Source organism: Hirundo rustica, chromosome 1, assembly GCF_015227805.2.
Source record: "Hirundo rustica isolate bHirRus1 chromosome 1, bHirRus1.pri.v3, whole genome shotgun sequence".
In the NCBI taxonomy this organism is placed as follows: Eukaryota; Metazoa; Chordata; class Aves; order Passeriformes; family Hirundinidae; genus Hirundo; species Hirundo rustica.
Window position 1 is genome coordinate 55,181,854 of NC_053450.1, and position 144,179 is coordinate 55,326,032.

General features: G+C 36.2%; 1 protein-coding gene across 2 annotated transcripts; it reads left to right on the top strand.

Moving 5' to 3' along the window:
- Positions 1-7,968: 7,968 nt before the first annotated feature.
- On the top strand, positions 7,969-90,422 carry CDH7 (cadherin 7). Of its 2 annotated transcripts, XM_040076071.2 has the most exons (12): positions 7,969-8,061; positions 17,258-17,659; positions 47,842-48,136; positions 55,623-55,742; positions 58,050-58,217; positions 59,606-59,793; positions 70,161-70,414; positions 74,053-74,189; positions 76,085-76,206; positions 77,603-77,720; positions 79,807-80,058; positions 87,395-90,422. In XM_040076071.2, exons 2-12 carry the CDS (start codon positions 17,450-17,452, stop codon positions 87,886-87,888), a joined length of 2,358 nt encoding a protein of 785 aa, XP_039932005.1. In that variant the 5' UTR covers positions 7,969-8,061; positions 17,258-17,449; the 3' UTR covers positions 87,889-90,422. The 2 variants fall into 2 exon arrangements, with proteins under 2 accessions (XP_039932005.1, XP_039932016.1); XM_040076082.1 differs by lacking the exons at positions 7,969-8,061; positions 47,842-48,136 and having other exon boundaries at positions 17,567-17,659.
- The last annotated feature ends 53,757 nt before the right edge of the window (positions 90,423-144,179 follow it).

Sequence of the window (144,179 nt, forward strand, 5' to 3'; positions counted from 1 at the left end):
ATGAAGTCATTCTTATCAGTCTTCCCCTATTTTGAGGATAATCACAGTAAATTAAATAAAAGCTACTCAGAGGAAGTCTAGTAGAGTTATTCAATTACGTATATTTGCAATGAAGCTTGTTATAAGTACATGTCTGCAGACACAAAAGATATTGCTAGAACCCTCAAGGAGAAATCCTGTGGAGCTTCTAGTCTTACTGAATTTTGTTTTGATCAGGCCTGCTCATTAAATTCAAAGCAAGATGAGTATCTATGGATGAGCACAAGCTTCATGACATGGGATGTCTTAGAGTAGCTTACTTGTGTGTATTATACTCATGTGTGTAGTAAATTATGAATATATATCTGTATGGTAGTACTTCACACTGAGATAAAGGTGCTTGTGCCCTGTGTCCCATGACTGCCCTAAAAAACCCCTTGTCCCAGAAAGTTCCCAACAGAAATATATATGACAAACTTCAGTGACTCAGAGGAAAACAAAAGAAGTACTTTTGAAAAAGCAAGGCTTGCAGGGCTGGTAACACCAAGGTCACTGTTGATGAATGACTAGGCACAGCATCCCAGTGACCAGCACTGATGTCTCCAAAGGCCACATTGGAGGAAATATGATAAAAGAGTGAAGGGGATTGAATGAATTACTTCTAGGGCATTATTAACCTGCTAAGTGTGGGAGGAAGCAAGTTCCACAGAACTGGCATTTTCTTTCATCTGCCCTCAGCCCTTTTTTTCCCTTATACATACAGCCATGGGTAGAAGTAGAAGGAAATAAGCATTGATCCAGCTCTGGCTTTATTCTTGCAGCACAACCGTTGGTGAATTGCTTTGGGGCTTGCATCTTCATCTCCACCATTTGGGACTTGCAGAGATTTCCACCACCTTCTGCAGGAGTGGTAGAAAATGTTGTGCTTCGTATTCTGAGCTAGTTTTCAAACCAACAATAACTTAAGTTTTTCATAAAACTTATTTTTGTCTCATTGACTAAACAACATTTTCCACTGATTTTAATGAATGCAGAATCTATCCCAAGGAAAGGTAGAAGCTGGATAGGATTAAGGGATTTATAAGGTTTTTAACATCTTAAGTATAAAAGTAATGCCTAAGTTGTCATTCCTAAGGAATAAAAAAATTTGATGGATACATTAGCTGGGTGGAAAATTGACATATGAAATTATATCTCCTTCAGCACTCACACCAAATAATTTTGAGAGTGGGCAGTTCAGGATAAGGAAGATAGTGACATTTTTTTCACTAACTCACTCAAAAGACATTTCCATCTGCTTCCTACACAACCGCTTACATGCTGGTGTAGAATTCTCTCTACATAAATATTCAGGTATAGGAGATTAACGTTTCATTTAACATCCGGACTTGAATAGTTGGATCGTTTGAAGGGGAAAAGGAAAGGTCACCAGCATGCTCCTTGCTTGTAGTGCTTCTTGTGCTTATAATTCTTTACATTTTGAAAATGTGTTTTGAGGGTGTTGTGGACTTTTTGCCTTGTTTTTGTCTTCAGTTTTGGGAGGATTTTTCCGAAAGAGAAAGTGCTTGTCCAATTTTTGCTGTGGTCAGGTAAAAAAAACCTACAAATAATAATAAAAAAGTTGCTTACTGAGCTGAAGTTTTCACAACAGGGACGGTTATGAGCTTCTTGAATACCAGTTATAACGCAGAAGTATACATAATTCAGGCCATTTATTCAGAAAAGACTTCTAAAATTGCAGCTGCAAACATCAATTTTGTTTGTGCGAGTGTTCAAGCTTGTCTTGACGAATCACACTGGAACACTGAAATCTGGTTTGGGTTTAGAGGTCAGTGGAGGAGTTACTCATATTTATATTGTATAGTTGGTGCAGAGTATAGGGTCTGACCTGAAGATAGACATCCTGCTTTGTACAGGAAGTTACTGGTTTAATTGTGTTTATATTGGCATTTTTCACAAGTAACTTAGCTGCAGATTTTCTGATGGATGCTACACAGTAGCAATCTCCCTGAACCATGCAAAACTCCCTGAAGTCAATTGGGCTTCCTACGTGTAGCTTTTCAAAGGATCAGACAAATTGTGATTCTCTATCACAATTCCTCTGAAAAATTACATCAGTTGTGCCACAGTATGAATGCCTGGCAGAATTTATCTTAATATCCAGCAGAAAGGCATCTAATTTTTTTTTTTTTTTTTTTTTTTTTTAGCATACATCAAAAAAGAGAGGAGTGCTGATTCTAAGGACAGTGATGCTTCTTCTCCACCAACAGGATCTTGCCATCATGAAGCATCAATCTGAGACCCATGTGCTTTTTTGAACACAGTTTGGATGATTGTGTTCATCACGAGATGCTCATAAAAGCAGCTACATGCCATCTGACAAGAGAGTTGCTTTAGCAACTTAGCACCATTGCAGTGTTAGTATGGGTCCAAGGATAAAAAAAATAGTTGGCATTTTGCATATTCTTCTCCATCCAGAGAATCTAGAAACTAGATTCTCTTCTGCTCCTGCCCTGACTGCATTTTTGATCAGTTTTTTTGGGGTAACATTCTTGACAGAAACAGAAAAAAAATAGTTTTTTAATGATTCTGCCTCCCTTTTAATCCTTTCATCTCATTTCCTATCTCTTATTCCCAGCCCTCCCTTTTTAAAATTTGATTCTAATGTTTTTAAATAATATTAATGCTTTTATTATCAGCACGTTTCTTTGTCTGTTGCTGGTTTGTTTTTTTTTTTTTTTTTTTTTTTTTTAATTCCTCTATTGGTAATCCATACTTCTTGCAGAGCACTCACTGCACCACACTGCCAGCTTTGTCACTCTGTATTGTATCTCAGTGCTGGCCAGCTTGGTACATCCACTTATAATATGATGAATAGCATCTGGAGCCTGGCCACACAGCCTCCTTCTGGTCTTAGAGCTTTTTTAAGCCATCCATCCTTGCTTGTAAAAATAGCCCTTTCCTATGTGGCCATAATGAAATTCTCCATTTCTCTTTTCAGTCTTCTGACAGCCTACCTGCCATTTGCCACCATCATACTGTGATATTTTCAAAAATTCTTTCTGTGTTTTTGTTTTTAAAAGGATTTATTCTTGTATTGTTCTTACTGGTGTGTGACTAATAAATTACCCTCAATAGCAGAATCTTTTAATTTTGCAGCTTCCTTATGATTAAACAAACTTATTTTCAATTTACAGTTTTGTTAAAAGTTTCTTTCCTACAATTCCCTTTGTTGCTACTCTCTGTTCTTCCTGACAACTACAACTCCATTTTTAACTGCAGTCACTTTTATTACCTCAGGCAACTGTGACTTCTTATTACTTTTACAGTTACATTGCCTCAGATTAACTAGATTTACTTTTGAAGAATACCACTCTTGCAAATACATCAGTTACTCAGATTTGCCACTATATGTGGACCAAATATCTCATCAAAGGATTGTGGAAACTCAAGAGAAGATAAAAGAGGAACCAAAGAGAGGCAGATGGAGCCATGATGATAATGTTGAATTGATAAGGTAACACTCCCTAAGCAGAATAGGTGATTGTGGATAAACAAAGTGACCTGATTAATTCCCCCATTGAATCACCACTATTATTTGCTACAATTTAGTTCCTATTATTATGTCATTTTGGCTGACATATCTTTAGAAGCTATTCTGCAAAATATATTCTAAAGAACAGATTGCTGAACTTGTTATTGTTTGGCAGGTCCCCTGCGGTTCTACATTGGGTGGAAAACACTCTTGGAATATAGACAATGTTGTAATTGTCTGAAAAATCTTAAAGTTTAAATTGTATATTAAACCATAACTGTGAGGACACAGAAAAGCAGAGACATCCTTCTGTCAAATATCTTGTCAAAGGCCATGAGTGTCTTCAATTTCAATAGACTTTATTTTTTTGCCTTCAGCTATTTGTAGAAATGAGAAAAAAAGAAGACCGAAGAAAAACGTTGCTCACTTCTAGACTGAAATCAAAGCTAGTGTAACCACAGCAATGGACAGTGACTTCCCCTGTGATACAGAGGGTAAGATATTCACACTAGAATTATAGCCACTCTAAGTATTATTTCTGGACAGCTGAAGCGCTTAGCTAAGAGTAACATACACAGACATTAGTAACTGTACAGGGAAATTAGTGGTGTTAAGAAATGCTTTCCTTTTAAAAAATACTAAACTGCAAGCTATCCTGCTTGCTTTATTAAAGATCAATATCCACATAAATTTTTAAGAAAAGTTAGAGTTTTGCCTCTGAGCATAATACATTTTCATATTCAAGGAGCTCTACAAGCTACTGCTGAGTGCATAATGGAAGTTGCTTCTTCCCACACAGTGAATTACCAGGACCCAGGTAGAAGTTACTTCTCTTTTTTGGAATGTGTATAATGAGTGTACTGACAGAAATGTTAATATTGAGAGACAGTCAGGTCAGGGGACTTCAGTACAACAATTAAACAAATTCATTTTGCGTTTCAGGTCAAAATCTTCAATAAGCAGTGCCACCAAAGCCCTCGCTGTCTATGAAGCATTTAACAGCATGCTTCAGAACATGCAGTTTCAGATTTTGTGATCCTAAATCTGCCCATGTATCCAGTCTACAAAACATCATCATAACTTGTAATGTGAAGAGGCATCCTTGATAGTTTCAGAAGTCAAAAGATGGGAAAGGTGCCAGTACCAATGTGTTTTGATGCCTGCAGTTACTCTTTACAGCGCCTGCCTAAGAGACAGTCTAGCATGGTCCAAGGTTTGTTTGTACCAACTGCAGACTTTCCTCTGGAAGTGGTACACCTGTGCCTCTCAGGATGAGTAAATGCACTACAAAACATATTAGAAAGAAACACAATAGCGCTGTAGGTGTGGATTCCTGCCAAAATGATCCAGTCAATGCGTTGGAATGGACTGACTCATTGGCAAAAACCCACAATCAAGACAGTCAAGAACAAATTGAATTAAAAAAATATACATTTGCTTATATTCCTAAAAATGGTAGATTGCCAAAAATGACTAAAAATAATCGCTTCTTTATATTTTATTCTGCCTGTGCAGTGAAATGAAATGGGTCTGCTTAGTCACATATTTTGCTTGGAGTCACTGTTTTACTCCCATGAAAGTCAAAGGGTTTCATACATTTTATTTTGATATGACAACATAAGCATTTAGAAAAATAATAAGACAAAAATATCTATCCTATTTTCAACAGAGTGAAGATAAGTTCAAATGTTTTCACTGACACACAGTTTAACGAAAGGTTTTGCTTGAGGGACTAGATTCTTGGAACATAAAGCACATCCTTGAGAGAGGTCTATCAGGAAGAACGCCATGAAATACTCTGTGAAGCTACACATGAAAGCTTTTTAATTGGGTGATAATTGACCATTCTATTTTTCCATTAGTAATATCTGGATCAGAATCAAAATTAATAAGAAAGAGTCCTTCCTTTATAATGATTTTAAGTGACTATTTAGTCCCTGTTTTGAACCTGAAGAGCAAATAAAAAGTTTGAGGATCTTAGCTGGAGTTTATGAAACTCATGACCCCTTGTAGATTATTTTTAATGCTATCCTATTTGCAAACAAAGATTTTGTTTCCTCTGTTTTTAACTGTTCTATTTTCATCATTGAAGTCACAGCTGCTGAATTAAGGGGTAAAAGATAAATTTTCATGGTTACATTTCTGAATGAATTTGAAAGAAGATCGATCAGAGGTGTTTTATGAGCATTAATGATAAATAAATAAATAAATAAATTGTCCTTGAACCTTGTCCTCTAAGGATCAGTGCAAAGACTCTTATTTTGATTAACTTGTAAAAGATGAATTAGGGGTTGGGGGAAGGAGAACAAAGGAAAGGCGAATCCTTAATTACATCTTAAGCAACTGTGTGCAATCATGTTTCAGGATTTTCTTGCCTGAATACATCTTACTAAGTGGTAACCATGCACTCAGACACTCCACAACTTGGAGAATGTAGATTGCTTCTAGTTGCTCTCTTTAAACCACTTCTTCAGTTCACAAATGCCATTATGTTGAATTGCCTCCCTCTGATTAGAAGGGTGACATTGGAAATCATGTCTGAAAGTGAAGCTTAAAGACAAGAAAGACATAGCTTGTAAGACAAGAAAGACGTAGCTTAAAAACAAGGAAGACATTTAATAAAATAGTCATGCATGCTGCATATGTGTATTCAAAGGCTACAAGCTAATCCAGGAGTTAAAATTATTTTTTAAAAAGCCTTTGTGATCCAAACCAATTGTTTTGTTGGTGTTTTTCCTGTTGAAGTGACTTTATCAGCACATTACTTTATACTGTTGGCAACACACTTCATAGTATAATGTATAGTAGGAATGAAAAGTAATTATATATTCACATTATTAGTTTGTTTATATCATGTTGAAAATCTTTTTCTGATAAATATAAACTAAAAGACGTTGGCCAAGGTGCATATCTTACAGTTGCCCTTGGTACTGTCCATTGTTCTAAAAACAGTACGTGTTAAAAATATTTTTGTCCGTGGAAAATGCCAATTCAGCAGCTCTGCCAACATTTGGAACCCCTGCTTTTTTTTTTTTTTTTTTTTTTTTTTTTTTTTTTTTTTTTTTTTTTTTTTTTTTAGGAGGCGCGCTGACTCTCCTGGCTGATCACGTTTCACTTGTCGCTCTGTTTCGTTCTGCAGACCCAAATGGCTTCAGCAGTGCTGAAATGAGGCAGAAACTTTGTGCTGCCGCTTTCCCAGCCGGACCCCGTCCAAACAAAGCAGGTACTCATTTCCCAGAGCGGCTGGCCCGAGCTGCTCCAGGGTTGCGGGGCTGTGCGTGGGTGCTGCCGGGCACCAGCGCCAGCGTGACACTGACTGAGCCTTCTCCTGCTGCCGGGGCGCACACTCCGCTCTCTCCGCCCTTTATTCTGGGAAAGCACCTGGTTTAGTTATTCAACGTATTTTCTACTTTTTTTTAAATCCTCTTCTGCCCGCTCACCACCACCCCGCGGTATGAACAGCAGCCAGGGAGGAGTGACAGCGGCTCTAGGGAGACAGAGGGCAGCAGGGCTGCGAGGTTTGAATTCCCCCGAGCAGCTCGGTGTGGCTCCGTGCCCTGCCCAGGGAGCCGGAGAGGGGACCCCGGCCCGGCCCAGGCCGGTGCCCGCGGCTGCCCCGGGCCAGGGCAGGGAGTGTGGGTTTCGCGAGTGGCACGCTGGGCAGGCTGAAAGGGCAAAGCTTTAAAGCAGCGACTCCGCAAGTTTGGTTTAGTTTTGCGACTTCGTCTTCACGCCTCGAAAGCTCAGTCGCAGCTTGTAGGACAAATTCGTGGTGGGTTGTGGGGGGAGAAGTATTAAAAAACAAAAACAAAAACAAAAGCTTGAAGTCTCTCCTTTAACTCCCCGTTTCAAATGCAAATAGGGAGAGAGATTTGTTCCCGCCCCACCCCCTAGCCCGGCTCCTGATTTTTATCCAAAGGACTCCATCTGTATATCCTGTCAAGGAGGAGGAGGAGGAGAAGAGGCGGGGGGTGGGGGGGTGGTGGGGCCGGGCAGGCTGCTTGCTCCCTGGATCCCGCTTCAATAGCCACCGCTGGCTTTTCGGGAGGTACAAAGAGTCCCTGTGCCGCCTCCGCGCGCCCTCGGTCGGAGCTGGCAGCCGGCTCCAGCCACCGAGCCGTGATATCCCCTGCCCAGAGCAGCATCCCCACCTCCTCTGCCTTCTCCCTCCCCCCCTCCCCGCTCCTTCCCTCCCTCCTCTTCCTCCTCCTCCCGCAGCCACGATCCGCACCCAGTCGGAGCTGGGCTTGGCACCGGCACCCACTTCTCCCATCGTGTGCCCAGCGACTGCCTGTGCGGTGCCGCGCCGTGCCGTGGAGGAGGAGGAGCGGAGCAGCGGCAGCGCTCCCATCTCCGCGGCTGCGGGCGAGTGCGCGGGCGGGCGCGCAGCCCCCATGCCCGGCGGTGGGCGCCCCGCCGCCCGCAGCCCGCCCCCGCCCCCCTCCCCCGCTTGGGAGCATCCCGCCAGCACTTCGCCGCGGAGGCACCGTCGGCCCTTGGGATTAAAATACTCACCGCGCTGGGCAGCCGAGAGAAAGGGGGAGCAGGTAAGTGCTGGCTGCACCTGTGCCTGTCCTTGCCTTCCTTCCCCTTCCCCTTTCCCTTCCCCTCCCGTGTAGGCAGAGGGCGGTCGGAGCAGTTGCAGGAAAGGGATGTGCGCTGTTCCCCCGCACCCGCTCGCCCCGGAGCGGCTCCTGCCCGGAGCGGAGCCGCGGCTCTGCGGAGACGCCGGGGGCGGCGCGGCCGCGGCCGTAAGTTTCGCGTTCCCCGGGCTGGGGGTGGCCCGGGCGGCGTGGCTGGGACCGGCCGCGGGAGCACCCAACACCAGGTGTGGTGGAGAAACCGTGGAAAGTGAGAGCGCTGGGTCTATAGGCGCGTGTGTACCTTCTGAGAAATACGAGAACAATAGCATCACTCTTGACTCTTTGGAGAAGTCTCACAGACAAGCGGGGAAATGGAGTGGGGGAAGGGAGGACCACAGACTTCTGCAAAATATAGGCAGCCCGAAGTCCTGACTGTCTCCGTCCTTTCTGCCAAGCCAACGCGGCTGTCTTGCTTGGGCTCGAAGTCTGGCAGTGATGCTACAGTGCAAAAGATTACAGAGACGAGGAAATTTCCTGAGTTATTTCCCATAGCTTTCGTCCTTCAATGTCAAGGATATTCTAGAGTTTGCAAATGTTGATATTATGGGAGCTGTTTCTTTGATTAGTATTCAGCTGGTAAGGCTAGCTCTGCAGTGCTTGGCTGATGCTGACCCTTCCCCCTCTGCCCCGTCCCCCAGCCCATCCACATACCCACACACGAGCATGTCCTGCTTTCCTACAATAGGCTGCGAACGCCAGCAGCAAGAGGTTTGTCATCTGGGTCCTCAGACTTCTAGTTGCTAATGGAGGCAAAAATATCCCTTTTTGAGATACGGTTTAGCCTTTATACTGCTTTCAAAAGGTGAAGTAGTTCAGGTGAGCCAAGGTTCTACAAACGATGTCTTCCCTGGGATGTGGGAAAGGACGGGAGATGGATACTTGTGATGTGCTTTGATTCTGGGAACTGAAATACTGATACTTTAATCTTTTCCCCTTGCAAGGATAAAATCTTATGTTCTGATAGATAACTTGCTCAAGCCAAACCAGAGACTTGAAAGAACAGAGTATACTTCATAGTCTCTCTAACAAGACATACTGACTTGCCATTTTTCAGCTAAAACCTAGGTGATTGTGCAGCTTTGCAGAAAATAAATTGCTTTGCCAGGACAAATAAATAAATACATAAAAGAGCCAAACTCTTGAGCAAGCCAAGAGTTTTCTGAAGAGTTTTCTGTTTCTGAAACAGCCTCTCCTTGGCACTGATGCGTGACTTCACTTTTCTATCTTTAATATATCTACTAATTGTTTCTCTGTTACATTATTTGAGTTTGCAGGGAATTGCTACTGGTGAAAGCTAGGCACTTTGTTTCTGAGAAAGGTAGGTCTACATAATCTCAGGTGCAGAGCTGTTCAGATGGGCAGTAGCATGAAAGTTGCATAACTAAATTAAGTTTTCTTACCATGTAGCTTCTGAAGGTACAACAGGTCGACAGATAAAGATCAGCTGTAAAGTGATGCTGATTTTCTCTCAGAAATATTATAACAGTTTTAACAAGCAGAAGCGAAGTGAGGATATTTGGAAATGGTACGATTGTGCCTCATTAGAGCTAGTTCAGAGCAAAGGGTGTATTACCATCTTTGGAGGGGAAAAGGAACACAAAACCCACTTAACAAACCCAAAAGAGCTATCCAGGGACCAAGTATGCTATTCTTTTAAAGTCCTTGTACACAATTTTATAGCTTTTCAGTCTGCAACTACCAGGGGATCTAATCTACACATCTAGACACACTTTTTTTTCAGGGTCACGAAGAAAGGCTAAGTAAGATTTAAAAGACAATTGCAATAAAATCCACAGTAAGGGAAGGCCTAGCTGTCACAGCATTTAAAATAAAGTATGTACAACATCTAGGGTTTGAATACTCAATAAAGATTTAAAAATACCAGAAATATTAAGAAAATATCAAAGGTAATAATCTGAGCTACCACTGCATGTTAGAAATGCGTGTCAGTTAATGTGAGTGAAAATACAAACGTCAGTAATATAGCCTATTTTCTTGCAAAAAGCCATTAAAGATTGCAGTTTAATCAAGGAGCATTTCACCCTTATAGTGAGAGACTTTACTGTAATTAAAGGCTGATGTAGGTCATTAGAATTGTGTTAAAAGTCAGATGACAGCCTCACAACTCTCTTAAGTCTACATTCATTGATTTAATAGCAAGGCACTATTGATTATTTGCTATTGATTTAATAGCAAAGTATTCTTGTTTTTTCATGCAAAAGGGTAATTGTAAAGCATTTGTACAGCTGCAGATTAACTGTGTATTTTCTGATGAGAAGAATGGATGCAATGTGCACATAGATTTTCGCCTTTTTTGTGTATGACTGTGTATATGTACACGTTGTGCCCACATTTTTCTATGTTTCTTCAGCAGTCACTAGCTTGACTGCAGAAAATCATTACCAATGCAAGACCTTATATTGTTCTACTCCAACTCAAATTCTTACTTTGCTGTAAACTGGCTAAGCCTTTTCTCAAAGGGATTCAACTCACAAATTGACTCTGTTGTGTAATGAAAATAGGAAATATTTTAAACTTCAGGTGGTTTACAGATGAATATACTGCTTGGGAGTCAGTCCTAGTGATGTCTAGGAAGTTGTTCTTGTGTGTTTTTTCAGTCTATTGGCTTCAGTACCTGATGTGTTCAGTGGCTCTTCAATGAGGGCCTTTCTTGAACAATTCTTTTTCCTTTAGTTTATCACACACTTTTTTTTTCATGTACGCTTTCATGCTACTACTGGGTATTGTTTTTTTGTGGCAATAAAAATCATTAAATTCTATCTGAGGAAGGGCGCATAAAATAGATGGTTACTTCAGTTCTTCCTGTCAAGCCAGGCTTAACTCTAAGCAGTAATGCAGGAGTGCCTCCTCTGGGAATTCAGCAGTTCTGCAAGAAAGTCATCCCTGGGCATTATGTGACGTTTTTCAGCTGAAATGAGACTGCAGAAATTGAGCTTGTGGAAATTTAAATATTTGCCTTGATTGGTCCCAGATCCACAAATACTGCTGGCGTTTCTTTTCAATAACTGATCAAATTAGCATAATCCTTCCCAGCAACTTAGATCTTTCAAATGTACCATGGCAAGGTGAAAAACCAATAAACCTCTTTCACAAGGAGAAAATTATATTAGGAAAAAAAAAACCCAAACCACAAACCCATCTTTCTTTTGTTAATTTTACTTGGAGAACAAAACAAACTTACCAACAACCCAAACAATTTAGCACTCTGGACATGTGCAATCTCATGATCAGCTGCAGAGCAGTATAAAAGACCAAAAGCTGTTGCCTGGTTTTCTTTATGCTTTTTTTTTTTTTTTTTTTTTTTAAGCCACGTAATTTATTGCAGTGTGCCTAGTGTTTTTCTGTTGTCTCATCAGGTCCTTTCACCTGAGTCAGAGGGTGTTGGAGCTGGTTTAGTGTAACAGTGCCATATGTTTGGAGCAGTGATAGTTTTTTGCTTGATAACCAGATGCAGACTGCAGGATGTGCACTACATTTACAGATCTCCCATGTGAATATTTAGGCCAGTTAGCGGCAGGAGGTTGTGGTCTGTATTAACTCCCTGGCACAGGGAGTTAATAGGTTTCATCATACTGCCTTGACTTGCAGAGCTTCATTTCATCACAGGGTCCCCACCTCACTTGCTCCAAGCACCCTTCTTTTTTTCTTTCCCTGGAAAAAGTGATAACCAGACATTGCAATTGACACTGTAATTAGACATGTTATCTTCTCAAAACCCTTTGTCTCAAGGATCACATTCCTGTTCATGCGCCTGTGAAGGAGTCTCCTGTAATATTTAGGATGTGTGACATGGAGGAGCTGCAGGCTTGTAACAAAGGGAAATTTCCTCTGCCACTAAATGTAACACCCTGTCCAATGGGCATTGTAAAATTGAATGTCAAAGCATAAATATTTCAGTGAGGGCAATCCAGCTGTCAGGGGGCTCACCTGCTGGTTCTACTTTGTTTAAGGGATCATGGTTCAAGATCCAGTGGTGACAGTCACCTTTGGAATTATTTCAACACCCTGGGTCTGGTTTTACTGAATGACTAAAGTAGAGGAAAAACAAAAACACCCCCTGGGATAACTGTGCCTTGTTGACCAAGCTAGAGCAAGATTTACTAGCAGGTGTTGGCTGCTCAGTCAGCGAGGTCCATATTTGTGCAGTAAACTTTGCAATGATACCAAAAATTGAAGCAATTTGATGAGAGCAGAATAATGGGGCAAGGGGGAGGATGAGGAAAGAGAAGGCAATTAAATAGCAGTGGTAAACTCTTCAGTTACAATTTCAGTGAGTGGCTGACAGTGAGATTCCAAACTAGAGTAATGCAATCCAGACTGGTGGAGTTTAGCAATGGAAAAGGGTTTGGATTTCCACTGCTTCACGAAGGATTTTACGCATTAGAAACACTTTAGGACAAACTATGCTGAAGGACAAAATCCTCTGTTGGGTTGAAGAGGTTGACAGGAAAATGATATGGTTCATAGATTAAGCTGGCGCTGTGACACTGGTAGCAATGTGTGAGCAGAAGCCTGCAGGAATTTGCATTTTGGCTGCAAAGGTTAGGTGGTGCATAGACGATCTCAAGAGCCTTCAATGAACTTCCCTAGGGGGCTGGGGAAATCTCAGACGTGGGGAAGGAGGGGTTCCGAGATGGTATCTCTGAGACTGAAAACTTGTCCTTATCTACTGGTGCTCATTGTGACTCACAAACAACGAACACTAGACTTGATAGGCTGTTTTAGAAATAACGGAGTGAAGCAAAATATTCAGAGAGATTTTCAGTGGGTGTAAATTACCCTTAATTGCTTGCAGTGAGGGAAACTCGTCCTTTAACTTGAAAATCTTATTCATGATCTGAATGTTTTCAACAAATCAAGATTGCCCCTTGGAGACAGTGCATAATAGTGTCTTTTTGACACTAGCAGATTGTTTTGGCAAAGGAGAGTAGTAACATTTTTCAGATTAGCAGTGTACACCAGAACACTATGGCTTAAATATAGTTTAATTTTTGTACAGCAGATGGGAGAAAATATAAGGTTTATGATGTATATTGAATGAAGACATTATTATTTTTTTCAAATGTGTATTCAGTCTGAGGTTTCATATATCAGCCGGCTATTTAAGAACATAAATACGAGAGTTTGTATATCTAGTGGATATTTTTTTGTTTATTTTTTGGGGTTTTGTAAGTTTTTTTGATTCTTACAGCTGTTCACTTGACAGTGTGTTACTGCTCAGTTAAAACATGTTACCTGCACTGTCCAGATCACACAACATACTCTCCAAATTACATACCAGTTCTTTTACTTTGTATTTTTCACATTTGTGATTGCCAGAACTACATGTGAAGCAAATAAGGAAAACAAGCTTAGATGTGAAAGCTAGAGCTTAATGTTTTAAATACACTAGCAGTCAATAATATTTTTAAAGGCCTAAAGTACTTTCTAGGTTAGTAAAGTGTGAAATGAGGGGATATGATTTGATTTACCCCTGTTTGGGGAGGGGAGTAGCATTTGGGAGATCAGAAACAAGATGTAAAGGTACACTTTTATTCTAGGGTAGTTAATGATATCAATTAAAGGTGTAAATATTTCTCAGTTTTGTATACTCTGAATCTTGTTTGTGGAGAAAGATAGCATTTAATAAAAGAGCATCATTAAACAAAAAGTACAAAGTGGTTGCAGGTCAGTTTTGCCATCACACTCAAGTCGGTAAACACAGATGACAGTGAAGACGCTGGAAATCAGAGCACTGAATACCCTCTGTTGCTGTCAGTGTTAATTTCATCCACTGCTGCAAGTGCAACCCTGAATATTTAAACCATGCCTTAATGAGGAAAAAAACCACCAACAGTACCTCTTACTTTTCAGTTTTATGAATGCTGTGACGTTGCTTATGTGGTCTTGTGGACCTGATACTTAAGGATATCGTAGAACAGGTGATGTTGAAGTGCTAGTTATGCTTGGACAAAATGAATCAAAAAAATCGTATAAATTGTGTATCTATCTGTCTATCTATCTATATCTATCTATCTATCTATCTATCTATCTATCTATCTATCTATCTATCTCAGTAAGAAAAGTAATGAAATGCAGTTTAATATAGAATTATTCCCAAAACAGAAATGATTTTTAAATACAAGAGACTTCTGCTTTTGGGGGTATCACATATAAAAGGCAGTGTGCTGGAAGAGCTATAAATAAAAACCTAAAAGGAAAAAAAAGGGCTCTTAGAGGAATAGGAAGACTTACCCTGAAGAAGAGAAAAAAAGGAGGGAAGAGTGTTTCAGAGCAGAAAGTGCTGCCACACAGCTGAATAAAAATAATTGGAATTTTGGAGTCTGTGTGGTGAAAGTATTTGAGAATGAGTAAACCACAACAATGTTTTCTTTCCAGGAGGTGTGAGTATTCTGCTTTTCATCAGATTGTGCTGTCTAGCATATGGACTGTTTTTCAGTTGGTATTTTGGGTGCGTTTTTCAGTTCTGTGCTGTGGCGTGTGGCTGGGGACCATGGCACTCCATATGGTGGCTTTCATACTTTCCTGCAGGTGTAAAAGAAAGGATATAAGAGAACACTGTTCGAGATAAAGGTTAGAGCAATTCTAGGTTTGAAATGTCTGTTCAGAGCAAGAACAAGACATTTCAAACTGCTTAGTGAAAAGACTCTAGCATATTGTAAATGTTTTACTGACATTTCTTAAGAAAATCCATTTTGTATTTTTATCTCTGTTAAATAACAATCTGTTGCCTCTCTGAAATAAACTGACAGTTTATCAATATCAGATGTCTTTAACATGATGTAACTTAAGCACAGAGAGGGGAAATCAAGGATGCATAAACAGCCTCTACTACAAACAACACTTACTGTAGTTGAACAGAGCAGTAGGAAGTGAACATATCACAGGGAAAGCATAGCTACTTCCTTAACACTCATTGGCAGCCCTCTCAGTAATTACTGTCATATGGTCATGATTTACCCAAAGGGCCAGATCAAAACTGAGCTATGACTAGTTGGGATTAATCATTTCAAACTAGGCTCTTCTAACGAGGATGACACCTGCTTGTTAATCCTGCTCTGAAAAGAATTTTGGTCTATGTTGTAGTGATGTCTTTTATAACTGTAGCATCATGTTTTCAAAATTAGGGTCTTTAGGTAAGGCTTGTCTGTTCACTTAATTTTGCCTGGATTTTCCTATATGGAAGCTTTCAAATTGTTGCTGCTTAGCAAACACGCTCAGTGGGTTTGTGGTTTATCCCACCAGCCTCTAAGCAAAGCCTTTCTGGTGCAGGGCAGTGCCACAGAAGGGATTACTATAAAAAGGCTTTAAATAGTCTGTAATCAGAAGAGCTTTTTATTTGTTTCATGTTTCTGCCCTCCAGGTACCTTTGGCAGCACGATGCATAGGCGTTCTGCAGCTGAAAGAGCCTGACATACTGAAAACAGATAGTGGATATCACATTTCACTCAGTTTTAGTAGTAATGGGTAGCACTATGATAATCAGTCCAGAGTGTTTAATGCGTATGTGATTTAATGTCTAGCCTTTTTAGATTAATTAAAAGTATGAAGGATGAAATCTTCTTTCTTCCGTGGCTTCCTAAGTAGCAGCAGTTCACTCCAAATTAATGCCGTTATCTTTTTTAATTTCACCCTTATTTCCACTTCATGTTTGGCACTTGGTAAATGCTTCCTTGTCTCCCTTATTGCTCACTTGGACAAGGAGGATGTCTATTTAAGAGACAGCTTTGCTTACCTGGTCGTTTTCCCAAAAGGCAAAGCTATGTTTGGTTCTGACAGACGGGAATTATACTTTTAAAAACATTATACTAAGTGTAGTTTTCCCCACGAGATTAGACTGCTGCTGATGGCAAAAGTAAGAGTCTGCTCTCTGGCACTGGGTTGCATATTACAGCTTTTATTCTCAAGTCCTGCTCTGCTTGCTGGAGACCTTTCCCAATGACTCGCCGATGCCAGGGAGCCCTGGGCCCTCCCCCTTTGGGGCTGTTTCCCCCAGGGGGCAGGGCCCAGAGGCAGGGCCCAGAGGCACCACCCAATAAGGGAGAAGCGGGAGGGGAACAGGGTTAGGTTACATTTCCATGTGGGGGATGGGCACTGCTGGGCAAGGGCAGGTAGAAGAGAGCGTTACAAATCCGATGAAATATAAACCCAATTAATGCATTACAACAACTAAGTACACATTTTCACATGTGCAGAGAAGGCTTACAGTCATAAAAGGCGGAGTCTTGTTTAAGTATTGAAGTTTGTGTTTCTAAAACAAAAGAATTTTTTATTAGTAACTCCTATGAGCTATTAAATAATTAAATTTTTAAGTAAAAACTGATTTACATGTGTTAGTGCTGAAAAATCATTTGTTATCGAATCAAGGTTTCATTGAAAATACAAAATGGTATTATCTTCTGATCTTTCTGGGCATATTTCTGTATAAATATATAAAGTAGTCTAACATGTTTCTTATGGTGCCTGACATTTGCTTTAGGACTGTAGTGAAATTGAATAGGGAGACTCAGGGCTTTTTACCAGGTCAGGTTCAGATCAGAACAAATCGTAGCATCTGGTGTACTGTGACTAAGAATCAATAAAATTGTTCTGATTCATCTGATGCTCTTTCATTTTACTTTTGAGTTATATGGGAGAGAATTAAGCTAGGATATGCCCCGGCCATTAATACAACTTGCTGCCTGTAGCTAGTTTGTAATTCTATCATACTAATGGCAAGTAAAGCAGACCAGAGAAGACAGAAGAGAAAATATGAAACCAAATTACTGTAAATAACTACACTTACTCTGATTATTTCAAAGAGAAAGACTTTTAACATTTATACTGGGAAAAAAATGGTGTAGTAAGAGAACATTCAGGAGAAAACTTCATGGCTGTAAATACAGTCGTATCAGCAGTAGTAATGCCATCCAAGAAGTGTGCTATAAACTCTAAGAGATTTATTTAAACTCATTGGTGTTGATGAGGAGAAAAGTAATAAATAAACAGTTTTTATGCATGATGTGAAAGCTGCAAAGAATTTGCATTCTCTAAAAATAACTAAAATTCTGACAACAGTTCTTGTCTTTTTCTTGGATAGGTACCCATGACACCATTTCTTTGGTGAAGGCTGTTCAGCAGTGGTGACATCTTCCAATCGACCACTCTGCACATTATTATCTCTGGACTCCCAGCTGACACCCTGCCGGAGGCTAGAACTACTGAGACAACTGGAATTGTGCCTGCTTTGGTCAAGGTTTTTTTCTTTCACCGAGGAAAAAAAAAAGAAAAGATGAAGTTGGGCAAAGTGGAGTTTTGCCATTTTCTTCAGATACTAGCTCTTTTCCTGTGTCTTTCTGGGATGAATCAAGCAGAGCTGACAAGGTCCAGGTCAAAGCCCTATTTTCAATCAGGGAGGACGAGAACCAAACGCAGCTGGGTGTGGAATCAATTCTTTGTGCTGGAAGAATACATGGGTACAGACCCACTCTATGTAGGAAAGGTAGGGGATTTAAATAAACTTTGGAGGGTGCAGATGCTTGCTTTTTGATGTGTTTATATGATGCAACCTAAAAAATTGTAATTCTGTTATCCCAGAACAGAAACACATTGCATTCTTGTAAGAATGCAAGGTTTCTGTTGCAATTTTCTTTCAGAGATCTACATATTACGACTACTTGTTTAAAAGAGTACAGTAATGAAAGTACTTTGCCTCTACTGATTGAAAGAAAATATTTATTACCTATACTAGGTTTTGAAACAAAGGAACATAATGATGAGTATTCTTTATCAACATAATGATGAGTATTCTTTTTTAAGAATTAATAGCTAGTCCCAGAAAAAAGGTAGTTCTGTATTATGTTGTTTGCTCCCTAAAACTCAACACTACTGAAAGCAAGAGGGAAAGAATCAGGATTCTGTGGGTGTGATGAGTGAGAAGGAGGGCACGTCTGAATTACTGTGTTTCTTTGACATTGCCTGGCTGGCAGATTGGCACCTTGGGGGCCTCGCTGTCCTCTGTGCACAGCACAGCCTTGTGGCTTTACCTCGCCTGCGATGGGCGCAGGTCCAGTACAGAAACAGCCCTTTTACATCAGGGCATCCCAAATGGTTTGTTCTGAGTGCCTGTCGCTGCACATGGAGCACACTGAGCACAGCTGTGAATCCGGGACTTAGCTCATTTACTGCCTTGTGCTAGTGGGTAATACGCTGCCTTCAGCAATTATGCAGGGAAAAAAAAAAGCCCACTAAACAAAACCCCCTCTTGTGTTTCTCTGTAACATTTATGTGTAATCATCTTATTGAAAGGAAAACCCATTTTCTCGGTAATATCAGAATCAATAAATAGAGTTTCTCATTAAAATACGGCAAATGCATAGAAAACAAGGGAGTGACAGCTTTTGGCAGAACAGCATGCTTACAGAAAAAGAGATGAAGTAATCTGAAATCCACTGCTTCAAATATACCAGAGCAACGAATTTCAGCTTGCTTAATTCATCCTACTGAGACAAAACCTTGATGTTCGTGTTAATACAGTTAAGCACTTAGAATTTAATCCTGCCAACTGAATAATCAAGTTAAATAGGGAACTGCTTTCATGATTGCAGCTATGGTTGTGTTTAGGTGCTTTTCTGAATTGGGACTGGTACTTTGCATAATTGAACCCTTAAGAAAGGTGTGCTAGAATCAGAAATGACATCGTATTACATTGTATTACAATACATTGTATTACATTGTATTACAGCGGTATTGAAAATTTTGGTAAAGTTTACGTTATGTAGCAGTATCCATTCTGATACCACACAGCTGCTAGTTGTCTGTGCGGGTTTGTCTTTTAGGCTAATTTGTCCCAAGGTTGGAGTTTCTCTTGTGGCTCTGAAAATGGCCTATTTGGCATTCTTTCCCAGTGATAAAAAAAAGAATTGTGGCTTGCAAATTTGAATTTCTCTCCTGGAAAAGAAGCGTTTTCAAATACTAGAGTGAAGACTAGTTTTGATCTTGTAGTAATTCTCATATTCAGTTGATTGCTATATTATGGCCAAAAATGCTGTGGTAGTGCTATAGTACATGATATTTCCATGCGTGTGGTTATTTTTAGCTTCACAGTCTGCTCTTTCCCGTCCTTTGCAAGAGTCCTAGCATTCACAAGCAGATATCTTCCAAAACGCAACCTTTCTAAATTTTTTTTTTTTCCTCCTGAAACATTCTGTGCCCAGCCTGCTTTTGTATCAGCAGCATGAATTGTTGGCTCAGGAATTTGTACCAGCAATCCATTTTGTAGGAAAAGCAGATAAAAATTTTCACTTACAAAAGAAGGCCCATCTTCCTGGAAGCCCAGTCCTTGCTGAGCATCTTGTAAGATAAGAGGTGCCCGGTTCCTAACCTTCTCACTGTAGAGGCTTTTTACTGTGTGGCTGCTGAGGTGCAATCATGACCGAAGCCGCATTCCCACACAGCAGAGCAAAAAGGTGAAGAAGTGAATTTCTTTCTGTGTCTTAACATCTTATGTGTAACACCACTCTGAAGTGAGCAGCAGTCGCCTTCCTCCCTCTCTTCTCTAAAAACATTGTTGCTCTTGTTTCAAATCCTTCGCAGGCAGGTAGGGAACAGAGAAGACCTGGATTTGGATAGGAAGGATGTTCTGGGTTTTTTTCCTATTTTTAGTTTTTTGGGTTTTTTCCCCTTTGTGAGGAAGCTGCAGCAAGCAAAAAGCTGGCATAACTCACTTTTCTCATCAAATGAAGTGGAAGCAGCAACCAGACTCTGCAGAGTGCTCCGCTTCTGGGGAGCCCAGTCCTGCACTGCCTTACACTCAGGATGCTTTGCAGGGTGCCTATCTAACTGCGCATCCAGGAAGGAGGGACCTTCCTCCAGCTCTTAAGGGCTGCGAGATAAAAAGGCTTCAGAAACACTCAAGCAAATGGAGCTGTAATGGGGAATACTGTCTCCCTGCCACTATTCAATTTTACAAAGCCCTAGGCAATTCTGGTTGGAAGGTAGCATTTGGGGGATGTTAGGGTTACATGGCAAATCATTCAGGAGTTGTGAAATACCAGTATTAATTCCGTGTTCAGCACTAGCTCTGTCCTCCTGAGTGTCTGCATGCTGACACTTTAATTACATGATCATGCAGGGTAAAATCCTATTCCTCGTAAATAATGTAGTAGGGTTCCTATTCACTTCAGTAAAACAAGCCATTCCCTTATTTTTTTTTTTTTTTCAGTGTTTTCATGTCTGTTTAACAAGGCTACACATCTATACCTGAGGTATACTGCAGCCTTCCTACCGCACATCCTTATTTTGTTTTCCTAAATGCAGATTTTTTTTTATTATTATTTTTTAAAAAAAATTTCTTTTATTAAGGCAGCAGGACCTGTTTCTCACGTGACTCTGGGAGAAACCTCTGGAGGAGTTCCATTAATTTTACTCTAATAGGAGTCAGAGGTGACAGAAGTTTGGTGTCTTTTTTTATTCTCTTCTTTTAAAATTTAGGTCTTTCCTCTCCCTGATATGAATTTTAATCATTTTGGATGCAATTCTGAGCACCTCTTGGGAGGTGCTTAATGTGTAATCATGTTGTGGACTGAACCATATACAATTCTTTTCTGTCGGTCAGCAAAACATATGTTATGTTTACTTGAAGGGCTGAAGCATTTAACTGTTTAACACATTAAACTGTTTGAAGAAGCACTGTTCTCTTCCAGACATGCCATGTAGGAGGTGAGGCAGTTAACTGTGATGCTTATTGAGGTAGAAACATAGCTGGCTTCTGTTTTCTGGAAAATGTTTACTATTGCTTGGTAGTATGTTTTCGTGAAATGCCTTAGTCCATATTTTCCTTGTAAATGACGTTAATGGAATCTATTTTGGGGAAAAAAAAAATAGTATAGAGCAGTTTTAAATGATTTGAAACATGAACACCTAAAATTAGGAAAAAGTGTACGCTATTATGTTGATGATTTGAAAAGCTGTATACAGTCTTGTAAGTGAAGTTTCCATGGGTACACATTGGCAAAAAGGGGTGCAGTAGAAGTAGAACTTGAACATTTTGTTCATAACTTTTTGGTTTTGTTACATAACTATCAGACATTTAGGGTTAGGGGTTTTTTTTTTGAGTGGTGGGCTGATTTTTAAAATTATTATTTCTTTTAATGTCTCCTGCTGCAAGAGTATCAGTCTAATCAAAAGCATTATAACAACACAAAATCCTTGCCAGTAATAATTTCATTTTTCTTATTAAAAAGTTTAAAAAAAACCCCAAACAAACAAAAAAAGCTATAAATAAACCTGAAGAAACAAAGCAAGTCTTTGAACTCCATGTGAGATGCTGATAGCTGGCTTCACTGTTTTCTTTCGGATCGAAACCAACTCTCTTTTTCCAATAGCTGTAAATTTAGGTATAGTTACAGGGCAGTTTCAAGCTTTTTACGCGGTTGAACTCTTCTTTTCCCTTGAGATATCACTAACATATGAAGGACTGAAAATAAAAGACAGAGACTTTTGAATGAGCCCAAACCCAAGAAATTTGTAACTTTGAGAGGCTCATTGGTAATTCTCAAAAATAATGCTTTGAACTCGTAAGATGCCCTGAGTGTTGTTTTCTATTTATAATGTAAGAGAAAGTAAAGTGTAAGTCCTAACCTGCATTTTCTAGATTGTAAAATCAAGAAAAAAGGTTAAATGAGTGAACTAAGATCATATAGTTCCATATATCTAACAGTCATTGCCTTTCAACAAAATTTTACCTGCCTCTTCTGACTGTTTTAAGGTAAATGAACCTGTCGGATTCAATTTTCAAACATGGACAAAAGTGCATAAAAGCTAATATTTGTAGTATTATTTCCTGTAGTAGTACAGAATGAGGAGCATATGAAAAAAAAATGAAGTGAACTTAAGCTTTTCCTGTAAAATTAGGTAATTTAAGAGAATTTGCAGGTTTTACAAGTCTTAAAAGAAGTTACAGTCAGGGTCAGGAAAGGGTTTTTAAAGCATCAATATAACAAGTTTATGTTATTATTAGCATAGAGAGTGGGTAGTTTTTTCCCAGTCACCTCATTTTGGAGAGAAGGAGGCTAGATAGCGGAGGATACCGGGGTTTTGGGTTAATGCTTTGTTTTTCAGTGGTGTTGGTGAATATATCAATAAGGTGACAGAATTACTCACATCGTATATCTATCTGTGGTGTGACCTTGTCTCAGGCCATACAGATGTAGTCAGCAGTAGGACTCTTTTCACAGAATCATAGCCTGACAATTTCAGATGTGTCTGATGAATTTTGACTGAGTTGCATAATAAGTGTCTTTGGAAAATACTTTAAGACAGTGACTACTGAGGAAGTACTGGCCACTCAGTCAAACTCAGACTGAACTGTGGGAATATTACTGGCATTTTAGGAAATGGAGAGGACATGCGGTGATATTACAAAGACTAAATATAGGTAAAAAGGACTGTGCTGCCTCACTTGCACTTAGCGTAGAAGCAGGTTAGTCAGGCGCAATTCCCTGGAGGGATCTCACCCTCTTGCTGCTTCTAGAGGCACGCACAGGAGCTAGGGCTCTCTGCTCAGCTTCAGTCTGTGTTTTTTCCCCTCCAAGCACCCTGTGCAAGGTAAATGTTCATGTCTGCTCTGCAAGTAAGCTCCCAGCTGAGAGTACCCACAGCTTTGCAGATTTTTGTTCCTTTTCCACCCCAAGTAGTTTTGGAAAAAAATATTCAAACAAACTCAGACCACTATTTTTCACCTGTCTTTGTGGCCTGTGTGTGGAAAACAGAAAGCATAGCAACTCAGAAAGAAACTTTGCCTTTGTTATATTTTTTTCTCCCTTTCTATTTGTGTTATCTTTACTTTTATCATAATCTTTGAAGCATTGTTGTTTTATATACTCCCAGAAGGCCATTTATGAAAGGGAAAACCAAATCTGCTGTATTTCTGATATTTATCCATCTCAGGAACTCTTTGCTTTTCTGTGCTATGAAAATTGATAACAGTTGACCTTTTAAGTAAAATGGGACGTGCCATTCCTGTCAAGGATTTTCTGACCACAAGTGCTGCAAATGGAACAAATGAACAGACAAAGCTGTTAAGTCCTGCTTGCTCGCTTTATGTATTGAATAGCTCTTGGGGAAGTGATGCTTCAGTTGTACTGCACAGGTGTGACTTTACTCTCAACTTGTTCTGTCCAGTCTCTGTATCACACACTTTTCTTCACTGGATAGTCACTGTGGGCATTGTGTTATTCCATGCTGTAATTTATTTGGATTACCCTGAATAACTGAGAGCTGACTGACAATCCAAATGTTCCCTCCTTAGCATGCAGGGCTAAAGTGTCTCTGGGAAGAATGGTGAGATTAAGGCACACAGGAAGAATTATCCAAAAGGATAACCTAAAATCTCCTGCCCTTTCCTGGTCGATTTCATCAGCCCGCACAGCTACAGTGTAATTTCCTCTTCCCTCTTCACCAGAAGTCCTCTTCTCTCACAGCTGAATGGAAAAGGTTTTATGCCAGAGGCTTAAAGTGGTGACAATTTCACGAACCCCAGCACTAAAAGACAATTTGTATGTAATTTCATTATAAAAAGGGATAATAGAGTTGGGATACTTACGGTTGGATACTGAACCAGAACATGTAGCTTTTTGACCTCTTTCTATAATATAGAACATTGATCCTTAACATGTGCCACTACAGAAGAGGAAGGTTAGTGAAGGTGATGACAACATCAGTAAATTAGGTAGCCCTCATGGCAATTTTTCGTTCAATGGCACAGCCGTGCTATTTATGTAATCCTGTAATACCAGTTGTGTATTTCAGCAGACTGAGAGGCTCTACCTGCAGTGCTCTGCTCTGGATGTCTTTTGGGCATTATTTAAAACTAAATTTTATGAGTCTCTGACAAAATAGAAAAGCAAGAGTAAAAGCTAATTTTGCAATTATATGTAGATGAGAGGCTCCTGTATGCTTGGCTGGTTATCAGAAAATGCCTTATTTTCAGGAGAGCATGAGATTTAAAGCTCTGATGTCAGTCAAGCTGATGCTGCTTCAGCTGACATTTTTAGTGATGTTCTGACATTCCTTCTCCTTTTCATCTTCTGAGATTGTACTTGGTCCCTTAGTTCTTATTATTGGCTGTCATCCAGCATCCAGTTTTATGTCTGTCCTCTTGTCTCACAGTTCTGTGTTAATGGCATTGGAAATACAGTGCTGTAAAACTATGGCTACTAGGAACTTTGAGTATTTGCATTGCTCTAAGACTAAGGAAGTCCATTCATGGTTTATTTTGCTAGCTAAAATTCAAGCAAATACAGCCCCTGCTCTTAGGCAGTAGTCTCATAAGGCAAGAACTAATAGCAGACTAAGAGGCAATGACAGAATTCAGAGAACTATAGTGTTCATCAACATCTGAACATAGTTTGAGAACAGTGGGTCACTAGTGTTGTCTTCTATGAAGATAGAACATTTCTTTTTCTGAAAATGAGACTCATGCAATATTTTAAAACATTATGAACTTATAACAGAGAGTTCTTTCCTGCCTTTACTTCCCAGTGTTTATAGATGACAAGTTGGTTGAAACTTCCAAGTGAAGACCTGTTTAATATCTATGTTAGTACAAGGCTACATCTTCTTTGAGACCAGTAAAGATAAAGAATGTTTTCCAATTGCTTTCAAAATATCAGAATGCATATGCTTTATAGTTTTACATCTTCTAGCTTGCTGTCATGCTACCTTTTTCATGTTGCCTTTTTTTTTTTCTTATAAATCTTCTGCTAGCCATAAGTGCCTGTCTGCACACTCATTGGGCATTCATTTCATGAATTAAGTATTTTCTATGTATCACTGTATAGAAGTGCTGCCAGGGCTGTTGCTGCCTTGTCATAATTCTACTGCTGAATTTCTTCTTTGCTTTGCATTTGTTTTTAAATATTATACTGCATTTCTTAATTTCCTTTTTCCCCCATTATTTTCCCAAGTCAAAATTTTAGTGCTAACTTTAACCATTTAATAGGAGGGCCTGGGACAATGTATTTAAAGATCCTGAAAAAAATCAGGGAATTATTCCTTTGCATGCAATAAGCTGGCTTTTACATAAATACACTGCTGAGAAGTACTGGAAAATCTCTTCAGTATAATCTTTTTCTCTCAGCATTATGCATTTCATTGGAAGAGATAGCTGAGCAAAGTGCTAATGGTGGAACTGCTGAGAGAAAAAAAGATGTTAATATATTAGGTAGCTCAGCTCTTTTAGAATAACTATCAGCTACCTTATGCCACCAGCATCTTCTCTGTCACTTTTGTACTAGAAGAGACACTTACTGTCATGTAAATTAGAGACAAGTAGCTCTTAGAAAAGGCAGTGGAGTGTGTGCTCTAGGAGAACTCATCATTTTGTCTCAACTGTCCAAACCATGGTCATGGTGTGAGTACCAGCCTATACCAAGAGGAGAGGTTTGAGGGTGTCATAATACTTAATCTTGCATAACTTCAAGGTTATAAGAAGGAAGATTTGCCAGTTAAAAATAGAGAGGGATGTTCTTTGCTTGATATACATAAATGTTTTGAACACCTCACTCTACATCACTTGAGCCCAATGTACAAATGAGAACCCCCCTTAACCTTCCCAGGCAAGTATAAACTTAGCCAATGAAGAAGCTCATTGGCAGCTGACACTGATCACCAAAATCAGTAAATAAGTTCATAAAATTGAAGATTATATGTAGGATTATTTCCTGAAGATGTTCTTGAAAAAAAAGAACACTACCATTAATAGTTCTGTCAATGTAAACATATTTGATGATGTTCCAGACCTGTGCTGTTGCAAAAGTAATATTGTTATTTATGTAGGTGTAAGGCACATAGTATGGTAGTAGCACACTGCAAGTTATAAACATAAGTCATATAAACAAAGAATAGGCCTTATTTTTTTTCCAGATAAATAGGAATACCAAGACAGATATAGCTCCTTTGCTTACAGAAGTTCATGCACAATTATTCCTGTACCAGCAAACACAGAATATGCCTTACTGACTGGTCTCAATCAAGCTGTCTTTTTCAGAGTCCTCCCCTGGGAGAAGAAGATAATTCTAAACATTCAAGAAGAAGGCAGATTTTGGGGTTTTTTTTTAATACGTTTTGATTATTAAGTTATGTTGTTCATAGAGTAACTGAAGATTTAGTCCAGAATCTTCAGATCAGTTTTATTCACTCTAGGAGACCATTTGAGAATATTAATGTTGCAATGCAAATATCTGGTCATTTCAAAATTGAATTTTTAACTTCTATTTTATTCTGTAGGTTAGTGAAACAGGAATACTGAGGAATGATTTGCAATGGATATCAACATATTCCACATTTTGACAGTGAAGAAATAGTGCCTTCCTTTCATATAGTACTCTAATATTTCTAAAGCACCAAAGGGTTCAGTTATTGCATTTCATGTGGGTGAAGAGATGTATGCTAAGAACAGCTAAGGACAGTCTGACATAATATTCCACCTGCATCACAGAAATTTCTTAGGCCTTCTCTGAGTAGAAAGAAGGAAATTTAATGTCATTTTCTACGTGGTATAAGGAGATTTTGCTGCATGAATTCCACAAAACATTGTCAGAGTCATACTGTTTTATTTAGTTTTCCTTTTTCTGTAAATTGTGAGAAATTAACTTAAGGATTACTGAGACATGCAATTCTGTTGCTGTGGAGTATGTGTGAGAAGAATTGAACCCAAAAAGTTATTCTTAATTTTAAATGCTTCCAAAATATGGAAAATCTGGTAGTTGGATGGTACATGTATAAGGAAGATAAGCTGCTTAGACACTTCATACTGAGGTACCAAACTGTAACCCTGCTGACTAGGCAATCAGGCAATTCATTTTCCTTACAAGGTAGGCAGGTGCTATATTAGGTGAAGTTTAGCTTGTTATCCTGTAACAATGAAAAGTTTTCAGACACAGCTGGGAAAAGCAGATGGTCATTTCTTAAGTTTCCATAATCATGGTATAAACGTAATGCCATAAATTAGCAAAACACTTAACTTGTCTTTCTTATACCATCTATACACATTATACGGGCAGAGCAGGCATTTGGAAAAGTGCTCGACATATTTTAATGTTTCTTTTTTAACTGGCAGGGTTGTAATTCTACACAGTCTACATACTAAAAGCTGTTTAAATAATTCCACTTGCCCCTGTATGTTTGTAATCTTCATGCATGTGTAGACTGTTACCCTTCCCACCCGTCTTTCACCCTTTACCACTTAGCTGCTGCTTAGCCAAGCAATGCTTTTAAAAGATTTTCCTTTTGAGTCAACACTGTAGTCTTGTGTTCATCCATACTGTCCTTTTATTCATCCCCTCCGTTTTTGAATACCTTCTTGACAGTGAAAAGCTGTGAACAAAAGCACACTATTGTAGCTTCATCTAAACAGGAAATAAGCCAAGTGAAACTGTTACTTCCTTTCTTATTGTTAGATTCAAATTGCACTATTCATGTTTATTTCTTTCTTTTGAAGTTCATGTTCAGTACCATGCTGAGAATCTTAAAGCCTTACTGCTTTTCTGTTTTTTTTAATCTTTATGCTGAATCAAGCATACTTCTGAGTGAGTATCAGTCCCAAAGCGAAGGAAATAGTTGTTTGAAACGTTTTAATATGTTTGACTGGCAAACCAAGTGAATCCATGTGAAACAAGGTTTTATGGAGCAAACATTCAGGAATTAGAATGATAGCAGCGATGAAGCATATACACAAATGGGTATATATGTCTAGGAAACAATGGAGGGGCCTCACATTGAGGAAGGAATAACTCCTGCTTGTACTGACACATTAATTCAGATTTATCTTAAGATTCAAAGCAAATGTAAAAATTCTAGTCTATTCTGGTTTTAGTGTAGGAAAATGGATATTGCAAAAGTTAAATAGAAGAAAAAATATGTCAGAGTAAATGTGAGATGGGAAGGAACATAATGAAACATTTTGCTTTGTTTTTATCACTTTGGAGCCTGATGTAAAACTGAAAGCAACATACCAAAGCAGTCAATGAGAAAATAAATTTAGATTAAGGTATAACAATCTAATCACAGAATGGGTCAGGTTAAGATGGAACACAGTGGGTTATCTGATCCAACCTCCCTGCTCAACCAGGGTCATCCTAGAGCACACAGCACAGGATTGTGTCCAGACAGCTCTTGAATATTTTCAGTGAGGGAGACTCCACAACTTCTGTGGGTAGCCCATTCCAGTATGTGGTCACCTGCACAATAAAAACATTTTTCTTTGCATTCAGGTGTACCTTTCTGTGCAGCAGTCTCTGCCTGTTGCCTCTTGATCTATTGCTTGGCACTGGTGTGAAGAGCCTGGCTCCATCTTCTTGGCACCTCTCTTCAGAATCTAATAAACATTGGCGAGGTCCCCTTTCAGTTGTCTCTTCTCAAGGCTGAACATGCCCAACTCCCTCAGCCTGTCCTTGTAAGAGAGACACTCCAGTTCCTAGTCTTCTTTGTGACCTTCTCCTTGACCTGTTCCAGGAGCTCCATGGAGCTCCAGGAGCTCTCTCTGGCACTGAGAACAGAACTGGACACAACACTCCAGATGTGGCGCTAAGTAGAGGGGCAGGATCACCTTCCTTGCCAGCTGGCAATGCTGTTCCTAAATGCAGGCCAGGATACCACTGGCCTTCTTGGCTACAAGAACATACTGGCCCATGGACATTTTCTTGTCTATCAGGATCCCTGGGTCCTTCTCCAAAGAGCTGCTTTCCAGCAGGCCACCCCTGTCCCATGGGGCAGGACCCTATTCTTGTTGAATTTCAGACAGTTCCTCTCTGCTCATCTCTCCAGCCTTCAAGGTCCCTCAGAAGGGCTGCCTAGCCTTCTGGGATATTGGCCACTCCTCCCGCCTTTGTGTCATCAGGGAACTTACTGAGGAGCCATCTGCCCCTTCATCCAAGTAATTGATGAATAAATTAAATGCTGGGTGTAGTTTTGAACTGTGGGACACACTAGTGACAGGCCTCCAACTACACCCTGTGCCACTCACTGCAACCCTTTGGTTCAACCAGTTGAGGATCGCGTTATGTGTAGGTCTTGATTCCCTGTGCTCTTTGCTAAGGAAGCTGTATGCATCTGTATGGATCACACGTTGGTTTAGGTCACATCAATCCACCCCATTGGTTCTAGAAGGGAGGACTGACTTAGTTATGTTAGCACAGATGGAAAAGGAGGGCAGGTCGCCAGAGATCCAGTAACATCCAGGTTTGAGAAATATGCAGGGGAGTAGGTCTGTTAACTAGCAGATGTATTTGAAAGAGACAAAAAGGTAAGTAAAGTTCATTTTTAATCAAAAGAGGAAAATGCCATGTGCAGCAAGGTAATCTGTGACACAAGACATCAAAAGCAAATACCAGGACAAAAACTAGTAGAACAAGGTTTTATGGTTCCTTAATGAGAGTAAAGAAACAATGAATAGAAAATGAAAGATGTAAATATTTCTTATAAAACATTACTGGAGAGGGCTAGAGAATTTGGAATTTTTTTCAAAAAAGCCTAAAGCGTGAACAGCAGCGTGCCAAACAGCACCGGACAAGACAGAATAGCATTCTATACACAGAGGTTCCAAGAATTACTGGGTCAAGATAAAGCATGGATATGTACAAAACAACATGAAGATCTGGAAGAGTCCAAGCGGGTCTAAGCTCCCAGCAGATGGATGGAAAGATGCAAATATATGCAGCTGTCAGGGAAGTAACTGGACCATGTCCAGACTGTTTCCAAATTAAGAGCCAAAAATCAAAATGATGATTTCTCTGGTCTACCACTGAAGAAGGCATCTCACACCTTACATAGCAATTTTTTTCTTGGGAGCTAAAGGGATGAAGTAATGACACCCATGATTCTCAGAACTTTAGTAGACACCTTTCCTTCTAGACTGGTGTTTTGACATTGATCATTTCATGTAATTATATTTCCTCCCATCTGTTTGCAGGCTGCATGAGAATTTTTTCATGCAGACTAATTTGAATGTCCTGTCAAAATTAGATGCTGTTCAATACTATGTAAGTCATAGTATCACATTCAACAATTTCCATTCATCTCTTATTTTAGTAAGCAGAGATGGGTAGATGATGATAGTCCAGTCTGCTAGTCTGAGGACAAAATCATCTTTCTGGATTTTTTTTTTTTTTTTTTTGCAATTTTACTTTTAGTAGCACAAAGCAAAGTCAATGACTGCTTTTTGAGTGGGATGATACAGACTGAGGGCCCAGGTGCTTTGTCAGGATTCCAAAATACCTGCCAAGCAGAAAATGAGACTGTGAGGAAGATGGAAAGATTAAGATGTCCATCCTGATGACAGATCCTTTTGATTTAAAGATATAAGGGTCTATCTGTTTACCATATTAAAAAAGGGAAGATGCTTACATTTGCTTCTGAAATTATGTTATCATCTGTGTTTTAGACAGTGACCCACCTTCCAGTTCTGATCATTTGATGCATGCTTTGTATTATATTTGAAATGCAAATACCATTTTGGAACACAGTTTGAGGCTTTAGCAGGATGTGCTAACAATTTTTGTCTCATTTTAAATTCTTTGGAAAATTACTTTGTAAAATAATTAGCAGCATAAAAGGGGAGACATGCTGTAGATTCACCTTCAAAGTTAGAAGAGTTAAGTTTATTAGAGTGAACAAAATTACCTGCATTATCACAAATTCTCCTGGAATCAAACATTCCTGTACCTGTAGATAACCTTTACTGATAAGAGAACTTCAGGAGAAATTACATGCATGTCGTTGTAGAGTCATGGAGTGAAACCAGATGTTTTTTCTTCCATAGTAACTTGTATCTGGTGAAAATATAGGTACAACTGGTGATGAACAGTACATTCAGTGCATGCTCAAAATTGAAGGGCATCTTTGGTTTACAAAAGAACTAGTGCAATATTGTAAGGTAGGTTTTCCTAAATATGAAGGCACTGTTTAATAATGTTTGGCAGAGGATAACATCACTGTATAAATGATGTCTTTCAAAGCAAGGTAAGAGTTATTCTGTATATATTCCTGAAGTTTTTTGTCTCAGTAATCAGTAGACCCTCCCTGATGTTTTTTCCTGTAAGTTTTGGATCAACAAAAGCATTTAATACTGTAATTTTTTTTTTTTTTTTTTTTTAATCTCAGTATTTAAATACCTTTAGGGTGGAGTGTCAGAAGAAGCAGTAGGTTGTCACATGGGAAAGGCCACTCAGGGCCCCGAGCTTTCACATTGGTTTGGAAACTCTTACAAACAGTATGAAGGTTTAATATGTGTCTGATTGTTTACAGACTAGCAGAAAATTTGCTCTTAGAAGTGACTGAATAAAATTATACTGTGTTTCTCAGTAGATGAATTCTATGCGTGAGTCACACCTGCCTGTTCCAGTGAAATTTTTTTCCCACTTATTATTGCCATTAGTCCTGCTGAGCTAACGCAGCTGAGAGACAGCAAACTGAGTGTCATCCACAGACTTGTTTGTTATGTTCCGCTGACTTACACCTGCAAAACCCCACTGTAAGCTATGGGGCCCTACATTTTTAAAATGAGAACAGAATCTGAAGATAGCAGGTGTTTTTTTACTTGCTTGTAACCAGGGGAGAGATTCAACCAAGACTGCAATAAGAACACCTTTCATATGACCTGTCCACTGAGTCTGAAGTGCAAGACAAAATAAGGCATTGCTGATTTTAAACTACCAATTTTTAATCATGCTGCATACAATCATACAAGGTCTGTTTACTGTCCTAAAGCATTTTTTTTTTAATTATTACATTGTCCTAGTTGGTTAATTAATTTTGTTTTTTACCAGTTAACATTGAATTCACTAGATTTGCTATTGGACAAATACTGTCTTCCATTTGTACCACTATTTTTGTGTATATGTGGACACAAAACATGGTTTTATTAGTGAACTGGCATGCTTTACTTTTGACAAAAATAATCACAGAATTTACTAGTGTGTTCTGGTTCCTTTGTTCTTTTATACAGCCGCTATTTTTACCTTCCAGTCTTCCACAAGTTTTAAAAGTAACTGCAGAGCAAACTGAAGAGTATTCCCTATCTTGAGCTGTCATAAACTCTGACCGCCAGTCAGTGCCAATGACTTCTGTGAACAACATGCTTTAGAGTTTCTTGTGTATTCTTCACTGAAAACAAATTTTAAAAATCCCTGAACAATCTCTTTGCCTTCTCATAAATTTTATTGAGCAAATATGAATAGAGATTAATGGAGAAAATAAAAGTGGAAGAAGTGATGAAAAGGATGTATTTAGGAAAAAAAATAAGCCAACCACAAACTCCCAGAAGAGCAGGGGTACTATTGGACAATGGATTCAGCAGGTAGGAATATGTGGAAACAGTATGGCTGAGGAAACACTGCGACCTTTGAAGACATGTATAAACTAGGGACAAGCGGAGAATATAAATTCTATCAGTGAATCACTAGTGAGATTAGGAAGTAGAACTTTCTGTTCACTTCAGAAAGTTTGATTTTAGTGATTTGAAATGTGTAGATCTCTCATTAATTTGACTTAATCTGCTTGTGACTTTTTTTTGCAGAAACTCTTATTTGTGTTATTTTCACAAGGTAACTTTCATCTATTTGTGAACAATGTAACTATTTAGTAAAATGCCCTTGTGCTTACATGACAACTTGCACAGTTTTGAAGGCAAAATGTACAGCAAAATAATATAAATAAGGGGATTTTGTTTCATGCACAGAAGCAGTTACTATTTGAAAAATATTTGCTAAGAATCATATTTTCCTTTTAACAGATATAAAAATTTGGCACTATCTGTTATTGTATAATGATCACAGGCTAACGAATAGGGATATAACTATTTATTTGTTTTCCCTTAAGACTACAGGATCCTCAATTAATAGAAATTGTACCTTTCTTTCAGTGCACAGAGCTGTGCTGATTTGCACCAAGCTGTATAGAACTTCCCTAAGGGGACTTCCATAAATGAAATGATCATTTTAATGGACCGCACAGAAGGTGTGAGACAAAAATGGAAATGTCTTGAGTATAAAGTTCTGAACATTACAATTGGTGACAGAAGGCCTATCAATGAGATCGTAATCCTATAAAAATACAGAAAGATCAGATTTTTTGTTGAATTAGACTTGCTTTAATATGGATGCGTGCAAGGGGATAGCAAAGGAGCTGGAAACTTTCCATCTGCTTTGTATACAAAGTGATTAGACTGTGATCACTTAGTCCAAGAGGATAGAAATGATGCACAATTCTGCCAGGATGAGACATGCAAATTGGATCAATTAAGCTTTGAGAGCGCTCAGACAATCTGGTGGAGAAGTTTGCATGCTGTGTCAAGTGAAACTTAGCAAAGATCAGTCTTGGATGCTGGGGGCAAGTATTATAGTGATTGAAACTCTAATCTCCAAGAGTAATTCATTGTTTTCAGATTTAGTTATAAACTGGAACAGATACTATAACAAAATAATCAGATACTATAATAAAAGATCCCTTAAGGAGATGTTTGATGGTACACCAGAAGTATGACAGAGAAAATAGTAGCAGTCATTTGAGTTGCAACATTTGAGGTAGATGAGAGTAAATTCAGATGGCTGTTCTTGTTTGCAGCTATCAGAATGCACATTTCAGGTAACTCCTGTACCTGCTCACCACAATGTTTCAGAAGCAAAAGTAGCTCACTGTGTGCACAGAACCAAAGCTCACTCAGAAGAGGGTCAACAAGAAAATAATCATTAGGTAAGAGTGCTGTAATTTCATCAGAGACCACGTAAAAATTTGAATTATGTACCCTTTTCATTGGCCTTTATAGTGTCAAAAGTACATGTTCTAGATAATCAGAGGGGTCTCTGTTGAAGGGGAAATTTAAAATTATCAATACATGTGAAATACTGGAAGCCTCAGAAATAAGTTTTGGAAGAAGACACTAAAATTTTTAGTAGAATCCAGAGAGCTTACAGAATTAGAAACAGGTGTACACAATTTGAATTTTAAGGTAGATAAAGCAAGTATACATGAGCAATGTAAAATAACACCTTCCATTTCACTATTTTGTCAAAATTTGTTTATCAGTGGCACATACATTGACTGTATCACCGGCATTTAATGACAATTAGTGAGAAATACAGTAAGAATATGTTATGGTGAAAACAGATGAAAAAATCTTGGGTTGGCATCATCATTGTACATGGTAAATCTCATATCCTTGTGGGTTTTTTTTGTTTTTTTTTTTTAAATACACGTGAAGTTCAATCTTAACTCATAAGTATCTTCTCACGTCATTTGAAATGTCAAAATATGATTTGAAGAAACAAGGTATAATGACTGCAGAGGAATTTGATGAGATTTTCTTTGTTAAATGGTCATTGTGAACACCAGCATAGAAAAAGGCACTAGGAGAGCACTGCCTTTTGCATAGAACTCTTAAAATCCTTTTAAGTTAGGAGGATTTACAATTAACCTAGTATTGTTCATGTTAAGGCAGTTAAGGTATTATCCTCCCCCCCAAATATTTTCTGGAAAACAAGCAGAAAACATGGGCATTACAAGCATTTATTTCCCAGCCCTTAATCCTATGGAGTTTAAATGCCTATCAAGATATGAATTAGTATCTTGAGATCGGCCTGATTATATCTGAAAACCCTTGCAGGCCTGCAAGTTTGAATGGTTAAAAAAAAAAAAAAAGAAAAAAAAAAAAAGCTAGAGAGAAATCAAACTTCTTAAAGTACCATTCACAAAGGATCACTTTAAATTATCTGAACAGTTTCAAGCAGACTTTCAAGTGTCTATATTTACTGTGCATACCCTGCTTCAGCTTGTTCTGCATACTGAATAGCTGCAGTGTAAATTTATGTAATGAAGTCTCTTAATCTTTCAATGCTGCTTCTTATAATTAGGCATATGTGACACACATGTTCATTAAAGCAACCTTCCTCTTTGAACAGGGGTTAAGGTGCTGTTTCAGAAAGGTACTTAGGCATATGCTTATTATCAGCCTTCATGACTGTTAAGCAAGTCCTGACAAAATGCACATGGATAAGGATGATTTCCTAACTTAGAAAATTCTAAAACAGGTTTAATTTGATGTAGCACCAGGTTAAATTTCCCTAGGTTTTGAAGAGAATTTTAAGCAATGGGCTGTAAATTAACTAGCTAGTATATATATGGGTGGGTGGATAGACTTGAGAAATAATTTTGGGTAAAAATCAATATGATAAACTACCTTCAGTGAAATATGTAACAGTAGGATAAAGAAAATAAAAATTGTCCTATAAACTACTGCAAAAATGAGTGTGTTATTTGTCATTCAGTGTTTTACCTTTACCTTTACTGCAGAGTTGGAAATGGGTCACAGTAGTTCATGGAAAATATTTACAGAAATATTAGGGTGTTTGATCAAGCCAGACTCTAAAATAAATTCTAAATGAGATGTAAACACACTAGCAAGAGTAACCTGTGTTTTATAATGGCAAATTAACCAAGGGATTATTTTGCTCTTTTTTACCTGAACTCATTTTAAGACACAGGTGTCTACACGAAGGTATCTAATACTCCATTTTATTTGGTGATGCATTGGGTTTTAATTTTACATTGTCAAACTAGCAATGAAACTATAATGCTTTACTGCAGATATACATCCCTGCCCTTTATGTATGAATTAATTCACTCATTTTAAAACGCTATAGTAAAATTTTTTGTTCAAATTCTCTTGTTGAAGACTTAATTCCTTGACCCACTCTCAGCCCTGGGCAGTTGTGACTTTCTCTGAAACATGCCTTCTGAGGCACGAATTATGTCTAATGTGGGCATTGTGTCAAAATCCTAATTTTGCGCTTTAAATCTAGGAGTCCCATTGACCTTAGTGAGAAGACCTAGGGAATTAGATTTGTGAAAATGCTTAAATACCTGGGTGGTGTGAAATATTTTATAACATATAAACAATTTCTTCATATGGAGAATTGTCAATTTAAAGTTGACTATATATCTTTCACGGAAATCAGCATCAATTATTGCATTTTTTCAAACACACAGAATTTTATAAAGAAAGACAATAGGAATTTAGGTTTTAAGAAGAAAAACACAATAACAAACACTGTTATCCTGACATTTTTGTTGTCATTTTTGTTAAAAATTAAAAATACTATTTTCTACCAACATGTAAATTCTATTTTGCTCTTACAGTTTTGTAAATATTAATTAAAAAGTCCATAATTGTTTTCAGGAAATTAAACATTAGTGGGTATGGGGACCTACATTTAACTACATTTTTCTCTGTATTGCAAGTCTTTAATCATTAAAATGATCAGATCATACCCACTTCTGTAGTCCAGTACTTCATGAACTTCTCCAGACACATAACCCTAGTTATTTACACTGCTTTACAGTTGGGTGTTTTACCATGGTCTTCCAGTCTGTCAGGGTGTCAGCACTTCCCGCTAACACACAAGGCAAGATTATGAGTCGATCTTTAGAAGCATTAAACTTTCAAAAGCAAATTAAATGTGAAGAATTGATACAACATAAAACAAAAACGAAAACAAATGAAAAAAAGCTCTACACCCTTTGGGTGTCTATTCCTTGGTAGTAATGTTCTTTGGAAGTAGGTTCCTATGAGAAAAATCATTATCAAACAAGCAGTGCTGCAAGCTATTTTGGATAGTTGAAGCAGAAAGAGGATAATCACTCTAAACTATAGATCAGTAGTTTGACAAAGAAAAGACAATATGGGAGGTAAAATTTCCAATCTAAAATAAATGCATTCAGTATAAGTGCATATCTTATCTCAGAAAATACTTTAATACAAAATGAATTTTTGTTTGTAAATTTGGTATTATAGATATGGTAGTCAAACAAGAAGTGTGGATGATTATTTTTCCTGTGCAGTGCTGTTATAGATAATTCTATACATTACAGAGTTAGAGATGAAAAAATAGTTCCTCTAATGTGCTCTCATTTTCCATGCTTGAAATCCTAGGCCCAAGTTATTATGGCCGAGTAGAAAGAGCATTATGGGAGAAACAACTTTCTAATTACCATATTTGTATTCTAATTTCTTATTTCTGTTTTCAAAGACAGATAAAAAAGTAAAAGAATTAATTTTTCATTACTGAAGGTACGTAAATTCTGTTACTGCCTTGTTTCATTTGCCTTCTTTCCCTTCTTTCTGTGATAGTGCACTCCTGCATTGTCAGATCATGATAACTAACTAACTAAAAAAAAAAAAAGAATAAACTATACTGAAATAATAATTAATAGAAGTATGTACAGTGGTATAAGAAGATAAAATACTCATATTACTATAAATATATACATTTGCACACCTATGTATATGTTTCGTTCAAGGAAAATACGTGCTCAAGAAACAGTCCTTCACTTTGTGTGTGTTAATACTGTGCAAACAGAGATTGTTTCGTGTGTAGTGAGGAAGTAATTTGAGAAGAAGAATGAGTGAAATTTCCTGAAGGTTCTTTTTCTGCAAGCTGCTACACATACATAAACTTTTCAAGCCTGTGGACATCTGCTAGCCCAGAGATATTTTTCTATGAAGTATGCTGGGCACTTTGGTATTTGTTTGCCATGCTGCATTTTTTAAGCCTGAACACTTTCGTAGAAGCCATATGTGGGGAATGCAGGGAGGACTTAGACTTAAAACAAGTTTATTTTACAGCTAAAATAGAGTATAGTGACTTTAAGAGAATTTTGTCTTTCAGCTTCAGTGATTCTTGGCAACAAAATAAATCAAACCACTGGACCAGCAAATACGTTTGTTTAGTATATAACAGCAAGTTGTATGGTGCATTATGAATAGATATGGATCATGTGGAAATGCTGTTGGCATCTATGGAAGGGAACTTAAGCCCTTTCCTGGAGAAGAAGTGAGACCCAAAATGGAGCTAGTAAGAATAAACATTCAGGAATTTGTAAACAGAGTTTCACTGCAGTGGCTTTTTCACATGATTTAAATTGTTTTAGGCACTTGTATAAATGAGGTTTGAGTCACTGATTTCTTTAATCAAGAATTAAAACTCTTTCAGTAAAAACCAGCTGTTTTTGTATAAAAAAGTAAGTCAGGTGGCAAATCCATTCTACGTGTTGGTTTGTCAGTTACGCTGATCTGTTACTGAGATATTTAGAATGAGTACTCCAAGAAATAAATACTGATAGACTGACAGTAGCATGGGGAAGAAAACAAACACCGCCACCAAAAAAACCCCCAACAACCGAACAAAAAAAACCCCATGCAAAGCTGAATATGGAAAAGCTCTATAAGAATTCCAGTGTGCATGTTGATTGCAAACTGTGTGGTTTGTTTCCATTTTAGGAAGCCGATTTCTGAAGTTTGAAGCATGTGTGTGAGGGGAAAGCAGGTCTCTTCTTTTTTTCCAGTTCTTGTTATGAACATGTTATGTTATCTATAGGCTCTTGGTGGTGCTACAATACAGTATTGCTGTCCCCCCATCCCCAATAAATATTATGTAATTAGTACATGATGATGCACGGTATGCAGATGGCTTTTACCTCCCAAAGCTGCCAAACTGTCTTTTTAAGAGTGTGAATGACAAATAGTCATTTTGGGGAGTGACATGTCATGATGATGGCCCATTAAAACTCCTCGAGAATACTCAGCCAGCTACATATGCCCACTCAGCTCCATCCACAGCAGCAGCTGCTTCTGAGTTCCTCCTGTAGCTGCAGTAAACTTAATGGGCTGGCTGCACAATTCCCTGTCGCCACAGGGCATTTTGTGTTCTTATTAAAACAGGGAAGTGGAGAAGGCACAGATTTTTGCCTACAGCAGCTGCAGAGACTGGAAAAGAAGAGGACAGAAAAGGGAAGGATACATGTGTGTGTATGTATGCACGTGTATGTGTACATACATGCACTTAAATGTATGTATAGATATACAAACTCTATAAAGAGCTACATTATATAAGTATACACGAGGAGAGAGAACACTACAGACTCAATTCACTGTTATTAAGAGGAAAAAAACCCATAGAAATGTGACATGGATGCTCTTATTACATCAAGTTTTTGGTATTTTCTATTAATTATTCAGCTCACTAGCTAGGTGACAGTATCGTTTATTCCTAGGGGAACTTTTCATCTGAAAACCTTCAACCTAGAAGCCTTGAGGGCTTACTTAGTTGCTAACTGAAATGTTATGAAGTGAAAGTTTTAGAATTTTAGAACTTCTAATCTGATTTTTTTTGAATGGTAGCCATCAAGAAAATAGAGAAATTTCACTTTTCCCTTTCCTCTTTAACCCCTGTTTTCAAAAGTTTGGAAAAATTAAATATTCACTTCACTTTATGTGGCTGAGGTGATTAAGATTATTATCCTCCTGAAGCACTCGTCCACCACTTAGAAGTATAAGGGCTGTATAAGGGCTTTAATTAAACTCTTCCAACAATATTTCTGAACATTTTATTTTGGAAACAATACAGAGGAAGGAGGGAATAGTAAAGCCTGACTGCTTATTCCAAGTTTGATGATGGAAGAGTATAAGGAAATTAATACAAATTCTTACTATTTCAGTTTCTTAGGCACAGATACGTGCATTCTGTGACAGAAAAGAAGGAATTAAAAAACTGCATTAACAGGGAAAATAAGGATTGTTTGTGGGATTTTTAAAGAAAAATGCCTAGTTCATTTGAAGTTAGCTGACAGTTTTGCTACTCTCCCTGCCCATTAATCATGTTTGTTTTCTTCTCTGGTTTCAGGACTTTAAAATCAATGGCAATTTAAATTTCAACTTTTTTTTTTTTTGTACACTTGGAATAGTACTATTACACATCCTCAGTAAAATGACACTTAATCAGATTCAGGTAGTTATCTTTTTTAAATAGCCGTTGCATTCAGCAGAGTATGAAAAGAAGTTATACAACAATGCTCTGAAGTACTATTCTTACACTTCAGACATATCCATGTTCTCATTCACTTTAGCTTTTGGTTTGTGAATATTTTTACCTTTTATTTATTTATTTATTTATTTATTTATTTATTTATTTATAATTTTTTTCCTCTCTTCCCTGTTAAAGACTTGTATTTCTTTTACCTCTTCCTATACTTTCTTCATAATGCCTAAATAACTTGATTGTAGATTAAGCTTTATTCTCACTGTTTTTATATACTGCTGAATGTGAAGGTCTTGGAGGTTCAAATTACACCAAATGTCATATATTTTGACTGCAGAAGGACTATTAAGGACAATCTGCGGGATGAAAAGTGATACTCCCAAACGGATGTGCCTTGGTTTTACCTTGGATCTGAAATGTGTTCATTTGATGGATAACTTCTGGTGACCTCATTGCATTTGTGGTGTTCCTGGGCAGATATATATCTGCCTTGTGGTCATTCATAGGGCTCTAGTATTACCTGTGTCAAAACAATATATGATTCAGAGGCAGTCTGAGTACAGGCAGCCTGTGGAGTCAGTGCTGAATGTGAAGAGATCTCTGAAATGTCCTGGACCTGAATTGTCTCAGAAGTTCTTAGGTCTTTGGTCAGATCTGCGCACTCCTGATACTGTTTTGAGTATTTTAAAATTAAGTCAGAAGATAAGTCTTGTCTGGGCTGACCAGATTCTTAGTAATCCTGTTGCCAACTGCTTGTGTTAGATAAATATAATGTGGTTATACTGTGGTCTGCAGCATGAGACCTTGCTGTATTCCCTTGTGACTGTCTCTACACTTGCCTGACAAAGAACAAGTCTGAAGGCAACAAAACAGTGCATGAAATTGCCAGTACATCAACCTGGCAATTTGTGCCACAGTGACACAGTTGTCTGTGCTGGTTCCCTGCTATGCTGACAACATTGCTGAGACAAGGAAACTCTGGTAGCATTACAAGCATATTCCTTCTGTTCAAACTCTAATTAAGTGTATTGGAGTTTTGGGTATAGCCGTTTATATTGACTTGATCTCTTGTCCTCAGTATTATCTGTTATGCTGAAAGCACAGAATGTAGACCAGCATATTTCTTTTTGAGCCTAGACCTGTGCTACAGTTTTACATAAATTAATAATACCAAAAGCAAACAAAAGCCTTCCAGGAGCTCCTTTATCACTTTCTCAGCATTTCTTGGAGAATAGACTTTTATAAGAAAATCATTACCCGCTGAATAATACTTTCACTGGTGCCTGGGTATAAAGTCAATTACATGAATCACAGGCCTTTGCTGACATCAATAAAAGGTTGAGGAATCTTTTTCTTTCCCACATGACTTCTGTAATCAGACTGAAAGATAAATTTAAAAAGGCTGTTGATACTGAAATATGGTTTCAGTTTACAAGACTGATAGTTTCATGGCTCCCTCTGAAGACAATGATGCTATTAATAACTATGTGTTTGTGAAACCCTTAGACATTGCAGAAATGTGTTATGTGTGCACATTAGAGTTTTCTGCAATGTTAGTTCTATTGTCTAGTTTAAATGTTGTTAGTTATTAGTTGCATTGAAATTGTTCCAAAACACCAACCCTGAGCCCTTAGTTGTCCTGTTAGTTGAGACATATAACGTTATGTTAAAAAAAAAAAAAAAAAAGAGAGAGAGAGAGAGAAAAGAGAGAAACCCTATAAACATACTAACAGTGATAAACTAAGGGGAAAGGGGATTTGAAAACTTTGTGCGTGTAACCATAGTAAATATTGACTCCAAGAAAATACACAAACTGTAGTTTTAAGAACCTGACTGTTATGATGACCAAGATTAAAGAGAAATGGCAAAATTGAGATTTTGTGTCAAATCACCAGCTTTCTTTAATCTTTTAGAAATTACATGTTTATTCTTTATATACCCTTTTTAAGTCTTCCCAGAAAGGAGGAGAAGGTGGCGTGAAGATCTCACAATACGTTCTCAGTTGTTTTGTGACAGTAAATTGTGGTTATAAAATGGACAAGAAGATTGCTTATGGCTTGGAGTTCTTTTTTTCTTTGTCACGGTTGGTTTTGATTCTTAGTTGCTCTGCATTTTGTGAGGAAGCAGGAATAAAGCTGCAGTTGATTCAGTTCCATGTCACCAATAACTATGGGTGCTGCACAGGGCAGCATCCATAGGAGGAGGAGGCAGTTTTCATTCCTCTTCTCCTTTTCTAGCAATTTTCATAGAGAAAGGAAGGGGTGCAGACAAGGCAACTCCTCCTTGTGAAAACTTTTCAGTTCTGCAAAGGAGGGCACATTTCCTATGGTCTCAGAGAGCAATGAAGCTAGATTGTATTGAAGCATCTAATGTTTCCCCTGTCCATCTCTTTCTCTCCATTACTTCTGTCATTCTGCTAAGTGTCAAAACCCATCAGCTTCTCATAATCTCCCTTTGATTTTCTTCTTCACCAATAATCTATAAACTCTGCAATGAATCATTAACCATGCTGGCACAGAAAGAAACAAAAGCAAAGATAGGTCTTTAGGGAAGAGAAATCAGAGAAGAGAGGCACACAAACATCTCACCTGCTTTAAAAGAGCCTGAATTGAAAATCAGAAAAAGAGCAAACCTTCCATTCAGACGTATGAGAGATGAGTAGTGGCCAGATAAGTTGCTTTTAATACTTTAAATGTTTTAAATAATGCAGAGCAGTATCTCTCCTTATTGAGAAAAATAAATCTCCTTCTCTATTGGAAATACTGCATTAGTTCTTTAATGTCAAGTGATACAAAATTATATCATCTTTGGTTGTACATATCTTAACATACAAACATACAAACATACAATTGAGTATTAAGAATTTTGAAAATTGTTTTATTTAGGTTTCCCTAGAATGATCACCACCCTAAATGTCCACATAGACATAAATGCATTAGGAGAGACCCTAGACTTAGCAATATTGCTGTAGGGCCAAAAAAAAAAAAAAAAAAAAACAAAAAAAAAAAAAAAGCCACGAAAAAAAAACAAAAAAAAAAAGGGAGAAAAAAAAATTACGCCTTTGCTGTTTAATGAAGCTGACTGCTTCCTTCTTTCACACATATCCAAAATAGTATTTTCTAAAACTGAGAGTCTAAAAAGATTGAGTGCTTTTTTAGCTTGGGTTCAGAGTCAACAGAGGGCACTCAATAAATTACCTTCTAAAGAACAACAAAAAATGCTCTTTTTATGTGCATTGTCCATCTGCCTCAACAAGGCTTATGTGGCTTTTATGATTCTCAGATCTCTTTGCTCTCTGCTAACTTTCCTAGCACATCAAAAGTTATCCTCCTGGTAAAAAACACATCATCTCTCTCTAGAGGATTTAGGCTTCCTTTTCCTCTTCTCATGTACTCTAGTACATGCAGGAATCACTCAAATCCAGAACTCTTAGAATCTTCACATTAACTGTATGCAGTATGTAACAAAAAAGCTATAGCATCAACATATAAGACTTGGATCATGAATCTCATACTGAAAATAAGCCTAGCTGATAGCCAGGGCAAGCTGGAGAGTCACCATCATGGATATTGTGTGGAGGTGGCAATGGATAAAATTAACTGGAAGCATACAACTGTTTCTATCATTCCTCTTTCCAAAATCACGGTGTTTTATCTGTGGCAAACTGATTCTGAAAGAATTGTCTGGAATGACCCACAATGGAACCAGATGAAATTTACCCAGTGAATCCTTGAATCCTCCATGTCTCTTGAAACAAGAGTGTTTCAAGTAAAAGTGACTTTGTCTTGAGCCTCTCTGCTTCTAAAATCACAGTCCCCATGTGCAGCTGCAGATTGAGCTGTAGCTCTGTCTCGTACAAGAATGGCCCTGTAGAAAGTGGGAGGAGTGAAAGACAAGCTAGCAGATGGCACAGCCATAGATGCTTTCTGGAACCTTCCTGTAAAGTACTATTGTCCTAAGGACTAATATCCTTCTATATAATTGTTGCCAAATTAATTAAAAGAACAAATAAAAATCCCAGGTCTTATTACCTAAAGTATTTCTTCTGTTAAAAAAGAGGCAAAGAATACCCCAAAACAACAAAAGACAATGAGAAAATCTGACAACAATAAAAAATATACAAAGTGTTTTCTAAAACCAACATTATATGGAAAAGTGTACTTCTCACTTCCTACGATGTTAAATTAAATAGCTGGAACCACAGGTAGTTTGCAGTCATGTTTGGTAGTCGCAGAGCTGTGAACGTGATATGGGACGTTCAAAAATGTTGTTTATAGTTGCAAAACATTGATGCCTCTGTAGTAATGACTTTGAAGATACTGAATGGAAGAATTATATTGTGTGAAACTGGAATATAGGTGACATGTAAATTGCATCAAAATGCTCAATATTTTCAGCCAAGTACTTTTTCTTTTCTACATTGTTCTCTTGTACTGTACTTTTAAGTTATCTCAGATCTCCTCTAAAATGCATATAAAAGTGTTGAAAAAAGCTCTTTAGAGTGCTTTACACTGAATTGATTGTTCTATAGTGCCAAAGATAAACTAAATCTTGAGCTATATCACCTTCCTGAGGTGAAGTAGGTAGAGAATGGTACATTACTAATTTGAGCATGGGCCAGCACAGATTTTAAATGCTTAGTAGAACAAAGTTTTAATAAAAGATACAAAGAAGTTTGCAGTTCCACAGCCATAACCTTGGAATAACAAAGGTCCTCACTAATCACTTTACTAATCCATGCAGTAGCAGTTTTCTTACCAAGGCACCGTTCCAAAAAGTGGCTTCTGTTCAGCATTTCACTCCAGGTCACCAGCCACTGTAGTGCAATCCATGAGGAGATTTATGGACCTCAAAGTGGAACTCCTTAAAGAACAATGTGTTGTTAATCAGCAAGCCACCGAGTGAGCAAATGGAAAATGCTGAAGCTACACAATTTCTTCTTTCCCTGGGATGTGAAAGCCTTGCTCAGTGCATCTTCAAGGATTTACTGGCCTCTCCCCTGAAGGTCTCCCTTTCTCTTTTTTTTTTTTTTTTTTCCCCCCCCGAAGCGGTGCTGGTTTGTTAATCAGGATAGGGCTGTCTGTAGATACAAGGTGAAAGGTAGGCTGTGCTGCCATGCAGTTTGACACCACTGCAGTGTGCTGATGGGCTCAGCTCCATCCCCATGGGACAGTGCTGTGCTGCTCTCAGCAACTTAGATATGGGAACTTGCCTTTTTCTACTTGAAGAGATTTACTTGTACATCTCTAACATTCAGAAAACTGCTCTGCCTGATGAACTGCTAAGTATGATCATGTCCTCTGCTTTTCTCTCATCCAGCATCCATCCTAAAATATGCCAGAAAAGGGGGAACAGCCTTTACAGGGATATTGTGAGAGTTCAGCCACCACAGAAAGGCTAGCTAAAACACGGGGTATGGAGAAAACAGAATCACTTAAGAAAAACAAAGGCATGGAACCTTTGTATCCCATAACTTCAGTTCTTGTGTAATGTGGTGTTCAGCATTTCAGCCTAGACTGTAGGATTGTGGCAATGCAGGGAAACCCACACAGTTCCTCTCTAGCACAAAGGAGACTTATGCACCTTGAAGTAGATATTAGAGAAAGAAAAGAGAGAGGGAAAAAAAAAGGTCAAACAAAATCAAAGACAAGTTAGACAGATTCTTACTTGCACAGGCCACTGTTTCTCTGTAGCGAAGATGGATGCTTCTTCCAGTCAAGTTTGAAAAAGCATTGAAAGCCCCAGCTGTCAGATGTGTGGGTTGAACAGAGGTATGATTTGTTCAATAATCCCCAGCCATTTGGACTGAGGAATACGCAGTGCTGTGGGTCTTGAAAGAGCCTGAATGTGAGATACATTTTACCTTGGCCTGCTTGCAGTGTCAGCATTGTTTATTCCTGAGTGAGCAGAGAAGTAGGGCTTTAAATGTTTGGGGAACTCCACCAAAGAAATCTCAGGCTTGTCTAGCTGTCTCTGGATTTACGTAGCAGCAGAATGAGGATAAACTATATTTTGAAATAATGTAGCTAATCTGATTTAGATACCCTAGTTCTGTTTTTCTAATCCAGTCCAAAGCTTCGGATTCCCTTTCTGTCGTAAAAGAGAGAAGTGCACTATAATTGCATAAGTATGAGATATCCAAACAGTGTAAGTGAAATAATGTGTAAGAAATAGGCAGCTTTTTATCCAGCTGAAAAATTCAAAACTGAACATGAATACTTCCCTGCTGAAATAGGAAAGGATTTTGCAGCTGTGCTAAGTCATGCCCAAGATAACAATTTTCTGCATGTATTTAGGAAGTGAATACTGGCAGTGATACTCCTAACAGAGAGGAAAAAAAGTTAGTGATGGAAATTGTGATGATGATGGTGATGACAGTGAATTTACCTACAAATTCAAGATAGCATGGAATTAGGACAGGTACAAAGAAAATGCAAGATAGAACAATCCAAACATTTAACATTGTCTTCAGCTCTTTACAAGTTAATCCCCTTTTAGCAAGCAAGAAGGTACTTTAAATTTTACTGATATTCTTATCACTTGTACAGTACTAAATACATCATATGTGTGTGTTACTATAACATGATATCCAGATCAATTACATTCTTGATACAAGTTTGAGAAGTGTGTAAGAGGTGTATGAGTCTGTGCTCTGTAACAGGAAGATGAAACTCAGTGGACATAAAAGAGTTAGAAAACCTGTGGGATCTTGCTCGGTAAATTAAAATACCTTGAGTGATGAGGAAAAAAATTTTCTTTCTGTAAATCTACCTTGCCTTTCTAATGAAAGTTACATTTTGACCCACTGAAGTATATTTCTCGTGTGCCTGCTACAAGTAGTCCCAGGGAAACTGCACCTGGCTTTCAATGCTGTGTGCTTCCAAAAGTGCCAGGACACTGTGGTCTTTCTCAGAGTCTGCATTTTTCTGTAATTAGATAATGGAAACCAAGATATGGAAGTGAAGAATTGAAGTTACAGGCCCATCAGATAGCAGCGAGCAATTTATCAGCCAGTGCATTTTACCCCATTTTACAGAATCATAGAATATGCTGAGCTGGAAGGGACCCAGCAAGATATTCAAGACCAACTCCTGGCCCTGCAGAGGACCACCCCAAAGAGTCACACCATGTGCCTGAGAGCATTTTCCAAGTGCTTGTTGAACTCTGTCAGGCTTGGTGCTGTGACCGCTTCCCTGGGGAGCCTGCTCCAGTACCCAACCACCCTCTGGGTGAAAAACTTACCTGCTATCCAACCTAAACCTCCCCTGACTTAGCTGCATGCCATTCTCTTGAATTCTGTCACTGATAATGAGAGTGACGAGATCAGTACCTGCCCTGCTGCAGGTATGAGGAACATAACCTCCTGAGGAACATTTGACATGTTTTACTGCTCTGCTCAGTAAACACTGAGAAAATACGTAAATACACACAAGAGCAAACACACACCGACATTAAATTTATACTGACATTTGTTTGAACGTCCTTCAGTAGGATTATAAGATGAAGTGAGCAATGTCGTAAAATTCAAGCAGGAATGAAAGTCATGGTTATGATCATATATGTGTTCATGTGTTTGCCCATGTAAAAATCTGGGAAGAGGTAGATTGTAGGAAAGAATGACGTTTTCTTGCTTAAAGGAGCAAATTTACAGATTGTAATGATCCCTCACATGTTGTGTGTGATAAACATTCAGCTTATATTTCCAGGAATAATAAAATTTCATGTACTACTGCTCAGCATAGGAATTATTTTTACATATCTCCATGCCACTGACTCTCTTGTAAGTTAATCTCATCTCTCATCAATTTTTCACCAGCTTCACTCTGATGTTGATAAAGGAGATGGTTCCATCAAATACATCTTGTCAGGCGAAGGGGCAAGTTCCATTTTCATTATTGATGAGAACACGGGGGATATTCATGCTACAAAGAGGCTGGATCGAGAAGAGCAGGCCTACTACACGCTCCGAGCACAAGCACTAGATAGGCTGACTAATAAACCCGTGGAGCCAGAGTCTGAGTTCGTCATTAAGATTCAGGACATCAATGACAATGAGCCAAAATTTCTGGATGGTCCCTACACTGCTGGAGTTCCTGAGATGTCTCCTGTGGGTAAGTGCAAAATACACTGTTGGTGTTGTGGGAAATTTGTTCCTATTGCCTTTTTAAAAGTTTCATTATTTTTTACTGTTTCACGCTAAGCTACTTAATTATCTATGAGGCACCTGCAACAGTTAGATATTTCAAGACTTAACTGGAAATAACATGCTAGATTAAGTATTTACCCTTTCAAAAATGTTGTGAAACTCAAATAGCTGTGCAAGGATTCAGACAACCATTTTATGCTGTATTTCTCATTCCAGGGCCCAGAGGCTTTGTTTTATAATTCCCATTAACAGTAATAAGTTTCACACCTATGTTACGGTACTCAGAGGTTATAATTTATAATTTCATTCAGATAAGGTCTGTTCATTACAAACTCTTCAAATTCTTTCTAGTGAATAGCATAATCTTTTTTGGAAGTTTTGCACGTTTATAGTAATAGTATAGTAATAGTTTACTGTATATTGTTTTCTTACACTGAAATCCCATTTTTCTGGGGAATGTAGGCAAGCAGCAGGAGCTGGGGTACAACTTGAGATAGTTCCAAGTTCTACTGAAATCAGAGAAGAATGGGGTTTAGAGGCTTCAGACCCTTTATTGGAAACTGAAAAATGCTGATTTTTCCTGAGTTTGAATTAGGGAAGAATTTCAAAATCAAATCCACTATCTCTTCATTCTAAAGTGACCAAATGCTCATTCATTGTACAGTGCCACTCCTCCTTTGAAAGTTGACTCTTTTAGACCAGATTAAGACTTGGCCCAGAGATATTTTGGTAAATGTTACTTTAAGATGAAATTATAAATGCAAGCACCGCCCCCCCCGCCCCCCCCCCCCATCCCCATCAGAAAAACCCAATCAGATAAAACAAAAAGCGAACACGTATATGGGAAGGCTCATTTCAGCTTGAGACAGTTCTGTGGTGATTGAAATAAAGATTTTCCTTGCTTGACTGATTTTAAACCATATTAAAATGAGGTACTCTTACAGTAAGGCTGCACATAAAATTTGCTATACTATCCTCAGTATGATCTCTTGTGTTTCTGAATGTAAAACAATGCATCTAAATTGGATCTAGAGAGAAAAAGAATCTTCCCTACCCAAATGCCCTGCAGCAATCAGTAGCAAACATTGCTTATGTATTTGAAACTCAGCTTAGGAGTCAATAGAAGATAAGTAAAACATTGCTAATGAGTTTTCTATACATTTATTTTACTGAGTGGTGAGCAAGGCGTAATTTCTCATTGATACTTAGCATTTGGTCATTGTCACTCAAGCACTATTTGGATGGCTGGAGAGGCAATATTAGCTTTGGAAGAAAGACAGACACCACAACTTTTGCAGAGTAATGGGGAGGAGATGAAGTTGTGATATATTGCTGAGAACTTTTTACTTCTGAACTTTGAAAAAATCTAGACAACAGATAATCTAAGACTGTAAAACCTAAATAATCCATTTCAAAAATATGTTAAGCTAAAATACACCCTTTTATTTCTTAAGTTGCCCTTTTATTTTAGAATTTAAATATTTAGAATATTTAAGACGTAGCATGCAACAACAATTACTTTTTTTTTTTTTTTTTTTTTCAATTTTATCTTATGACCTGAAATTATCTCCATATTTCACTTTTTATTTATCACCTCTGTCTTTTCTTGCACTGGCATATTGATGTACAGACAAATACTACAGATATATGAGGTTTACCTACACACACAAATCCATGCCTCTACTCCTACCTATGCTCCATTTGTTCCAAAAATGTATTGGAAATCAATCTATGGGAAGTGCACTGTGTGCAGTGGAGGATACAGGGACTATTTTTCACAATTACCTGTTTTGCATTTTGTTGGATTTTTACATCATAAAAGAGTAAAAAAATCTCTCCCCCATGAACCATACAACACCAAATGCATTTTCAATTCAGGTGAAGTATTATGCAAAATTATCAACAGAGACTTGTGCACTCTCTGAGATTTGTGTCAACTAACGGTGGTTTCAAATTCATGAACTTCCTGCAAGTGCACATTTTAAACATCTTCATGGTTTGTATCACACACCTACCAAATACTGCATTGTTACAGAGTTAAGGATTACCATGAAATTCCTTTGTCACACTTTGTTGCACTTTGTCTTACATAGTTACAGCAATTCATACTTTATTCATATAACATAATTTTTAATTAATCACCTAGAGCATCCATGAAATATTAAAAAGAGAGAAAGTATCTCTTTCCTATTTTGTTTAAAATTATATCCATGACAAGGATTTTTAATTGGAAATTAAAGGAAATGAAAGAGATCACAGGATTATAAACCCAAATTAACTATAAAGCTAGGAAAACTATAACCTTTAACCTACAGCCTGGTTATGAAAGTATAATGGTTCTGTATTTTATTTGACAAATATTTTTGGACACTATCTAAGGCTAATTGAAGTCAATCTCTTCTTTTATTTGAAATGACTTCAGGTCAGGTTCAGATTATATTTGGGTCAGACCCAATTATATTGATTATCCTGAATAGAGTAAATATCTTGATGGCTTGTAAATCTATTCATGGCAAAACCCCCAAAGATACAGCTTATTTGATAATCATAAGGATTTGTTTTTGTTATATTTTTTTTAAAGTGTGTTTGGTACTCAAAAAACTGAGCAGCATTATATTTCAAACAAAAGGATACTGGTCTGTTTGAGTTCTAGCCAAGGGAAGCAGGGATAAGAATTCCAATGCCCAACATAGTTCTGGTTTGTTTAATCTTCTCTGCTCTCCTGCCATATCAACAGCTTTGCTTGTTATGCAGCACAACAAATATCTCTCCTGCCATGTTTGTTACCCCTGACTGAGATGGATAGAAATATCTGAATTACATAACAAAGAAAGCAAAAGCACTGTATCAGGACTAAATCTTTGATAGAACATGCAGTGGGCTTTGAGAGCCTGCATGAAGTGTCTCTCTCCAAGCACAAGCCACCTCTGCTTCTCTTTGTCTGACCTTGCTGCTTAGCTGGGACCATTCTTGAGTTTTTTCCCCAAGTGAAGGCAACATAATGAGGCTGTGGGAGGGCAGGGAGGAGTTGGAGGGGGCTCAGACTCTTTCCTTTCACACACCTGGAGAGGAAAGGCTGTGGAGGCATTGCTGCATCAGCTGTAGGTGAGACCCAGTGGTAGAAGCATAGAAATACCAGAAGGTACTGAGCAGAACCAGTCTAGGTTGTTGTATGTAAGGATTACGCAGGAATTCTGGATAACTTGATAGAAAAGGTGTATAATGTTTTTAGAAGCAGCTGGTACCATGTAGAGATGTGATGCTATCATGGAATTGTTTTGTGTAGTAGACATTGTATGCATCGTTAATTGATATAAATGAATACTTTTAATAACTGGATGCCTTCAAGCTCTATTTTCAATTTGATGATGTGGCTAAAATTCAACTGATAAGAGTTTGTACAGTTTCAAAATTAGGCATTTGTTAAATTAATCTGGTTTTAGAAACCAGTTTTCTTTTGAATGATCTCACTAATATTAAAACAGAAGTTGCAGAATAATTTCTCATAAAATACTATTTCAAAATTTGCATAAAATATACCTCAAGTTTATACGAGTAAGCTTTCTTAAAATCTCTGCAGATGTTTCTAAAATAATACACTTAGAGATTCAAAGTGGATCCCTTCGAAGCATCTTCAACTCAAATTTCAGCGACCAGTTTAACTTTCTCTTCCTATCATAGAAAAGGTCAATCTCTGCAGTGTGTCAGGAATATTGTTGAGCCTTGACTTGGCTAAATTTAAGTTCAAATAACCTTCTAAATTCAAGGTCCTCTATGCAAATATCCTCCTGTCCTTCTACCATAATATCAGTATAAATAGGTCAAGTCCTAAGATTACTGTAACTAAGTAATCTCTACCAATCTCTATTAAATATTATATTACAAATTATTAAAAAAAAATCTGGAAAACAAACCCAGAAACCTGTGACAATCACACAGAATTAAGTCTGTTCCTAGCTACTATTAAAAAAAAAAAAAAAAAGAATTGTGTGGAACCCTTTGATAAGCAGCACAGATTTTTTCTCAGTACTTGTTACAATTGCTGAAAAAGTTTATGAAGTTTCTACATGTAGAATTCTTTTTAAGTTACAATTGCTGAAAAAGTTTATGAAGTTTCTACATGTAGAATTCTTTTTAATGAACTATTATCCAAGCTTTTTTAAAAAGACATAACTGTAGAGAAAAATAATTTTAGAGGAATCCATATCTAAAAGGGAAGGCTATTTTTAAAATAAATAATGCATATTTATTTTTCAACCCGTACAAAATACACAAACTGTAAGTAACATTTTAAGTTATAGTTGCAAAGCTTCAGTTTATAGTAAACCACTCATGAAAGTTTAGGGTAGGGTCAGTGTCCTGTCTACACTTGCACTCCAGGGCTCTGAACAATGGTGACTAAAATTTATTGGATTTATTGGATTTATTAGATTTACTGGAACAGTCATTTTGTTGGATGGAGTAAAGGTGTGGTACCATTTGTTGACTGTCCCTGTTACCTCTAAGTCCTAATCTTGGATGCATGTATGAGAGCTGACTGTCTCTGCTAGAGGGTAAGGCAAAGCCTTCACAGATACAAGGAAGACAATTTCAGTGCAGGAACATAAACTATTCTAAGATGGTGTACTTGGAAGTATGATGTAACTACCCATTTTTCCTCACACTTTTAGATTTATTTACTATCTGTAAGTATCCTCAGAGCTTTATGTTTTGTTGTTTTTTTTTTTTAAAAGGGTAGTAAGCATTTTAATTTGACATTAATCCATTGCAGAAAGATTAGGACAGCAGTGCATGGCAATTATGCTCTGAAGGAATTCCTGCTCTTCAAGAGCAATCTGCTTCTTCTGCAAAAATCACTGGAAATCCTCAGATACAGATCTTTCTGTGCAATTTGTTTCCTTGGAACAGATTTGCTACACATAGTACTTTTCACATAGTTAGAATACCTTCTGTTATCTTGCATATTCTTAAAAATATGTTGTGCAGAAATCTCCCTCTCAGCATGGGGCTTCAGAAGCTCAATTTTTGTGTGCAATTAGTAAAGAAATAATGACACTAGCATGGGTTTCAGATCTTTCCCCCACTGATGTTTAGAAGAAGTTGATTAGCACAAAGGGACTGGAAAAGTGTCATTGTTTTTTAGTTACTGATTACATTTAAATAGAATTACTGCAGAAAGATTTGATGTTACATTTTCTACTTAAAAACCACCCTTTTCTGGAGGATTAATGTGTTTTAGGAGAGAGGCAATTAGATTCAGATAATGAATTTATTAATTTCATGGAATGTTTGTTTGCTACATCAATAGATTTTTACAGCAAACAAGCACTTCTAAACTTGCAGCATTTTGAAAATGTCTTTGCTGAGATTGCAGAGCTTGTAATTTCTTTGATCTTGTATTGGTCTGGAGCCCTTGAAAGCAGCAAGAGCAGGGGGCAAAGATGTAACCGTGTGTGAGGTTTATAAGCACTTTTGCCAATATTTGCAGACATTGTAAGCTTCATTGGCAGGGCTTAGTGACTTCATAAATGTGGTAAGCCTGGCTTTCTCAAAGAACACAGGATGTCAAACAGTCATTATGATACCCTTGTTCTCAAAAGCTGGATAGACTTTGGCAAGTTTAAAATAGGTCCCTGTATGAATTTATATTATAGAGTAATCTGTAAAATCAGTTTGACATACTGAGTCAAAGCTCTTAGTTACCAGTGAACAGAAAATGGATGTATTTTAAGTCCTATAACTGATAAATGACTTGATTGATTAACTACCAATTTTCTTTTTAAACTTTTCATCTACTTAATAGTTGCACGTGAAATTTCAGGTTGGGAAGAACCTTTTCCCTGTCCAAAAATAGGTCACAAGAGAGAAAAATTGCATTTAAGTAGGATTGCAATCATACTACTTTGTCATGGGTACTTCAGGAATAGAGATCAGGAATGTGGGCCAACTAGGCCATAACCTGAATAAATTTATCTTAAGAATGATCATTTCAGGTCAGAATTCTTTCAAGCAGGACCCATCCTTTGTTTCGTTTTATGGAGGGCTGCACTTAATCCTCTCTCCAAGCTTTCTGCCTAGTCCCAGGCTCCATTTATGATGTTCTACTTAACTGAGAATGGAAAAGATGAGGAAAATGGATGGGAGATATACTATATTAGATAAAAGGAATTTCAGAACTTTCTCCCATTTCCTGAAGATTCCAAGTAAGACTGACCAGAATACTATTTATATTTAGTTCACCCTGGACTCTTGCTATTGCAGTTTGTTCTTAAAAAAGTGATTTCAAGACTTCCAAGTCTCATTTTCACATGTCAAAACCATGTCCTTTCAGAAAATGAACACTGTGTTTAACAAATGCTTTTCTCTAATTGTGTGTCTAAATAAAGTCTGTGAAGCAATCTGATCTTCTCTTGAAGACCTTTACTGGGCATATGCCAAATTGCTACAAAATTAATTTGAAATCTCACCTCCAAATGGGTCCCTGGGCTGTTCAGTGGAAGGTCTGAATGTTCCAAACAATCTGCCAGTGGGAAAAAATAATCCTTTCTGTCTATCAAAGAGTGGTGACCATGGCCAAGGCCCTGACTCCCGGGTGTTATTTTATTCTGCTCTCAGCATACACCATGGAAGCCGTTGTATAGAACAAAACAAATGGGAACTGACATGGAGAACATAATGAATAGGGACTGGATGCAGAATGAGGTCCTCACAAAATATAACCTTCTTATCAGCCAGTTAGAAATTTTGCTTTGCTATTTCTGTCAACATAGAGACATTTCTTGCTCAAGGAATATTTACGCAATGGATTACCACAACTGATATTGCAGATATATTGAAGGAAATGAGTATTGCATACTGAAGGGAATTACTGCTTTTCAAAGGAATTTAGAGACAGCTTTCACCAGGTTTTCTCTGAGCTGAGAGAGAAACTCTGCAGCCATCTGTTTATGAAGCAGTAAATAATTTTATAGGCTAACAATAATTCTGTGCACATTTATCAAAATCTGTGAAACATATATATGCATGTATGTTTGAATTTCTAATGATGCATTACAATTTCAGCAAGCTGACTTCTCTTCAAAGGAAAACGATTACTACTGTATTACATACTAAACCAGACTTCAGGCTTCACAATCATTGTAGAAATTTTGCTGACATATACTCCTCCAAGCAAAGGCAGAAATAGAGAGGAGGAGCTAATGAGTGGGATGGTTTTTGCTGCTGTGAGTCAATGCCTGTGACTATTTGGGAAGATGGATTTCTGTGATAGCTGATACTACTAGTTTACAAACAGAACCTGATACACTAAACAGAGTCAGCATGGAAATGATGGACAGTTGTGAAAAAGCCACTTCACACTGTTTCAGATACGTACTGGCACAGCATATTGAGTAAGTGTAGTTCAGATTTCTCTATCTTTCATGTGAAATAGTCCCTCAACCATTTTACAGGTACCTCTGTGGTTCAAGTGACAGCCACTGATGCGGATGATCCTACTTATGGCAACAGTGCTCGAGTGGTTTACAGCATATTGCAAGGACAGCCTTACTTCTCTGTGGAGCCCAAAACAGGTAAATTCAAATAAACCCTTGGCAATAATGCTGAGAAAAAGAGGAAAATGTGCAATAAAAATTGCTAGAAACTTATTAATATGACCTCTTGGTTAATTGAATACATTCAGGTTTTGTTGATCTTTTAATCTCTTATTCTTTAGAATAGATTATGAAAGCCACACGTCTGAACTATGTAATAAACAGACTTTACTGGAATAGAATTTATTATCTTTTCAATCTACCAGCTACTTGGTCTGCTGCCTGTTGTCATCTGTCTTATCAGTGAAAATTTCAAAATACACTGAACATTTTTTCAGATTTCAGAAATACCTAAATGCCACATAGCTGGTTCCATAAGAATAGGTTTAAGGCACAATTACTTTCCACTCTACTCTTCAAACTGAAGTTTTGTTGTGGGAAATGAATCTCTTCTTTATTAATTTGAAGAAGAAAACACTGTGCTTCTTATGCTTATCAGACACAATATTTTGCTGCTGCTTTCAAAGCATTTTACTGGTGAAACCTTTTTTTTTTACAATTTTCTTGAAATTTTATGAATATTTTTAAGCCACAGCCAAATGCAACCTTTTATCTTCTGTTGGCTTAATAAATAGTGCCCAATCTGCTATATCATTTCATAAAGCAGGAAAGTAGGCTCTTGCTCTGCTCATTTCAGTTTAGTGCTTGATCCTTCACTTACATCTACAAGAAGAGTTATAATCTTCATTTTGGATATAACCAAGCTGAAACAAAGGAGAAAAAAATATTTTTACCATAAAAAATCCATGTTGTGAATCAGACCTGAGTCCCAATATTGTGACCAAAAGGGCACACTCTATTTAGCAATATCTATATTTGCACAAATGCGTACTATAATTATCTTCATATTGCAACAGATCCATGCCCAGCAAGGATATATAGCACTGTTCCTTTCCCTCCAATGAGTGTGATTTGCAGTGGTTTTCTCTCTGTTTCTCTTTCTGCCTCTCCATGTGTTCACATACCATGTATGTTGTGATAATGACTGCAGGCAGCCCTTGAACAGTATTATGGTAGTTTCTGCTAAATAAAAATCTTGAAGAATTCAGACTGAAATATTGCATACATTTTTATCACTTTGATGTGATAGTCAAATTTCCTATGTTCATGACAGTTTGCTTCCAAATGATTTGCCTGGTAATTTAAACTTTGCTTGGTAATTTAACTATGGTAGAAAAACAAGCACGTGAAGAAAAGCAAGGTAAAAACAATAACACTATTAAATTGTATATTAATTATATTTTTACATGTCTTTTAAAATGGGTGAAATACTGCCAGGCAGTCTGTTTGTGAAAAAAATGTTTCCACCCAGAGGCGATTAATGGCAAGTCCAACATTCATAACGGAAAAAAAGGAATAAAAAAAATCTAAGCAAACATTCGACAAATAGCAGATGAAGAGATATGTGTCCCAATGTGCCTCTTCTTTATTTAGTTTGTTTATGTTTCTTTTACTGCTGACACTAAGTGCTGGAGGAGCAAATGGCTGCCTCTCTGGAAATCAGGGTTAGCATCTGTACTATGTACTGAGCATGAAATATTCATAAAATCATCATATTTTGAGAAGGCATATTTATTTTTTGATGTATATCAGCATAGCTGAAAAGATGAAACATGGAATTTTCTTGTAGTTTTCATTTCATGTCAATTAATTGTAAATTAATTAATAATACAGATAATCAAATGGACATAACAAAATCTACTTCAGATATTTAAGTATTTCATTAATAAATAAAAAATCTTTTAATTATGCCAATGATTTTGAAGTGGATATCGGTAAACAAAATATGTGGCAAAATAAGGTAATTTCATATATCTTGAAAGTGTGGTACATTGTCATTATTGGTAAGAGTCAATGTCTTGAATGGGTATTCAAAAGTTAGTGAAATGAATCCTGACCTTAGAATTTTAAAAAGGAATGTAGAATATTCTGTTCTTCCTAGCTCTAAAAGAGTGGGAAATCAAATACAGAAGATTGCATCTTCCAGGGAAGGGAGTGTTACCCAAGACATTTGGAAGATTAGTTCAGGGAGAAGATACTTGAAAAACACAATCATGCACTGCGTTACCCAGTGAATCTAGTACTAAATAAAAATTGGTGTGTTTGGCGACTATTTAAAATAAGCTTATGGTATGTCAATGCAACTTCTAGTCAAAACCTGTTATATTAGTGTTGGAATTAATTTGTTCCACTCATGCTGCAATCACTGATCTGCTGTTACCTTTTACAGCTTTCACAGTAGCATATTTTCGCTTATGCCATCTTTGACACCTTGTCTTTCTGCAGGTGTTATCAAGACTGCCCTTCCGAATATGGACAGAGAAGCCAAGGACCAGTACCTCTTAGTTATCCAAGCAAAGGACATGGTTGGGCAGAACGGGGGATTGTCAGGGACTACATCCGTAACTGTCACCCTGACTGATGTTAATGACAACCCGCCCCGCTTTCCACGCAGTAAGTTACTTTGTAAATATGTGACTTGTAATATTAATTCCTAAACACTGCTATTTTCTGTACACACTGTGATATTTCTAAACAAAAATTGCTTATTTTCCTTGTTAAGTACTTTGTTAAACACTGGTTGCAAGACATTATTATTATTATTATTATTATTATTATTATTATTATTATTATGTAAGAATTGTTTTTCTTCATCTCATGCATACCAGATCAGTTGAAATGAAGTGGTGTGCAGTAGCAGGGACATTTATTAATGTATTTTTTTCCCTCTCTATGAATAAATAGACAAAAAATATATATCCTAATAGATATTTCGGTCTTGCCAGTTAGACTTCAGAATTCTATAATTTTTACCCTTAATCCTTTATATTCCTTTGGCACTGCCACGTGCTTACAGTGTTTCTTAAAGAGTTAATCGTGAACGAGTTCGGAAGTCACCTTCCCTTCATTTGATTTCTGTGACCAAGGTGGCTCTCATCCTAACCTAAAGAAAGGAGCACACTGTTGTATGCTCAAACCAAAAGAACTCAGTTTATTCATGGCTTTCTGTCTGGGGTGTTTTTTTCTTAATAAATAAATTAAAAAACAATTATGTGGCAACATAGAATTAAAGTAATGTGAAGGATATATTCATGTCTGCTCCAGCCTCACCTCCAATGATGGAAAAAATAGATCTGTACATAATAGATTTCCTGTTATTTCAAGCCACCAACTGCTTGAAATAATAATAGAATAACTGGAGTTGTTTCTGAAGGTGAAGGTGTTATTGGCTAGAGAACACACTCTGATACACTTTTGACAGCATATATATCATTTTGTGCTTGAATAAAAAAAGCTAGAATTCTCAAGATCACGAATTTACTGTTATAGAAATTAATATATATTAGTTTCTAGTGATAGGCAGATTGTGAACAGCCTAATCAAGACATACAGCTATAGAATCAAGATATATAGCTATAGTTTTATATATATATATTTATATAGCTATATATATAGATATATAGCTGTAAGTTTTTATACTGACATTATTTCACTTGCTTGCTTTTCTTTCCTCTTTTCTGGAAAACAAGGTATAACTGTCTGCATTATCAGGGACTCACATCATGATTTGCATTTAAGCTTTGAATTTTATTTTTTCATCTTTTCCTTATAGTTCTCTTGTCATAAGAAGAAGTTATGCCTGTTTTACTTAGAATCTATGGCAAAGAAAACCTAGCCAAAAGGGCAATTCTATTTCAAAAATGAAGAATATATTCTTGTAGCCTGAGCAAATGTTCAGGCACGTGATTTAAAGGAAGGTAGATTTAAGAAAGTTATATTTCTCTTTTTTTGGCTTTCAGTCACAGGAGACTCTGAATTCATTAATTTTTTAAATTTTGCAGGATCATATCAGTATAATGTCCCAGAGTCTTTGCCAGTGGCTTCTGTGGTAGCCAGAATAAAAGCTGCAGATGCAGATGTTGGACCTAATGCTGAAATGGAGTACAAGATTGTGGATGGTGATGGTTTGGGAGTATTCAAAATTTCTGTTGACAAAGACACCCAGGAGGGAATCATAACTATTCAGAAGGTGAGTCTGAACTTAACCACTGGTTCTGTTTGGAACTCTTCAAGATGGGACCAGGTAATGAGGGTATGAGCTTTTCTAAGAACCTTGTCTGCTATAAATGTTTCCAGTGGTCTATTTCATCTTGACTTTACTGTGTGATTTTGAGATTGTTAAGGATTTATGCTGAAAAATATTCTGCATTTTCTTTGACAAGACCTGTATTTTTGTGAGGAGGATGTTTTAAAGCACTGCATTTGAATGGGAATCTAAACTTTAGTCTCATTTGTCTTTGTATTAAATAGTAGAAAGTGTTAAAATGTATTTTGCAGCGAAAATGGAAGCTCCAAATGAAAAAATGGATCCTGAAATTAATTTTAAAAATAATTATCTAAATGTCTTTGGCTGAGGTGGTACTATTCAGACAGTATACATTATTAATTTAAAAATATGTAAAAGCAGTAGGTTTACTAGATCATGTATTATTAAAAATAGTATTTCAAAAAAAAATGAAAAAGTTAAATAAGTATTTTTTCTTCATAACTTTGTACATGTGCAGTTAGAATACATTATGAAATTGAAAAATCATGTTGATACAAAATTATTAAAACTAAGTTTTCTTACATTGCTGAAACACATTTTTGGACTAACCATTTAAAAAGCAAAAATGTGTTGAAATATTTTTCAAATAAGTTTAATTTTTTTTGAACAGTAAAAGAAATACAACACCTTTCAAGAATCTCTCATATAATTTCCCACTCTTAATGTGTGAATGCTTGGCAAGGTCCCTGTGGCCTTTGTTATGCAAAGGGTGATATTTCATGGCCTGGGGTTCCCACCCTGAGCTCAACCTGCAGCTCCCACTGCAGCTGCTTACCCAGCTTCCTACACTGAATGGATTCCTTGAAAATTTATCATCCTTAAAATGTGGGAATGACTTGGCATTTTGGAACACATGTAACTATGTTTCCAAACAAGGACCCATGTTGTACTTAATAATATTCCATAACAGATTTTTCTTCCCTATGTATTCCTTAATCTTTGTGAACTTTACCTATCAGCTGGAGGGCTTTTTCGTCTTGTGTAGGGTTTTTTTTTCTCTTTCCTGCTGTATCAATTTCTTCTTCAAGCAATATAAAGCTTCAGTTATAATTTTCCTTTGAAAGAAGACTGCAAGCTGTTGCAAAGCAATGGGCTAATTCTTTGATGCCCTTAACACCTTTTGAAAGCTGCTAATTATCCGTAGATGTCACAACAAATGAAGTGCCATCACCCCTGAACAATCATAATGTGTGTAATGTGAATCATCTTTTTTCAAGGAAAAAACCCTCATATTAGGCTTCTTGCAAAATGTACTTCTCCTTAGCAAGTTTGAAATACAAGTGATGAAAAGTTAGTAGTCTTTTTGTTCAACAGCCAAACTGAATGTGGCTCTGTCAGTTTGTTAATTTAAAGGTTTGGGGCAAGGATTTGGGAGAAATGTGTCTATCTTAGAGTGAGAACATTCATCAGTGCCACAATAAGCAACACTGAATCAGTCCGGGTCTTCAGTGATCTAATATGGGAACTGCTGAGTTAATTTCCATTTCTTAAGAATGGTTTTGTAGTCATGGCATTTGTTCCTGGAGTATCCTAATTTCAGTGCTATACAGTGGACCAAATAATTGACATTTCTTATTTCTATAATAATTTTAGCTAGGGAGCTGAACTGGACTATTCACTACTGAATATTTGTCCAGAGACATGCTCTATGAAATAGCTTTTGGACTACATTAAAAGAGTACAAATTTTTGATCTGATGGTCAGATTTATCAATAAATTTTATACCTACAAACTGCTATATTTTGACACGAGAATTCAGACTTCTTTCTCTGCAGCATTAGGCTTTTTCTCTGATTTTCCCACTATTCTTGACTTATTTTCCTCTGTGTGGTAGGTAGTTCTTGGCTAGTGCCAGGTGCCCACCAAGCCAGTCTATCACCCCCTCTTCAGCAGGACAGTGTGAGAAAATAAGATGGAGAAAATCTTGTGGTTCAAGATAAGAGCAGTTTAAAAAAGCAAAACTGAAGGTTGCATGCATGCCAAGCAAAGCAAAAACCCAGATCTTATTCCTTATGGAGATGCCTGGCCACTTCCTGGGAAACAGGGCTTCAGTTCAGATAGCAGTTGCTTCAGAAGGCGAAGGTTGTAAATAACGAATGCTCACTCCCCCACTCCATCCCCCTGCCTTTCTCTTAGGTTTTATATCTGGGCAGATGCCCTATGGTATGGAATATCTCTTTGGTCAGTTTGTCCATTGTTCTGGCTGTGTCTCCTCTCAAGATCTTGCCCATCTGTGTGGGAAACATTGGAGAGACGGCACTGATACTGTGCCAGCACTGCTTGGCAGTAGCCAAAAAACCGGCGTGTTGTCAATACCTTTCCAGCTACCCATGCAAAGCACAGCACTGGTCTGCTGTGGGGAAAATTGACTGCCCTTCACCCCAGCCCAGCATACTCTGACGTACCCAAAGGTGATTCCCCTTGCTGAGGGCCACCTCCCAAACCCCAGGATATCCTCAGCATTTTATGTTGACTCCAGGGAGCCTTGTCCTTTGCCCAGTGCTGAAAGACTCTCCCTGCCAACCCTGTAGAGAACGTTGTCTAGAGTAGAAGTGAGGAACTGAAGCACAGTGCCTATCAGGCAATTGCAGTCTCTTCTGGACAATAAATTGAATTAAAGACTATTAATAACTGCGTGTGCAGGTTAAGTGGGTTTCAATGACTGAGCCTTTCCTGTCAGACCACTATGGAGTTAGGTTATTCCTGTATGATAATATGTGCTTGTCAGTATGAAATCAGGGAAGAAATTAAGTTTTTAGCCTGGAATCTGCCTAAAAATTTTACTGTCCAGCACGTGATTTTCTGTACTCCTCTGAATGCAATTATCTTTCTCCTCTTCATGCCCTAAAATCAGCTGAGGTATTGAGAAACAGCTCAGCCTCAAAATGCATGCCTATCCCTTTCAACTTCTGATTATTGATATGCTCAGATGACATGTCTGTGTACACATCAGGCAGTAAAATGCCAAGGCAAAGACTTATGAAAAGGCATGCTTTGGTTCTAAATGCAAATGGGTGCTTTAGTTTTGCATACTTCTGCTGCAATTGTACATAAAGCTCTGCAGGCTGGGCATGAAAATCACTGACAGTAACTCTGAGCAGCTGAAGGCTCTTCATTCAGTTTTGTGCTGGGTGTTGGAGAAAGTTTGGCACCTGGTTAGCTGAGTTACACACACAAGCTGAGGATTTTGCATTCTGTTTTTAGAAGGCTAACCACTTCAAGACAATTTTGAACGTTGACTTCCTCACTCAAAACTAACACTTCTTTTAACACATAAGCAGCATTAAATTTTAAAAAAGGAGAGTTTTTGTAAGAAAGAAAAGAATACTGTAGGAAGAGAAGTGAGATTTAAGAATTCACTGTGTAAAGATTGATTTTTATGTTCTTTTTTATTTTTATTCAACAATATTAATTTTATGGAATATTAAAAAAAAAAAAAAAAAAAAGCCCAAGAATAACAAAAAATCCAGAAAAATCATCTGGTTTGAAACAGAGATATACCAATTACCATGATTTCATAAGCTAAAAATGTATCCAGCATGTATCTACAATGGTATATAAATGTGTGTAAATTGTTTGTAGTCTATTTTCAGCTGTTTCATTACCTGAAATAGGATATGAAAAATTCTAGAAGACAAATTTTGACTTTCTTTTTCTTTGTCTTTCCTCTTTCTTCAGAAGTTGTTATAAATAACAAGTGAATGAGACCCATAAGTAGTATTCTCAGCTTAAATTAAGGGTGGGTAAGTGGTAGGAAAGCTAATAAGGGTCTTTTCCTGTAACCTACTATATTCATACAATTTGTTGCCGAGCAGTTTCAAGTCCCTGTGGAAGTCTTGCCACTTCTTTATTTACTCACCTTCTCGTTTGTTAAATAATACTAACAAATAAATGAAAAGTTCTCTCTTCTCAAATGAAACAGAAGAAATCTTTCTTATTTTTATCCTGTTCAGAGTAGTTCATGCTACAATCCCACAAATAATGTGAGAGTTTGGCTAATCTCCATGCTGTAGCACAGTCTTGTGGTAAATCATTAAACAGAATAGAAGAAATTGGAATCATAAGATAGCATCATTAAGGTTGGAAGAGACCTCCAAATTCATCAAGTCTAATATCTTATCTAATTCTGCCATGTCAGTTAAAACTATAGAGCCTCATCCAGTAATTTCTTGAACACTTCCAGGGATGATGATCCCCTGGGCAGCCTGTTTCTATGCTTTAGTACACATTCAGTGAAAAAAATCTTCATTATGTCCAGCCCGAACTTTTACTTGGCACATCTTGCAGCTGTGTTGTCTTCTATTATCCCTCGTTACCTGGAAAAAGAGGCTGACCCCCACTTCACTACAATCTTTTTTAGGTAGTTCTAGAAAATAATGTTCCCTCTGAGCCTCCTTTTCTCCAGGCTAAACAACCCTAGTTCCTTCAGTTGCTCCTTAGAAAACTTATTGTCTAGACCCTTCACCATCTCCATTGCCCTTCTCTCTGCACTCCAATATCTCCTGAGTGGGGAGCCCGAACTGGACACAGGGCTCAAGGTGTGGTCTCACCTGTGCAAAATGCAGGGGGGAAGTCGCTGTCCTTGTCCTTCCAGTCACTCTGGTTTTGAGACAAGCCGTCGGCCTCCTGAGGCACGTGGGCACGCGCTGGCTCATGGTCAGCATCCCCTGCTTCTTTTCTGACGGGCAGATTTCCAGCCACTCTGCGCCCAACCTGTAGCACGGCCGGGGGTTGCTGTCACTCAGGCGCAGAACCCTGCACTTTTCTTGTTGAACCTCACACAACTGGCCTCAGCCCATTGGTCTAGCCTGTACAGATGGCTCTGTAGAGCCCTCTGGCCCTCCAGCAGATCAGCAATCCCACTCAAGTTAATGCTGCCTGCAAACTTATTCAGGTGTGCTCGATCCCCTTATCCAAATTATTTATAGGTATTAACCAGGACTGGACTGAGCACTGAGCCCTTCCGCCACCTTTACTGGTGACTGGCTGGCAGCAGGATGTAACTCCATTCACCACCAACTCTCTGAACCTGGCTAATTTTTAACTTGGTGAAGAGTTGAAGCCATGGGCTGCCAATGCCAAAGTAAAACTAAAGGAGATGTTTAAGTTACCTTTAAGCCAGATTTAGGAAAACATCCTTGTTATGTGATCTTTTCAGAAAAAAAAAGAAAAAAAAGAAAAAAAGAAAAAAGAAAAAAAAAAAAAAGAGTTGTAGAGTTTATGAAAAGGAGTCAGGCATTTATATTTCTTAGAAGTATCTCAATTTTTTTCTTCGTTCACACTGTGACTCAGTTCTCCATCTGTAGAGTAGGATCAATTTCTTCCTGTAGTTTCATTTGTAATTTACATACTGCTATCAGTGCTCTGTTAGTAAGGACTCACATCATTTGCATAACTCAATTTCACAGTGGTAAGGGTGTTTGGAGAAAAAGCGTAATTTTTCTGCATATATTGGAGTTTTAAAAAATGTGCCAGATTTTCCTCTGCAGTGGAAATCTTAGAATTGAAGAAACATTTATGGAAACGAATGATGATTCAGTCATTTAATACAGCAGATTCTGAAGTGTCCATGCGAACCTATGTACAATTTTGAAGTGAATTCATGTTGATTTTTGACAGAATCCTCATTGTAATACACATGAATGGAGTCTTGGCTTTGCTTTCTAAGCAAAGTACATACACGAACCCTTATTTTTTTGTGGTTTCCAAAGCACTATTCCTAGAAATTGTGTGCTAAAAAAAGCATCATATAAGTACAGATCTCATTTATCCACAAAGTTGCAAGCTAAAGTTAGACTTCAGTAATATTAATAGCTCAGCAGCAAAACATCTAAAGATAAAAATACAACACTGTGTATCCACCTACACTTTTATCAAATATTTGGTTCTTAAAGTAGTTATAGTAATTTAATAATAAAAAAAAAAAGGCTGCAAGTTTTTTGGTTTTTTTTTAATATATCATATGTGACTTTTTGAAATGTTAAGAGATGTGATTCAAGCCATTTGGAAGTTTGTGGAGAGATTTTAGTGGATTTAAGGAGCCGGGGGAACTGTAGAAAGTGACAAGCATTAAGATTTCCCATGACAGAGTTCTTGCTCACATTGCCTTCATTTTTACCCACAAGACACAGCCCTACCACCAAGACCACCAATTGGTATGAATGTTAAAGGGAAAAATAATATTGTTAAGTACTTTCTCATTGAAATTGACTGCTAGAAGATTATTTTAAAACCTGAGTTAATTCTAAAAGCAAAATTGGCAATTATAAAATGGGGGTGGAGGGAGGAGAGGGTTTATGCATAAGCTTTTGAGTAAAAAGCTATCTTTCCATTGTTGTTAACATTTCTTTTTAATTTTTTTTTGTTGAAAGTTTTCTTTCAATTCTGTATCAGAGTTTACAATGTAGGAATTTGTGCCTTCCCTGGTTCCTTTGAGAGATTGTGTGCATTTGTTTGATGTACTGCAGTTTTCAATATAAAACCTCAACTGGGCTTAAAAATGGGATTTTCACCTCTGAAAAGTACATTATTACAAAGTTACCATGCAATAAAAATGAATATTATAAAAATGGGGTTTTTGTGAGTTATAACTTCATATCCAGCCTCTCTAAAATAGAAGACTTGTTTTGCAATTTCCTTCAGAGAGGAGAAAATTTTTACTCCTTGAAAGGAAAAGAAGAAAAAAAGAGACAGACCACACAAAAGGAAAGATTAATGGATCCTGCACAGGATCTAATCAGATAATACTAATGCACAGATATTAATGAAGCTGTTAAGCTCTATTCACTGTACTGAAGGACTGAAGTATACATTGTCCTTTTAACCTTCACCATTGATGTAGTGATTTGCAGTCTGTTAAGCTGGTGTTCCATCACTGGAATCTTGTGCTTTTGTTATAGTAGGAAGGAATGAAGGCATGATCCAAAAGCCATTTAAATGATGCTCTCTGTATAACAGACACCAATGATAATTAGATAAGAAGAAACAAAAGAAGAAAATATTTTCCATTCACTTTCTCAGTCTTTCATTAGTGTGTATAGCATGCCATTTCTTCATTATCTTAGCTAAGAAATTGAAATACTTGTGCCAGGCCAAGAGCTCTTGCACGTTATTCATACCTTAGCTATTTTGTCTGTTTTCCCCAAATTATATTCTGCCTCAAACTCTGATTGATACCTCTGTGTTCCCCATAGGATCTGAGATTGTATGTGTTAGAGCAACAGGTTGAGGATGATGACTATAGGTTTTGTAGATACTGCCACACCTCACAGAAGACAGGTTCTGCTAGAAAGGACTGAAAATAACATTATTGCCACTGCAATAAAGTCACTTGATATTGTAAAATCCATTTGTCAATCCATAATTACCCTCTTCTAAACACCAACCATTCTCCACCGTATAGGCAGATAGATTAGATTTTTAAAATTTATTGATTTATTTTTCATTAACAAGGATCCATATATATTTTGAACACTGCCAGCAGCACTGGGTACCAGAAGATATCTGAGGGAATCCTAGGGAAGGACTCATGTTACTGAGAGCAGATGTTTACTTCTATCAGTTATTGAGACTCCCTTACTAGTGACTGGTAAAAAACAGGCATTCACCAGCTGATATTTTTCCCAGAAGAGTTTTGCTACAGTCACACTAAGGACCATATGGTGATTTTCTCAGATGTACATGGCTAAGTTAGAGAAGGTGGAACATGCACTTAGTAAGACTGTCTAGAATATGTATCTACACCACTGTTAGTTTTTCATCCTTTTCTATGAGGAAATACTTTTCTAATGAATGTTTATTTTTGGTGAATTCCCTACTACTCTACCACTCCTTCATGATAAACCTTCATATGAACAAACTCTTCTTTATGATTTCAATTAACAAAGTTCTAAAGGAGTCTTCTTTAATCAGTATAGAAACATTGGAATGTCTTAAAATTAATTTAAATAGTATTTCTTTTTTGTTGTGGCAGTCAATTAAAATAAAATTAAGATTTATATAATTTTTCCAATTACATATATAGTATACATTTTGTCTATTAAATCTTTTTTTTTTTTTTTTTTTAACTTTGAAGGACATTAGTCTATCAGAAGAAGCTATCTTTTCTGCAATCTCATGATATGTTTCTGTGTGTTTGGTTATCATTGCAATTTCAATCACCCAATTTCAACAGATGCCACTCATTAATGAGGATAAATTAGCTTTCCTTTCTCCTCTACATGCTTTAGTACATTCCGATTGAAAATATACTGTTTGTGAAAGGGTTCATGTTTTTGCTTATTGAGGGGAAGCTCTGTGGGTTTTTTTTGTTGTTGTTTGTTGTTTGTTTTTTTTTGTTGTTTTTGTTTTGTTTTTTTTGGTTTTTTTTTAGTTCAACAAATGTTAGCTTTTTGCCATTAATATTTTTCAGGTTATCATTTCTTTATTTGTTATGGGGGTTTTTTTGGGTTATAGTTTTTTTAATTAGTAGTTTGTTTTTATTAGATAATGTGATGTCTTAAGATGTTTGTGCTTGTTTGTGCTCTGTTTAACCTTGCTGCTCATCTGGTCATATCACTTGCATAATTGTTATTACCACAGAATGAAGTATATGAGGCATTTTTCATCATTCCAACATCACATTGCATTTGCATTATGGCTGTGAGGTTGATTCGTAACACATGTACTTTAAATATAAAAACCAAAGGGAAAATAAAAAAAAACCCTATTAAACATGCTTTACTAATGAATACTGACCAGTTGTGTCCAGTACAAGCATTAGTATCCAGACAAACTTTCTATTTCAGCATATCTGTTTTCCAAGAGCTGTGGATTCTGCAGCTTTGATTCAATGCAAGTAAGTGCTTGCATAATATGAGGATCATATGTATTCCCATTTGGAAAAGCCTTTTGCTGCCACACAGAGTTAGTAAAAGTTCAGTGCCTTTCTGAGTGTGCTGTGCTACTGTTCATTTTTCATATCTAAATCTAGACTGTTTGCAGCTGTATTATAGCATCAACATAATTGCTGACTTTAAGATGCTCATTTGGGATTTATCCGACTGTAACTAGACAGAGAACTTTAGGCCCTTGTAGGTCAACAGATGTGTGTTTCACCTCTGCTGCTCCTCTGAGCAAATACTGGAATGTTTCACAGATGCTGGAGGATTAATTTGCAAGCACATCTCAGATCCCTGTGATGTATTCAGCAGCAGAACTGCAGAAAAACATTTTTAATCTTGGAATTATAGTTGGAAGATATAGTTGAGTTACCAGACTGCAGCTTCAGAAGTGCTTGGGTATTTTGATGCTGTTTTTAATGATTAAACTTGGAATTACAAATGAAGAGTTAGCTGGATGTTTGGTGCAAGCTGACAAAGACTATAGATACAGGGTAAATGGTTCTAATATTAACTTGATGTTTCCTTTCAATAATGGCCTGTGAGCTAAAATGATTTTTTTCCTGAAAAATAATTCTCATCTTTCTGAAAAATTTGCATATCCCCAGAATAGCTCATCTGTTGTGGGGGCTAGTTTTTTATTCTAGTGAAGTATTTATTTGAAAATAAACTGTACTTTCATTGAAGAAAATTGGAGCAGAAGGAAGGTATAAAAAATAAATTGTATTTTGCTTAGTAAGCAAAACAAACTAAAACAATCTCCAGGTTGCATCTCAGTAAAAAAAAATTGTGATATAAGCAGTGTCATTTAAGTCATTGTCACATTTTCTACACAAATTTATAAGAGCTTGGAGAAAAAAATTGTTCATTCAACCAAAATACTATGCAAAAAACAAACAAACAAAAAAATTCGAAAGAAATTTAAAACAAAAAACCCCCCCCACACAAATTTTCTGAATGAGGTGTTTTCACCTCTAAGTACCCTGTAAAGATTATATTGAGTTCTTATTTCTGGGTAGTATGTCACATTGTATTTACTATTAGCTTAGATAAAATATTAGTAAGACAAAAATAAGTATTAATTTATAATGGTGAAATAATGAGTGAGAATTTGGTCCTCATCAAAGTTGCAGAAAGTTTTGTCATTATCTTATAAATTTGTTTCACTCACAAGGTAGAAGTATCATTATCGCTGAAGTAATTGAAGAATATTCACTAGCGAGACATTTTAAATAGTGTTTTGAGAAAGCTAAAAAATTAACCAAAAACTATGGTCTGTCAGTCAAATGTGCCGGTTGTATACAAATGGCAAAGATAATTTCATTTTATACTTACTGAAAGTTTTAAGCAAAACAGTTTTGTGTCAACATCTCTGAATAATAAAATTCCCAAAATATTTTGCTTGTATAGGAGCTGGATTTTGAAGCTAAGACAAGCTATACCTTGAGGATAGAAGCAGCCAATATGCATGTTGACCCTCGCTTCCTTAGTCTGGGGCCCTTCAGTGATATGACAACAGTGAAGATAATTGTAGAAGATGTTGATGAGCCACCTGTGTTTACTTCACGTCTGTACTCCATGGTGGTGTCTGAAGCGGCAAAGATCGGCACTATCATTGGAACTGTAGCAGCCCATGATCCAGATGCCTCAAACAGTCCTGTCAGGTAATTGTAAGAGTTCTTAAATATTCATTCAGCTTTTGCATTGAAGCTGTTCATCTTGTGGTGTGAGGGGCTTTGGTTGCACTGAAAGTAATTAATAAGCTTTGTTCCTTTGCAGAGGGACATTCACAAACAAAGAGACGATATAGTTTTAAAATCCCAAATGGAAAAGTCACTTAAAAATATTGCTCGTTTTCATTACTCTCTAAGCTTAGCAAGAGTCTGTTATTATCTATAGCAAGTTATGTTGTCTTAACTAGGAAGAAAAATTACATCTATAATATACATGTATTCTTTAATAATGATTCATAATCTGTGTACACTAGGAATCAGAATGTAATAGGACATAAAATTCCCACATGGAAACTGGAGCTGAGGTCCCACAGCAGGAAACATTTGTAAAAACTCTTTACATGAGAGAAGTGGACAGGATGAGATGAGTTCTAGTCAGGGTGGTTAAAGGCTTTTAGTTTTTGCAACTTTTGCTGCAGCCTAATATCTTCCATTTGAATGGGAGGAGGTATGATCACTGGAGATTCATAAACTGTCAAGGCCCTCTTCCTTTGTCTTCAGTGTCTGACACTGCAAATCTTCCACAATATAATATCCAAGATCATTAAGAAACCATAAGAGAACACAAATTCTCAGTCTTATGTTTTCCTGTATCTAAGGTCAGAGCTCAAGGGCAAAGACCTACCACCTTAGCTAAACCAGTAATGAGTTACTTGTTATTTCTCTTATGCAGAGTAGTAATATTAATTCTAAAAAGAGCATGCAAAGGATTTAGAGAGTAATGGTTATAACTTAGGAACTCTCTGAATTTAAACACCTGCATGGGGAAGAGCTCATACACAATTAAAAGTTATTGCTTAGTTTCATTTGTTTTTATTGCTTGCTTAGGGCATACATAGGAAAGATCTTTGTGGGTACTTGTTTGGATGTCACTTGTTTTGGTAATGTTAAGTCTTTCCTTTCATGCATTGAAAATGAACTTGGGAATCTAGTGTAATTTCTGAAGCAGAGATCTTATGTTGCAAAAGTAAGGCATATGTTTCACTCCTAGAGGTGATGAAAGTGTTCTATCTTTGTCGTTATGTATTTGCAACATATTCAAAATAGATGGTTCCTATCATGTATAAACAAGTCTTAGATGAATGTTTGGCATGGATTTACTTGTGAAATTTATCTTTGCTGTGGCAGTATTTTCTGGCAGTGATGTTAGCATCTGGTGTGTATCTGGTTACCAGAATCATTTAGAATAGGCTTAAACGGAGTTCCATTAATGCAGTCCATGCTCAGAATGCTTTTGACCCCTTTGTAAATATAAAGGTGAGTTTATTGGCCTTGGTCTGGCTAATTTTTACAATTCCATCATAAAAAGTAATTATATCACCTGCTAACATCTTGAAGATTCTTTCTGCTTCAAAGTTTCTTGGAATTTGAGGGAGAAGGAAAAAGAGAAGTAGTGAGAATTTATCTATATGCTTGTGAACCTGCTATGTACACGGTCAAAGGTACTGAAAAATCACAAAATTTAAAGCTGTTCTACATATGCTATGATACATCAGAGACAGATTCACCTAAAATTGGAATGTGCTAAGGAGGATTAATGCATAAAACTTTTCATGATCTGTTTAAGGGGTTTAAACTATTAATCTATAAATAAGTATTCCAACTTCCAAACATTGGATTATATTGATACTGATTAAAAACTAGATTTGTTACAATTCAGAAAATGTTGAAATTATAAGATCAGACACAGAACCTTGACAATACCAAGGACTAGGGAAAATAATAAATGTTTTGAAAATAAGAGGTTATCTCATAGGGACCAGAGAACTACTGATGTTTGAACTAGCTTAAATAAAGGATTTAAAACTCCTGCAGCTCAAAGATTTTCAACTACTATGGCTGTGAGGTATTAAAGGATTAAATGTATTTAAAATATTTTTTTTTAGAATTTGAGTATGGATACAATGTTTATAAATAAAGGAAATTGCTTGCTTCCAATGCATAAAATTATTTTTCTCCTTGTTTCATAAGGATCTGTCATCCAATTTATATAACTTGTTTGCTTTTCCTCCCTCCCTCCTTGTCTCCCTCCTTTACTGCTTTCTTCCTTTTTGTCTTTCTCACCTTTCCATTTCCTCCTTCTCCTTTTCTCCTTCTTCTCTTTCTCCTTCTCCTTTGACTCTTCAAATTGCATAGTGATAGTCTTAATAATTAGGAAATCCAAGTATTTCTAAGGGAAATCTGGCAGGAGATTGAATCTTGGCTATGAGGCCTGCCAAGATTGACTACATAGCAGAGGTGACAGGTATAGTCTCATGGGGAAACTCGCCAGCCACAAAGCACCTGTAGAGCACCATTGACCAAATAAACAACAGTGCTGGCAAGAAGTGGAAAATGGCCTAAAGTTAAGACAAAATGAAAGAAGAAAAGAAAAAGTGAAAGAGGGAAAGCAGTAATCCTCAAAAACTGCTATTAATGTTGTTACAACTTGTTATTCTCTCTCTCACTCTGAAATAATACAGCAAAACAATTCTAATTATGTAACAAGGCTCCTCACTTACATTATACAGTGAGGAGGGATAGATAAAAGCACAGTAATAACATAGTAAAGAAGATGGCGTATTAGAACACAGAACAAACAAATAGTTTCTTTTCTTTCCATGTTGTTCAAAGAATTTGGTTTATGTTATATCAATAATCTGATATATCATCAGTATGTCAGTAATTGCAATGATCATACTTGATCATTGCATACTTGTCTGCTGCAGACATTTTAATTCAGCCTGAGTGTAGGGAAGTGCTCTGAGTACATACTTGACCTAAATGAGAGTGCAAGAATCGGACTCAATAATAAATCTGCTGTCAAGAATATTCCCGCTGTAAATCTAAATCTGCCTAATCAACTGTCCCTTACTCTCAAAAGGGATATAAGAAAATCACCCACAAGTGTTTTGACCTTTTCTCTTACGCTATTTCCAGTTTGCTAATGAGCTCCTAAGGAGCCCCCCTGCCTAAAACAAATTGTGAGGTAAAGATACGTTAAGGCAAAGAGTTAAGGGCATGAGCCTGTGTTTGTCTAATGACAGTAAAACATTGTGAGCTGACAGTGATGACATGCAATCACTTGACCCTAGTCTGCATCATCTTTCATTTTCCCCCCTTCCCCTGCAGCTCTGGGTGACTCAGGGGCTCTTCTGCTGGTGATAGGAAGCTCTGTGCTCAGACTGCCAGCCCCCATGGGATTAGGGCCTGGCTGGTACAGCCTTGTCACAAATTCCAACTCACCTTCTCCTTCGCTGGCTCTCCCAAGGATGTTGTTTGATTAATTCCTGAGTTTGCTTTACAGCAGAGGGAAAGAAAGAAGAGACAGAGGAATACCTATGACCTCATTTAGGATGAGGTCCCACACACTGGGGGAGTGGAGCCCACCACTGCCACCCTAAGTCTGTGTGTAATTCTCTCACCTTTGCATGTAACTTTGCTTCTCTAATACCCCAGGGAAACTGGACTGAGCGATGCTCAAACTAAGGAAACAGTGGAAAAGCTTTCCCTCTAATAAGATATCAGTGAAATTTTTTTACAAGTTGTAATTGAACATAAATGAAAAGTTTCTTTCATCCTTTACCTAGGTATTCGATAGATCGAAACACAGACCTGGAAAGGTACTTCAATATTGATGCCAACAGTGGAGTCATTACAACTGCAAAGTCTTTGGACAGAGAAACTAATGCTGTTCATAATATCACAGTTTTAGCCATGGAAAGTCGTAAGTATCCATAGAAATATTTTTGTCGACAGTCTGTGTGTAAAGATTCAGGCTTGGTTTTGATGAGATTCAGTCAGAGAAATTCTGTCAGTTGCAAACTGATAAAAAACCCCCATATTACTAATTTATGCAAAAAAAGCCCTGCATGATAAAAATTTAAAAATATGTCAGTTTAGGTGTTTGCCCTTTCATTTGCCTCACACCTTGTGTATTTGTCTTCTGAAAGACAAGTACAAAGGAAGATGAAATATGCAAAGTCAGCAGTCTCACACTGTCCCCACAGGAGAGGTGATATGGATGGTAGGGGAGAGTGGTTACTCCATCTCAGTGAGGGCACTCAGAATTGATTACTGTTGGTCATTCTTACAAGGTATAAAGAAAAGGGGATGTGAACACTAATGCGGATTCATTTTCCTGACTCTGAGGTACCACTATAGAAGTTATTTTGTACTTGGAATCCTTTTTTTGGTGTAAGATGAAAAGTGTTAAAAATATAATGCTTCAAATGGATACAAGAATTCTTCTAATGCAGGTTCAAACCTAAACTTGTTCTGCTTTGAATACATTTTGTGAAGTGCTTTTAGATTTGAAGAATTTATATCTTCAAATTTCATCTTTATTACTACTCTGCTGGGCTGTGATAATAAAAAAGTTGTCATTTCTTTGGCTTGCTATTGTAAAAATCATCACTTCTTGATTTCAGTGAGCTTAATTTAACATTTAACCTGAAAGTTAAGATTTATAATTTAGTGTCTCTATGAATTTATCACAAGTCGAATTTTGGTCTAAAAACCCAAAATGGAAAACAAAAATTTTCCTGGTTGGTAGCAAAACAGATGAGATAGACAAGGGATATATACCTGACACAAATGAGAGTCTCGGGGCACAAGTAAAAACTTGTACTGCTTTAATTTATATTCATGCCTGCTTGGTTTTCAATAAACTGAGTTCAGCAGAAGAAAAATTTGGTGTCAAAATGGCTTACTTATCTGGTATTTCACATGTGGTATAAAAAGCAAACCATTTTACATTTTAAAATATTTATTAAAATGTGGTTGAAATACATGATAAAAAGATACATATTTGAAGTTTTGTAAAGCTTTTAATTTTGTCCTGCTGTGACACTACTATCAACATTTTTTGGTAGAAAAGGATAACAGCTCTTTTCCCTGCTGCAAAAGAGAAGCAAAATAAATATTGCACTCACTGATGTCCCTATGCTTAGTCCAAATACAATTACTCTTTAAGGTTAATTTATGACATTGGACACTGAATATACTCATAGTTTGGCCAGAGATGTGCATCAGTTTAGGATACGATTCGTATTTAAGGAGTTCAACGAGTAATGACAGTACTGAAATACTTAGTTATGTGTGCATTTTAAATACATTGGGATTTGCTTCAGAATGCAACCTTCTCTTCTTTTCTATTGCACAACTGATAAAATTTGGGTTTTGACTTCTTAATAGACTGATCCATTTAAATTCAACAAAAAAAAAAAAAAAAAAAAAAAAAAAAAAAAAAAAAAAAAAAAAAAGAGTTTAACTCATAATAATCATGCTATTTCCATTATGAATAGTGATGTTCTGGCTAGCTTGGTGATGATTTTACATCATCTTGTTCTTATCCTCCCATGTGATTTGATTCAATGCTGTGATTAGTGAGTTAGATTTCCAGTTTATCTTGAGTGTAAGATCTTAGGTTAATAGAAGCAGCAGGAGTACAAAAATGTTGGTTCAGAAGATCAAGACAAGAGCTTCCTTTGTATTTGAGGGAGAAATTAAATTGATTTGACATGCATGTCCAAAAGAAGAATTCAAATGAAAAAGATTATGACCTTCAGAATAAATTGCAAGGATCTCCTCTTAATTGTTTTATTGGACTTTTTCCTATAGAGAATCCAGCACAGATTGGGAGAGGCTATGTAGCCATCACAATCCTTGACATCAATGACAATGCCCCTGAGTTTGCCATGGAGTATGAGACAACTGTCTGTGAAAATGCTCAGCCTGGTCAGGTATGTCTTGATAGGTTTTATGTTTATTTTTACCGGATAATCAGCCATTCCTTAGGAAAGCCTTCCAGCTTTTAGACTGAGAAAAATCATCTTATAATAGTAAAAATGAGGCTCTGGTGAACAGTACAGGCAAACAGTAAGAAAGATGCAGGTATAAAAACTATTGGTTGAAAGTAATGTTAAAATCTTCGGCTTTCTTACTTGTATAACTGATATGTTTTGCTTATCTCACCTAACTTTGAATAATACTAGAGGACCTATACTTCTGATTTTTGTGGGAAGTGGGAATCAGCAACACAAAAGTTAATCTGAGACTAAATGTCCACCATTCCGAAAATGAGTGCACACTCTTAATCCCCCTAGGAAATATGGACCTTAAGGACACAGTTTCACAAGGGGAATTCATTCCTGGTTTTTATTCCTATATTTTCAACTGGCTAAATATCTTCCAAGTGGTCCTAGACTTAACTAAATCATTTGTTGTTTGTCCTTGGTGTCCCTCATATTTGGCTTTTTCCTCTCTACTTTGGAAGACCTCACAAAATACATGCACTTTCTTGGTCTCTCCTCCCACTTCCAGAAAACTAGTAGATGTTGCACCTACATAGATCCCACATATTTCCTGGAAGATTTTGCACTTTTGTGCCTTCTCCCCGTATATTGTCCTTCTTGTGCTAGATGTTTATTGCACATTTCAAAATCACCTCATAATTTAAGTTCTGATAAAACCCCACTATGATTATTAGCTTTTGCTAATGAGAAACACAGACTTGCTCTTGCTCTATGAATGCTATTATTGTTGTACCTCTCTGCTCTCCTTGTGCTCTGATCAGAACTGGACCAGAGAACTGGAGTTTCCAATTTTTGTGGATTTTAAGCAGTGGTGGCACTTTCTTTAGAGGTAGATTTTGACAGAATCTTAGAAAATGACATTTTAAAAAGTAATGAAATTCCAGAAAATAATTATATACTTATGATGTGCCTTTCTGTTTTTCATTATATTGATAAAAAGAAAAAAAAAGTCCATGAATTCAAATGCTGAAAAATATTACAGTTTTCTTGAGAAGGTTTACAACATTGATTGCAGCCACTGATAACTACATTAAGAGCCATCCAGAAGATACACTTCTTCCACTGCTTTATTATTCCAAGCTCTGGTGGATGAGAGGACCTAACTTTCTCCCAGACCCTGCATAGCATTGTTTGGCCAATAAATTTCGGGCAGGTAAAGAGTTGAGCTACACATTAACTGTCTCTACATGCTTAGGAGATTAGAAAACCAAAATGCAAGATGATTAGAACTCCAGGGAGGGTTGATATTTTGATAGGCTACAGAGGGGTTATGTAATGTACATGTGCATGGGCTTCAGTGACACCCTGATGTATCTCAAAACAGGTGATCCAAAAAATTAGTGCAATTGATAAGGATGACCCACCAAATGGCCATCAGTTCTACTTCAGTTTAACAGCAGAGGCAGCAAATAACCACAATTTTACATTACAGGACAACAAAGGTAAGAAAATTTTGATTTAGTAAATATTCCCCACTAGCACCTTCTATTTTCAATTCAGCGTGCTTATTATGACCTACATACACTTCTGTTTTGGTAAGGACATAAACTACAAACATCCTGCCAAATAATTTTATCTGTAGATTATTTATCAAAGGAATTAAGCTATTCTTAGAATCATTTAAACCTTGTGCCAAACAGAGCATCATCAAATCTTTAAATCTTTCATCTTTTTCTTTCTTTTTCTTTTTCTTTTTTTTTTTTTTTTTTTTTTTTTTTTTTTTTTTTTTTTTTTTTTTCCCACATCAATCACTCTTCACATTTTCCCCTGTATTTATAGGTTTTTATCTAAATTAGATTTTACCTTGAGGCAGTGACTGAAAAATGTCCAGGAATTCATGTCTTATTAATATAACTCAGGGCATAAAAAATAAGTGCACGATAGATGGAAATACTTTGTGATTTGTGGGGATTTTGTTTTGTTTTTAGAAAAACATATCTTTTCATTTACTAAGTATATCCCCTTTTGAAGAATGCTTTTGATAATGAAAGCTGCCTATAATTTTTGCACAGACTTCTTATGACTGTTTCCTCAAAGACTCCCACTGACATCCCATTTCTGTTAGTTAAAATATCTGAGAACGCACTCTAATTACTGCCCTCATTAGTTGCGCTGCACAGTACAGCAGCTGGGCACGTGTCAAGCAGTTTAGCTATTAGCTGTAGCAAACAGAACTAAATAGACAGGGTATTTCTCTTGCATTGCTCTTTTATGGATCAGTACTTAGCCAGTACAAAGTCATCCTATTAGTAGAACAAGAAAAACAAATATATGGACACTGAAGGACACTGTTTGTACAGGCAGACTTTGAATAATATTCAGCAAGTATAATGTATGACCTAATAAAGTTCTTTCACGCCGGTCTTCATTGCGGTACCTTATATGTAGTTGATGAAATGCTTAATTTTTTTTGTATGAACAGCTTACAGTTTAAAACTGAAGACTCCAATACTAGCAATGATCAAAATAATAAAAGTGCATTAGAATAGGAATGTTCAGAAATCTGACATCATGAGAACTTTAAAGTAGTTAATGAAAAGAGACCCTCTTCCAGAGAACTTATAATTGGTAAAAGTAATACTAGATTTCTGTAATGCCTGTAAAATCAGTGGAGGTACAAGACACAGCAGCACCTGCCTCATTCAACATTAGTTAATTTTATGCATCTCTCATGTGATGTTATATTTTTCCAGATAGATCATAATAGATGACACAATAAGATCACTTTACTTACTACCAATATATCTGTCTTTGGATAGATAGGTAAGTAGACAGATAGACACACCAATTGAATGAACATTTCTATACATCCTGGGGCATGTAACTCCCCACCTCTCAGGAGCTCTCAATCTCTGTTGTACACAGTGAGTTTTGCACGTATCTTCTTGAGTGCACAGGCTTTTTAATCACACAACTCAGACCAGTGTCAAACTATGCTTTTTAGATTGATTATAATACCCATCTTGAATCTCAGAAAAGTCTGAAAACACCAGCATGTCTTTGTTGCCTGCACAATTACCTTGTTTGTGCACTGAGTAGAATTTTTTTGCATTCAAAAAATATTTCATTGATCTTCAGAACCTATGCTCCTATTAATATGGTCACTGTTTCCATTAATGGGATATCTAGATCTGTAAATATTTGAAATAGATGCTTGTAAATTAACTAGAAACATGTATTTAGTTACCTAATCTGATCACTGAAGGGTAATTTTTTTCTTTTTATAATGATTTCTTCTTCAGCCTTCTATCCAGATTGTGAAATTGTGAGCTTCACTAAAAACAAATGGACCTCTGCATTTTTGAAATACTCTTTTGTCTAAAATAGAAATCTTCTTGTTCAGTCGTATGTGATTTTTCAATTGATATTACCTCTGCAGATTCAAAAATATATTACCGGGAAAGGTAAACTTGTTGAAATAATATGAATGTTTTTATAAAGTTTTTAAGTAGAAGACTATAGTATTTATAGGTTTGTGTTTTAGAAAGTCACATATTTTATAATTTGTCTTTTTATTCTTTTATCTAGATAATACTGCGACAGTATTAACCAAAAGAAATGGGTTTCGAAGACAGGAACAGTCTGTTTTCTACTTGCCAATATTCATAGTGGACAGTGGATCACCTTCACTTAGTAGCACTAATACTCTCACCATCAGGGTTTGTGATTGTGATGCAGATGGTATTGCTCAGACATGCAATGCAGAAGCATATATCCTGCCTGCAGGACTTAGCACTGGAGCCCTGATAGCAATATTGGCTTGTGTCTTGACACTGCTAGGTATGTCTTCTTTCTGTTACCCTTATTTTCCTTTCAGTGCATCGTAGAAAAAGATACATGCATGCAAGCTTCAATATTCCCCTCTGTCCTGATTTCTGTGAACAGCCATAGATAGTATTCAAGAAAGAACAGCATTTTGTATCATTAGTACAAAACCCCCTTTAGACTGGGATTATCAATTTAGATACTTTGTTTCTATATCAAGCTGTCTCCAGACAGACAGGGAAAAAAAACAGTAAAAGAAAAAAAAAATTACTTGTATCAAATGTAATATATTAGAGAGAGACAATGCAGTTTATGGAAGTATTTGGTTTAGTCTACTCACCATATAACCACTATCAGTGTGTCCGTTTTCCACAGGCATAACTGTTTTAAAATATTTATTGATTTGCATAGAACGAAAGATATTCAGAAAATACAACAGATGCAACTTACTGATGAGAATTATAATTAATTGATATAATCTGCAGAGTTATCTTTTGTTACTTCTGCAAATGGCAGCAGAGCTGGATTTTATGCTGAGCAATGAAACTGCAACTAGATAAAAGTGAGTAGAAAAGAGTGGAATGGTGTCAACATCCTAGTTTGCCTAGCATTTCTCGTGTAATACCTAGTCATTAAAGAATAAATGGCAGAGTGAAGGGTGAAATCAAGAAATAGAGAAGGATAAGGTGAGCAAAAGTGAAGTTTTGCTTTCTGTCTGAAAATTCGTATTTTAACAAGGGTACCCGGTTCAGCACACAAGAATTTTCATCAGTGTTGCCATTAATGAAGAGATTTTTTTCTATCCCCTGTTGTACATACCAGTCTAAGGAAAGGGAGAAGACCACAGTCTTCTTACATTGGTGTAATCCCAGTGTTTTGTCTGCCACTGTTAACAAACTAATTTGGATAGGTCAAATCAAGAGACTTGTGTCCAAACTTCTGTTCATGGCAGTATTTTCACCATGTCTTCTTTCTCACTCTGATTCATGTTGCTGGAAACCATTAGAAGGAAATGTTCCTTCTGCTAAAATAATTCTAAAGGACTCCAAAACGAAAAACCTGTTGCATACTTTTTTTACAGAGTAATAAAAATCACTACCTCTGCAATGAACTCAACCAGCTTACTCAGTAGCTATATATATATATATAGGAGGTGGCATTTCTAAAGTTTTCCATCTCCGTGACATAAAAAAATCTAACACCATAAGACTTTATTCTCACTCAACACATGGTTAGGCCTAGGTTTAAGAAATGGAAGGGAATTATTGCCAAAAGTTTTAATGAACATTTTTAAATACCATTTTTTAGTAGCATTTCTAGACAATTTATGTACACAAATGAACTTTATTTGGACATGAAGCTAAATGTTAGAGTTCAGAAAGATATAAAAATATTCTCTTATATCAACTAGCATTAGTATCAGTAAAAAAAGAACCACTTAAACTTTAGTCCAATATACCTAGAAATAAAAGTCCCGTAACCACAGCAATTCATTTAATCCCAAGATGAAATGTCACCATTTTTGTTATAAGTGAGAAGGGGGTTTCTGAAGATTAGATAGGAAACTGATGTAGGTACCACGCAGCTTGGTCTGGTCACAAACTTTTCTTTAAGAGAAGCAGTAGGATTTCAAGAACGCCATTGATTGGAGACACAGAATGTTGGCACCAAATATACTTGCTTATTCTACTCGTTACAGCAGGGGTCAAATACAACCAATAAACTGACAAATTTCAGCTTTTATTCCAGTTATTTTTAAAGTGTTCTGAACAAGGGTTTGGTAAAAAAATCTTGCATATTACCCTCTCACCACTGATTTTATTTGTCAAAGACTTCGGGTTTTCAAAATCATCTGTCTGAAGGCATCAATATTGTTTATCCAAAAAGACATTTGTATGTGCCATCATCACTTCCAGTCTAAACTGTTCCTTTTGAGTACAGTTCAAAGCTGCAGGAACAGGTTAAGCTGTGTTTGTATGATAACCCTGACTTTGAGTACTGCATTTGGATACTGTATCCTGTTTTAGTCTCAGCCACATGCCAGTGTCCACAAGGAAGAGGTACCTAATCATCACTGATGCCCAGTGAAACCCAGCTACTTATCTGGTCCCAGAACCTTTCTTCTTCTCTCATTTGCTCCTAGAATATATTTTCTGAGATTAGCTGCATGGTGGTATATCTAGGAATTTACTTGAATTTACTTTTTCCCTTTTGCTCTTTGCATTAATTCCTGAGAAAAATGCTGAAGACTCACTGGTACAACATAAAAAACAGGCTTCAGCTGTTGGCAGGTGGTTCCAGGACTGGGACACAGGATGCACATTTTTATGTAAGACTTTATCAGTGAAAAGAAGATACAGTCTACTGGATCAATATCTTTTCCTAACACAAGATTAACACACAGTGCAAATCCAGTCACAATAATCAATGCCATCTTAATGGGAGCGCCAGTTGTAAAGCAGAGAACACATGAAATTTGCATAGATGGAATGAATACATGCATTCTGGCACCAGTGTTCTGACTTCTCAACAAGCTCTTACGTTCATAAAGTTAGTATGATATACTCTTTGATCTTGCCCCATGCATCCCCATGGCTGATATATAACCATTTGTCTTTACCAAGATCCGGATTATCTCAGTGGGATTTCTTAGTGTTATTACTTTTACCTAATTAACCAATCAATTTTAGATAAGCACAATGTTTTCACTGGCTGTAGAAAGGAAGAACATTGTTAAATCACACTGTTTTATGATAATTGCATGTAACATGGCATAGACTATTTTTTTAACACTAAAATAATTTTTAAAAGTTGAAAACATTTAAAAACAATTTTTTTTTCTATCTTCATATTGACTGATGGACTTTAAATTGTAAATTTGATTTCACAAGAAAATCCCAGTACTTTTTCAATTACTCAAAACATCTTTCTAATTATGCAGTAAAGCTAAGTTTTACAAAAAGAAAAAAAATCTAAAAAATAATAAAAAGCATATGAAAAGGTAGTTTGATTAATTTTGGACTGCACATAATTTTGAGGAAGGTAAGTAGGAAATTTTTAACTTTTCTGTACATTATATGCTAATTTAATTCAAGGTTATTTGTTTTTCAGTTAGCATCTTCTAGAAACAGTAATTGCTTTTGTAGCAACTGTTTAACAAAAAATGTTTACATAAAATCACACACACAGAATATTCACCTGTAGGGAACCTAATCACATTTGAGAGGTCAAGTATTTTCTTTGTATTGATGAAATGGAAGGCTAGATTGGCACAATACTTTTTCATTATTTTTATCTTTCATACTTCTGAATGTAATTTATTAGTGCCACCTATTTTCTTAGGAAGACTGAAGAAAGCTTTCTTGGCTTTGTACTTGGTGTGGTACTAGAGCTTACAAGAATAATACGTTGATAAAACTTGAAAATACATCTTTAATTTTTTTTTTTTCCATTCAAAGACAACATATTTGTTATCATTATCAAAATACCTGCAAAACACAACATATCAGAACACATAACTGTGATATGTAAACAAACTTTGTTCTAGTCATGAGAATCCAATTCTCTAAATAGGTATAATGTGTACAGAATGTGACTATGTAATATGTGTAGGGTTTAGCCTTGCAGTTTTGAAAGTGATAAACACATAACTGGGGGAAATCATTTAACTAGGGGTACCCAAATCCACACTTCCAGAAAGTGGTTGAATATGAAATTCAGCAGCTGTTTCCTGAAAGTTAGGGAGCAGATTAGGGTCACTCTGTGTGGGCATTTAAAGATCACAGTCACTTGGTAAATATTAGTCCAAACTGATTAAAGAACAGGTATAAGTGAAGCTTGTTAAGTGGGAATTAAATTCAAGTTTCCTGAGTCTTGGCCTCTGTAATCCCCAAACCTTATCTGACTGTACTGGCAACTGCAAGGTATAACTAAATAGGTTATTAGTGAGCTGCTTAGATGGCTGAGAATCTCCAATCATTGGCTTTATGAATCATGACATACCTAAGGCATAAACCAGTGTGCAGATCTGCTCGCCGCTGATGCGGCTTATTGCTATAGTAAATTCCTGGCTTAGGGATGTAGTGTATACAAAGCATGGTAATGCTTGTGATTTAGCTCTGTGCCTTTCTGTATAGCTCTGCGTGTAGTCTTCTCCCTCAGGGTGTCTCACGACTTTTATGGCTTCCTTACAATTACATTACAGTTGCCTTGAATACAAAAGGAAAAATTAATACTAAACCAGAGAAATATGTTCAGGTGAACTAAATCTGACTTATTACCAGTTCATGCCAAAATGGAAATTTCATGGTAATTCCAGAAAGCACTCTGAAAAGTGGCAAAGCACAAAGCAAAAATCCACTCTTGCATTCAAAGGTGTTTGTTTAAAGACTGATTTGGGTGTACTGAAACTACAGATATTAAATGTATACAAGACACAAGGATAAAATTGTGTAATACTGCAGCTAATATATAGACAAACTAATTTTTTTTCTTGGCTATTGCACCTAATAAAGGAAATCAATATTTCTAAAAATTCAGGTAAATCAGAAGAATTAAAAGATTAGTTTAAATCTGTCTTTGTAATTCTGGTTATTAAGTCTTTATAATTAGTTGCTTAAAATATTGACTGGTTTGTTTATTTGTTACATCACATATACAATCTGTATTGCCATTTCATCTTCTTAGTATGAGCTGGGTGTATCAGTATGGAGCCAATCTAATGCCCTCAATGTACAACACATATGTGCCTAAAGGTTTTCCACTGTATCATTTCTTTTCTAAGAATTGTGAAATTAGGTTTTTAGAAGTTCATACAGTCCCTAATTACTAACTTAATCTCTACTTTTGTCATAAATGTAGGAAATAAAAACTCACCATGACTTAATGAGAAATGAAAAAAACTTTGAAACCGTTTTCATTTGATTTAGATAGCAGTGAAAATTGTTTAGGGCTTGTATTCATCTCTACAGTTCCTGCAATGCAGCTAAAGCTTTGTTCATTTAGAGGTTAAACTTTATTGTTCAAGGCTGTTGGAAAGGCTAGAAATTAATAATCTTATAAAGTCATCTAAATGCTAAAATATTTAACCTTTAGAAAGACTCCATATTTTTCTTGGCTTCAAGCAAGTGTGAGAGGTAGAAGGAACACTATATAAAACATTCATTGTATCTTGATTTTTATTGTACCTTTAGGCAGACCTTCCTACTAAGTTTTTTATTTTACACTTATTAGCATGTCTTTAACTTTCAGCATGAAGTATTTTAAGAGGGACAGTAGAGTAAAAATGCATTTACATTGAGTAATGAAAATTATTGGCTGCTTACTTATATGGCAATAAAAATGTGGCAGTAAATCTTAAAAAAAAATAATTAAGAAGTTATGTCAATAGAAATCTTAGTTTAAATATCTAGTTGTACTGTCAGCAAGCTAATTTCAAATATTATATATTGTAAAATATTTTTTACAATAAAGAAAAACATTAAGAGTGAGGTGCAATTGTATCTGATGACAATTTTATGTTCTGTCGTATAATTTACAGCTTAATTTGTATTATACAAATATCAGAATGCCTTGAAATTTCACAAATGTCACTTTAAAGGTCAATATTTCATATTATTAAACTGCTTATGTAAATATTGTTCAAAGCAAAATGCCCCAAACTAGTGGCTTCTGAATTCAATACATAAAGGATGAATCAGGTACATGCCAGGGGCAAAAAATGTAAAAGGGTGATGCTGATTATGTTGTAATATAGTCATGAGACATCTATAAGCAGATGAATTTTTGGATATGTGCTTGTTAGCTACTGAGAAAAGAGGAAAAAACTGTTGCCTAATATATTTGTCAAAAATTTTAGGGGGAAAAGAAAAGTAGTTTTAGTTTTAGACATGTGTGTCTCTGAAGGGAAATAAAAATTGTGCAGAAAGGCATCTCTGGCTTTAGCCAATTCCAAATACTACCATAATATCTGTAGATATATACAGCTTTCTTGCATGTATGAGTTACGGTTTATTCTAGCCAAGTGATCCTAATACTAAGTCGTTCCTCACAATGACTAGATGGATACAGATTTTAAGATTCCTCCATCAAATGGCTTTCAAGAATGGTAGTCCTGCATCATGCGATTTGTGGAGGCCACTTTTGAGACTACCTAGGGAACCTCAAGCTTAATTGTATTTCTAACAGCTTTTAGCTTTTGCTTTTCCATATGTATCTACAGCATTTAATTGGCATTCTAAGTAAAGATTGAAAATGTTATCAATGCATATAATCACATATTCTTAACATTAAAAATAATCATAAAATCAGAAGAGATTAATTAAATGTGGAATGACACTTTCAACATACTGTTATTTTTACAATCATAGTAATGCCTGTGATTTCCTAGTAGTGTCATTAACTCAGCAAATGTTATCCAGATGCTACAATATAGTATTAATTATTTTCTAGGAGGATGATTCACACTCCATCATGTCCCACAGATGGGTGCAATTTTCATAGTATTGGCTCCATATTTTGTGTGTCACCATGGATGTTTTTCTACCAAAACTGTATTAGAACAAGAGGAGCCTTGAGCTAGTTTCTTGCAGTGCTTTTGGCTGCCACTGTAGTTTAGTACTAGCCTTCAAGCTGAAAGAAACTTAAAGGGTTAAAATTAAATAACCTTACATTTCTAGTACTGGTTCATCCAGTAAACTATAGCCCTAGCAGTTCTCATGAGTTGTAAGGCATAAATCTCAAGTGAAGTACTTTGGACGTTTCAGGAAAGGGAGGTCTTAACAAAGAGGTGGTTTTATTTCATTAACTAAGACAGTCTTATTTTACATATTGCTTAAAAATTCGGTGTTCTCCAATATAAAATTTTCTAACTTTATTCAGTAGAGATTGGTCATATATTTTAATTCAGACACTTCCCAAACCATGGTTTTAAAATTCTATTATGTCAATTTATGAATGTGCTTTTATTCCTTGGGCATTTAAGAGTTCAGGATAAGGTGGGGGTTTTTTGTGGGTGGGTTTTTTTTTTTTTAATTATTATGATTTCTTGGCTGTGAGATTGTCATAGTCAGAATGAACCAGTACTGAAATTTATGTTTAGCAAACAATATAAGATATTAGAATTAGAGATGAAGATGCTAATCCTGAATGATTTGGGAAATAGATTCTTTGTGGTCTAAAAAGCTTATGGTTTAAACATTTATTCATAATCTGCTAGGTTTCACATCTAACTGTATAAATTTCTTGCTATTTCCTTGGGTCTTTGCCATTAAAATTAATGAGTATTTCCAATATTAGGAAAAATACGAGAAAACTTCAGCACTGCTAAAACTCTAGCTTTTCTTTGTTCCAGTTCTTGTCCTGCTGATTGTCACCATGAGGCGACGGAAAAAAGAGCCCCTCATTTTTGATGAAGAGAGAGATATCAGAGAAAACATTGTCAGGTATGATGATGAGGGTGGTGGAGAAGAAGACACAGAGGCTTTTGACATGGCTGCCTTGAGGAACCTCAACATCATGCGAGACACCAAGACCAGAAGGGACGTGACACCTGAGATTCAGTTCTTGAGCAGACCAACCTTTAAAAGCATCCCGGATAATGTAATTTTTAGGGAATTTATCTGGGAAAGACTAAAAGAGGCTGACGTGGACCCCTGCGCGCCACCCTACGACTCCCTGCAGACGTACGCATTTGAGGGGAATGGCTCAGTGGCGGAGTCACTCAGTTCTTTAGATTCCATCAGCTCAAACTCTGACCAGAACTATGATTACCTCAGTGACTGGGGCCCTCGTTTTAAAAGGCTTGCAGATATGTACGGGACCGGACCAGACTGCTTATACTCCTAGCCTTGGAACCTTTCTCTGAAAATGCACTGAAGAATATTAAAACAGAGAACTCACCTAATAGACTGAGGAAAGTTGTAAATATTTCTCCATTTTTTTAAATTTTAGGTTTGTTTTTGTTGGTTTTTTTTTTTGCCTTGGTGGAACATACCTTCATTAGACTTGTCCTAGGGACTGCACTGACCACACAAAATATGAGCATTTGGTGGCGTTTTTGATAAAATGAAATGCTCAGCCACATTCAAATAGATAGCAACCCTCAAATACCTGCAGAGGCAACTCACTTTCAAGAGTATGTTATACAGTCGCCTCAGTGAGCTAGTGATACTCTGTAGATGCCTTCAGAGTATTACTATATTGAAAATACAGTCTGTTTTAAGAAGAAATAAATATTCAAAATATATAACTAAATACAATATTACAGTACATGGCATTTACACAGGCAAGAAGATTTTTTAGTAAATTTTCTTTACTGTGTGCATACAGCTTACTAGAACAAAAGCAGAAGGACTGATGAAAACAAACGAAAGCCCAGGAAATATTATTTTTGTGATTCTCCCTGTTTGTTCTCAGAATTTAGTTTCTATTTTTTTCTATTTAATTAGAAATCTCAGTAATTTTCTGGGTAGTTTTTGAGAAATTATTGTTTATACTAAGAAATTCCAGTGTGTCATCAACTTATGAAGTAGCTTAAAATCCACATAAAATGATAAATATGGATGTGTAGTCTTATGGCTGGGAAGTTTTGTGATGCCCATGTAGGTATAGAAAAGGTGTTGCTATCTATTTGCTATTTTTTATTCTCTCTTCTGATTTGTACAGGAGAATTTATCCTTTTTATTATTGTTTGACATAAAGTGTTATATTTATTTTGGAACTCCAATCTCCACTAAATTCAGGTCCATTTTACTGCCTCATGGTTTTAGACTTGTCAGAACATGCTGGTTTTTCTCCAGTCTCAGATAAATGTAGGAAATGAAGCATGAAAGTGGAGAAATTACAGTAAACAATGCCACCCACCATTCATCCCACAGAAAGGAGGGCAGCTCCAAGGATGTGCAGTTGTTCTTCTGAGCCATTACAAAGTCTGAGACATTTAAAGAAAATATTTCTACATTGGATTTTTTGAAAGAAGACTGCAGAGGTAGCTGGGAGTGTCTTTAATGCAAGATTTAATTTTCAAGGTTAAACATGCTATATGCTTCAAAGACTGTAAACACCTTGCTTTTCTGCTTCCCCTTCTCTTTTGCTGCTGATGAATCACAGTAAAAGATTTTTCTATTTCTTTATTGTGTTAAGCAATGTAACACTATTAACTGCAGCAGTCTTTAGATCCTGCTGCACATAAGTATTATTTCCCCAAGGTGTTAATTCACTATACATAATTTCTATGCTGGTTCAGGAGTGCCAAAACAGAAGGACAACTATTGTTGGTTAATATACTGTATGATTTTGAAGTAGGATTTCTTAGAGTAAGACAACTTTTTATGATTCTGACAATATTTATACTTCATCTTTCACGATTTATTACTAGATTATAAGGCATATATTCAAGTAAAATAGTGGGTTTAGGTATTATTTCAGAAGTTTTTTTGTTTTAAGTAAATGTTTTTGGTAAAATGTAGATGAGTTCCTAAATTAGAGTCTGTCCTAAATTTTTTGCTTGTACCTCACTTGAAATGACTTGACCTGCCTGCGGTTACTGAGAGGTACACAAAAATGTTTACAGAACTATGTGAACAGGAGGTGCTCCAGAGAGGATGATGCTCACTCTAAAAGTACTTCTTTATGAGAGAAGGATCCTTGTACTGAAATCCTAATGTATGAGTGATGTGAGGCTGGGGGATGGGAAATTATCATTAAGACTTTGTAATTTTTGCAGCCCAGCATTACCAATTAACTGTGTGAAAGTGGCCTTCAGCTCCAACAGAAAAGAAAAATAATTTTAATCATCTACAACATACTTAATTTGAACTACATTTAAATAGACAATCATTGTTTCATAATTCAGTAGATTTGCTTCTAGTTGTATGAAATATATATATAGGCATATATATATATATGACGGATTTTGTAATGCAACTGAAAGATATCATCCATGACTTTCAGTCATACATGTAAGATTTTCAATAAAAATATTAAAAAATAGTAAAAGAAAAACCCCAACCCATGTGTATACAGTTTAATGAGAGCAAGATAGGCTGCAGATTTTAAGCAGGAATTAAATCAGCAAGGTTCTGAGAGAACAGTTTTTCATTAACCTCCTTATTCTTTGTGGGAAGATAATTCATGCATCTGGATTAAGATGTCAAAAATGCTGGTTTTAGCACATAACATTCACAGGAGATTTAAATGTGGTTTAGAGTAAACAGCCCAATTTCCTTGGTTTTCCACCATATGTAACTGTAACAAGCCCCAAAACCTCCACTACTGGAAACTGTGTTAGGGAGGGTTTTTTTTAAACGTGCTTTCTACAGGGAAAAAAAAAAAAAAAAAAAAGGGAAAAAAAAAAAAAAAAAAAGGGCTTTTTTTGATACCACAGAAACTCTTGCATATATATGCTTTCTGTTGCACAGTTCTAATTTAATTAAGTTTGCTGTTACGTTCTACATGCTTGCCTACTGATTGTATTGTTGCAGTAAGAAAGAAAGGTGGAAATCCCCTATGTTTGCTGACAGATATATTAATATAGCATATACATAAGGGTGTGTGTAACATACATACTATATGATGCTCACCAAAAATCACCACTAATATAGGTTTTTACAGTTTGTAATCTGATTCAAATTCTTTTGTTGAGTCTTATTTATGTTGCATAGCTGGATAGCATAAAGTATATTCAACTGACTAAATAGTATAAAATGTAAAATATATTTTCTGTTTCCTGAAATTATTTTGGCAAATTAATTAGAACAACCCTTTAAAAAGACTTCCAGTCATATTTATTCATTTAACTTTCTGAAGAGCTTCAGTATGTAACTAGAGGCCACAAATCCTAAATAAAATATATGTCAAACATTGCCATCACTCCCATCTTACAGTGGAATAACGTCTTTCCTTCTGCCATATGCCAGTTGAATAGGCTTATTGTAAATTGAGATTTCCAAGAATCTTGAATAGATTTAAGAGTGCTATTATAATACCCCTACATAAAATTAAGCTGTCTGAAGACTTAAGGTAAAGACTTCTTATCTCTTTACTCAGAGACCAAATCTACTGAACCCAACAGAGTGCAACAATAGACATTCTGACTTATATTCTTTATTCAAAAGAATAAACTTAGTGTACCTGCTCTAACTAATATTCCCACTAACACATAGCACAGGCCTTCCTAAGCATTCTAGTTCTGACTGCTGCTTAGTACAATCACTGCAGGATTCATGAACTTTCATGGCGCCAACTGAAATTTCTCCTACTCTAAGAATTGAGGAAGGAAAAAACTCAACTTCCTTTTTACTCTTTCTTTTATTTGTTGTTTTGAAAGTGAGAAAGATGATTCATCACAATGTCCCTTTCCAGTTAAGGTCTTTTCTCAATTTTTTTTCCTGTTTACCTTTCAGGTGCTAGCAATAATGAATAAAAATTATTTCCTATAATTTTTTTTCCGTTAGAGATTTTGGATGAAAGCATGTTATAAAATAATTACAACATCTTATTTTTATGGACAAATACTCTTGTGTGATATAAAGAAAAGTCGTAGTTTGTCATTCTGAAAAGGAAATAAATATAAATAAAGCATACAGTTACATTGGCTTTTAAGATCCTTAAAGAGTTGAAAGGTGAACACAATTACCTATATCAAACTTAGTATTCTTGGCTGCAGTCTGTCATGTGACTGATTTTAATTTTTTGCATACAGATTTTTTGTCTACTTTAGAATCTGCACAGAATAATACTGCTTTGAGGCATTATTGTCTTCACCTCATTAGCGACAGAAGGGGTCAAGTATATTTTTACTGGTCTGTGACTCTAAAAGTGAATTGCTAAAGATAGAAATGTCATTTTATTTGTTTGACAGAAATGGGAAAGTCTACAAGAAACCAAGAGCTCTACAAATTGCATTCTTAACTAAACTGTCCTTAAGTTTGCCAGAACTACATCTAAGTTTTTCAGATACATCCTAAGGTATATTTTCATCCCAGAATGATTCCTTCCACACCAAGAATTCTTCATTTTTAATGCAGCTAAAAAATGTATTTTATTGTTCACTGATTTTTTTTTTTTTTTTAAAGTAGATTTTTTTCCTTAACTTTTGTTCTTTGAGCTACGGGAATCTCAGTACACAATATAATCTGTTTTCTACATGAAGGGAATGAAAAAAAAATCTACATAACATAGGCTGTATTTGGTACTATAATTTACCTTTTCTCATAAAAGAAAGGAAAAAATCTTTCCCTATGGTACATAAAGTCTGTGAAACCTTAGACTGTACAATAACCCTCAGAAATACATTGGTTGAAAAAACTTGATTTACCTCATCATTATATGACAAAAGATTGTAATGGAATCTTTATGTGAAGCCTTATATATCTAATCAAACACAAGGAAAGAAGAAATCAGCATAAGAATTTTCTGGAAATCAGAAGAAAATCTCATTTGAAGCCACAGTGGTGTGTTGCAAAGACTCCTCATACATGAACACATATTTTCTAAAATTATGTGTACATTTAAACATTCCACTCCCAAACCATTTATTTTAAAATATCTTCTATTAATCAGAGAGTATCTGGAAAAAAGTAATAATACTCTCAAAAACTTTTTTATCCCCATCAATGACTGATATAGAAAAATACAATTTACACTCAGGTAAAACTCTTCATGTTGCCCCCACGATGAAAGTAAATTGGTGTCATATTTTGACCCAAAGTGTTTAAAAGCTGTTGGAGTTGTTGGAAGGACTGTGATTTCTGTGAATTTTTAAAGAGATGATATCAGATTGAAATTCCTATTCCTTACATCCTTACCAGATGTAAGGTTAAATGGAGTTTAATATTTGGATGATTAGCTATGGTTATAAACCTTAGGTAAAAACCTGTTGTGCTGAATGCTGAACCACTACTAAAAAAAAAAAAAAAAAAAAAAAAAAAAAAAAAAAAAAAAAAAAAAAAAAAAAACCACCACCAAAAACACCCTAGGATTTTGCTTTGTTCTTCTTTTCACTAGTGTCTCCATCAAAGTCAAAATTTCATTGTCCACCAAAGCAATATCATGTTGAGTCTAAGTTGACAACAGTAGGTAATTAGATCTTGTCTCTTCCTCACAAAGGCTAAAAGTCCATTTACCTCGTCATTCTATTCACATATTCTTTTCTGATTCTGTCTTGACTGCCTAAGTCATTCTACCTGAACCTGTGAAGTTGTGGTGGTTTGGGGGTTTTGGAGGGGTGAGGTTTGTTTGTTTATGCTTTGGTTTATGTCAAAATTGGTATTCTTGCTGAAATGCTTATGTTTGAATGAGCTGACCTTTTTCATTGATTTTTTTGGGTTTGTTTTTCTTTGATCAAAACCATACCATGTATATCCTGACTTTTCTTCTATTTTGACTCCCAACCAACCTTTTTCTGTACTGTTAATGGAAAAGCAGTTCTGAGATGTTCCCCATCTTTGATGTCAAGAAGCTATGAAGAAAAAGATAAACAGAGGATCAACAGACTGCAGTGAAACTAATCTGTCATTTTCTTGAAACACAAAACTCACAAATTCCATACTGCCATTAACACCATTCAAATAATGACATGGATCTAATCTTAAAACCTTAAAATATTCTGGCACTACTATCAGCAATTTTTACACATTTAATGAAATCATATTTTAGAATTGTCAAAGTTTGTTACCCGTAACTCAGTTTCATCATAATTATTTATGTCAGGATCTTGGTGCACAGAAAAAGAAGGAAAAATTGCAAGGTAAAACAGCCCAAGTACAAAATGCCCCTATGTGCGCTGACATTTAATGCAGCATTTTAGCTACTGCTCTGCCTTAGTATTCCTCGTACACTGATAACTTTTCCTCTCTTTTAGGCTAACTACTAATAAATTAGGATAGTGTTATATTGAGCCAGATATTCAAGCCACATTAGACCATTTGAGTCTGACAAGAATATTCGGTCTGAATTTTAATGTCCTTCTATTTCCTCAATGATCAGAATGTCCTTTATTATTGTCATCAGACTGTTGAAATTTTATGGAGAAAAAAGTGTTTACTGATTCACCTACAAAATGCTAGGCAAAATCTTGATCATGTTCAAGTACTTGGCAGATCTCCCTATGGCTTTCAAGAGGTGTCAAGATTTATACATTGTTAAGGGAGACAGATAAATGATCATTTACATCATCAGGATGGGGGATTGTTGCTTTGAGTTGGATACCTTTTCTTTTTACACTATCTTTTCCAATGACTTTCCTGTTTTAGAAGACACAGTCTCTTAGAATGATAATGCTAATAGCTTAATAGGTTGTTTTTAATGGCATAAGCTCCTTACATACTGTCAGCATTGTACACATAACCTTGCAGTACTTAATAGTACTCTCGTTCATGAAGATAATTTCTGTGCACATGCTAAATACAGAATGTTAGGAAAGGTTTACATTTGATGAAGTACCAATAGTAAAATACTGCCTGAAGAACAAAACCAAACTAAAGCAAAACACAAACAACAGTTTCTCATTAAAATAAATAACATACAGTACTTTCAGGCTATCAAAATTAAATTATACTTTCCTCAGACTGTGGGACCATCTGTAGCTTTACTGATTTCAGTGACTGCAGGTACAATCCAAATTAACCATAATCTTCTTGTTTTGCAATATTTTGTCTTGCTGATGCTTCAGATTTTGTTAAATCATAGAAAATGACTAGCAAAAAAATGTCAGAGAGGTTAAAAGTATCAAGCTTTAGCTGGTGCTTGTAGTGTTTCATAGACGATCTAATGATGTGAAAAATAATGTTTTACCAGTTGCTACTGGAATACAATTTCCTTTCAGGTAATAATATTTCCATCTTGTGGAACACTATTTTCCAACAGTCTGCAGTGCTTGGTCTGGCCTGGCCTGGCCTCATCCTCTTATTCAAATATAAAGCAAGTGTTATTAAAGGGAGAGATTAAACACATAAGTGATAAGCTTAATAAGATTTTTTTTCTGTTCTAGGTGTGAGGTACACATGAATAAAGCTCTCACAGGACATACAGCCTGTTGATGCCGATATTGATTCTGTCTGGATATTTTTTCATGTTTTTTCCCCTTCCTTTTCTAGTAGTTTGTGACTTGATTTATCTTTCATTGGAAGTTGGTACGTGATAACAAAATAAAATAATACGAAAAAATGATAGTAACAGCTGATTATGACGAATAGGCTAATATAATATGCATGACATATTTTTTTTACTGTAGCTTAATGCAGGTCAATATACTTTATTGGGACTCAGAGATTAATGTAGACCAACTTGGCTCAAGCACAAAGCACCCCCATGAAGGACTTTTAATTCAAACTGCTACTATAAAATGTGGAGTTACATAAATATTCAGAAGCCACTGTTCCTTGGAAATAAACAGAGGTAACCAACTTCTTATCTGTATTTCAACCAACAATCCATACTTCTTATCTTTCTGGGAACAGGTAGATATATGCAGAGAAGTCAGAAAGGGCAAGCTCTTAGAATTTAACGCCTGTAGTGAATATGGATGAGAATTCAATTGACTACAACTGAAAGCAAGACAGAAACCCAGGAGGCATCTGTCAATGGCATTCATTCGAATCAGTCTAATTTGTCCAATTAGTGTCATCTGTATTAAGAGTTGTCTTACTTTAGTTTGGGCTTTGTGTACTACAAAAAACACAACTTCAGAAACTGAAAAGTTTTGTGTTGCCATCTAGTCCATTTTGCATTCATGAAGAGGTAAAGCAAATACAGACCAAAGCTGTGGCTGACTGGCAGTCTGGAAGTCTGGCCTCACGTACAATATAAATAAGATGGATGGTATGGGGAGGCCATGCTGAATGTCACAGGAAAGGGAAGATTTCCTTAAACCCCTCGTGCTTGATTTTTGTGTCAGGACCTAGGGAAAGCCAAGACCCTTGTGTCCCACCAGTTTGTCAGTATCCCATTATGGGCACTCTCCATTGAGCAGTCCACTGGAATGGAGGGCAGTTCAACTAACTTGTTCAAGGATGCATGTCAACAGCCCAAGAGTGACTCCCTCCCAGGTTCCCACAGTCAAGAGAGTTACCTGTTGCCATATTCTATTAGCTTTCTCTGAATGTTTGCATTTTTGTAGTCAAGTTTTCTCACGCTTATAACATAAACAAGAGTTTTCTTTCACATTCCTCTCTGATGAGGTACAACTGAATGACTTCTAGCCTGGCCAGTGGGATGGAGAGGTGGTAACCTTGTTCTCCAATCCCTAGTCATTGTCCAGAATCTGTATAAGCAAAGTAACCATAATATAGTTAGCCTTCTTTTACCTTGGAGTTAGAGTGTGAGTATCATTTCTCTTTGTGTTCTCTAGTGACAGTTACGCACTGCCAGTGACTGCTAGCACCCTTGAAGGACTCACGTGAACAATTTACAGAATAATATTATTAGTATGATAGAAAACTGTGACAGGTTTAGGTCCAAAGGTTGCTAGTGATAATATTTGACTGCAAAAACTTATTCAAAGAAATATATGGTTAAGCTCTAGTCCCTGAAAAGTTTGCCAGAGATAATAATTTAGTGTGCACAGGATATGATTCTTACCCAATAGACATCCCCATAGGGGAGAAGATGTGTTCAGCTTGTCAGCTGGTCCTGACAGTTATCATGGAGTCTTCCCTAATTTTTCCCAATTATTAGCTCACTTTTATAATATTTCTTTGTGTCTAGGTGGAGCTTGAGTGACTCTAGGCATACATCATCCTCAGAGAGGGGTGCTCATACCCTGCAGACATGTAGCTTTGGAATGGAGGTGTGGGTCAGTACTACATCTGAGGTAACCTTGGGATGGAGAAGGGCATTCAGAGAATCAGAATGAATCAGAGAATGATTTCACCCTGGTTTCTGGTTCAACAGCAAGACATCTCTTTTTATCTCCCTTGTAGGCAGCTAATACATGGCTTATCAGCTAAAAAGTATCACTGAGTTCCCTCTGCAAGGATTTCAACTGAACTTGGTCACCTTTTCTCCTCTCTGCTCCACTGTCCATTTCATCATCCCTTTGCGTATACTGTGTGTGGGATGTCGGGCATGTTGACCACATTCCATCGAAAAACTCCCTGTTCTTTCTGTACTATTGTAACTTCCTGGTTTTCACTAATTTTTGCCTCAGTCTTTTCCCTACAGTGAATGACAATGTCTTGCTGCCTCACTCTTCATCCTTCCACGGCTCATCTCTTTCTCTAGCTGGTATTTACTAGAGGAGAGTTGTAACTTTGTGAATTCCTTCTGTACGGTGGTTCATACCCCTGATTACAGATGTTGATTAAACCATAAAAACAGAACAGCAATACTGATGTTACTCTTACTCCTAATAACAATGATGCTGTCAAAAAGAGACACTGTTGGTCTTGGAATCAGAATATCAAGGTATCTGCTCAGCTTTGTCACTGCTCTGATCTATGGCACTGGTTGATCCATCTTTGTCACCTGTTGTTCCTGAAGAGGAACAGAGCACTTTCAATATTTTGGAGAATGAATATAATATGGTAACATTCATGTAACTGCTTGGTTTTTGTCAGTTCATTTAATTCCTAGAATAAATCTGGAGTAAACTATTCCCTAGCCAATGTCAGCAAAAATGTAATTTCAATGCTATATATAGGATGGCAAGGAATCTTCAGAAAACAAGCAGTCCTGAAAATTATTTGGCATTAAGAAGGCATACAAATGCAATGTGACAGTCATACCAATGGGATGGAATGCTGTAGGGGCAGAAAAAAATCCCAATATTTTAATTTCATACATTTTATGATTCATAGAGTTTCAAAGAAAGCCATTAAATTAATTTGCTTAGTCATTCTTTTGTTGAAATAAACATTCTCTCAAATCTGCAATGAAAGTGGCATACAAATATTTTGGAGGATTAGTATACTTTGTACTGAAGTAAAAGGAAGCTACTAGCCTTCTGTTGAGTATAAGAGGAGGTAAAGACAAATACTTGATTGATGTTTTAATATGAAAGAACACATATTTGCAAGTAACCAGAAAGGTTTGAGAATGTATTTTCTCCTCAGCAAACTTATTTCAACAGCTGAAGCTTGTTAATAACCAATCCTAAAGTAAAATACCTATCTTTAAAACTTTCTGGTTTAACTAATATGAGACTAAAAAATAAAAAACTTTATTGACATGGAAGCTCCATCTGAGGAGGGATAATTAATTCATCTTGTTTGCCTTTTAATCATAAGAAAACCCAATGGCTTTGTAAATTTGAAAATCCTCTCTTTGGAAATCAGAAATTAAAGAAATTAAAGGCTCCCTCACTAGAAAGTTTCATTGGCAAAGCAATGTGAGAAAAGCTAATGGCCATGAACAGACTACCTCACCAAATGATATCTCTAAGATTAAGCTGCCATGTGCTTCAGGAATCATCAGGTTAGAAAAGTGAAATCACTACTCTGTTAGAAAACTGAAGTGGGGGCCATTCAGGTAAGCTCTTATCAACTTCGGTAGAAAAACAAATTTTGGTCTATCACTTTATTTCTGTAACTTTTTGGTGAATGGAAATTATATAAACCAATTGACACAGAAAAAATTAACATATTATTAGATTTAAAGGTGCCCATACTGACCAAAAATAATGTGTGAAACAAGTCATCAAGATTCAGGCCAATAAATCTGGACTGCTTATATTTTTTCTCAGTGAATTAAAAAGGATGCTAATACTCTGACAGCAAAATTATTTTCTGAACTGAATGAGATCTCACAGAACATGTGTTCTACTGTTTGCTTTCAGCACACTTAAGAGTAAAAAAATAAAAACAATAGCCAGAGAAGCATAAGACATGAGTTCAAAGTTCTCAAAGAGGTTTTTTTGTAAGTACAGTAGTTGTTTTATTTGTCTTCTGGTAGCTCATATTTTGTGTAATACAGTGGCAATTATTTGGTATCATATTTGCTACTAGAGCAGCAGTGAACTGACCCAGAGAAAAATATGGTTTTCAGCATATTCAGCCTCAGAATTTTAGAGGTATTTAGGTACATGACCAATGACAGCTAAAGATCTCTTAAGGACTACGATCAAAACTGAACCCTCATCTTCCAAATTTGCCAGAGACCAGACATCTGAGGACAACACACTTTAGACAGTGGAATGTCACAAAAGTCTCTACCTTAGGAAAACTAGTTTTAGGAGAAAAAAGGATCATATATAAATTTCATCTTGTGATGCTTTCTTATTGTATTGAAAGTGGTCTTATCAGTCTTTTATCTACAATAAACAAAGCATTGCATGAACCTTTATCAGCACAATTCACATTACAACTCTGTAAGCTAAATTCTTTAAAAAGTCTCCTTAATTATTCCTGGGAATTTTGACATTTAAAAAGGAAGTATTTTAAAATTTGTGATTGTCTGTGACTTCTTTCTCTATGTATTTGGCTTGCTTGGCCAGGTTTTAGTAGCAGGGGGTAACAGGGATTCCTTCTGTGAGAAGCTGACAGAAGCTTCCTCCAAGTCCATCAGAGCCAGTGCCAGCTGGCTCCAAGGTGGATGTGCCACTGGCTAAAGTCAAGCCAATCAGAAATGGTGATACCTCCTCTCACAATAATGTATTTAGAGGGGAAAAAAAAAAAAAAAATATTGTGCAGATGTAACTGTGGCCAGAGAAAAGTGGGGTGAAAATATTTGAGAGGAACAATTGTGTAGACATCAAAGATCATTGGAAGAGGGAGAGGAGTTGCTCCAGGTGCTGAAGTTTCAGCCTGTGGTGAAGCCCATAGTGAAGCAGCTGTCTCCCTGCAGTCCATGGAATAGGAGATTTCCTGACAGGACTTGTGACCTGTGAGGAATCCGTGCTGGAGCAGGGTGTGCACCCTGTCAAAATGGATCGACTCTTGATCAGTTCATGAAGAACTGTAGCCTGTGAGAAGGATTTGCACTGGAGAAGTTTATGGAGAAAGATTTCTCTCTCCAGGCAGTGGCAGAAACAATGTGTGATGAACTGACCATAAACCTCCATTACCTGTTTCCCTGCACCACTGGGTAGGAGGAAGTAGAACTGGGAAAGAGGGAGGGGTGAGGGAAAGGTGTTTTTAACATTTGTTTTACTTGTCATTATCCTGCTCTAATTTCATTGGCAACAAATTCCATTAATATCCCCAAGCTGATTCTGCTCTGCCCATGACTGTAACTGGTGAGAGAATCTCAGTCCTTAACTCATGAACCTTTTCCTATATTTTCTCTCCTCTGTCCAATTTTGGATGTGAGTGATACAGCAGCTTCAGTGGGTACCCGGCATCCAGACAGTGTTAAACCAATGCACTCCATGTGTTAGATGAAGAACCATACAACAAAAAGGCTTTTTTATTATTTAGTCTTTTATAAAATCTAATTTTTGACAATATGAACAGAAGCATAAATCAGAGTATCTTGTGTTTAGAAGATTAGCAAACTACCTGGGCTAAGGGTAAAACTGTAATAGCTCTTGAAACAACTTATTTTTATTTTTAAATGCTTTTTCTGTAGGTGAGATCCTACTGACAAGACAGACAGAAAATGTAACAGGTTTTTTACATATTGTCCAAGGACATGGAGAAGTGTTAGTTGCACCTAACAGGCAGAAGACTGAATTTGTACAAGATGACATGATGTTAGGTTAAAAGGATGCAACTTTAACCAGCTTAAAATAGCACATCTTGTTTACACCTGAGTGTACTCATCAGAGAGCTGTTAAGTATGAATTATTAAACTTAGAGCACTTCAGAATATGTAATTGAACATGGAAGAGTAAATATATAAATTATAGTCTGCAAGAAAATAAATTCAACTTTCTCTTATTTCTAAAACATACATAAAATATAATATTAGCATACAATTTAAGGGTCAATTAGCAGTGATAGTACACCAGTTTTATGGAGGTTAGCCATGTTGGGAGCTTGAAAAGAAGTGATTTTCACATGACTTTAAAGACTTCTTTTAAAACCATACTCCTTTTCTTCTTCCTGTTATTTCTCCTCTCCTTGTTCCCCTTCCCTTCATTTCTCTAATAAATCTGTTTTCTTTCTCAATCTCTAAAAGGATAAAGGCACTCTCAATATTTGAGACGCAAAATTAGATTTCAGGAATGGGTTTTGTAATCAGTGCTTCTGGTAGTGCTACCTTCTAGATCCATCTTCAACATATTTCTCTACCATTATTTACATGTGGTCAGAATTTTTCCTCTTTTTATAAAAGGCAGAAAAAGACATAAAACCAATGCACTGCCTTATGTTTTCTTCCTCTGCAAGTGTATGAATGTACCTATATATGAATATAATATATACATATTCTATGAATTCTAAAAGAAAAGCTTTTCAAGAAGCTGTGATACTGTATAGCATAAGGATGGAGTGAGACACTGGACTTTGTGCCTCAGGATGTTAATAGTGAATTAGGAAGGAAAACCTCATACCTATATGGACTCAGTTTTGAGTAGGAAGGAGTTGCTAGCCAATAACATTTGAAAGACATTACAGTACACTCATATGAAAAGCAGGGAGCCTATGTCAAATGAATTTTGTTTTGAAACTAGGTCATAGAGTATAAGTCCTCATGTAACTGCTGACCATTAATTTAACAGCTTTTTCAGCGATCTCAATAAAGACAAAAAGAACTAAACCAACACACAGTAAAATACTCTCTGTCTGTCCATCTGATTGCAAAATGTTTGCTTCAAGCCTTTTTTCTAGTCACACCATCTGTATTAGCTATCACAGAGCAAGAAGAAGAAAGCTTTAGATGTTAATGAACTGTTAATTCAGCATTTTTCTTATAGCATTGGAAACAAAAGAAGATTGTTGACTAAGCAAAGATAAATCAGGTTAAGGTCAGTCATAAAACCTTTTCTGATATTTATATCCTTCCATGCTCAGCTTTTAAAACATCTATCAGTTATGTTTAAATCATATCAAAAGGAATCATTAAATGAGATATGTGTTTAGACAGACTTTAAATCCAAGTTTTGATAAAGTTCCAGATTCTCCCTTTTTCCTCACTTTTTTTTTTCCTTTCACTTATAAGAAATTACAGAAGCTCATTATGTAATAAGGTCAGTAAAACTCTGGAAGTAACAAGTAAAACAGGTCTGAAACACTTTAATTTTCTAGACATATATTTAAAAATAGATATCATAAAACTTTAGGTACAAAAAATATTCTTGCACATGGGGAGGGCAAATATTGCTACCAAGTGCTGAAATGAAGGTGAGAAATAATTTTTTTTAGATCAGAAAGCATATTTATAATAGAGTTAGCCACAGAAAATAATCTGATATATTGGAATGTAAGAAAAAAATTAGTCCCTGACTTTTTTGTTTCTAATTGATGAGGTTGATTGTCTTGAATGATGAACACATGTATTGGAATGGAATGAGCAAAGTATTATTTTCTGTAAAAAGGGAAAATTTGAGCATGATCTTTCATTCAAAGCAGGAGGGCACTCATATGGAAGAAGTGCAAACCTTACTGAGTGAAAAGAAAACCAACACAAAACAACATATGTCCAAACAATTTTTAGGAAAACAACGACAAACTATGGAAAATGACTCTCCAATAAATTTTCCTAAGACAAAATTGCAAGAAAGTACAGAACCAAAGTGAAAGTAGTCAAAATACAGTGAAGCTGAGTCTTTTAAAGAAAATTACTTCTGTCAGTGACAAAGATAAAAATAGAAAAAGGTCAGCAGGAAAAGGAAACAGAAGAAAAATGACACTAATACGTGCTCAGAAAGGAGAAAAAAAAAAAAAAAAAAAACCAAACAAACCACAATGTTAATCTATTCCAATTGCCAAAGGAATAATTTTGCCTCAGACTTTCTTTTATTAATGTAACTGCTATAGAGAAAAAAAAATAGTAACCAATTATTATTAAAAAAACCCACACCAAAAAAATTATGACAAAAAACCAATTATGTAGCATAAGTATGGATAACTGAAAGGGGATAAAAACTTAGATTTCAAATTACAAAAAAAAATCAGAATGGTCCCTTAGTGTCTGTCTTGAAGAATCTAGTCCTTTAAAGAATCATCATTTGAAATGGAAAGTCCAGTACTATGAATGAATGAATGAATGAAGGATGGAAGTGCTCTCTGAATGAACTCAGCACTGTAAGTACTTCAGATATATGCACAGGCCTTGGTGTTGTATAATGGCCTAGAACATATTTTGGAGAAAAATTGCCAAATCAATGGTACTCTGCGGACCCTTGAGTAAGTTGTAAAATTATTATCTAGCACAGTAGATTTACTCCTTATATATATTTTTGGAAATACACATATATGCATATTTTCTGACACCTGACCTATTAGATCATCATAGCCAAGTCATTCCAATCTGTCTAGAGTTGCAAAGCACTTCCTACTCTTCCCTATAGAGGAGTGGATCCATATTAATTAGAAATTATGAATAGCCAGACAACAGGAATGTGGCAAAAGGTGAGTTGAACAGATCAGACTGAAAAGAAATTAGACAATTATTTCCATCAGTCATTCCTCTTGTGGTAGATATGTTTAACATTTTCTTTAGGGACTTTTATGCAGTAAGTAAGTGGGCACGCTGAAATGTGAAAGTGTTAGAAAGCAGAAAGTGTTATCCAGACCTGATCAGTAAGTGGAGGAGCTGGATGAACTTGGGAGCTAAAGCAATGGAAATTAAATTATACAAATTCTAAAGATAGATACTTTAAGATTAATGAAAATTTGAGCCTAAACTACATCCATTGTATGCAAGAAAGGAAAGGAGAACTTGAATACATTGGTGAGTAACAGGGTGACTGTGACATGATTGTGAAAATAATAACAATATCCTCGACTGCATCAAACAAAGAATTCCCATTACAGATAGGAAAATATTACTCCAATTTTGGAATATATTTTCATGATCTTACTAAAAATATTGTATACAATATTACTCAGTTGATAAGGGTAAAATTTACCTGAATTTAATCCAGAAAAAGACGGTAAAGATGACTGTGAAAATGGAAAAATCCCTACTAATCCATGTTAGAAGAGATAGTAAAACATGTGGAGTGAAGATTACCTTCTTTATAAGTGTGCAAATGTAAGGACAAGAATGATCTGCCTTAGACAATGCCTATGCATGACCAGAGGGATATGAGATTGTCATGAATAATGTCATCACTATCAGAAAGGTATTTCTAAGTAATATCCTGGGATAGCATTTTTAATGATTTTGGCTCTAACTCTGAAGTTGAAAAGATCAGAGAAAGAAGGATTACATAAAACATAAATCCTAATTCTCATGATGAAAGATTATGTGTATTCAACTCATTTAAATTTTCAAAGGTTGTTGAAATAAACATTAGGGTTTCATTGATCAAAAATGCCAACCCTGCTCTTTGGCACTACACAAAATTCACATGTCACCAAGACTGCATCCTAGACAAATAAATTTTCTTGTGTTTTGGTGTTCCATCTTTCATTCTTCTTCCCAAAAAGCATTTGGACACTGATCACAGACCACATTACAGGTTCAAAACTAGCTCTAGTCAATATGGATAATTTTTCAAGTGCCTACATGGTATTTCTTACTTAGATATTGAAGTGATCATACATCATTGAAGTAATAGTCAGGAAGAAATCAAGGACTGACTGTCAGAAAACATTGGAAATTTGTTTTAATTTGTTTTCATTCTCCTTACCTAGATAGTTTCATCTGACAAATGCTCATATTCTTCCTGGAATCTAGTACAGTGTCAATGTCCTTAATATTATCAGCTTTATTTCTGTGCATTTTTATAGCTTTTGATCTGATGTTGAAATACTGAAAATCTTCAGTTAATCGAAAGAACATACAATTATGACTTTTGAATTTAGGTTTCCCAGTGTCTGTCCAAGAAGATTCCATTCAATCTGCAACTGGTGAGCACTGACCTCTGTTGCTATAGAACTTCTTTTCCCCTGCAAGTTCTTTCCTTACTTATTTGCATTTATTTATGCATTTAAGCTATGTAATTGACTTTTTTCCCAATATGACTACAGAAGTAATACCCCATTTTGTGTATCCTTTGTTTGTTGGTGTCTTAAACCAACATTCTGGAATTTACAACTCTGACATTGCAAGGAACAAAATTCTAGAAGTTAGAGTGCCCTAGACACTACAAATGTACATACCTCTAAAATCACTGGTTTTAGTTAAGCTGCTCTGCATTTTATTTTTTTTCTTTTTATTTTTTTTTTTTCTTTACTGAAACTTATCTCACGTTTTCCAGTTTCTCTCATTTTTAGCTGAATATCTGAAACTACCTCTTATCATTCCTCTAGTGTATGTCACTCAAGATCTCTTTCCCAGTAGTTAACTGGGAAAAGACAGCTCAGGCTGGCAGGAATAGCCTCATGATATTTGCACGCAGGCGTCTTCATCACTATGTTATCATGACTGATGCTGCTCTATATATATCACTGAACAGAAAAGAGCAAGAAATCCAGAAGACATGTGCAGTATTTTTCTTTACAGGACTCTAAAAGAGAAATGAGGAAAAAAAGAAAAAGTGGTTTGGTTAGATAAAAGTAAAAAGGTAAATTAAGATTAAAGAAGGAGAAAATCATATGTTTAATACTTAAGGAATAAACATAATTTCAATCAACAGTTTTACTACATTTATATGCAAAAATAAATGTAGACCAGTTTGGAAACAGACTTATATGATGGTATTAATTTTTTTCTTAACATTTTTCTTCTTCACTACTTTTTCTGCTTTATCATGACAAGACAGTAGCAGGAAATTGCTGGATATATTTTCTCATTCCTTTTATTATTTGTTTTAAAGCACTAATTTTTACATATCATCTTTATGGAATACATATTTTTTAAGTAAATATCATTTATACACAGAAACAATTACTTAAAATATTTTATTTACTCACAGCAGAATCATGCTGCATTTAAATCAGTAATGCATCTGTTTCCCCTAATTAGGGAAAGGTCAGTGTAGAAAAAAATAATAATGATAGTGAAAATATTTCAGATATATATTATGTGCTGTGTGTAAAGAATTCAAAGTATTTTTGAAGCTCAGTAGCATTTAGTCAACTATTTAAACTCTGTTGACACAGGAAGCTAAGAATCAGAGCAATTTAAATGACTTACCCAAGTCCACAGAACACTTCAATTCCTGTTGCAAAAATATGATTCCATAATTCTAGTCTCCTTTGTACCTAGCTATACTTCATTCCTGCCAAGCATCTGTCTCACAGACAAGTACCCTTGTTCTCAATTGTGAAGTGAAATGAAAGGAAATGAAGTCACCTTGTGTGATTTTATTAGATGACCTGTCTTAATGAAATATTGAATCCTCTAAAGGTGGTGCATAGAATTTATCTTTCTGATCCTAAATATGTTAATAATATTCTTTTACTCTTTCTTCTGTAGAAATTTTGGAAATAAGAGAAATGTGGCAGTGTCAGCAGAGGTACATACAAGACCATCTTTTCCAGCTGGGTAGATCAAGACTAACAGAAAGCAGATGTGATAGCAAAGGACTGACTACATTAACAGCTTAAATACAAAGTAAATGGCATATCAGACAGAAATGTGAAGGAAGTGAAATACCTTCTATCTAAATATACACATGCAGTCACAGCTGTTTCCGAGGTAACACAATGTGCTTTTCTGAACAGTAATTCCCCAAAGCAGGTGTAACTTTCAAGGGATGAGTCAGTGCAGAAAGACATTCAGAACTATAACTTTTCTAACACCATCAGTTAGTTCTTTTAGATGATTTTTTTCCTTGACACAGGCTTTTAAAATTATTTCTATCAAAGGTTTGCCAGGAAAATAAGTTCAGTCTTCTGACAAACTCTATATATGCTTTCTGTAGGGTGATCTGTTGTTCTGTATGTTAGTAAAAACAAGACTGGTAAGTAAAAATAAGTCGGTAAGAAACCAGGAGGAGCAAGAGGAAGAATGGGTTTAAAATTTCACTGCCTGACAGAACAGCTGTCTATAAATCTTCTGTGCATCTTTTACCTTTGCAAAACTGGGCACTAGCCAGCATTGCACAATCCAACCTAGGCAGAGAATCCAATTTTTTTACTGCCTGAAGCCTCCGTAATTTCTTATAGCTTTTCAGTTTGCATGTAAAATGCTACTATTCTGATCATACCCACACTTCTTTGCACACAAGTGATTACCTAAGGCAGTGTGGAATCAGACCAAGAAAGACAGGGAAGAGGATTCTTTCCTTATGATCAATATTTAAGTGAGAAAATACAGAATAAGAAGTAACACATGCATTTTCATGAGTACTCACTTTCCCCCCAGTGTTTGCAATAGCATTAAGCTATTGGGGTGCTGTAATGTACCTGTTAGTACTTTGTTCAGAGAGCTGGGGGACTAAAATATCTAACAACGTATGGAATGATTATACAATGTCTAATTAAAAGATCTGTTAATCTCTTATAATCTTTGACTACACCTTGCTGCACTTTAATCAAGTTGTCCCATACTCAAAAGGAGGTTTACAGCAAAGGACTGCAAATTTGCAATTTCAACAAGGTTTTTGTGCTTGTTATTGCATATGGTCCCATAAAATCTTTTACAAGATGTGATCAACCCTCTGTTTTCTCATTCATACTTAAATTTTTTTTCACAGATTAAAAGCAGAGGTCTACAGCAAAGAAGGCTGTACCTGGCTGCTTTTCAGCACTATAATGGAGAGATATCATCCATCATTTATGTTCTTCTTCCCCCTCACACAGTCTTACTCATATGTGGCAATAACTGCAGTTTGGATGAAACTGCAGCAACTATAAAATATCCAGATTTTGCTATAATTTTGAGAAATGACAACATATTTATGTGAATAATTTCTAATACTACATCAGCATTTTAGATTAGAAGACAATGTCATTCAAGGAAATCTTGAAAATCTGGAGAAGTATGTTAAGATATAGATGAGATAAATATCCACAAAAATTTTAAGAATGACTACAGTTCAGACTAAAGGCCCTGTAATCAAAAGTGAAAAATTAGTTTAGAAGAAATCTAGCAAGTAGAGGATGTGCTGAAAGGTTCTCAGAAAACTTTCCTAGGCCTGAGATGGGAATTGTGTTTCCAGGACATAAGGCAGATGGTATGTCCTAGTCTGTACTACCCAGATGAAACTCAAGAATGGAAAGTAATTTCACATCTCTAGGTATATATGTTCTTCCTGCCTTTTATCCCACTCATACTTTGTTTTCCTCAAAACAAACTATTAATTTCTGTATAAACATACTTCACTTCAGGGACTTCATATTCTTAGGTAATTACAAGTTTACTCCTCAGGGAACCGAGGACCATTATGAGTTCATGCATATTCCTCAGCTGCCACATGTGACCAGGCAGTAATGCTTACTTATGGCACAGTTTGCTTACAAACTGTGCAAAAAACAGGCTATTGCATTTTGAGAGACGACTTTAATCTATTAGTTGGCGTGATTGGTTGAGAGGCAATTGGTTCTGCAACTTTCATTTCTATGGAACTGCAGCAAAATCATTAAGATTGGCGTGAATGGAGAATTTACAGGATTTTTCTGTTACAGAAGAAATGCAATGGAAGAAAAAGCAGAACACTAAGCCTATAAGAATAGCGTATGCTGATAGCATGTAGCATTGATTTTCAAAACATCCGATTCAATAGATGAATAACTGAGAAAATTCTGAAGGACTGTAGAGGTTGAACAAGATGGAGAGATTAACCTCTGAAAAGTCCAACAGACACATGAAAAAGGGGCAAATAAGTCACTCACCTAAAAAAACCCCGAGGAGGTGATGGGTTGATGGTCTTTGGAATCTGCATCATCCTGGGGCCCAGCTACTGTTCTACAAGAACATTGGTCATTGCACACTGAAGAGGATGCTAAACAACAGATGTCTTGGTGCCTGTGAGTATGAGATCATGGGTGTCAATGTGAGCTAATGTAGTTGGGCTTATTTATTTATTTATTTATTTATTTATTTATTTATTTTCATTTTTAATAAAATTATCTTTCCTATAGGGCCTGTACTAAGTTTTGCTACAAATTTTCTACTAAGTTATGACATTACTTTCTATCTTCTCTATTTTTGTTTCTATTTTTTATTTCATTACATATTTTCCTTCTGCATGAGCTGAAAACTAAACAAGACAAAATAAACAAACCCCCTCAAGAAACCCAAAGAACTAATCAGGATGCAGTCCCTAAAATTTGTTTCTAAAGTACAGATAGTACTTTACAGCCATAGAGGTTTACAAGAAAGATTGCCAGAAGCTGAAGTACAACTAGACTATGAACAAATTTCAAAAATGTCTCCTTTAACAGAAATTAAACAAATGCCTTCTGTCAAGAGTATACAATTTGCTCTGGCTTTCTGTACTTCATAGACCTTAAGAACTTGAAAATCCTGTGGAATTCGGTACAGGCTCAGTGATTTGTTTGACTTGGTTGTTATACGTTTTCTCTAATTAATGTAATTTTCAAAAAAACCCACATCTGTATCAAAGGCACAGATTCAAGAAGTAATATTTACTTGATCATAAAACCGGTAAAGGATAAGGAATTAAATACACCTACAATGGTTTTCACAGTATGAATTGCAGTTGTCCTCTGCATTATCAGCCAGCTTGGAAGGCCAGTGCAAAGGGGCAACAAAGGACATGCTTCCAATCAGCTTTTGGGCACATCCTGTTTTGAAAGGGAGATGCATAGATAATGTAAATTCTATATTAAGAATAATCGTAATCAGGTCATGGGAGCTGCACTCCAAAAAAGGACTGTCTGACCTTTTTGTTGGGTCAGATGTTGGAAGGAGCAGACATAAAAGCTCCATAGTGGTTCCAGGAATACAAAGTAAAAATAAATACCTGAATGAAATGCCTATTTTCTTAAAAAAAGCAGAAAAACAACTGCAATTTCTGCCAAGTAGGATAGTTCGAGCTCTACAAGCCATAAATGAAGTCTGTACGTGAATGTCTCACATTTAATTAGCAGGTGACAATTTAGAATGTTAGCCACCAGGTGCCTATGTGTCTAGATAATTTCAAAGTAATTAGAGCCTCCTGAATATTAGTTCAGTTTAGCTGTCTATCATTGCATAGTTAGCATTCTTCCATACTGCCCATTAAATGTTTAAATGCCGCCAGACTTTGATTAGTCAATTAAAAATAGGGAAGAAGAAAAGAGACAAAGGAAGGAAGAAAGCATGAGAGGGTTAAGAGTTAATTCCATTTTTTTTATTATAACAACTAGGAAATGTACAACAAAGGAGAACAGAGAGGGAGTTAAGCACTGTTGTTTTCAGTTTCATCTTTTGCTTACACATATCAGTGATTCAGTTCTGAACAATGCCTATGGCCTGATCCACAGGCACAGAAGTGGTCATACTAACTTCATTTCCATTGCCTTGGAACATGCCATCGGCGGCCAGATCTACGGACCAGGCACAGGTTTAAATCTGATATGCTAAAGCTGTTTTATTCCATGTAGAATTAGAAAAGCAGATGAAAACTAGAGAGAACCTGCAAGTCTGAAATTTAGCTCTGTAGCCAAAGAAACAACTGCAGTGGCATTCCCCAGCTGTGCTTATTACTGCTGCACAACAGTGATAATTACCAAATTTTTATATTTATAGAAAACTGGTGCCTCATAAAGATCCAGCTGCACCTTTATCTAAGTACAATATGTAACCATTTTCTATAAATATGGACATTTGGTGGAAGCATATTTTTATTGTTAAAATGCAGGATTGAGTTACAGGAATTTTTAATTATTTATTCATAATACATATAAAATCTGCCTTTCAGGAAAATCAATCTGACTCATTCCCATTTTCACTGAACACATCACTGATTATTTAGTGATTTTTGACCATGTGGGCTACAGAGGGATTTTTTTGGCAGTATGTCTTGACAGGAAACAAGCAGATTATCAAAGTTTTCGATCACAGTGGCTGATGTGCATAAAAAATGACTAGGCAGGCTATAATGCTGGAAACACTGGAACCAAGAAGTCTGTCAGTGGTGTGGAGCTGCACAGGTAGAATAAGACAGAGACATTGATTCTGATGAGATAGGTGGAACACTTCAATTATTTATCTGCAAACAACCGCAGTGGCAGCAAACCCCTGACATAGCATAAAGATGGTTAACTTTGAGCTTGGAATAGATCTTATAGTCACTAAGGTACCTCAGAGGCAGAAGGCAAGTTGTCAGTAATTAGCGGCTTGTGGATTTCAGAAAAGAGCAAGGTGTCAGCATTTACACAGTGAAGGATAGGAAAGTACGTGGGACAAATCTAGCTGACAACTGCAGGGAGTTTTGCAAGTGTTTGCAAGTGGCATCTTAAGAAATATTCATCTGAAAAATGACTATACTTATAAATGGATTATGGTATCTAAACCTCCACATGCCTTTTATTGTCAGTTTGGGCTGCTGGTCTTCTTCCATCTTGTTTAATAAGATTTACCTTAAAATGTTTGTCCTATTTTAGAACGGCGACACCAGCCAAAGTGAAGAGAAAACAACCAACCCCATTTTTATGTCAGAAAAACCTCTTTCTTTTTATTAGTCCAAATGGTTCCAAAGGTTGTTTTTGTATAGTGCATGACGTGTGCGTGGCAGCAGTGGCTATATATAACACAAATACACAGAACTGGTGAGGTGGATTTCAGTCTAGTGCTGATGAGCTGACTCCTTTTATCCCTTTTCCCTCCTTGAAATAAACTGCTAAGCTTTCAAATGCTATCCTGTCTCCATGTAGTCACTTGACTAAAATGGATTTTAAATTTTTCACCTGTTAAATTTCTTCTTTTTTAAACAGCACTGAGGGAACTCAGAGGAATAAAAAACTAGCAGAAGTCACAATGTCATCCAGAGCCAGGGAAGGGGAGAACTCAGGTATCTAAATTGCCACTTAAAATTTCAGCAATTAAAATAAATTGAAAATAATTAAGGACCTCTCTTTACCTTGTTCCTGTTCAACAAGGCTGGTAGTGACTGCCAAAATTCATACACCTTCCCCTGGCTTCTTATGTCCCTGGATTTTCTCTCTGAGTGGTCCCTCATACACCTTTGGGGGCCTCAGCTATGACAGCATATGTTTGTAGGCCACTTGTGTAGGCCTGATGAGTCAGATGATCCAGGATAATGAGGGTCCTCAGTAACCAGCAAGTATGAGATGACCTGCAACAAAATGAACCTTGAATTTAACTTTTGTTACTGTTTATTTGTTTTAGGGCATTTGCACCTGATTTTTCTCAAGCAGAAAAACACGTTGGGCATGGGAGAAGTAAGAAAGGTATTTTAGTCTGCAGAACAGGGAGGAGTGAATTTCACCTAAGAAATGTTAAGAACTGCTCTAGAGAAGGATGAGGCAAAAGGCATTGAGAATAAAAATAATTGCCCTATTGAGACTTTTATTTTTTATATAAATTTCAATAATACTTTCAACAACAACAACAAAACAACAGCAACAACAACAACAATAATAATAATAATAATTTTTTCCTTCTATAGACAATAGCTTCCCTAGCTGCTGCTAATGTTAAAGTTATAAGAATATGGACCATTCCTTAGCAATAGCTTATCCTCTACCTCTTGCTTTTTTTGAAATGCTTGAGCAATGGATTTTCTGTAGTGGATATTTGCTGCCTCATCAGGTCTTCCTCACTTTTAAAATGTAAACTACTTTCTCTTCTCCTTTGATTCCTTTAATTTATTTCTGAAACTTCCTTCTGAGTCAGAGCATTTCCTCCAATCAGCTAGTATGCTGCCGGGCTTTTATTTCTTTTGTATATTGTGTCAGGTACAGACACACTTAAAGTTGTCCTCGTCAGCATAACTCTCAGCATTACAAGCGCAAGTTGTACAGCACAAGACATTTTATTTCACAGTACAGGCTGGAGCTAACCTAATCTCTTTTAAAGATGATTTACAGTATAGCAGACTGGTGAATACGGGCTAAGCACTCAGCCTTCCTCAATTCACAAAAAATATGAATATATATAAATACATAAGACTTGCCAAAAGATTGCCTTTTGGCTCAAGCTGTTGAAATTCATGTTTATAGGTTTGGAATTTACCAGTCCCTCAGCTATCATTATTGACAGTTATTCAAAGTTCAGGTGGACAAGACTATGAGCAATTTGATCTCAGTATGAATTTAATCTGCTTTCAGTTGAAGGCTTGGCTCGGTGAGCTTCAGAGTTTTGTTTGAACCTAAAGTTATCTGTGCTTCTATGAATTATAATGAACTTGATGAGGACAAGCATCTGTTCAGTAGTGAATTTAATATTTATTCTGAAAACCTCATGACCCTTCATCAACGACTCAATGGAATTCTACTTGGTATTTAATCCAATACCTTGCTTTATTTTGCTGATAAAGTAACATAAGAATATAAAATCTGAACAAAAATTAGTATATTTACCACATTTTTCTTCTTCTGATTGCCAAGTATTATATTACTTGTACATTTTGACACATCTCTTCTTTTGCCTCTCATATTGCCATTACTATTCTGTGAGCAATAACTTCCATTTCATCAGTTACTGGTGAGAGGAAAGCTGTCATTCACAAAATCCTTCACAAAGAAATATCCTTTTGTGAGCTAGCTAATTTTCTTAACAAGCTATTGATTTTTTTGTGCATTTCTCTTCATACATGGAAACTTCATACTTTTGAAGGTGCTGTAACTAAGAAGAAAATGCAGGGACGTTTTGTACCAAATTTCCTATTTCATACCTTGATCTTTATGTTTCTGCAAATTTTTCAAGTCCTTTTTATTATTATCTTTGCCAAGCAATCAAATCTCTCTTGAATTCGTAAGTATTTAGAAACCCTAGAGATACTGAAAGAACATTACTGACTTCTTTAGGGACCAACCTATAAATCACAGTTTAGTATTACTTTCTAAAATTTATTAAAGTTGGAGAGTATTTGCTGCAATTTTGGGTTAGGAGGAAATAAAGATATAAAGAGCTCATTACTTTATTTCCCCAAACAAGAATTTTAAGTAATCTCATTTTGTATGTTTTCATATCCTATCACATAAAGCAAGTAACTACTGAATGTTTTGTTGCACCCCTAAAAATAAGTAAGAAAAAAAAGCATTTCCTTTGTTAGACATAAATATTGAAGAGGTTCTTACAGATGAGGTATTAAGAAACCCTTGTTGAATATAGAATTAGTAGAAATGTGTTTAGTTTTCAGTAAGAGGTATGGGAAGAATACAAATCTTCAGTGGATATGAAGATTAATAAGTTTCTTCTGCTTCTCAGTAAAATCCTTGGGATTCAATGATTTTGCAAAGCAGGCTACTTGTTTGGGAGAGTAAATACAGGTAGGAGCCCAAGACCGCAAAACTTATTTGTGCACTGCCTGATCCCTTCATCAGTTTTGCAGAGGTCCCTCCTTTTAACAAGCAGGCATTCTCCTACATGATCACATGCAGAAGTTGTGCTGACAATGACACATTTTAGGTGCAAAAAAATTAGCAAATATTTAACATAACTGGCAAGAAAGGCTTGTTTTTTCTAGTTGCAACAAATAAAAAATAATAATATAAAAAGGTGAATGTAGGTGTTTCAAGTCATCTTGTAAATAACTCAGTTTCCAATTGCAAAACACAGAATGCACTTCTGGGGACAAGAGATAAAAAATCTCTTGGATTTTTTATCAGTTATTATCCCACTTCATTTACACATACTTCTGACCTCCTGCTGCTAGCAACACTAGAAAATCACTACTCACTTGATATGTCTACAAGGCATGATATATATTTTTGCAAAATATAAGAGCTTGTATTTGACTAGAGACATGTTTTAGAGAGGTTTTTCTTATATTTATTATTTGTTGTATTTGCTTAGATTTCTGGTCTTATGAGACAGTTTCCTACTAAAAGTGTGGGAGCTGTGAATATTAAGCTGGTTCTTAACAGCAGTTATCATGCTCATAGTCACTGAACCACAATTGAAGGGTTTCATCTTATCTTGAAAGGATAAGGCTCATATGATATACAACAGAAGGAACTCCATGCAAAAATTTAAATATTTGTGTCCTGTAACGCCGGTGGAATAAGGTACAGGCTCCACAGTGTTAATTCAAAGACCTTTATTCAAGTACTTCTTTTTATACTTTCCAAAGCTGTGATAAGATGCTTCACTTAGTGCTTATTGGTTACAAGTTACTGTGCTCGCCTCGTGAACTGAGCGTGCTGTGGTTACACTGCATACATGAACAGGATGTGACGTTTCTTCTTCTTGGACACGGTTCATGTCGCACGATCGGCTTCAAGGTCATTGCTGCACAAGCTTTAACAAATCAGCTGTGCTGCTCATGTTGTTTAACTCATTCTGCTCTGCAGCTCTGTAAAAGTGATGTGAGGAAGATGAATGTTCTTATTAGACAACATCAGCTCTTAATACAGTAAATAAGTTTCCTGTGTCTGGGTGCTATAGTAAATTCTAGCAATGAATATTTATGTAAGTGACTACTGACTAAATAACCCTCCCTTAAGTATTAACAGTGGTAGGTCTGGAGCAGAAAATTCTACAGATTTTCTGTCAAATCTCTCATGATTAAAAACTGTTCAGAATTACTTTTAAAAAACAAAACACTTTCAAGAGATATATTGAAGAGTGTGGGTAGTGGTTTTAAGCCAAGATAAGTCCATATTGTGACTGAAACCCTCCCCTGGTCAACCTCTGCACTTATAATCTCTCCTTTTTTAACATATTCCCCTCTGTTATTACAGAGTGATAGGTCTCTAGTCATAAATTTTAAACTCTTCAATTCATTGTTCCTAATAAGATAAAAAACTTTTTGAATAATTTCATTGTTGAATACATGCTTGATTTTACACATTATAACTAGTCCATACATACACTAATACAAAGCAGATAGCTTCTCATCTCCAGGTGCACTATGGGATCTACTATTAAAAAAGGAATCATGAGGAGAGGAGACCTCAGGAAATAGACACTTTGATTACTCCTATTTCCAAATGCAAATCATAGACTTTTTTTTAATCACCCTACACAGCTGCAGCAGAGACTCTTCTCCTTGTTATTCTTATTTCTCCTTATTCATATTGAGTAAGAAATTTTACACATGTCAAAACTGAGATTATTATTAATCACATCTGCTGTAGAAAATTTTATCTGCTTCTTTTGAGTAACTCCATTTTTCAAACCCCTCAACATGACTATGAAGTGTATAAACAATATAGGTCAAGAGTTTAAGATTTTCCAAAGGCAGAAATATTGAAATTATTGAATGAAAGAGAGAAAATAAAAAGTGAAGACAATTTCTTAGCAGTTTAGTCAGAGAGTTTTCCAATATAGATTTCTTCTGTATCATTAAAGTATTTCAAAATTAAGAAAATGGAAAAATGGAATATACACACGTGCACACACAGACACAAACAAATCCCAAAGCCAGCAACCAATAAAAACAAACCTGAAAGAAGAAAACAAAACAAAACAAAACAAAACCCAAAAAACCAACCAAACAAAAAAACCCCACCAAAACCCAAACTCAAAACGAAACAAAAAAAAAATTGTTAAAAAAACTGGTGCATAAAGAAGGAATATTGATAACTGTTGTCCGGACACAAAATCACAGAATATTCTGAGCTGGAAGGGACCCACAAGGGTCATTCAGTCCAGCTCCAGAGTGGCCCATACATGGATTGAAACAACAACCCTGGCATTATTAACAAGATACTCCATCCAACTAAGTTAAGGGAATTAAAAATATGGGTTTTAGAAGGTTTTAACACTTTTCCCTAAAGACCACAGACAAAAAGGTTTCAGAGTTATTGACCTAAATATAAAATGAATAAATACTAAATATTCTTTGAATAATATGATAACATAACAAGATGATGGAGTATTTTTGAAGCCTGTGATTAAAAAGTGAAAATAAGCTGCTTCTGTGACTGTTCACTGCAGCTATGTATATGTGCCTATGATTTGAAAGAACAGAGGAAACTCTCCTGTAGTGGCTACATTTTTGAAGGCTAAAGGTTAGTATCAGGTAAGATACCTCCTAGTGTTCTCTCATCAGTGAGTTCTTCTTGCCTTTCCCATCAAGAAAAGTAGCATCCCAAAAGTGCCCAAAATCACAGACTTTCCAGTAGAAATCAGAGAACTATAAAACAACCTCTTTGGGAGCAGAGGAAATGTTAGGTGTTTCTTTTGTTCAGGAAAACTTCAGGCAGTGAAGCCTTTTCATTTGAAATAACCTGTATAATTTAATTTATAAAATTATTTCAGGTATAAAATTTCATAAAAGTCCCTACAGTGTTACTTTAAAAACTTAACCAAGCTGGATTCATTCAGTAAGAAAGAAGTCCAGCAATAGGGAAGGAATTGTCCCACTCTGCTCTGCACTAGTGCAGCCTTACCTTATACACTGTGCAGGTTTTGACCCTGCAATACAGGAAACTATTAGAGAATATCCAAAGGAGAGCCATGAGGATGGTGAAGAGTCTGGAGCGGAAGCCGTATGAGGAGCAGTTGAGGTCACTTGATCTGTTCAGCCTGAGGAACTGAAGACCAAAGGGAGACCTCATTGTAGTTACAACTTCCTCGTGAGGGGGAGAAGGGGGCAGGTGCTGATCTCTTCTCTGTGGTGACCAGTGACAGAACCTGAGGGAATGGCCTGTAGTTGTGTCAGGGGAGGTTTAGGTTGGAAATTATGAGGAGGTTTTTCACCCAGAGGGTGGTTGGGCACTGGAACAGGCTCCCCATGGAAGTGGTGACAGCACCAGCCTGACACAGATCAAGAAGTGTTCGAACAGCTTTCTCGGGGACATGGTGTGACTCTTGAAGATGGTGCTTTGCAGGGCCAGGAGCTGGACACAACGAACCTTGTAGGTCCCTTCCAACTCAGCATATTCTGAGATTCTGTGATTCTGTCATTGATTCTGTAACCCAGGTCCTGCATCACAGCATGAGACTAGTGCTCATTCTCAAGGCTTCAAAAGACATTAGATTGTGTGGTCTGTTCCTCCATTAGTATTAGACCTATTTGTGCTTGATGAGCTCTAAGAATGAGCCTCCTTAGCACCTCCTCAGAGAAGACATACAGACCTCTATATTATCTCTGAAGTTACATTTGTTAATAAGCACTATCTATTTTTGCATAGCTCCTTCTTCCCCTTTCTGTCTCTGGTGGTATCTTCTAAAGCTGCTATATCCCTTCATATTTAGCCTACACTGATTTTAACTCCTCTACCATATTCGAGTTAAGCATGTTCATTTAAATGGAGCACTCACCTGTCCTTATCACTAAGAGACACCCTGTACAAAAGATCTTTAAGTCCAAAGAGCGGCATATCGAAAAGGTTAATGGCAAATGAAGTGGTGCATTTCAGTGCTCCTTAGGAACTCCATTAAAACTTAGTACCCGTTATTGGTCTTTTTAAGATCACAGCTTCCATTGAATCATCTGATTTGCCCTTGTAGTTTCATTAATAATTCAAAAACTTTTGTTTCAAACACCTAATGTTAGCATCTTTGTCAGTGTCATGCTAATAGTTTGAACTTCACCTGAGTATAAAACAAAGGAGATCAGCACAGACAGAGAGAATGAAACCCGTATTACAGGCTTAAAGTAGTGATTAGTCCAAAGAACTGTATTTTATACTGTGGGATACCAGCAGAATAGAGTTTTTTTAAAAAATTAATATTTTATTGTATGATAAATAGAATCATATGTTTTTACAACAGGGAATATTCATAGAAAAGGAAGCTATCAAATGTGAACTACAGATTATATCACAGAGGCATCTCATAATGGCTCATTGCATACTAGTTGGCATAACATTACCAAACACTTTCATTCCAGGAGAGGAGAGGAGAGGAGAGGAGAGGAGAGGAGAGGAGAGGAGAAGAGGAGAGGAGAGAGAGAGGAGATTCTATTATCGGCGATTTCCTCTTCTCCCTTCTTCTTCTCTTTCTTCTCTCTTCTCTCCTTCTCTTCTTCTCTTCTCTTCTCTCTTCTCTTCTCTTCTGCTTCGCTTCGTCTTCTGCTTCTTCTTCTCTTCTCTCTTCTTCTCTTCTCTTCTCTTCTAGTATGAGAGGAAGAGATTGTCTCTGAATCTTCAGGTTCTGAATTTTGATTTAGTTAGGCTCATTAAAATAGTAATTTTATAGAAAAGTGTAATATAACTTTAAAATAAGTTCCTATGCACCCCTTTACATTCCTAAAATACCTTTATACATTATATCTGTGCAGAAATGCAATCCATATTTCTTATGTTCTCTGTGAAAATTATTTTTAAAACATTAAATATAAAGATTTTAATTAAGAGAAAATTTGGTTGCCATAGAATCTGTAGTCTTCAACAGCCTTTTCTCTTCCTTTATGCACTCATAATGGAAACTGTTTTATATTTAAGCAATACCTAAAATCTTATTATGAACGCATAAGACACATGTTCTAAGATAATAAAAGAATTAGTTGCACTTGATACTGTAGGTGGCTCTTATTCAATAAACATTGGTCTTGCCCATTGAAGGTTGATTTTGGTATTAGTTCTCAAAATTATCATTTTAAGGGTTAATGCCACCCTACTATGGCAATTGCAAGAAAAAGTATTTGTCCACAGATATTTGCTTTTGCTGTTTTCAGAACATGAACAAAATGAATAATGCATTTCTTGAAATCATGTTTAAGTAGTCTATAGAATATTGGCCAGATACTCTGTATTTCTACACATGTCAATGAGGGGGGAAAAAAATAGAAAAAAGAGTCAAGAACCCTAGAGATCAATCTATATAAGGAATTTTATGCCAGCATTTTTAAAAATTGCATGTTTTTTTAGACATCAGTTTCCAATATCCTTTTCAGAAGTATTCTTGAAACTGACCCTTGGAAAATGGTCATTTTTCTACCCAGATTTTGGGATATTCTTAAAAAAGGGACTCTGAGGATTTTTTAGTTCTCAATCTACTTTCTTAATGTTCTGGTCTGATAAATTCCCAAAATTCTAATTACTTCCTAAAAAATATTGACAAATATTTTCTTTTTTCCCTTTCCTTCATTGTGGTGCTTTTACTCTAGTGCAAAAGTTCTAAAAAAATCTTAACAGTTACTCAGAATGCTTTCAAGAGTGAAGAGGAAAGTAGGAGATGCATTTAATGCTTCCACAAGTATGCAAAATACTTCTGGTGGAGAGAAGCTGCTGATCTTTTCTCAAATCTCTTTTTACTTCCTCGGACAGTTAGAGCCAGGCTACACAATAGTTATGATCCTTCAAGTATCCATTTCATTAGATAAAAGTAAAATAGAAATATCTCCACTGAATTCAGTTTCAGGAAAAGATCAGCTGTCACTCAGATGATTACAGAACTAAGACTTGCAAAGACTTGCACTTTTTGCTCTCTTTTCCCGCTTTCTTGTACAGGAAGGAGAGATGGGATAAAGTGGTCAGGTTTCTCTGAAGGGGGAACTTTTGGAATTCTGCCTCAGGGACTAGGAAAACAAAGTGCTATCAGAAGTAGCCCATAAACATTCAGAAATCAGAAAGAAGATCAAGCAGCCATCCATCCAGAAATGAAGTCAAGAGGCAGGATCGAGGGTAGCAGTATTTTTTAGCCAGAAATTTCATAGGGATCTTGTCACAAGGAAAACAACAATCCAAATCTTGGATGGAGTCTGCCATGAAAAATGAACAAACCATCTTCTTTTAGGAATTCTTCATCTAATCTTGAAAGTTTTATGAGAAAAAAAAAAATGCTCTATATTTAAAGAGAGAAATGACATTTACATTTTTGATGGACACTGTATTATGGGGAAATTAGATGATAGCATTTAGAAGACAGCTTATGAGATGATTGACTGGAATTTTTTTACTGAAATGTTTCTGACAGTAAATGAATTGTCAAAACTGAAATAATTCCTGAGAAGATATTGCCTTGATTTAAAACTCAGTGAAAAATGGAAAGTTTGAAAGTGTCAAAGAATTCAAGAAGAAATTTACATTTTAATATGTATAAAACCATTTTCCTTTAAATCTGGTTTCAGATTCCATCTGTATTTTAGGTTTTACACAATTCTCAGTGCTGGTCCCTCTGATAATTCATATTGCTTTTGATTTACTCCATTAGATATTAAGGAAATAGTGATTATTTACACAGGAAGAAATTTGGATATTTTAGTGTCTATTGGTTTTTTGCTATAATGTAAAAAAATATTTTAAATTATACTCACCAGAAGAAGACGTAAAATGGTGGATCTTTTGAAGAAATTACTACCTTCTAAATGTCAGAATTTGTGTGGTTTCAGATAATCATTATTATGAATTGATAAGTTTTTCATGCAATTATACATTGCAAAGGTAGTTTATGTTTTTAAATGTTCACCAGTGAGCTGTCAAGCCTATGTCCAGGCAAAACCAATTTTTACTTCAGGCATGTCTTTGCTGTAATTTGATATTGATTTCTTTCCCAGAAAGCATAGTCAAACATAGTACTTCTAAAAAGATGTGTTCAGGATTCAGACTGAGAGTGTTTCACACTGATAGGAAAGCACTATTCAACAACAGAAGTAGTAATGATTTCAAAAGTCAAAATATTTTGCAAACATTACTCTAAAACTTTACTGATTGATGTCAAGGATTTATTCTAGTTTATTTGTTTTCTTTTTAATTTTTCTCTATATTTAGTTTTGATGATGCAGTGAAAAGATGTAATTTAAAGCAATAAACGAGCTTGACATGCAGATTTTTTTCACGTTAGATTTTTTTAATCTGTCTTTTCTATAAATTGTTGAATTGGAAGAAAAATGTACCAATAAACAAAATAAATAATAAGAAAGTGGGGAAAATAAACTTATAGTTAACATTAGCATGAAGTAGTCTCTTGAAACAATAATGACAATTACTCTTACTTATGTGTTACTAATGCATTCCAAATGCTGGTAGCCGGAAAACGTTTTATCCTATTTGCAACTGCATGACATAGCGCCATTCTGCACCATTAGTTATATAATTACGGTACAAACAAATCTTATCATCATTTTTCTGTAATCTTATATTACATTTAATACAAAATATATGCTTTTTACTCATAATATATGTGGTTATAATACTCAATACTTTTTTGTCAAAATGTCATATTTGTCTCCAATGTAAGTTAATATTTTTTTCATTGTCTGCTAGAAAATTGAATTGGAAAATCTAAAGACAGCTGGAATATTCTGTCTCATAAACTTTGGTTAGTTAAAATTTCCATAAAATGCTTTCCCAAGTCAGATGAAAAGGTTTCTAAATTAACCTTCTGGAATTTTGGGACAATATTTATAGATTTTTAAATTTGGTTTTATTTCTTTAAAGGCATGATTTTATTAGTATGGTCTGTTGGAATAATCTTTAGAATCAAAGTTATCTCATATTCAAGATTTACTTTTTCAATTAAAAATTCAAGATAGGCTAAAAATGAAAATATTCTATGGCCTTTAAATTGTCATAATAATTTAATACCTGGGAAAGTGTTCACAAAGATCACAGATTTCTTTTGTTGTTATTTAATGTATGTTCTTCTCTTCCATCTAGATTAAAATAAAGCATAGAGATGAAGATGTAATAAGATCACTTATTACAAGATTTCTTGTGGTATTACTTATACTATGGACATAGTTTAAGGGCCACAGCAAACAATTTGTTCTTGTGATCATTACTTATGGAAAACGTTAAATAGGTATGTAAGGTTTCTATCTATTAAAGCACCTCTCTGCTCCTTTAATTTAGTTATATCATAGAAATAAATTAATGTGTATCTGTACTTTCCGTTCTGTCTTGTTCTTTGTAGAGTGAAATTAAAACCTCAAGCTTGATAAGAGGCAGAAATCTTTTTTTATACTGGTTTTATCTCAACTGAAGTAGTACTTTTCAAAATTGTTTTCTCCTGCCTCTTTCCTGCAAGTTCAGCTTCCAAAAAAAATAACACCACAAGCAGTTCAGAAAAAAAAAGTTGCTGTAGTGTAGCCGGGGAAGCAGCTCTTAGCTTGCTGTGTACTGACTGTTTTTTGTCTTGCAATCTTACTGAACGCATTCCTGAACCCTTTGTTTTCCAAGCAGTGCCGTCTTTTGCAGAACACACCATCAGTATGCCTTATTAATACATCACTAGCATGACAGATTCAATGGCGTGCTGAAGCAACTGCTCATCAGAGCAGCAGCACACTGATGGTTTATCACTGTAGCATATCATCAGAATGAGTCACAGTAATAATATCAGATTAAAAAAAAATCTACAGGAGTATTATGCAGGAGTGGATTCAATTCATGCACCAGAATGAAGGTATAACTTATAAATCATCAGCCATTGTCACTGATGTAACAGAATTTGCATTCTTGTGGAGTGTCACATTATTGTCTCCTAGATGCCTCATCCCCTCAGCGTGAGCCCTGAGGCTCTGTGGACAAGAGAGGTGCTCACTCACCAGTACAACTCTCTGATCCGTCTTGGCATAAGACAATGGTTAAACTGTTCCCCAGAGTCCAATTTCACTCCCTTCTCTGTTATGGCTACTAGAGGCATAAGAATATGTCCCATAATACACTGGTAATGTTCTTCTGAGACATTCCATTAGAGAGTATGCCCTGAAATATGATGCGGTCAAAGAGAACTGGGGCATTTATTGCCATTAGTTACAAGGTCAAAGTCAATGGCACACAAAGCATGAAATGAAGATCAGATATGCAGAGAATACTTTGCTTAGGAATTGCCTACTAAATATGCTCGTGCTGTTGGAAAGCTTGTCTACAGTGGAGGATCAAATAAGTTGAAAAAAGTCTGCAAGAATAGCTTTTAAGGAAATTCACAAGAAATGAAGTAATAAATATTCCTTATTTGGTCTCAGTCTTATGAACTTGTGAACTCTGCTTCTTTTCTACAGAAGGCAAGGAGTTACTCAGAATTCTCTGGGTATATCTTCAATCTCATAGAAGAGTGTAATCTTTTTTCATTGCATGATCACATTAGTACATTATCTTTGACTAATATGAAACAATTCCACTATTGTGTGTGGAGTTGGACATTTCCAGCTAACCAGTTGATTCATGCTAATTGGAAACATCGTGAAAATTATTCTTACTGAAGGTCTGCTTATTAATTTAAATATCTATCTAGTGTTCTCTGTTAGCAGATGAAGATAACTATAACTAAAGATGTTAGCAAATTAATCACAACATTTATGTAGATATATAATCCACACAAACAAACCAACCTATAAACTTAGGCACATATGGACACACAATTCATAAAATATCTAACTCAATAGTACTTAGTACTCAAGAATGAAATCATATCTCATTAGTTAACTGACTCAGAGAACAATACTTTCTGCATGACTTATGCAGGCCATTTAGGAACAAGTATGGAGCCTATATATCTTCAAAGTAGAGTGCAAACCTTGGCTAACTAATCCATTTATGCTAATCCATTTATTTAAAGCACTTGAATCTAAATGACCTTTATGAATCAGGCAGAACCTTTTTATGTTTTCACAGATTGCCTTCTACAGAGCCTTCATCTATGGGTCATTTTCTCTTTTTTTATCATAATCTCTAGCTCCACAGATCTAATCTTTACAAAGACTCTAGTATTATTTGTCCTTTTGTTTAGCATCTATGATTTATTCTTCCTTTTGTTCCCGCAGTTTGGAATAATTTGACTTAATTGTAACTGTTCTTATACTTGAAAAGAAAAACAATGTATCAAAAAACCTTACCCTGTTATTACTATTTCAACATATAATCTCACTGACATATTTGATACATAACAAAATATTTAGTTAACATACTTCACACTGATAATATATAAGAATTTAAACCAGATTTTTTTTTTTTTCCTTAAATTCAGTACGACTTTCAAATGTGTTCTTGGATTTACTTTGGTTCCGTCATTAGGATTGTCAAGGGTTTTTAATAATCTGCCTCGTATGTACTACCTTATATTGGGGCAATCCTGCTGTAGAAAATAATTATTTGAAAGAACTGAAATTACCTAATTTAATCCCAGGTTTTAAAAAAAAAAAAAAAAAAAAAAAAAAAAAAAAAAAAAAAAAAAAAGTATATTTCTAGTCCCATCTTCTCTAACTATTCAACAGCAGGATTCCCAGTTCTGGTTTGAGTGAGTGGTCCAAGGTTTCATTGTTATCGAGGAAAAAACAAACAAACTAACTAACTAACTAACTAACTAACTACCCCCCCACAAACAAACAAGCCAATTTCTTTGGCTTTAAAAATATAAAATAAAATCATTATTGCCCTACTGCCTTTTCTATGTCCAGTTGTGCTGGATGGATTAGCGAAATTAAAACAAACAAACAAACAAACAAACAAACCAAAACAAAAAAAAACACCAAACCCACAACACTGAAAGAAATAAAATTATTCTATTGATGCTGGCACTTCAAGAGTTTTTAATTAGTGTTGAATTAATTGTACAAAGGATTAGGAGGCTTCTGATGACAAGGAAAAAGAACCAAGTTACCTTAATATTTATATGATAATGAACAGTAGTATGCAATAAAACTTTAGCACTAATTGTTGCATTTGCTCAATTGTTCCCTCTATCTGCCATGATTTAGATTTGAACAGCTTACTAACATTTCATAGAATCATAGAATGGTTTGGATTGAAAGGGACTTTAAAACTCATTGAATTCCAATCCTTCTGTCATGGGCATGGACCTCTTCTACTAGACCAGGTTGCTCACAGCTGCATCCAGCCTGATGCTGAATGCTTCCCATCATGGACAATCCACAGTTTCTCTGGGTGACTTTTTTAGTGTCTCAAAAACCTTACTTTAAAAATTTCTTCTTTATGTCCATTCCAAATTTACCTTCTTTTAGCTCAAAACCATTGCCCCTTACCCTGTTGCTACAGGCTCCATTAAAAAGTCTTTCTTCATCTTGCTTATAATCTCCCTTCATATACTGAAAGCTTCAGAGCCTTCAGTCTTCAGAGCCTTCTCTTCTCTAGACTGCACAATTCTTGGCCTGTCTTCACGGAAGAAGTGCTCCAGCCCTCTGATCATCTTCATGGCTATTTCTTATTGGTCTTCTAAGGACAAATTATTTTCCATATACCTAAATACTAATACTGAGATGGGTCAGCACATTTTCTAGCTTTTTCAGCTCACTCCATTGTTAGCCATGCAGGTTCAGTATCAATTTTAAAACATTTCTTTCCTCACCAGACCTGGTTTGCCCTTGAATTCTCTTTACTTAACAAGCTGTTCTTTCTCCGTATTCTGGTTGAGTTCTAAGTGCTCAAGATGCCAGTCTGCTGATTGTGCCAAAATTGAAGCTAAATCAGCCGGTGAAATAGCTTTGACATCTACAATGCTGGAAACATTACACTTTTCAAAGCCAAATTGAAGGCAGTTCAAATGATTTTTAGTTCCATGAATTTCAATTATTAAATGAATTAGATGTATAAAATGTTTCATTTGGGGCTGTTATCTGAAGATCTCTCTCCTGTTTTAGGCTCCCCACAAGGAGAAAGACAGTTATGTAGTGAAATGAGCCCAGTGGAGGGCCAAAAAGCTGGTCAGACAGCTGGAGCATGTGGTATATAAGGAAACACTGAGACGAGTACCTGTTTAGCCAGGAGAACAGATAACTTTGGAAGATGTTATTATGGACAGCAACTATTACAGCTATGGACACAAACAGGGGCAGAGCAGACTCTTCTCAAAGTGCAAAGTGATAGGAAAGAAGGCCATGGTCAGAAACTGACACTTACGAAATTCCAATTGAATTTATTACGAAGTATTTATTTATTTGTTTGCCTGTTTATTTTATCTTTAGGGTAGTGAAATATTGGAACAGGGACCTACACAGTTTTTGTCTCCAACCCTGGGGATGTTGAGAGCCTAGCTGGACAGAAGTCTGAGAAACTTGGTTTGATTATACTTGTTTTAAGCAAAGAATCATTTTAATGGTGATGATGACTTCTGGAAGCCCCTTTTGATCTGAAATGTTCTGTGATTCTGCTACATTTTGCACTCTGAGACACCTAAGATTTTTAACAATTGTAGTATTTATTACCATGTTTTATACTGTAGTGGGTATATTTATTTATTTGTATGTGCTCCCTTCTTGAATCAGCTAGCTGTACACAACAGTATGAGATCAGAGATTTTTTTTTTCCCCCATTTGCTCTTGTTAGTGTAACCTCCGGAGAGTAAGTGAAACAACACAAAATGCTTGAACTAATTGTACAGAAATAAAAAAAAAAAATACATTTACAGTTTGATGAGGGATAATTTGTGTCACTTCCTGGGTAACAAAGATTGTAAAAAAACTGAGAAAGAAATGACACCCCCAACCTGTACTTCTGGAAGAAAATCTGAATCCAAAGTTGAGTTGCTGGGCAACTCAAATCCTCAGCTTTGGCCTGAAGTCAGCTAACAAGAGCTGCTGAAACTGGCGTGGCTGAGGTCATATAGGTCCCAGATGTATGCCCAACCCTGGCTCCCTCTCAGTGTTTCAGAACAGAAGGATATGTCATTAATTTCCTAGCTATTTCTAAAACTATGGCTTTTGGTAGAGGGAAGCCTTTACTAAGCAATTTATACAAACTGGGAAGGTTGGCCACACTGAGTTTACAGAAAACTAGAGTTTTCCTGTCTGCTTTTGATTCATCTTTGTATTTTATCTGTTGGCATTTTTGTTGCCCTAAAGCAAATAATTAAAAAGTTAAAATAAAACACTAAGTTACTGTTTCAGTAGCTTTAAGCTCACTTTCTATTGATAATATTATTAGACAGCCAAGGACAGGATGGGATAAGTACTTTGGTTTGGGGTTTTTTAATTAGTTACTACTAATAAAGTCAACATTTACTACAAATTATCATAATTATGGCAATTGATTCCTAGACTCAATAAAAGGAATAATTTCAGTAGCTGATATTGGTCACTTTTCTAGTCAACAAATTATTTTGTTTTTAATGCAATAGCATGAAAAATACCAGTCTTTTAGCCCTGCAGCAGACTGTCTTCATGTCCTTCAATAAAATGCATACTGTTTTTAATATCTACTTGTTATATTTGTTGTTTACAATGCATCCTGCTCAGAGATATGGCAAAATTATGACAACTGCTATATAATACATGCTGATTTTATACTTAGGAATGCCATAAAAAGAAATGTAATATCTTCCAGTTTTCATTTTTGCTTTTAATTCGAACATTTGGAAAATTATGCTCTTAATCAGCTTCAGTTGTAAGTGTTTTCCAGGGATTTTATCTGGATATATTTAAAAGCATGACAAAATGTATCTCCAAGTAACATTTGTTGCCAAAAATTGAATTTTGAAATATAATTATCCATTATATTTCAGTGCACTGTGTACTGTACTATGACGAAAGAAATAGAGAATATAAGAGAACATAAAGAAGGAATGTCTCCTTTAATGGGATTACAAAATCAAACCAGACTGTTATGTAGATTTAGTGATGGCTACAAGGCTTTTCTAAAGTGAGATGTTGAAGAAAATCAATAATTCCATATTGTGAGTTACTTTATTACGTAGGGGGAGAATGTGAAATTTTAAAAACCTGTGTAGAGTCAAGGTAGACTAAGTGTGAACTGAATATTTTGAAATCAAAATAATACCTCAGTTTCCTCCTGGCACCGAACCTCACATCTGTTTTTCTGCTATGAACCTACATCCAATGATGTCCCACTTCCCAATGCTGGCAGAGGTGGCCAGGCATCAGAGGACTGCATTTCAGAACTGCAATGATACCTGTTGAAAGGTTTCGATACTTTAGGTGAGATTGCACAGAACATTGGCTCTGCACGTGGGATGTGGCACCCTGACAGGCTAAATCTGTGTGAAGGAAAGTCTGTTCGACATGCTCCAGTTTAGTAGCCCTTCCCAGACACACCAGCCTCTTCAGTATCTTCTAAAATACTTCAGATGTGTCACCACAACAGGGGTATCATTAAAATGCTCAGATTTAAAAAGCATAAAAAAATGCTAAAACAAATTGCTGTCTCCAACAGATATTTAATGCCTACTGCATTCATAAGTAATGAAGCCATCTTCAGCCATGAAATATGAATCTGGTTAGTACAAAACTATTTTATATACTTTATTACATCAAGAATGTTACCTGTGTTATGAAGCATACGTCCATGGTTTTCAACAGCTGGGGTACATATTAAAAAACAGCCAGTATTCATCTTCCATAAAAAAATTATTTTATAAGAGTGATTTCTATTTAAGCAGAGTTAAAGAAAACACCATTGAGGAGGAATATGAGATGTTCTGTGAGAGGGAAAACTGCAAACTACAATATCACATTTTAAAAATTAATATAATTTTACAGTTACAGAGCAGGAAAGCACTTACATAGTATACATGGAATTACTTTAGATGGTTTCAGGGCTTCAACTGTTTGCATTGAAGACAACACTTAAGAATCGCTCTGCAAAAGTTTTTCCTTCTTTCCACCTCATTTATTTTTTATTTATTCAGAATCATGGAAGCTTCTTTGTAGCTAAAATGGAACATCAAGGATCCAAGTTACATTGCATAAAAACTATTCGCAACTGTTCATTTCTATGTTTTGCTTACCCAAGTTTATTTGGGAACAGTAAGAATTTTTTTTCTGGATGGAATAAATAAGTTTGAAGTCCTCTCCTCCAAATATATTACCTATTACTTCCTAAAATAGCTGAAATATGCTAGGGAAAAATTCCAAACACATGGAAAAGCTGGCTTTAACTTATTCCTGACAAATTTTTGTTTTATATAGCACTACACATATTTTGTGGGTTCTGTCTCACATTAATGTGTTTGAGGCTTCAGCAAGGTGTAAAAATTGTGGCTTGTGATATTAGAAGGATATTCTTTCTCACAGATAAATGTGAATTAATGACTTCTATCAAGGTGTTTATTATTATATAATTATATTATTATATAGTTCATTAAAAATAAGCTGTTGGCCAAGATAAGTTAAAAATGTGCCTGTTTTTTAATGAAAGAAAGTACAGGAAGAATCAGAGTAAATATGTATCAGCATACAAAGTTGTTCTTGGATATTTCTTTTTCCTACCCTGTTAATTTGTCTGTTGTTTTGGTGATTATTTTGTATTATTTTGTATGGACTGTGTGGGTCCATGCTCATAATAATAATTCAGATTCAAATATTTTAAATTAAATTCAGCAATTCTATTTTTTGGTGGTCAAAATATTGCTGGTTTTTAAATTTTATTCCAATTCATATTAATGACTATTTTATTTATAGTAAACTTTGAAAATGGATGTTTGAAACTAAAAATAAATAATAAAGTAATATTTTGAAAAATATAAATTTGTCATCTTATTAAACCACACTTCAAGTGGAAAGCATACATTTTTACAACTTGATTAATTCCAGTGGAAAATGGTGAATCTGAAAACTTATAACTAATTCTATTATTATTCCTAGTAATTTAGATTTGGTAAAATAAAAAAGTTCTGTGAAACATTAAACATATTCTTTCCAATATTCCCAATTTCTATATAATTTCTATATATTGCTAAATAAATGGTTATATTAGAAAATGTTTTACCTTAAACAAGTATTGGTTTAATGTCTGACAGTAGAACAAATACTCACTAAAACTCTCAGTCTTGAACTGTATTAACAAATTTAAGATACAAAATATATTTGAAAACACTATCAAGAAGGTTCTTTTTCTTTAACAGAGAGGAACTTTTAAAATTACCCCATCTTAGCTAAAGAGGGGTAGCCTGCATGTGAACAGCAATATTATTTTGAGCCATCACTTTTGGTAACTAGATCAAAATCCTTGTTGCTACACATTACTTTTGATTTTGGAAAGATCTTTCCATATTTCACTTCCTCTGTCATGATCCAGAGATTTATTCACATATATATTTTGAAAATAGTTTAGTTATTTCAAGGAAGAGGTTCTCCCCTCATGACATTGAGCACAGGTAAACAAGCCTCCTTTTAAGAATAAAAATGTAACCTTGGATATTTTACACATATTGAAAGTAGAATGAATTAATTTCTCAGACATCATTTAAGTTTTCACACCATCATCCATTCAAAACAGAGTAGAAATGTGGTTAACATGAACCATAGTAATTGCAAATGTTTTTCTTACTGGAAGAACTTATACTGAAAATTACAATTTAGCTCTAGGTAGACAAATATTTGAGTTATTTTTAACAATAAAATTACCTATTGGTAAAAAAACGAGAATCCTTTTCTTGATTAAAAAAATATATTGTTGCACTATATTCTACAAATATTTATTCATTTTGAGATTATATAAAAAGAAACTGGGGAAAATGCACTCATTCTAATTAAAGAACACCTCAGGGATTTTTTTTTGCTTCTGGATTATTATTTACATGTTTTCATATGATATCATGTGTTTTGTTCTAATCTGTTATAAATTGTTATAAATTTGTCTTATTTATTGATAAAAAAATATAGTATCTTTGTCACTATGGAAAAATATTTTAATAAAAAAAAAAAAGTACACATTTGTGCTAAGAGAACTAAGAGAAGTTTTAATTCTATAAAACCCCCCCAAAACTATAAAGCACTTTACGGCACTTAGAGGGAATGGTGCATTTGAATATATTAAAGTTTCCTGCTCTTCATCTATTAGTAGCAGGTATATTGGTTTGCTGAAATCCTAATGCTGCATTAGACTTTAATATGGAAGCCTCTGCATGGTAACTAACTTTTATTATTAAATTTTAGACCATAAAAAAAAAAAAAAAAAAAAGAAAAAAAAGAAAAAGAGTTCTTAATGCCAACATAATTGTTTTGGAAAGAAAGTACCAAATGACTGTGAAGTTCTGGATATAAATTTAAGACATTTTCCATAATGTTCACATGTTTCAGATAGTACTCAAGCTCTTTTTTTTTTTTTTTTCCCCCAGAAAAAAATCAAATGGGTTGTGCAGAAAAGGGCACTTTGATGATATAATTTAGCTATGTAAAATCTGATCATTTTCTTTCTCACTAGCTCATTTCCACTTATGGCTCAGTAAAAGTATAACTGCTTATCAAATATTCATTGTACAATGAACAATACTATTTTTGGTGATGTTTAAGCAAAATTTATTGAGTAAGAAAGGCAAATATTAATTTCTCAATGCAACCAGCTAGCTTTATCCTTTCCAAAGGAGTATAAATGTGCCTAGATTGAGGACCCCCAAATCATGAAAAAGAAACAGATTTCTAGTTTCGTCATGTAGGTAGCATATGCCATAATTTTACTTTTTAAAAAAATATTTTTAATGAGGGACATTTAATGAGAAATTACTGAAACATTAGCAGCCATTAAGACAATGTAAGAGGGCTTTTTTAATGAGACTGTTTTCTGCCACAAACCCAACTGAAGTTTTATCTATAGAAAAAAACTGCAACAAAGCCACACAAGCTGTCTCAAGTATGATCAGCAGTCATACGTATCAAAAATTATGATTTTCACCCTTATAGATGAGAACTACAAATTAATCATAACCTCAATTAAGTTTTTCTCGAAAATCTTTAAAATGCTTTCTGTCTGCTTATCATCTGATAATGATGGCATCCAGATAATGTCAATATCATTAATTTAATCAGTGTTGTGGATTGTGAACTTTGAGTTCTACCAGTGCTACCCTGCCTTGACATATACCAAGCATTTCTTTGTGCTCATGAAATTAATCTTCATTCTATTGCATTCCAAGGTTTTCTTTTACATTGTTTTTTCCCTGGTGATATCCCAGACTTCTTGTTTCACTGGAAAAACATTCCTCCTGTGGTTGTTCACTGACCAGATTTCATCTGCTTATTCTACATATTTGTTTCATAGTCATTAAAAACAAACAAAAAAAAGAGATTCATAAGGATTTTACAGCAACCTGTACCTTTCCTGCTTAATGATATCTCTTGACTTAATGAATTTTTTGAATTCTCAAGATCTGTTAAGATCTGTTAGGTATTTGTTTTCATATGTGGCAGTCTTCAATTCCATGTAAAAGCAGCTCAGCTTAAAATATGATTTTCTAATGCAAGAAAAATTGCTAAATTAATCTAGGTGTTGCGTTCTTTGATAAAACCACATTGCATTTTATTCTACATTTCATTTACACCTGTGCCTTTAATTGTTCTGTTCTTTAATATCCTTTCTAAAACTTTTCATATGAATAATGTTAAACTAATGTGCCTTTAGGTTCAAGTATTACTTTTCACACTTTACAAATCTGGGACAATCCCCTCTCACAGTCCTCGGTCACAGTTAGATAGATTTATATAAAATACAAGAAGTTTTATATTTTTTATTTGTTCTTTCTGAATCCTGAACATAAATTGTTATTTGATTATGTTTCTTTGAATTATACTCAATTTATCTCTAATCCAAATATTATTAATACTTTATTTTACTTTACTTTCATTTTAGTCCTATGTGTTCTTGTCTCATTTTTTGTATTTGGGTCTCAAACACTTTTTACTTTCTTTGATAGTTTTTGATTATGCAGTCTTACATTTATTTTTCTCATGGCAAAGGAGACTTCCAAATACGTTTACTTTCCTATTCAGCTTTTCTTATTTTTCTGCATCACTTTAAGGTTGTCTCTCTGATAATGGTTGTCTCTCTGTGTAGTGGTTTCACGTTCACCAAATTCTGGTTGCCAAGTTTAGTATAGTGGTCTTAGTGTTTATTCTTTTTCTGTGGGAGAGAGATTAGGAGAAAACCAAAGCAGGCCCAAGGATAAAAATAAACAAATAGTTTTATTAACACACACTAAAAGAATGGAAAAAGAAAGTTGGGGGAAAAAACTAAAACAAAACAGAATGAAACTCCAAAAACACTCTTCCCTCCCCTTACAAACTGTTAACTTTCCTACAAAACAATATCAAGAGACAAAACTTGAAATTTTCAGCCAGTTTCACCATTTGGAAATAATCTTTCATCAATTCTTTAGAAAAAGAATCTCTCTCAGAGTCATGGATCCCAGTGACAACCTAGAACAGTTCTCTTGTGGGTTTTTTAACTGTCACAAAAACAACCGCCCGGAGAAACCTGCCTTTGTGACCCCTCCCAGGAGCAGGTTCCCAAGCTGCTTATGGGTCATGGGTCTTGGACTTTTGCATACTGGGGTGCCACTGTTAAAAGATGAATAACTAAAAGCAAAGGATTCTTCATCTCAAGGAACAGATATATCTTCTCACTTCTTTACTGGCACAGAGAGCTTCTCAACTCTATCTCTGTTCAAGCATCTTATGAGATTAATATCACTTAGTCCATCACAAACACCTTTGCTGAAATCTACACACAAATCTAAACAATCATCTCCTCAAATGCATATCTTTCCCCTGATTTAAAGTGATAAATATAAATATAAAGTTCATTTCAATGGCTCAATAAGGATGGAATGACAAACTCCTCAATCCCCCATACCAACAGTCCTATCACTCTCGCTCCATGGACTTTATGCTGTTTTTTCTTTATGTTCACTCTGTCCCTTTCTTTTCTCTCTCAGGGAAGGGTTAGGCTTTGGAAGCTTCATGTTGCCAGGAAAGGGTTAAATCTGCCCAGAGTCTTTCTCTCTCGCTGCAGCTCATAGTGTTAGATGTTCAAGGCTGTGCTGGTGAGGGAGGAAGAACTCACAAAGAAACATCAGGGATCAGAGCACTCGGGCAATCCAGAATCAAAAAAAACCCAGGCAGGATTATAAATGCCTTTTTTGCCCACCCCTCAGTGTAAATCAGGGAGGCCTTGGCCTAAACTCTTATCAGGGGCTTGGCAGAGATCCCTCCCTGCTCTGAGGAAGTTTGGAGAAAGTAGTTGTTGTAAAGCAGCAACCTCTCCTCCCTCCTCCACCCAGGAGCCGATGGAATCCAGTTAGGCCTCGGGCCAGCTCCCCCCCAAAAGCAGGGGGGTGGGGAACAACAGACCCAACTCCATGTTACCTGTTTCTCTCTCTGGCCAAAGGGAAAAGGGCTGACCTGTACAAAATCAGGGTTTTTTAAATGGGTGTTTCCCTAACTTGCAATTGACATTCTCAGTGGTCAAACCAGATGCCAATATTCCAACTAACTCTCTGATAGGTCCCTGTCTTTTCCAAAGCAATTCCCAGGTCCTGACCCGGAAAATCATTCCACATTCCTCTATGACTAAAAAACTAAATTGTGCTAACCCATGACACTGATTAAATGATTAATCATCTGACAATGTCAGATTAATTATCTGACAATGATTAAATCTCTGTTTTCTGGAACAATTGTTCATTCAGAGCTTTTTCATATAATATTTTTATATTCTTTTAAGTAAAGATACATAAAACTTTGAATCCCAGCATTTCTCAATCTCATCTAAAAATGAACCCTTCATTTTCTAGTGGTATTTCACTATGTTCCTTAGATTGTCAAATTTTTGCTTATTTCTGGTCTTCAAAATGTTCTGCCAACTTCACTGTTATTTCTTCCCACTGTTACTCCTTTCAAGTCAGTGAAGTCCTTATTTTAATCCCAAAGTTTCATTTCCTGCACACATAGTTTAAAAACCTCTATTTATTTAACAACCTGTTGGCTTTTATTTAAGTTCTCTTTGGTTGCTTCTTATTTTCAGATTCTCATTGTTAGCTGAGCATCTTCAATTAGTGCATGAAAGTAATACATAGATCTTTGCACATTAGGGAAATCTTGTAGTGCCAAAATAATTCTTTTTTTTTTTTTTTTTGTTCAGCTTCTTTTGTCAAAGAGGAACATGGGAAGAACAAATTACATATCAGTGTGATGTTTTATGCCATCTGGAATGCATGCAAAGCATTCTGATGACCTTACCTAGCTGGATCAAATAATTCTCTCTGCCAACCTTAGAGGGAATTTGCTATGCAAAACAGGCAATGCCCTGGCTACTCTCTATAGAGCTGTCAGTCTTCACCACTTCCTTAGACAGTATATTGCACCTGGTGAAATAAAATATGTCCACAGAGAACTCTTGACTCGGTTAATCAATTCTTTTGTTAATATGTGTGATTCATTGTCTCAATGTTTTAGTCTAGCTATTTTATTCCTCCTACATTCACCAATATATGTATATTATAATTTATCTCATAAAAACACAAGAAAAGAAGCCATGAAATAAAATCTACATTGGTGGCAAGTAGAAGGTATTAAAATATAAAAAGGTGTTTACTAACTAGAAATCATTGGCCACCTGTTATAAGCAAAAATACTCAACACTTAAAACCGAGATATTGAACTACAGCTTGCTCAGTACAATAGTACTGTGCTACTCTTCACATCTCAGATTTGCCCCTTGGATTCAAATTCTATATTTTAGTTGGTTTTCTTTTGATTTTGAAATTTGAACAATTTCTTTCTCTTCAAAGACAGACTTGGCTAACATAAAAAAAAAAAAAAAAAAAATATTTCAAACAAATCCATCTCTCCTAAATTCCTTCTAAATAGGATGCTGACCTCCATGTTATACTCTTATTTCTCTACTCTAATTGAACAGTAAAATCATGCCACAAGTAAGCCCTGGCATGTGGACTTATGAGGTTGACCTACATATCTTGAATGACCATGTAGAACAATATTGTAGCAATACATGATAGATTATTTTCCTTTTCCCTTTCAGTCAAGGAAAAGGAATATTGTGATACCTCTAAGACATTCTGCTAGTCTTTAATTAAAATAATTTAATTAGATGCATCACATCTATGCTCATGAGTGACTCTTGTGAGGTAGAATAGTATAGTCATTTGGAAAAAACTCCAAGGAATTGTATAATTCTGGCTGAAAAGGTGTAACAATCCCTTATAGAGTAAAGTTTAGAAGTAAAGGATCTGTTCTTCAATTGGTTTTGATATGTTTTTTACCTATATCTTCCACTTTCCTAGACTTAAAGAGTTTCTCCTTTCTTCACTTTCTTTCTGCTTTTCTAATTTTCTTCTCGTCATGTTTTTCCCATATGTTGAATAACTTGTGCTTTCATGTTTTGACAGATAATTTTCATTATTTCCCTTCCCTCTCAAAACCATTGTTTAAAAAATGTACCTACTTTGCCTGTTTTGTTCTTCTTCCACTTCATTCTACTCCTCTTTATGCTGCCCTTTCTGCTGCTCTCTTCCTTGAAAAAGCGTACATTGAAACAAATGCTGATCATGTTATAATTTGTCTAGCTGTATTTGAACTGTGACACCTCTCTGCTTTAAATCCTTAAATAAAACCCATGACACATTTTGCAAGTCCCACGTATAATCTTGGTGAATATGTGATTGCATTGTCAGAGAATTTTGCAGCAAAGGAAGTAGGTATTCATGCATTACTTCCTAATTATGCTTGAAGCTAGAAAATAACTTAAGGAAAATTAAATGCTTTGGTTTTATAATTTTATTAAGTTGACGGCTCCAAGAGATCTATTTGCAGGACAGCAGAAAGACACTGAAAGTGCAAAATAGCTCTTTTATATAAGCAAAGGAGATAAGCAGAAGAGTGAGATCTTCTTTAAGACAGAAGAGTAAGGGATATTCTTCCTGATGTATTGATGATTCAAACAATTTTGAATTTGAAAACATAATGAAAAAAAACCCAAAACATTTTCAACCAATAGTCGTACAACAGAAAAACCCCAACTTTTCACTTGTAGTATTGATTTTCCAGTTACTTCAGTAACAAAACTTTCCTAAGGTGCTCTCCTCCTGCAAGTTCCAATTATTCTTTCTTGTCTCATAATCTTCCCCCTTGAAGGGAGAAGGGGATGCAGCTGGGCTCTCTGGAAGCAGGCCCAAAGGTGGTAAGCCTGAGTCAGGGGTGAAATCAGTAGCCCAGCTGAAGTGCACGTATATCAATGCACGCAGCATGGGTAACAAACAGGAAGAGCTGGAGGCCATTGTGCAATATCAAAGCTACAATGTAGTTGCCATCACAGAAACGTGGTGGGATGATTCACATAGCTGGAGCACTGCACTCGATGGCTACAAGCTCTTCAGAAGAGACAGGAAAGGGAGAAGAGTGGCCTTTTCTATTAAGAAGGCTTTTGACACCATACGTATTGAAACTAATGAGGATGGAGTTGAATGCCTATGGGTAAGAATTAAGGGAAAAGCCAGAAAGGCTGACATCCTACTGGGAGTCTGTTATCATCTACCCAACCAGGAAGAAGTGGACACTTATTCTCTAAGCAGCTGGAGAATATTTCAGGGTGATCAGCCCTTATTCTTGTAAGTGGCTTCAACCTGCCAGACATCTGCTGGAAACTTAATACAGCGGAAAAGGGGCAGTCCAGGAAATTTTTAGAGTGCATGGAGGATGTTTTGTTGCAGCTGGTGGGTGAGCACACCAGGGGAGGGACTATGTTGGACCTGTTGTTTGCAAATAGAGATGGGCTGGTGGGAGATGTGGTTGGAAGCCACTTGGGGCACAGTGATCATGAAATTATAGAGTTCTTGAAATTTGGTGTCCATGAGGTATCAGGAGTCCAATAAAACTGTTACATTGGACTTCCAGAGGGCAGACTTTGGCCTATTTAGGAGATTTATTCAGAGAGTTCCTTGGGAAGTAGCCCTTAAAAACAAAGGAGTCCAGGAAAGGTGGGTGTGCTTCAAAACAGAGATCTTGAGGACACAGAACAGACTGTCCCTGTGTGCTGAAAGATGAGTCAGCAAGGCAAACATCCAGCCAGGTTGGGCAAGGAGGTTTTGGAGGAACTAAGGAATAGAAAAAGGTTGTATCATCTTTGGAAGGAGGGTCAGGTCTTTCAGGAAGTATTTAAGGGGGCTGTTAGAGCATGTAGGAAAAAAATTAGGGAGGCCAAAGCTCAGTTTGAACTTAAAATGGTGACTTCTGTAAAGGATAATAAAAAATATTTCTACAAATATATTAATGGTAAAAGGACGGGTAAGGCCAACATTTATTCTTTATTGGATAAGGGAGGGAACTTAGTAACTGCAGATGAGGAGAAGGCAGAAATGCTTAATGCTTTCTTTGCCTCAGTTTTCAGTGGGAAGACAACTTGCCTTCAAGACAACTGTTCTCTTGGGTTGGTTGATGGTGTCAGGGAACAGAATGGTCCCCCTGTTATCCAAGAGGAGGCAGTCAGAGGACTGCTGAGATGCTTGGATACTCATGAATCTATGGGCCCAGATGGGATCCATCCCAGGGTGATGAGGGAGTTGGCAGATGAGCTTGTGAAGCCACTCTCCATCATTTACCAACAGTCCTGGCTCACTGGTGAGGTTCCAGATGACTGGAAGCTGGCCAATGTGACACCCATTCACAAAAAGGGTGGGAAGGAGGATCCTAGTAATTACAGACGAGTCAGCCTGACCTCAGTACCTGGCAAGATAATGGAACAGTTTATACTGAGTGTCATCACACAGAATTTACAGGATGGCCAGGGTATCAGACCCAGCCAGCATGGGTTTAGGAGAGGTAGGTCATGTTTGACCAACCTGATCTCCTTTTATGACCAGGTGACCCCCCTGGTGGATGCAGGAAGGGCTGTGGATGTTGTCTATTTGGACTTCAGCAAGGTCTTTGACACTGTCTCCCACAGCACACCCCTGGATAAGCTGGCAGCCCGTGGCTTGGACAGGAGCACTCTGTGCTGGGTTAGGAACTGGCTGGATGGCTGGGCCCAGAGAGGGTGGTGAGCGGTGCTGCATCCAGCTGGCGACCAGTCACTGGTGGTGTCCCTCAGGGGTCTGTGCTGGGGCCAGTTCTGTTCAATATTTTTAATGATGACGTGGATGAGGGTATTGAATCTTTGATCAGTAAATTTGCAGATGACACTAAGCTGGGAGTGTGTGTTGATCTGTTGGAAAATAGGATGGCTCTGCAGAGAGATCTGGAATGGTTGGATGGATGGGCAGAGTCCAATAAGATGAAATTTATTAAGTCTAAGTGCTGAGTCCTGCACTTTGGACCCATTAACCCCTTGCAATGTTATAGGTTGGGGACGGTGTGGCTGGACAGTGCCCAGGAGGAAAGGGACCTGGGGATACTTGTGACAGCAGCTGAACATGAGCCAGAGGTGTGCCCTGGTGGCCAAGAAGGCCAATGGTACCTGGCCTGGATCAGGAATGGTGTGGCCAGCAGGAGCAGGGAGCTCATTCTGCCCCTGTACTCGGCACTGGTGAGACCACACCTTGAGTGCTGTGTCCAGTTCTGGGCCCCTCGGTTTAGGAAGGATGTTGAGATGTTTGAGCATCTCCAGAGGAGGATAACAAGGCTGGTGAAGGGCTTGGAGCACAAGCTGTATGAGGAACGACTGGGGGAGCTGGGGTTGTTCAGCCTGGAGAAAACGAGACTCAGAGGTGACCTTATCACTCTCTACAACTTCCTGAAGGGTGGCTGTAGACAGGCGGGGGTTGGTCTCTTTCTCCAGGCAGCAACGGAGAGAATGAGAGGACACAGTCTCAGGCTGCATCAAAGGAAGTATAGGTTGGACAAGTTTTTCACGGAGAGTGATAAAGTACTAGAATAGACTGTCTGGAGAGATGGTGGAGTCACCATCCCTGGACATGTTTAAAAAAAGACTGGATGTGGAACTTGGTGTCATGGTCTAGTTGAGGTATTAGAGATAGGTTGGACTCAATGATCTTGAAGGTCTCTTCCAACCTAGACATTCTGTGATTCTGTGATTGTGTCCCCACCCACTAACTTCTGGGCTGTACAGGAAGCATGAATGAACTATTGAAAGCAAAAAAGGAGCTTCTTCAATTCCCCACAAAGACACTTGTGACAGGAAAGTTATCATTTTGAAGAGACACTAGAACAAAAATATACATCCCTTCCTTAAATGTACAAACTCTTACCTGGAGCTGTAGAAAACCTTTAAACAGGACTTAATAGTGATAAAATATGACTTCTTATTGTATCACAATATGTGCTTAATTTTTACCTTACCAAGAAAAGCTGCAGAAAACAGAGTAAATGAAATAAATGTATTTTCTACAGATTTGACTTTAATTTTTGTTGATGCACAGGAGAATTTCAACAAGTCGTTTGCTATGGGTATTATCATTTGTCTAACTCAACAGATAAATTTTAATTTAGAGTTGTCATGAAGGTTTGTAAAGGAAGTATACCTAAACTTAGGAATCCGAAAACTTTAAAGCCATTTGCTGAAATAGTCTTCTTAAAGTTAACATCACTAGCACCTGAGTGTGCATTTCAATGTATTTCAGTATACCTGGAAGAAATATTAATAAATACCTGTCCTTCCTCCTCTTTTTCTGATTCATAATTTATCAAGTTGGGCTGCAAAACCAGGGATAGTAATTTAGTATATTAGTAAAGAGAACCTGTCTAAAGGTTATCTATTTACTTCAGTGTATTCACCATCCACACGTCAGACAACAAACACTGAACGATAGCATTAAAAAAGCCAAACATTTTCCACAGTTTTAACAGGATTGTAAGTGGTTCTCAAGTAAATGTTTTTTACTGGTACTTCACTCTTGTCATCACTTCCTCTCATCTTGTCCTTATCTTGTCTACTCCTCTGATAACAAAAACTTGTCTACCCCTCTGCCTGATCTCCCATGACATAAAAGTTCAAAGCAAATCTAAGATGGAAATACAGTAGGACCCACCTAGGAGGCAGGAGAATAAATTATTAAAAATGTAGATAATGTGTGATTTTGCACAGTCTATGTACTTCATTTTGTAATTAAATAGTTGGGGTTTTTCTGGTTTTAGTTTTGAGAGAAAATTTTCTGTAATGTGTTATTTACACAGACTTTGATGCTTTTGATCTGATCTGAGAAATGCTCAAAACCTAACAGGTTAAATTGTCAGGTGCAGGTTACTCTAGTTCAGCTAGCAAACACAGAGTGATTCTTCCACCTCCCACTCCAAGCAGCAGAGATTGAGGTCAAAGACCCCAATTTCTTCATTGAGACTTTTCTGTCACCATTTAAACATTGTATTTTAACCTTTGAGTTTAAAGCTTGGATGAAAAATTGCAACCATGACCCTTCTTTATTTTGGGAGGGGGAACAAAAGATTTTTGTTGAACTAAGGCTTTATAATTTGTGCAAATATACCAGAGAGAAAGAAATGTTGACAAACAATAATTGAGGTGAAATCTGAAGTCACATCCTAATTAGAGCTTTGAAAATCTTAAAACTGTCCCAAAAGATCTGGAAGAGAGTTGGTTACTTCAGACAGGCAAAAAGTTCTTTTAATACTGGACTTTGCATAGCTCTTCCAAATTCCTGATTTTCAGCCTGTTGAAAGAATATGAAGAAAAAATGAATTACAAGACATTTGGAAAGGAAATGTCTTTCCATGGTGATGATACTAATAGAGGTTTGAATATTCTACAGATTAGAGAAAGATTTTTACTCATATTGTGTGAAACATCTGAAATATATGCACGCAGAAAACCTAAATACAACTTCTGCCTGAGATGATGTATTCCTATAATACAGATAATTATTGAGAGTCTCACAGTGTACACCAATACACTTAAAGGTAGGGCTGCTATTCAGAGTGACCTAGGTAAGCTGGAAAGTCAATGAACAAAAATTGAGAAAGGAGGTGTTCAGGCTAAATCTAAGGAAAATTTTATCTCTGAGAATAGCTTAAAAGTCTGCCCAAAGATGCTGTGCAATCTCCATCCTTGAAAGTTTTCAAGATCCAGCTGGACAAAGTCCTCAGCAACTGGAGGTCTGACCTCAGAAGTGATGCTACTGTGGGCAGGAGGTTGGACTGGAGACCTCCTGAGCTCACCTGTGACACCTTTGAATGTAATTTGAAGTTAAAAAATTTCAAGAGGTCCAGGGCATAAGATCCATTGTCCAGGGCACAAGAGTAAAAATGAGCAGACTTATGCTCATCTCCTTATTTCTGAGAAATTTCCACTATGAACTTTTTCAATTGACTTCTTTTCTGATCCTCTCTTCCCTGTTACTTAAGTGGAATTGGAAAAACATTTGTTGTCCTCTCAGGTTTTATCTAGGTAAAGGTTCAATTATAAGCTTCTTAGTATAATAACAAAGCTCCTAAAATCAAAACATTAATTGTCGGGGGCTTTCCCCGTTTTTCAGGTGGTTTCAGGGTCCTTTGCTCCCCTGCACAGCTCTGAGCCAAGCCGAAGGAAGAGACGGAGTTCTCAGGTTTAGATTTTTCAATGTTGCATACGTCGTTTATTTTTTCTTATCTTACAATTTTCTCGGAGTCCGACAAGATGTTCGCAGCTGCATGGATTCCTCACGTCTCCCCCCGAGCTGGGTTGTCCTTATCTTTTATACTAATTGCTACGTATTTCTTGTTTACTATTTCTTACCAATGTCTATGACTATTACTAAAAAGGTCATCTTTACTTTGTTACAATCCTCACTAACTACTTTGTGCCACGTCAATGCAGCAATGGAGTGAGGGAAGAAGAAGGAGAAGAAGAAGGAGACAACGCCCCAGATTCTCCATCTTGTCCCCATTCACTTCAATGCTAGGAACCTAAAACTACTATTTTCTCTCCCTGTGATAAGCTAAACTACTATTTTTTCACATTCTTGTGGCCTGTAAACCTTCTCTCAGTGTAGGAAGTTTTTCCCATGGACTGAGATCAAAGCCAGTGTCTCTCTGAGCTCTGGGCTGGGGTCCCAGACCCCCCTGCCCAGGTCCCTGACCCTCCAGGGCAACCAAAGGAATGCCCTGGACTCCAACAATTAATCAATTTTAAAAATGTTTTGAGGCTAGGACCATGTATCTTGAGTTTAAAATTACATGCTTTGAGCCTTGTCAGCTATTCATTTTAGGTACTAGATGCTAAACTGAGACTAGATTTTAACTTGTCAAAATTAAAAATATTGTCTCACCAAATATTGAAACAAAAGAGTATCTCCATTTTCTTATGATAAAAAAAAAAAAAAAATTATCTTGTATGCATACTCTCAAAATTGGGATAGATTTAAGAACTACTCTAAGACTGAACCAAGTATGCCATCTAAGAGATATCTGCTAGCTGTAATGTCCCTGTATTACATTAACTAGGCAAAAGACAATCCGAGTGAATTAATAACTTCAGGTGTCTTAACAGAGATACATAACTTCTCAGTTTAATTTTGTGTGACATGAATTCTGATACTAGTTAAATACACAAAATAATAAAACATAATGAATGGTCATTAGTTGCTGGAAAATT

What these genes read in the sequence shown, in the direction of transcription:
- CDH7 (XM_040076071.2), top strand. Translation starts at nt 17,450, where the DNA reads ATGAAGTTGGGCAAAGTGGAGTTTTGCCATTTTCTTCAGATACTAGCT. An exon ending in TCCTGAGATGTCTCCTGTGG is followed by an intron (nt 48,137 to 55,622) that starts GTAAGTGCAAAA and finishes ACCATTTTACAG; the next exon opens with GTACCTCTGTGGTTCAAGTG. An exon ending in CTCTGTGGAGCCCAAAACAG is followed by an intron (nt 55,743 to 58,049) that starts GTAAATTCAAAT and finishes GTCTTTCTGCAG; the next exon opens with GTGTTATCAAGACTGCCCTT.